Genomic DNA, 144,179 nt, shown 5'->3' with positions numbered 1-144,179 from the left:
TGAGCTGCACATGCACTGAGCTTAGCAAGAGCTAACTGAGCTAAGTGCATTGCACTAGTCCCACAGGAAAATAATACTAAGTATGGCATCGTACTGGTCAAAACAGGTCCATGTGGCCCTCAGACCTAATGCCCAACAGGTTCCGGCAAGATCAGCAACACCAACAACCCAGCTATATAGCATACCTGGTGTCTCCCTAATCCTGGGACCTGCTCCAACCAGAAGTGGGAGAAAGGTTGCACAAACAACAGTGCAGCCTCAGCACGGCATCACAGAAAGTGGAGACTGGTGAGCCAGGAGCTGGGGCTATGGAGACCATGGTGGAAATCTAACATAACAGCCCAGACCTGGAACTCAATGGAGGGAGTGGCACAAGTGGCTACAAACAAAGAGCCCTGACCAACCACAGTAAGTAAAATCAAAGTGTAGACCTGCGGGTGACACAGCTTGGAAACCAGACCAAAGGAGAAGACTCTGCTAACCAGAAGTACAATGACCAAGAGCAAAAGAAGAGACAAAGGCACAATGGATGTTACCGAAGAAGCCCCTGCAAAGGACCAAAACCTCTGCTAATCTCAAAATTAACTGAGAAAGACATCAAGAAAATGGGGGATACAGAATTCAAAACACTTATTATAAAGATTCTTATCAAGAACGAGAAGCACGTAAGGTAGGCATTCAAGGAATTCAAGGGATATGTCACACTGGAAATGAATCAGATGAAAGCTGATATATCAGAAATTAAGAATACAGTGGAGCAAACTAAAAGTACAGTGGAGAATCTCCAAAATACAATGAAGGAGGCAGAAGAAAGAATCTCAAAATTAGAAGATATTTCCTGTCACCAGGAGGAAATAAGCAAAAAGCTGGAAGCAGAGGTGGATCAGGCAAAAAAAAATTTAAAAGTACTCAAAAATTGAAAGACACTATTAAAAGGCCAAATATAAGAGTTATGGGAGTCCCTGAAGGTACAGAAAGAGAAGCTGGATTTAAAGTTGTATTCAGTGAAATAAGAAGGGAAAAGTTCCCTAATGTAGAGAAAGAATTGGGAAACAACATCCAGGAGGGACACAGAACTCCCAACAGGATTGACCAAAAGCAATCTTTACCACACATGATCATCAAGCTCTCTTCACTCGAACATAAGGAAAACATTGTTAAATGTGCATGTGAAAAAAATCAACTGACATATAAAATGAATTCCAATTAAACTCACAGGAGACCTCTCACAGGAAACTCTACAAGCCAGAAGAGAATGGAGTGACATATTCCAGATTCTAAAAGAAAAAAAAAAATTCTTGGCCCAGGATAACGTACCCAGCAAAACTTTCCTTTGTCTTTGAAAACGAAATACAATTCTTCCACAGTAAAGAAAAGTCAAGAGAATATACCTCTTCCAAACCTGCCCTACAAATGATACTTCATGATGTTCTCTTGACAGAGAAGAGATATAGCGCCCACCAAAACCAAAGGCAAATGTGAAGAACATCCCAGTGAAATAACAACAGAAGACTAAGCCAATGAGCAACCCATTGATGAAATGACAGGACCAAATTACCACCTATTTGTATTAACCCTGAATGTAAATGGCTCAAACTCATCAATCAAACATCATAGATTAGTAGGCTGGATTGAAAAACAAAACTCATCTATTTATTGCCTACAGGAGACATATCTCACCAACAAAGATCAGTGGAAACTATGTCTCGTGGATTTTGATTTTTTTTTTAAATTTCATCTCTTCAAAACACTTTCTTCTTAAAAATTTTTAATGTCTCATAGCTCATACAGTCACATCATTTTTTTCAAGAAGGTTCTTGATTTTCTTTTTCATTTCTTCAGTGACACATTAAACAGTAGCATGTTATTTAACCTCAAGGTGTTGTTAATTTCTTTTTTTTCTTCCTGTTTTTGATTTTGCTTTGTGGTTTTTTAAGGCTATGTATAGTAACTGTGTAATGGAGACCATCATATCTAGTAGCATGGCATTTAACTTCATGGCATTGTACATTTCTATGTTTCTTCCTGTTGTTGATTTTGTATTGTGGCTTTTCATTAAAGGGATGTATAGTAACTGTGTAATGGAGACTGTCATATCCAGATGTGAGGATACAGCGTAGTTTGCATCTCTACTTCCAGACAAAGATGGACTCCCACTGAAACTGTTTATTTTATATTGATAATAGGAAGCTGGCTGCCATTGTCCATGCCTGCAATGGTGGACATATAAATGTGTATGAAGAACATTACTATAGTAATAATTAGTGGAACACAGTGAGGGGTGAGGTAATTTTGGAGGGGATAAGAGAAATCCCAGGATCTATGCAACTGTATCATAAAATGGTAATAATAAAAAAGATTATTAAAAAGCCAAAGAGGTCAAGGGTGATGGATGGAGGTATCGGTGATGGGAGCACTGTAGATGGAGGATGCATGCAAAAATGCACAAGGTGGAAGGTTGAATAATGTACACCAAAATACTTTGTTTGGAGAAAATGGGTTTCTCATGTGCCACAAAATAGTAAAGCAATGAAAGTTCATGAAAATAGGCAATAGAAAGACTGATTGCATGTTATAAGTGGTTTATGTGGCATATCTTTGTTGAAATATTGTACTGTACTCAATAACTTATAAAGAAACTTCATGTTAATCAAAATTTAAGATAAAATAAGTCTTAAAAAGTGCAAGAAATCTAAAACCTTTGACATTTTCAAGGAAATAGTCCTCAGACCTTCATATGTTTCTCTATTCCAATAGAACCACTATAATATGGAATTTCCTCAGAAAATGCAATAAATGCTTTTATTTGATACAGTGAATTCCTACAGAATTTTATTAACTCCTTATAAATTAACATATGCCCCACTTGAATAATCAGCTATCTACATTTACACTTGATCCTGGGCTATTCCATTTCCAGGCTCACCAGCCATTTTCCAAATACAAGAGGGGGGTTCTAAAGCCATTTCTGCTCAATGTGTGCTTCTCTTGTTCCATAGTAAAATTTTCTCTGGAGCTCCCAATCAGAATGGATCGACCATAATCTGAAGCTCTTGTTACCCATTTATCCTTCCTTTCCTATCATTCAAAAGGTCTTAGATCTCTACTGTTGTCTGTCTTTTCTGCTCCTTTTCCTCTTTATCTTCCCAGTCATTACTCACAGTTATTCTCCAGACTTCTAATTCCTTCTTGGCATCTAATTTTCAGAGGGTTTCATCTTGCTTAGACCTGATTGATTTAGTCTTTATAAGCAGTCAAGAATAATTACTGTAAATAAGTGAGTTAAATATATATAGGAGGAAAAAAAAATAAGGAACTACAAAAAGATAGTCCTGGACTTTTGCCAGGAATTTTGCAGATTTACAGCAAAACAGATCTAACTAATCTCTACTCAGACACCACTAGGTGGCCCTCTTTTCCAATCTCTGGCTGGTTCAAATCTTGGCTTTTGGCCAGGTTCATTCCTGCCTTCCAAATGGCTTTCTCTAGAAGTTTCTGTAACCCCAATAATCAGAGACCAGCTGAAATTAATGCCAACCTTGAAACACATGATGTTAGTTTGTATTGACAAAAGCTTCCAGTGGAATACTTGGTGGTTCACTGTTAGTAGCAGTTGTATGGAATTTTAAGCTAATCAGTATTGAGGCAAAATTTTTCATTTTGAAGCAAATAAGACATCCCAGTGGTTTTGAAAGATGGAGATTACTTTCTAAAAGGTGGATGAGGACATCTGTATTCAACAAAATACTTTCTCAAGTAGCTTTAAATCTCCTATTTGCTCAAGCTGGGGGACTTTCATACGGTACTGAACAGGACTGTTGCATTTATCTGCTGTTCCCCTAAGCTTTCTACTCCAAAGATCTAATTTAAAGGGTAGCTGCTACTGCTGTTTCTCAAGGCATTGCCACTAAATAGCCCGAAACAACTTCTCAGAGGGAAGGGAACACATATTTATCAAAGCAGCCAACAGTTGGTTTGCAAGCAACCTGAATTGTGGATGGCAGACTTGGCTATTCCAAGGTTTTCTGATATTTATGCTTCTTTCAATGAGTTGTAAGCTTGGTAACTTATTAACTATAAAAATGATACCTGTTTCAATCTGGCTATTCTACAGAAAAGTAAGATCTTTAATCACCATATGTCAAACGCACGACCATGATCAACTGGACTTGAACCCTGTTGAATTATCTTTGCTACTTGAACTTTGAGTTGTTTTTTTCATCAACTCCTGCAGACTCCTGTGAAGGAGTGCACTTTAGTCTCTTATTGACCTCCTGACAGCTATCTCAACAGTTTCCCTGCTGTGTTGTATCCCCTCAAGTCAACAAATGCTCATATAAGCCATCCTTTGTTCAGAATTTGGTCATCTTATGGACAGAATGAAAATTTAAAATGTTAAAAAGAATGAAGAATCATACATCTAATTTGATATTGTAAATTCAATACTGAGACCACACAAATCCACTCTGATGATGGCAGTGGTATTAGTTCCCAAGGTTTTGGTCAACGGCTTAAAACTGAAAAGCTGACCAAAAAGCAGGAATAGTTGAATTACATAAAATCTGGTCTGAAGCTGCCTCCATACATAGAGAACTAATATGTAAACGAATACAACCTAATGTGGCACTATAGTAGTCCCCTTTTATCTGTGGTTTCACTTTCTACAGGTTAAGTGTAGTCATCTGTGACCCAAAGTACTAAATGGAGTATCCCGGAAATAAAGAATACATCAGTCTGAAAAAAGTTTTATTAGATTTGATATATATAAATATTACTATACTTATGATATTTGTTAATATCCTATTTTATTACTAATGATTGTAAACTTGTACAAAAAGGCAAATACTGCACATACTCATTTATATGTTTGAGATTAATTTTATAGAAAAGAAAACAAAAACAAAAAAGAAAGAAATGCCCGGATGATTCAGTTTTGCTGCAAATACACTGCTTTTTAGACTTTGTTTTAAATCTTTACCAAATTCTTGGGCCTGGCAGCGTGGCCTAGCAGCTAAAGTCCTCTCCTTGAACACACTGGGATCCCATATGGGCACTGGTTCTAATCCTGGCAGCTCCACTTCTCATCCAGCTCCCTGCTTGTGGCCTGGGAAAGCAGTGGAGGACAGCCCAAAGCCTTGGAACCCTGCACCCATGTGGAAGACCTGGAAGAGGTTCCTGGTTCCTGGCTTCAGATCGGCGCAGAACTGGCCGTTGCGGTCACTTGGGGAGTGACTCATCGGATGGAAGATTTGTCTCTCCTCCTCTCTGTATATCTTACTTTATAATAAAAATAAATAAATCTTTAAAAAAATCTTTACCAAATTCTTGAAAATGTAATATTATTATAGTTTTAATGATCTGTGACTATTTTAAAAAATATTGAATATGAGTGAAACTGACATCTTTTAATTTGATTATTGCTTACTACTCTTGCATATATTCCTGATGAAGTAAGATCTTTCTACTTTAAAAATTTTGCATTTAATATAAAGCAATCATTAAATGAATTAAATGGTATCATTGCTGTGTAGATATAGGGAAAAAAGTATGGCATCGATAGGGTTTGGTTTTGGGCATCCATGGGGGTAGGGAATCTTTTTCCTGCCAAAGGCCATTTATAATATGAATTGTTGGTCACAAAAATGATTTCATGGGCCACAGACAGTCTGAAGACCGGGCATTCCCCTCTCCCTGGTCACGAGCATTCATGTTTGAGTTAAGAATATTACTTCTTAAAACTGTTATTATTGGTTTATCCTAGATGCTAGATATTTTGGACCAGTGAATATATTTTGTGAAAGTGTTCTTTGTATTGGGCTTTCATTATAGCTTCTGCCCTGTGGTCTGGAACTAGATTACCTAAGTTTGAATCTCAACACTGAAATTTAACTATGTCGTGGCCCTGATTAATTTATCTGTGCTTGTGTTGTGCTATCCTTATCTGTGCCTCAGTAGTGCTATAACCTTAAGGTAGATAGTAATACCTTTTAAGGCAGATAATAACATCTACCTGAAATGTTTGTTATAAAGTACCTGGTCCAGTTTTTGGTATATAGTTCAGATTTAATAAGTGTTAGCTACTACTACTAAGGTTACTGGTTTACTTTTCTGACTTAAACAAGCTTTGTTTAGAAACCCTCTTGCCTTTCTGGATACTTTCTATCCTTTGATCTCATCTTTGCTGATCTCATAGATTCTGATTGCTACTATCTATCTGATAGTGGATTGCTACTACTATCTGATTGTTCCTTCCTATTATAGGACCTTGATGTATACTCTGTTCTCTGTTCTTCCTTTTTCTGTTTGCCTGGTCACTTGTTATTTGTTGCTTTAAAGAAGCATTTTATTTATTTATTTGAAAGGCAAACAGAGAGAGAGAGAGAGAAAAAAAAATCTTCAATGTATTGGTTTACTCCACAAATAGCCACAACAGCCAGTATTGGTCCAGGCTCAAGCTAGGAGCCAAGAACTCCCTCCAGGTCTCTCACATGGGTGGCAAGGACTGAAGTAGTCAAAGCCATGTTCTGCTTCTTTCCTAAGTGCAATTAGTAAGGAGCTGGAACAGAACTGAAGTAACTAGGACTTTGTTACAAATGGAAGTTCCTTTGCTGGGTCATGATACAAGCTCTCTCCATTTGTTATTTAAAAATAAAGACCAAAGGGCATAAACTCTATCTGAATTTTTGTTAATCATTTCAGACCCAGAGCTCAGTACAGGGCCCAGTGTACAGTAGGAAAGTTAGTGATGTTTGTTGTATATCAGCCAGTCTACATATGGAACTTCAATTTATTCAAGCATTCCTCTTTATATTGATTCATATCTTGGTATTTTGTTTGTCTATTCTGCCTAATGATACAAGTTTCAAAAACTTTTTGTTAAATGCATATATTGTATGCACATCAGGCTTAGAAAACAAATAAAAGTTTAAGTTTTCTGCTACCAAGAACCTACTTGATTATTGAAGGGTACAGGCAATCAAAGAATAAGTGGTATACTTGAAGCTATACCTGAACAACTTGGCATATTGAACAGAAGGAAATTTAATTGGAAAAGACAGGGATGTATTCATAGAGGGTAAAATATCCAAATTAGTTCAAAATGATGAGTAGCACTTTTCCAAATAAACAAATGGAATAAAGCATCCATGCCAAAAAAAAAAAAATGAACTTGAAGAAATTTTCTTCTGTTCATTCTGACTTCCATATAACGTTTTGAATACTACTTTTTGGACATTAGACTAATACCTTTGTTCTACAGTTTTTCGGTTTTCCATGTGTACACATTACATTTTCTTGTTTGTTCTTGCCCTTACTTTCTCACCTCAGTTCTGGATCGATTGCACACACATCTTTGGCCCTTCTTTGTGATGTGCATTGTCCTTAAATTTTTAGCTGCATAGGGTGTTCATTCCTAATGGTTCATTACTTCTCAGTGCTTACTGTATTTAGCATTGTATCTGGATTGGGAATTGAAATGCTTAACTGGAATGGGTGGTATGTGAAGGACGCACATTCAACAAACTGGTAGAATGGCAATGCAGGGCTTTCAGTTGTAGCAAACCTCCACAAAACATCATAAATAGGAACATCAATGAAGGAACTCCAGAGGAACACTGAAATGGCAGGCAGGAAAACCCAGGTTTTACAGTGTAGCTTTATGGGCCTGTCTCTTCTTCTCGCGCCTGTTTCTAAATCTGCTCAATTAAAGAGATTAAATACACACAGCGCAACGCAAACAGACAGCGGGCTAGATCCCCAAGCGCGGTAGCACTCACCCCGGACGGGACGGCCGGAAGGAGTGGGGCGGAGCGTCAAGGCTCGCAGCTGGGCCCCGGGCAGGTTGGGGGAGGGGTGCGCGGGGCAGGCAGTTTCGGCATAAAAAGGCAAAAGGCGACTGCAAAGCTGCGTTCTAACCGGCGCTCACGCCCCCACCACCCCCACCTTACTTGTATTTCCGTCAGCTCTGCGGAGTTGGCAGTCGCGGCCTGCAGCACAGGTGGGTCCTGCTCCATGGGTCAGTGAAAGAGCATTCCGGGTGGGTGGGATGAATGGATTTGCCCAGGTGCTTGCTTTCAGGCCTGGCGCAGAGAGTGGCGGCGGCGTCAGCGCCCCCCTCTCCCCGGACTGGTGGGCCCCCGGGCGGTGGTACTTACCTTAACCCTGGAGGAGAAGGCCACTCCTGCTTTGCCGCAGGGCTGTCGTCACGGTTTATGCCAGTTGCGCGACAGAGTTCGCCTGGAGATCAGCGTGGGGCCAGATGGGCCTAGCGTTCAGGAAGAGCTGGAAGAGCTGGAACTAGCTCGCTTAGTGACTGACGGCCAGCTTACATTGTTTCAAACTCTGTGGGACATTTCAGCCCTGGTCTGTCACTCACTTACTATCCAGCTTCTGAGTCCTTTTTGTGCCTCACATGTCTTAGCGGTGGAGAGGAAAATGGTACTATTTGCACTGCCACACTGACTTTCTTTCCTACCTAAATCCACTAATGTTCCCTACCCAGACTTTACTCTTTGTCTGCCCCTCCAGAGCAAAACTGCTTAAAAAGTGACACAGTAGCACAAGGGGAAATTGGTTTGGCCAGCTCTCATTGTCTTAAAACTCTTAAGAAACTTTTAATACTACTATACTACTTACTGCCCTAAAAAGTGCCAGTAGCATTCATTCCATGCATTAAATGAGTATTGGGTCTTAATGATGTTCTTTCAGAGATTTTGAACAGATAACTGACCATAATGTTAGTGGGACATAGTACACTGCCAACAAGTATCATATGCGAGGAATTTGGTGATTTAAGCCAGCAGAATGAAAAAGAAAACTTTAGCTCTTACATTTAGAAATACTTTCATAATCTACTTCCATACAAGTCCTTTACAGTTTCTTCTTAGCTTGTTATTTTCTTTTCAGAATACACTGGAGCAAAAATTACACACAGTATACGTTACATTAACTCAAGAATGAAGGCAAACAAGTACTGTAAATATTTTAAAACAACACTATGTTGTCAATTTCCAAATCCTGCTCCTAAAGTAACTTGCAACAATAATAATGACCATATCTTACTCAAAATACTATACGTCTATACTAAATACTATATGTGTATACTAATTTCTGAGAGGTAAATATCACTTTTTAACTACAGTATTGTAAGAAATTAATGTTTCTTTAATGTGTTCCACCCAGCTCTTGCAACCAACCTGAACATAGACCCACTATTGGGCACTGCTATGACCCTCTTTGTACAATTCCTAAGGCCCTCCACCTGGGTCCTCATATGGGCCACATACCACCTGCCTGCCATTCATTGCCTGGTGTAAAGTTTTACAGGATAAATGGCTCTTGGAGAAACCTAGCCTGTGCCATATCTGTAGATATTAGGCAAGGAATAGCTGAAGGTGGATGTTGTTCTGGGTGGGGAAGAACTTACTGGTTCCCCCAAGAATTTGGGAAAGTGTGAGAGAATTTATGTCTGGGCATCTGCTGCACTGACCTTAAAGTGACTTTAGCACTGGCTGTTTGGCAGGATCCAGTGTGATTCTTCATTGAACCGTATTTTGACTCTACTCATCCTTTATTTTCTCTATTCATCATATTTATTCATTCAACCCAAAGACAATGGATGTCTACTCTGCCAGGAGGTTGATCCACTCACTGTGATTCACAGCATAGGATTACAGTAAGTCTGGAAGGACAGAACAAATCCAACTTTAAGCATGCTCAATATGAGACATGCTCACTCTTCTCCACTCTCTATACCTGGTCCCTTTTTGATTTTTATTAATATAAAGAAAACAGGTTTCATGTATTTCATAGGCAACAGTTCTAAGATGATTGTCATTGTTCTTTCCCTCCCTTCTCTCGTCCCTCTGTCTTTTCCTTTTTTCCTTTAAGTTTTTCAAACATAATTTTGCTTTATTTTATAATCACAGCTTTAATGCACCATTGACCATAAGATGCAGTGAGTAAAAAGTAGAAAATTATTGTTCCACAGTATAGGCATGAGCTAAAAACAGTCATCAAAGCATAAGATATTAGTTTCATTCATTTTTAACAATTTTTATTCAAGTACAATAGATTTCATGAAGTTCAGTTTTAGTTTTTAAAAGTTGTTTATTTTTATTGGAAAGGCAGATTTACGGAGAAGAGAGAGAAAAAAAATTTTCCTTCTGCTGGTTCATTCCCCAAATTGTCACAATGACCAAAGCTGAGCCAATCTGAAGCCAGCAGCCAGATCCAGGAGCCAGAAGCCATATGGGATTCTTGTATTTGCAGATGGATGATTAGTTACTTGAGCCATTGTACCAGGTCTAAATTCCAGTTTTGGATATTTCCATCATCTCAATGACAACCTCGTTGTCTGTTTGCAATGAAATCCCGATGTCATCTCTTTTAATTGATAATATTATGTGTTAATGTGAAATATAGTCACCTCAAATTGTTGTGGAATGCCAGAATTTATTCCTCCCACTTAACTGTTTTTTTTATTTTAGTTATTGAGCCTTTTTCCTTCCAGCCTACCCCTACACATCTCAGCTTCTAGTCATCTCTACATTCAAATGAACTATTTCTTATTTCTACATATGAAAGAAAGCATACAATGTTTATGTGTTGGGCTTATTCGTAGCATACTGTTCTCCAGTTCTATCCATTCTGCAGAATATGATTTCATTTTTTATGACATAGTGATATTCTACTGTATACAGATACTATTTTTACCCATTAATATTTGATGGATATCTTGGTTGGTTCTTGTATTTTGGCTATTGTGGATAGTTCTGCAATAAACATGAGAGTGTAGGTATCTTTTTTTAAAGACTTATTTATTTTTTTTTTTTGGAAAGGCAGATTTACAGAGAAAAAAAAATCTTTCATTTGCTGGTTCATACCTCAAATGGCTGTAAACAGCCAAAGCTGAGCTGGTCCAAAGCCAGGAGCCAAGAGCTTCTTCCAGGTTTCCCACAAAGATGCAGGATCCCAAGGTTGTGGGCTGTCCTCTACTGCTTTCCCAGGCCACAAGCAGGAAGTTAAATGGGAAGCAGTTCCACTGTGATACTCACTGGCACCCATATGGGATCCCAGTGCTTGCAAACAGAAGATTCTCCAATTAATGCCATCACGCTGGACCCCCAAATGCAGGTATATTTTTAATATTCTGATTTTCTTTCTTTTTTTTTTTTTTAGTATGTAATTCGGAAGTGGGATAGCTAAATCATTTGATAGATCCATTTTTAGTTTATTTAGAAACCTACACACTTCCTTTCATAATGGTTGTACTAATTTACGTGCTAGCAGTAGCTGCATCCCTACCAGCATTTGCTATGTTTTGTCTTTTTGATAATAGCCATTCAAAACTGAGAAGATATAATGGTTTTGATAGCGATTTCCCTGGTCAAGTATGATATTGAGTGGTTTTTTGTTTTTGTTTTTGTATAATGGTCGATCATTTGCACTTCTTTGAGAAATAGGTATTCAGATAATTTGTTCATTTTAGAATTGGATTTTTACTTTTGACATCAAGTTTTTTTGAATTCTGTATGTATTCTGGATATTAATGCTTTGTCAAATGAATAGTTTAAAAGTATTTTCTCCTGTAGAATGAAGGATAAAAATCATATGATCAATTCAATAGATAGAAAAAGGCAATTGGCAATCTTCAACATCCTGCCATGGTAAAAGCTCTGAACAAATTATGTAGAGAAACAACATACAATGAAAGATGTATACGAGGAAACCAGTCAATATCATAGTGATTGGGGAAAAGATGAAAACATTTCTTCTATTATCTGGAGCTACAAATTAATGTTTAATCTTACTTTCCTTATTTAATGTAGCACTGGACATTTCAGCCAAAGCAGTAGGCAAGAAAAAGAAATGAAAGATATATAAATACAAAGTGAGGAAGTAAAATTATCTCAATTTGTAGATACTAGGTTTCTCTATATAGAAAACCTAGAAGATTACAGAAAAATGCTTTTAAAAGTGATGAGTGTGGGCCCTGCATGGTAGCCTAGCAGCTAAAGTCCTTGCCTTGCACTCACCGGGATCCCATATGCGTGCCAATTCTAATCCCGGCAGCCCCACTTCCCACCCAGCTCCCTGCCTGTGGCCTGGGAAAGCAGTGGAGGACGGCCCAAAACCTTGCGACCCTGCACCCGCGTGGGAGACCTGGAAGAGGCTCCAGGCTCCTGGTTTCAGATTGGCTTAGCTCCAGTCAATGCAGCTGCTTGGGGAGTGAGTCATGGGATGGAAGATCTTCCTCTCTGTCTCTTCTCCTATCTGTATGTCATACTTTCCAATAAAAATAAATCTTAAAAAAACGATACACAATCAATGTACAAAAGTCAACAGTATATTAATATACCAATGCTGAACTTTATTTAGAAAAAAGTCATGAAAGCAGTCCCACAAAAATAACTAGGAAAAAAAGTCAAGGGAATGAAAGATCACTACAATAATTACAAAACAATGATCAACACCACAGAAGACCCAAATTAATGGAATGCTAGTCTGAGATTATAAATCAGAATAACTAATATTGTTAAGATGGCCATGCTACTTAAGGCAATTGACAACTTTGATGAAACCTCTATCAAGATATCAATGACATTCTTTATAGAACTAGAAATAATAACTGTAAAATTCATATGGAATGCTTCTTCATTTATTTAGATATTTAGTTTCTCTCAGCAATGTTTTGTAGTTTAATTGTGAAAAATCTTTGTTTCCCTTCTAAAATTCATTCCTAAGTTCTTTTTTTGCTGATGCTATTATGAATTATTTTCATAGTTTCACTTTCATATCTTTCCAAGTAAAGGGAAACATAAAATTGAGTTTTGTCCTTTATTCTACACAATACGTTTTAAACTGATAAAACAGTGTATTACATTAATTTTGAGCCACTAAGTTAGCCTTATATTTTTGGAATAAATCCTTCTTGACATGGTAAAGAATTCTTTTTAAAATTGGTGAATTTGATTTGCTCATATTTTCTTAAGTATTTTCAAAAAATTTACCAGTTCACTTCTCTAATGTCTGATACAGGTGAGTCTGGAGCTTTTCTTTAACAACCTTGTGATCCTATCATTAATTGGATGTTGAATGATGTTTCATGAAGTCTGTTCATGAGATTGGTCTATAAATTGTGTTATATTGGTTTAATTTTTATATGAAAGTTCTTTGAGTATTTCTCCTAAAAATGAGTTTTTTTCTCTGTATTTGTTCTTAGAAAGATTTTGTTAATATGGTAATAACTTATTCTTTGCATGTTTGCTAGGATTCAGCTGTAAAACATTGTGATTGATGTTACATCTAGGAGAAAATGTGGTCCATTACATTTTCTAAGAATTTATTTCATATAAAATACCAAATGCATCGATATAAAATTAGCCCTAGTATATTTTTGTTTTGAGTTTAATATCCATTGTAATTCTAATACTCCTTTCATTTTATCTTTTTCTCTTGATTAATTTTGCCAGAAGTTTGTCCATTGTGTTCATTTAACTATAAATTTTTATTGTCCATTTTCTTATACTTTCTTTGTGTGTTTTTCTTTCCAAAAATACCATCTGAAACTGAATATTCACCTTGTTTTTAAAAGTTTTATTTATTTTTAGTTTATTTGAAAGACTGACAGAGAGAGAGAAAAACAGAGAGAGAGAGAGATCTCTCCACTAGTTCACTTTGTAATAGCCAGGGCTGGGCCAAAATGAAGTCAGGAGCCAGGAATACATTATGGGTTTCCTAGGTCAGTGGCACAAGCCCAAGTAGTTGGGATAGCATCTGCTGCACATAAGTATACCTTTAGCAATATCCTGCAAAGCTTTTTCTTATATCATCTTACAAAGGAATCTGATACTAGCAAAGGACTATCTGATATTTGTGTGCAACATAGAAAGTATACTAATGTAAAAATGTAGATTAAATATCCAGTTTTAAAAAGTGAATTATATCAGCAGTTTGAAATCTGTTCATGCAAAGTTTATGATTTAGGCTTCTGATCAGTATTTTAATTTCAGCAGATGTTTTCTGTGATTATTGTGTAAACTACCTATTTAAGTCTATCAGGCAAGCATACAAGCTTTCCAAATCTGTATTAATACTGAGAAATTCTCTTCTTTCCTTCAGTTGCTAAGATATTATGTTGGTAATTAGTCTCTATGGTTCTGGGTTTGTTATGTTTTCCTTGTAGTTCTGCCAATTATTTACTTGTTAGGAACATCAAATTTCAAAAGAAAAATCCAATATTGGAAAATGCCTTTTCTTTAAAACATTTATTTGTTTTATTTAAAAATCAGAATTACTAAAAGAGAGAAAAGAGAGAGAGAAAGAGAGAGAGAGATCTTCCATCTGCTGGTTCATTCCCCAAATGGCTACGATGGCTAGAACTGAGCTGGTCTGAAGCCAGGAGCCAGAAATCTTCCAAGTCTCCTATGTAAGTGCAGGGACCCAAGGACCTGGGCCATTATTCTCTGCCTTCCCAGATCACTAGCAGAGAGCTGGATCAGAAGTAGAACAGCAGGAACATGAAATGATGCCCATGTTTGATGTCAGTGCCACAGGCAGAGTATTAGTGCTGACCTGAAAAACCTTTTTATGTAATGATTATTTCTAGCAAGGCTCTTTGCCTTAAAATATGTTTTTCCACATTAAAATGTAGCCCCTCAAAATTATGTTGGTCATTGTTTGATGAATAAGTATTTTCCCTCTTTTATAAATATCTGACCATTACTTGTTTTATCAATTTAATTTATAAATGGCAAATGTATTTTTTTTAATTATTCATTTGAGAGGCAGTAAAAGACATACACATACATACAGCACCCATTCATTGCTTCATTTTGCAAATTCCCACCATGGATCTATGAGAAATCAACAAGGGTGTTGATCCTATCTTCTTTTCTCTTGGTTCTGTCATGCAATTTTTATGTATTATTAGTTCACAGAGCCTTATATGAAATGACCCACCCACTTCTATCTCTCCGACTTCATTTATTATTCTATTCCTTACTTAACTTACTTGGCTTTGCTGGGTTTTGACCACAACAGGCATAATCACAATTTTGAGTCTGCACTGGCTGTCATCTCTGCCTAACTTACTTTACCACAAATATCATCATGACTATTTCCCCTTTGATTAAATATAATTGTAATTTTCTAAAGATTTATTTAATTTTATTAGGCAGATTTTACAGAGAGAATGAGAAACAGAGAAAGAGAGTGAGAGAGAGTTCTTTTATCCACTGGTTCACTCCCCAAATGGCCATAATGGCCAGAGCTGAGCAGGTCTGAAGCCAGGAGCTTCCTCAGGTCTCCCACATGAATATAAGTTCCCAAGGCTTTGCTTCACTGCTTTCCCAGGCCATAAGCAGAAGGCTGGATTGGAAGTGGAACAACCAGGCTATGAACTGGTGTCCATATGTGATGCCAGTTCCACAGGTGGAGGATATTGGCCTATTGAGCTGCTGCATTGGCCCCTCATTCCCATGTTTAAAGTAACCCTTTAGCAAACATTTTATCCTTCCATTTTATCATCGCTTATATTACCTTACAATAAATTATGTAATTTACTTATGTTTATCTACCTTCTTCCACTAGAAGATAAACCTTATGTAAGCAGGACTTTTTAAAAGATTTATTTATTTATTTATTTATTTATTTATTTGGAAATCAAAGTGACAGAGAGGAAGACCCAGACAGAGAGGAAAATCTTTTACCCATCCACTGGTTCACTCTCCAAATGGCCATAACACCCAGGCTGAAGTCAAAAGCCAAAAACTCCATCTGAGTGGCAGGAGCTCAAAAACTTGAACCATCTTCTGTTATATTCAAAAGTGTTTTAGCAGGAAGCTAGATTAAAGGTGGAGCACTCAGGACTCAAACCAGTATTCCTGTATGGGGTGCTGGCATTGCAAGCAGCAGTTTATCCCATTGCACCAGAATACTAGCCTTGAAAACAAGACTTTTTGCATTCTCAACGTATTTACTAAAGCAGTTAATTAATTTGTTAATAAGAACATCAAGGAAGATTTTTCGGCTAGTTCGTGTTTAATCTGAAACATCAAGAATAATTAAGAAGAATGAAGGGGAGTGCACAGGGTACCACATAGCTATGGCCTTGAGATGGTGGGACAAAGATAGATGAACAGGATTATGAAAAGTTCTGTCACTATAAAAAAAAAATGACCCAAACCAGTAACCTATCCTCAGGAACTCACAGCAAACGACAATAAAAATAATTATGCATTTAAGCATGTCACAAGTGTACTAATACGGGTATGCACAGAGGCCTGCTAATTCTTCCTTAGAGTGCTGAGGCTGTTTTACAGAGAAGGTGACATTTTAGCTTAGTCTCATGCAGGAGAGTGACATGATGAAAGTGTTTTAAGAGGATTAATCTAGCAATCATGGAAAATGGATTGGAATATGAATGAACTGAAAATAAGGAAACCATCTAGCCTATGGCAATAGTCCAGGTATGAGGTGATGAAGACATCTACAGGAGTAGAAAGAAAAGGACAAATCTGAAAGACATTTGGAAGGAAAAAAACTGATAGGAACTAAATGGATTTTTGGCTTTAAGCCTTTCTGGAGGTAATGCTTCCTCTTCAGTAATAGCTATGAAGAGATTCAGATTGACCTATTATGGAATTGCTCATTCTGACTAAAATTTCTAGCTATGGCTCTTCTCCAGAAGTTCCTGTTACTGTGGTTAATACTTGCTGTATTTTTTTTCATTGTTCCCCACATTTTTTTTGTTTGTTTTAAAGAAAGGATTTTATTTTGTGAATTGAATATGATTAAGAATGATAATTCATGAAAGGCTGGATTTCTTTTTTTTTTTACATTTTATTATTATTATTATCACTTTATGATACAGTTCCATATTCCCTTATCTTCTCCCCAATTCCCTCCCCCCCACCTAGTTCCCCTATATTATTACTATAGTATAGTTCTTCATACTCAGTCATATGTCCATCATTGCGGGCATGGACAATCGTACAGAGTCCAAAATCCTATTGTCAAGATATAGTAAACAGTTTCATAGGAAGTCCATCTTTGTCTGGAAGCAAAAATGTATACTGCATTGTATCCTCACATCTGGATGTTAGTCTCCATTTCACAGCTACTGTACATTCCCTTAAATGAAAAGTCATGATACAAAATCAACAATGGAAAGAAAAATAGAAATTTACAATGCCATGAAGTTAAATGATATGTTACTAGATATGACAGTCTCCATTACACAGCTACTATACATCCCCTTAAATGAAGAGCCACAAAATAAACTCAACATCCGGGAGAAAAAAAAAAAAGAAACGAACAACACCAAGAAGTTAAACAACATGCTATTAAATGACTAACATGTAGCGAAAGAAATAAAAATCAAGAACCTTCTTGAAGAAAATGATGCCACTGCATGATCTATGAGTCATTGAATGATTTAATCAAAAGAAAGTGTTCCAGCATCTTGATTCTCCGCTCTTCCCCACATTTTTAATTTTACTTAATTTACAGTAAGATAACTTTAGACTCCAATGGTTGTGAAGCACTTGAGAACATAATTTTGAGTATAAAGCAGCAAATTATTCTGGTAAATGAAAAGAACAACAGCATGAGATTATATAAGAAGCTATATATATGAAGAACTTGTGGATATTTTAAAAAATATTCTCAGAGAAGAAGGACACAAAAGCAAGTTTATAAAATGTAACCGATGGCATGTGTCTAAATGATTAATATTCTAAAAGTCCCAAAATTGCTTCAGGCTTGTAGAAGCACATGTTTTAAAATAAAACAGCAGTATTTTAATCATGCTCTTGAAAGAAAAAAAATGTGTCTTGGAATGGATAAGTTGTAACTTATCTATGTAAAATATTACTAGTTCTAACAAGGAGAAACAGTCTATAATCTGCTTACTAGTGAGCTAAATATCTCCTGAGTTGGCTTCTGAAAGATTTTAAAAGTAAGTATGTACTTAGAAAACTGAGACCATTGTTTCAAAATTTTCTTTTTCTTCTTCCTGTATCTGGGGAAAGCGGGGAGGTAGAAGGGAAGCTGCACCCAGCCTCCCAACCAACTCCATACCTTGGAATGGCGGATGTCATTGCAGGGTTCCTGATGTGGAGCATGTAAAACAACACTTTAAACAAATTTTTGATACCCTGATGGAAAACACAGTATAGGCTAGGTAATTTATATCCTTATACATTAATTCAATTATCATATTCAAAGTGCTTATAACAGAGTATAGGCAAAGGAAGAATTTTTTTCATTTTTAAATTTTATTTTATTTGGGATTCCCCCCAAACTCTCACCCCCGACAGGTTTTCCCTATGTTGCTACAATAATATAGTCCTTCATAAGGAAGTCATAATTCCATCAGTCTCTTATTTAAGTGTATCCTGGCATTGCTGGTAAAGTCAGTGTCAGACAGTTTGGCATCCCACTGTCTACACATTTAGGAAGAATTTTTTGATGAGATGCTATAAACCTGACCTTTGAAGTAACCTAGTTAATATCTTTGTTACTTACTTGTATGAAATTTTGTAGCAGATATCTTATTATGTTTAAAGAGGCTATGAAGCTAGAGGAAGAGTGATTCAATTCCTACAAGCACTTAGGGAGTTCTACTAAATATTGGGAATTATGCTAGATGTTAGTATGCAGAAATGAGTGAGACATACAAGTCTATCTTGCAAAACATCTAGTATTATTGAGCAAAAGGTTTATCTTTATATAAACAATTTCAACAAAGAAGCAAGGCATAAGTGGAGTATTATATGAAAACAACAAAAAAGAAATCTATCAGTTTATTTTGGGAGTTTAGGGAAGATTTTTTAGATGAGATGATCTTCATACTGATTCTTATAAGATTAATAAACAACAAAGTAGGAAGGACTTCCAGTTTGAGGGAATGAAGAGCATACACAAGAGGCAAATAAAAAGAACTAGAAGGCATTATAAAGCATAAGCAGATTGAGTCTTACCCTAAAGGCCTTAGAGAGCCATGCAAAGGAAGTAACAGATCCATGTATCTATTTTAGTGCACTCTTACTACACTGTGCAACATAATTTGAAGGCAGGGGAAAGGGTGAACATGTATTCTGAGTGAGAAATAATGGTGGTCCTGAACTGAGGTGGTGACAAAAAGAGATATAATGCAATGAGTCAGGTTTGAGAATCATTAGAGGGTAAAGACTTCACGACTTCATAATTAGCAATGGGGGAGAACCTTTTAAAGGAAATGTTAGATTGCTTCATTTATTATTATATTTCTAGCACAAGTCTACTCAAAATAAGCATGTTGTAAGGTAAGTTGCTTAACTACATATTTAGGGGATCATTAAGAAGGTTCACATCAAGAACCACACAGCCATTTTAAGGTGTATAGAACCCAGCTGTATATAAACTAATAATTGTAATGTCAATGTAGAAGTCATAGGATGTGGTTTAGAACTTTTACTCTTTTTTGTTGTTGTTGTTGTTTTCTCTCTCTTTGAACATGCTGGTTACACAATATCATTTCAACTAATTCTGGTACATTATAAATTGTTACTGATGTAATGTCGGGGCTTTCAATTGATTGGGATGATACTCTTTCGGCTGTACCTTCAGACCAGAAACTGTCTCCCCATGAAACTGATGAACTTATCTGCACAATAAGATGCTGGACTCTATGTTTTGTAGATGCTTGCAAGGAAAAAAAAATCTCAACTGAATTTGATCTGTGGTAATGAAACAAGATGGAAGAATCCACCATGGGGGGGGGGGAGCGGGTTTTGGGGAGGGGAGGGGGGAATCCAAGTGCCTGTAAAACTGTGTCTCATGATGCAATGTAATAAAAAAAAAAAAAGAACCACACAGCTTCTCTGTAAATACAAGGATTTCTTCCTCTTCAAGGACACATTAATTCCTTTTCCTGCAAATGGAGTTATTGACAAATTTTTTTGAAATTACACATTCAGAGTCACCAACTACAATGCTTATCAAAACACTTTCTAAACAGACATAGTTTATCATAAATAGTAATCATCAGATAACGATAATAGTAGTTGATACACACGTAGTGCTTTCTGTGGAACAGGTACAATTGTAAGTACTTTAGCCTTCACACTAGACTCACAAGTTAAATATTAATACTGTCTTCATTTTACTAAGCAGGAAATCAAATCAAACATTTAAGTAATGTGTCCACAGTCACAAACAGAGAGACCCCAACGATTGAGACCTGAAAAATGCTCATTGTGTTTTTTTTTAATTTTTAAATTTTTTTTTTATTGGAAAGGCATATATACAGAGAGGAGAGACAGAGAGGAAGATCCTCCGTCTGATGATTCATTCCCCAAGTGAGCGCAACGGCTGGCGCAAGGCCGATCCGAAGCCAGGAGCCTCTTCCGGGTCTCCCATGCGGGTGCAGGGTGCCCAAAGCTTTGGGCAGTCCTCGACTGCTTTCCCGGGCCACAGGCAGGGAGCTGGATGGAGAGTAGAGCAGCCGGGATAGAACCGGCGCCCATATGGGATCCTGGGCGTGCAAGGCGAGGACCTTAACCACTGCACCACCGCGCAACTGGTGTGGCAATATAGTGAGAGAAGAAGCAAGATTGCAAAAATAAAATAAAAGAGATTCACAAGAAACTATAAGTAATGGTGACAGGTCACTTAGTGTTAGGTTTTCAGAATTTCTTTGTTTACTTTTCCTTAATTGAGATAAATAAATCTTTTCTTTCACATGGTTATATGTGTAGTATTATTTCTATAACTAGATAAAACTTTTATAATGTTACTAATTCTGAATTGTTGCTTTCCAATCTTCTAGCATGTGGTACTGCAAATTGTCATACCTACCAAGCAGACTCCAGGGCTTTATGAAGGGTGGGGTCATATGCCCGGCCCTTCAGCAGCCCAGCTTCAAAAGCTTATTTCCTTTAACTGTTCATGGACACCATACAGCCTCCAAGCCTCTGAACTGTTCCTGGCAACAACATGAAGACCATTTTGGTAAGAGATATGTGAATGTAAAAATGCTTTTCAAATTGTTCTTTTAAAAGATGTATAGCTTAAACATTTACCATCTTAAACATTTAAATGTACAATTCAATTAAGTATGCTGACTTTGTTGTGTAATGGCATATTGGTTTTGTGAGATATTACTGTTTCTTTGAAGTTGAAAGGATGTCTAGCCATCTATTTCCAAAATTTTCTTCTAAGTTATGGTAAAGACAAAATAACAATGGTAAACAGTGAAATACTGCTACAGCCAAAACTTACCTCTGTGTGACATAGGATACAAGGGAACAGGGATTCAAACTCACAGACAAGGAATGTTACAGCTATAGAGTTATCAGGTGGTGTGCTACTCACACAGGAACTTGAACTGAGTTCTAGGCTATGGCTTCATATGCATGGATTTCGATTTTTGTACCAAAATAACCTTGTCTTTTAATTCTATTTTCCATGAGCTTTTTGAAATGCCTGCATGTGTGTTTGTGTGTGTGTGTGTGTGTGTGTGTGTTTATAAAATAAAGAACTAGTTCACAAAATTATGGAGGCTAGTATGTATTGGAAATGCCCATCTTCAAACTGAGGCTCCAGGAAAGCTAGTGGAGTAGTTCTAATTTAGTCTTAAGGCATGAGAGCCAGTGGTGTGAGTTCTAGTCCAAGTCTGAAGGTCAGGAAGGAAAAGCTGATGATGTAGATTCCATTCCAAGATTAGGCAAAGAGCAGTGTCCCGGCTGAAGCAGACACAGAGAGAATTTTCCCTCTGTCTGCCTTTTAGTTCTAGTCACTCAGTGATGAGGATCATTCACATTGTGGAGGGCACTGATTGACATTCTCATTACTCCTCTTAAACATATTTATTTATTTGAAAGTCAGAGTTGAGATAATGAGCATGGTCCATCTGTTGGTTCACTGTTCAGCAGGTTTCAAGGCCGGAGTTGGGCCAATTCAAGTGAGGGGCTGGGATCTTCTTCCAGGTCTCCCATATGTGTGGCAGGGACCAAACACTTGGGTCATCCTTCACTGCTTTTTACAGGCCATGAGCAGGAAGCTAGATCAGAAATGAAGCAGCAGAGACTTAAACTGGCATCCATTTAGGATACTGGTGTACCTTTAGTGAGATTATGAAGGAACCCTATACACTGCCATTCAGAAGGTAGACTCATGAAGCCATTGTGGAAGACAGTTCAGAGGCTTATAAAGGAATTAAAATACAGTAAATACTTTCTTTTTTTTTTTTTTAAGATTTATTTTTATTATTTTTTCATTGGAAAGGCAGACATACAGAGAGGAGAGACAGAGAGGAAGATCTTCCGTCCGATGATTCACTCCCCAAGTGAGCGCAACGGGCCGATACCATGCCGATCCGAAGCCAGGAGCCTCTTCCGGGTCTCCCACGCGGGTGCAGGTTCCCAAAGCTTTGGGCTGTCCTCGACTGCTTTCCCAGGCCACAGGCAGGGAGCTGGAAGGGAAGCGGGACTGCCGGGATTAGAACCAGCGCCCATATGGGATCCTGGGCGTGCAAGGCGAGGACCTTTAACCACTTGCGCCACCGCGCCGGGCCCAGTAAATACTTTCTAATATGCCTTATGCCTTTGGACAGCCTCTAAAATGGTGAATTTTTATTGCATTACCTCTACCCTCTCTCTCTCACACACACACACATACAAACACACGTGTTGTGGGATATCAGATTAGATGATTTGGGTTCATGTCCTGTCTCTACAACCTGTTATCTTTTTTTTTTTAACTTTTATTCAGTTTCTTAATGTTTTTTTTTTATAAAATTTTATTTTGACATCCTTTACATAGTTAATTAGGGTAAGAAGTTTCAAGGGCTACAGGAAAGTGGATAATACTAGTATGTTTTTCATACTGTTGCCTTCATGTTTAAAAGGGGATATTAAGGGAGAAGGCCCACCCAATTTCCCACCCTCCCCAGGTCCCAGATGTAGGGCATGCTCTGAGGTTCTTGCTCAAGTGGTTTTGATATTGCAACAGTTATGAATTGCTGTCAATCTTGCCACTCCAAGCACTATGAGATCTTTGAAAACTCCACTGATTGACATAGTCCATCATAGCTGAGATGGTTGATTGACTTGTTCTGTCTTCTCTCTTTTCTTCGTTAGGGTTCTGAGTCCAGCATTTAGATTAGGAAGATCTCCAAAGAAACTTCTTGTATGTGCTAACAAGTACAGGGCCTGGCACCGTCCATCGCCCCAATCAGCTGGTGGTTGCACTTGCTGGGTTGGTTCTGTTTTCACTCCTGACTTCCACTGGAACCAATGGGTGTTGCAGTCCAACCTGGTTCTGCCCAGCACATAATTGGCCCTCACCTAAACCAGTGGGAGCTGCAGCCTAGGTTGGAGCGACCCACAATAACCCCCACCAGGCCCACCCCCTACCCTGGTTTGCCAGTAAGTGTAGCAGTAATCCAGTCTGTTCCACACCCCATTCCACCCCAGCCGCTATCTTAGTTTTATGTCCTCCCGTGGAAGTGGTAACCCAAGAGGGATGAGCCCACTATTTCCCTCCCAGGCCTCTCCCACTCCCAGATTCCAGCTGATGCTGTGGCTAAGTCCAAACAACCCTCGCCCACTTTAATTTTGTTTGCACCAGTAGGAATAATCTGCCCAGCCCGGCTTTTCCCTGATCTAAGTCCACATGAGGCGCACAGGTGTGGTAGCTCTGCCTAGTCTGGTCTGCCCCCATCCCAGCCTATGCTCTCCTGTGGAAGTAGCTGTCCTGCAAAGGAACCCTCCCTTATTCCCCTGCCGGCTCTGCCCACTTCCTTTCTTGTTCTCAGGCTGGTTGGGTGCTGCGGTCCCTTCCAGTACAGGCAACCTCACCTCGGCATTCCATATTGTGCACTAGTCTTTGTTGCGACTGACCCTGGGTCGACCCACACTGGTGCCTGGATTTGCCAGTGGATGACGTGGACAGATTCAGCCTGGTCTTGCCCCCACGTCTGCCAAGTGTATGCCAGTGTGTAGCTTTCCATGGCCTTTTCTGGGCTGTTTCCTATCATGTTTCTTGCGCTTACCTGCCTGGTCTGTGTCCTGCCAGAGGAGTTGCCCAGGCTCCTCCATCAGAACCTCTCCCAATGCCAGGTTTCACACATACCAGTGGGTCCATGAGCCAGCCCTGCTCAGTCCACCTCCTGTCATAGCAGGAACTGTGGCTTTTCTTGACTGGCCTTCCACCCAATCTGGTTCTTGCTGTTGGATGTTCCAGTCCAGCCATGGTTTGTCCATACCCACGTATGGCTCACACATGGCTCAGTAGGGGTTTGAGACCCTGCCTGGTCCATCCCACATCTGCCCTGGTCCTCCAGAACACCAGGGGAAGTCGGGATCCAGCCCAGTTCGGTGCATCCAATCCCAGTCCACACTTGTGCCAAGGGAGACTACAACTGTTTCCAGATCAGAACGCAGCCCCCCTTCCAGGCCACGCGCCTCTTGGTGGGAACCTCAGCCCAGCTAGGGTTGTCCCCTTTGCTCCCCAACTGGGCCTGTTCCCAGCCATAGATCACTTGCCTGCCAATGGATGCTCTGACTCAGCTTGGCACAGCCCCTCACCTGTCCCGAACGCTGCCTTAGACACTATGGCTTAGCGTCCCTGGCTCCTGCAGACCAGTAGGTACAAGAGCCTAGCTCAGCATGACCTCTGCTCCCTCCTGGTTTCTAGTTTTACTTGTGGGCTAAGGTTTGCTCAGTCGTGCCTGATCTACTCTGTTCCATTACCAGTTGACACATTGGCCAGCTGTTGGACCTACTTTTGCAGGACAAGCCCCAAGCTATATCTTCTGCATGGACTGGTATTTGGTGCTCAGCATTATTAGTGATTACAAGTTTTGCAAAGGAAGAGTTACTGCCTGTTTCAGGTCCAAGAAGCACAGTGGGTGCAACCTGGAGCTAATTAAGCCGCAACTCAAAGAACCAAATCCCCAGAGCTCCCCAGCCGGGCGGCCAGCAGGCGGAGCTTGGCAGCAAAATGGCGCACTGGTTGCCCAGGAACAGCTCACCACATGCACATGGTGGCTGTCTGGGATCCAGGCATGAGACGCCCCCCTGAGACCCACCCACAACCTGTTATCTTACAGTTAATTAACAACTCTGAGCTTTAGTTTCCTTGTCCTTAAAATGAAAATGGTACTGCTAAGGGAACTCTATATGAGGAAAACAGGTTTGGCATTTTTAATAAATCTTAGCTTATTCAGCTATCTCTCCGTTTCCTCCAGTAAAAGGCTTTTTGTTTTATTTTCTAACCTTTTCTTGCAATTATAATACTGTTACGAGTGTCCTTTCAAGACCCCCACATATTTGACTGTTTCTATGAGAAAGATGATCTGAATGAAGTAAATTTCTAGATCAAGTAAATATGGACTTTAAAAATTATATTCATCAAAAAATTATATTTAAACTTCCAGATTCAGTGAAGATTTGAGAATTTGTACTATTACCAATGTTTGTGTGTATTTCCTCACATCCATGAAAATACTCATTATACTCAAATTTTAAAAGCTTTGTCCCTCTGATAGATATTAAATGATGTCCTGTTTTGATTGTAACACCCATTTCTCTGATCACTACTAAGCAGAGGAAGGCTTCATGTGTTTGTCTCTCCTGGTGACTTTCTACTGATATTTGGGACCCATTTTTTGGATCAGTTTTCATCTTAATGATTACACAAATTTATTTTTTATACTGGATATCAATCCTTTTGTTATAAAAATTTCCCCATTATTTTATCTTGTCTATATGTTTAATATTTTTGCAAATAGATTTCTTTTTATGCTTTATGTATTATATTAAAACTTTCTAGGAGAATCAAGATAGTGTAATATGGTAAGGACACATTTAAACAAACAGAGAATCATTAGCCAGGGTGAAGCACAGAGGGCACATTCCAGGAAACTCGAGAGGATAAGTGGATAGCTGAGGGGCACCTGAAGACTGAGGGACAAGGTACCTCAGCAGCATTCAGAGAACGGGCACTCCATCAGCAACCAGGTAGGAAGGGAAGTTCACCAGGAGCTCCAAAGGTGAACCCAAAATAGAACTGCCCATCCTGCTGATTTGTTTGATTTGATCAGGAGCAGAAACAGAGTAGCAGAATCCAAACTGGCAGTGCAGGAACAGGGTGGATTTCATAGCCCAGACCTCCAGCAGAGGTGCTTCAGGCACTATTTTATATAGGGACGCAAAGGCTATGGAACAGGATTGTGCATGCACTATGCTAGGAGCAAACTCATTTCAGGCTCAGTGCATTGCACCGACATGGCATTCCTACAGGTTGCACTGAAAATAGGTTTGGGTAGCACCCAGACATGACAGCCAGCAGATCCAAAACTCCACAAGTGACACTTTAGGTGGCATTTTGTGAAGTGTAGCAAATGCTTTGAGACTGTGGGGACAACAGTCTCACTGAGCTGGGAGTAAACTAAGCTGGGAGTGAAATCAGAGTTCAGTGCATTGCACTAGTCCCAAAGGGAAAATAATATTGACTTTGGCATCCTATAGGTCAAAATAAGTCTGAGTATTCCTCAGACATAAGGGCTAGCAGGTTCTGGCAAGATAAACACCACCAACAACCGAGTTATTTAGGACACCTAGTATCTCCCTAATCCTGGGACCTGCTTGAACAGGAAGTGAGAGAAAGGTTGTATAAACAATACTGTAGCCACAGCATGGTATCACAGGAGGTGGAAAGTGGTGAGCCAGGAGCTGGGGCTATGGAGATCATGGTGGAAATCTAACATAAGAACCCAGACCTGGAACTCACTGGAGGGAATGATACAAGTGGCTACAAACAAAGAGCCAGGTACCAACCACAATAAGTAAAATCAAAGTGTAGATCTGTGGGTGACACAGCTTAGAAACCTGCCCCAAGGTGAAGAATCTGCTAACCAGAAGTACAATGACCAAGAGCAAAAGAAGAGACAAAGGCACCATGAATATTGCCAAAGACTCCCCTGCAAAGGACAAAAAGCCTTTGCCAACCTCAGATTAACTGAGGAAACCATTGAGAAAATAGGGAATACAGAATTCAGAAAACTCATTATAAAGCTTCTTAGCAACAGCAAGAAGCACATACAGGAGTGCAAGGAATTTAAGGAGTATGTCACACAGGAAGCAGTAACACTGAAACAAAAATCAAGTCAAATTATTGGAAATGAAGGATGCAATAGAGCAAATTAAAAATTCAGTGGAAAGTCTCAATAATAGAATGAAAGAAGCAGAAGAAAGAACCTTAAAATTAGAAGATATTTTTTGTCAGCATGGGGAAACAATCACAAATCTGTAATTGGAGCTGGGTCAAGTGAAAAAAAAAAGGCAGGGGCACAGAAGTTCCAAGAGGGTTGACCAAAATCTCACTTACAGCTTACCTCTCACAGGAAACTATAGTCCAGAAGAGAATGGAGTGACATATTCCAGATTCTAAAAGGAAAAAAAAATTTGTCACCTGAGAATAACGTACCCATCAAAGTTTTCCTTTGTCTTTGAAGATGAAATAAAATCCTTCCACAGTAAAGAAAATTTAGAAGAATACACCTCTTCCACCTGCCTTACAAATGATAATGATGTTCTCTTGACAGAGAAGAGAAATAGTACCTATCAAAACCAAAGGCAAATGTGAAGAACATCCCAGTGAAATAACAGCAAAAGACTAAATCAAACAATGAACAACCCTTTGGTATAAGACGGAATTAAATTACCCCCTGTTCTTATGAGCCCTGAATGTAAAAGGCTTAAACCCATCAACCAAATGTCATAGATACATAGACTGGATTAAAAGCACAAAACCCATCTATCTGTTGCCTACAGGAGATACAGCTTACCAATAAGGATGAGCTGAAACTATATCTCATGAATTTCAATGTTTTTGTTTTTTATCTTCTCTTTTTCAAAATAATTTTTTCTCATATTAAATGCTTCACTGAGTTATAGGTCATATTGTAGCATCATTTTCTTCAATAAAATTGTTGATTTTCTTTTTTATTTCTCAGCAACATGTTAATCATTCAGTACCATGTTATTTAACTTCATTGAGATGTAAATTTCTATTTTTCTTCTTGTTCATTTTGTTATGTGGCTTTTCATTTAAGGGGATGTATAGTAACTGTGTAATGGAGACTACTACATCCAGAAGTGAGGATACAATGCAGTATGCATCTCCATTTCTGGATCAAAGATAGACTCCAAAAAAAACTGTGATATAAATATCTTGACAATAGAATTCTGGACTCTCTACTATTGTCCATGCCTGCAATGATGGATTTATGAGTGTTTATGAAGAGCTATGTTATTGTAATTCTATAGGGGAAATCAGTGTGGGGGGGAAGGGGATTTAGATAGGCAGTAGGGGAAATTCAGAGCGTATGGAACTGTATCATAACATAGTAATAATAAAAAATGGAAAAAAAGAAAAAATTTTAATAAAAAATAAAACTTTCCAAATTCATCTCTGTCAACATACAGTTTTTTATATTTTAGTCTGTCTAAAAATCACTTTTCTGATTGAAAAAGACAGAATATGTCTTAACATATTAATTTTAATAATACTTATTGAGTAATCATCTATTTTTCTGCATTATGAAGTATCACTTTTTTATATGCTATAGTTCCATGTTATATGTGTGTCTGCTTTGGAATTCTATTCTGCTCTCTTGATGTATTCATCATTTGTGTACCAGTTCTACCCAGTTAAATTTACCATTCCAGTGCCAGGGATTTGACTTGAGATGTCTGAATCCCACATCAGATGCCTGGATTAGAATTCTGGATCCTTTCTTCCATTCCATCTGGGAGGCAACAGGTGCTAGCTCAAATCATGAGAAATCCTGGGGAGTGAATCAGTGGATAGGAGATGGTCACTGTCTGTTTTTCTCTTGGTATGTATTTTGGAATTAACTTGCTCAGTACATGAATACAAGCTGGACATTGATGAAATTGGTATGTTAATTTGAAAGGGGATTTATACTTTATCGAAATTGTCCATCTGACAACATATTTCTCTATATTTATTTCAACTCATTTCGATAGTTTTATAGCTTTCTCTACAGCAGTCATCCACGTTTCTTTGTGTATTCCCAGATACTTTATAGTTTTGACTGCCTTTGTAAATTTTTTTACCTTTCCTAAATTATAGAATTGTTGTCTAGAACAGTCTTTGGGATAGCTTTTTAAAAATGTATTTATTTAAAAGTCAGCATTACCGGAAGAGAGAAGGGAATCTTCCACCCATTGGTCCACTACCTGAATGACCACAATGTCCAGGGTTGGATCAGGCTGAAGCCAGGAGCTTCTTCTAGGTCTCGCACATCTGTGTACGGTCCTAAGCACCTGAATCACCTTCCAATACTTGGCCAGGCATGTTAGCAGGGAGCTCAATATGAAATGGAGCAGCCAAACTTGAACCAGCACTTGATATGCAATGCCAGCATTGCAGACAGTAGCTTAACTCGATGAGCCAAAATCCAGTCCAGAATACCTTTTAAATTTGGTATACCTTCAAACTAACAAGAAATTGCTAGAATAGTATAAAGACGGGCCCAGCACGGTAGCCTATAGGCTAAAGTCCTTGCCTTGCATGTGCCGGGATCCCATATGGGTGCCAGTTCTAATCCCAGCAACCCCACTTCCTATCCAGCTCCCTACTTGTGTCCTGGGAAAGCAGATGAGGATGGCCCAAGGCCTTGGGAGCTTGTACCTGTGCGGGGGACCTGGAAGAAGCTCCTGGATCCTGGCTTCAGATTGGCTCAGCTACAGCCATTGCAGTCACTTGGGGAGTGGATCATGAAATGGAAGATCTTCCTCTCTGTCTCTCCTCCTCTTTGTATATCTAACTTTGCAATCAAAATAAATAAATCTTTTTTAAGAAGAATAATATAAAGACTTCATGTATATCTCTACCTGCTGTTTCCTTTTATAACACTTAAGTTTTGATTTTATCTTGGTGTTTTGAGGACAGCATGAAATATATTGACAAGAAATAAAAGATATGGTAGGAGAATCCTGGGCTTGCCTCTACCTGAGAGATTCCTCCCTCCTCAGCATTTACACTGTGAAGAGGTCACAGGCAGCTCCAGTCCCTGGCTCCACCTACCACTGCCATCTTAGTGGGAGGGGCCAAGGTGAGTTCAACTTCAGGGTTTAGGTTAATGGACCTGCCAGTAGCATGGCAGCTGCTGGGAGGAACTGGGCCAGGTCAGGCTTGGGGCCTGAGCCCTAGCCACTGCTTCCAAATGGTGGAAGAATCCTGGGCTGGTGGGTGGCCGTAGTGCCAAAGGTGCTGGGCTTCACCCCCTGGGCACCTAGTAGTGAGCTCTGCGCTCATGGGGGTGTGAAATTACTGCCTTAGGGACATCCATGGATAAGTCCACCTACGTGTAGGTGAAGGATGAATCTTGAGGGACTCCCAATGACAGGGCCACCGTACTTGCAGGTAAGCAAGGGGTCTGAGACCTGGTGGTTTGAAGAGGAGAGATAGGAAGAGCTTTATGGGGCACACTAATGCACCCACCCACAGAGGTGTCCTGAGTTGGGCTTGTTAGTGTGGAACATTGCTCACCAGCACACATCAATCAATGTGAAAGCTAGGGCTGGGTCCTGTCTAGCAGGGCTAGATCCCAGTACCTGACTGAATGTTGGAACAGGAGACAGGTCACATAAGGCAGGAACATTACACTAACCAGCACGTGAGAGAACCAGGTCTGGTGGTAGATTCTGTAGGGGAATGTGGGCCAAACCCTGTGGAAATACAAGTCCCACTGGTTAGCTCAAGAGTTGGGATAGTGAGGGGTTGAGCTAGGTGTAACCATGGAACCTGCCAACACTCATGGGTACAGGGACTGAGAACAGTCTGGGCAGGTACAGGCTGTAGCACCCACATGCACATCCCAAAACAGGGTGTGGGGCAGACCGGCTGCAACATTCACCAGCTCATACTAGGCCAAGATGGAGGAGCAGGCTATGCTGGGCAAGGGCCTACTACCCGCTGGCATGTGTGAGATCTGGATCTGGGAGTGGGCCGAGTGGGGGAACTTGAGAAGCTCCCCTACAGGGTCATAGTTCCCTCTAGTGATCATATGGTCCAGGCCTGGGGATCAGGCAGACTGGGCAAGGTAGCTCCAACTGTTGGCAAATGTGTCAGTTGGTTTTAGAAAAGGAGCAGACCAGGCAGGGCCAAACAAACCTTGGTTCACTGGCAAGTGCAGAAACCAGGCTGCAGCGCAGGTCATGCCGGGCTAGGCTGCCACATCTTCCAGTTTGTATGGGCCAGGGATGGCAGCAGACTGAGCAGAGCCAGGTTTTAACACCCTCCAGCAAGAGTTTGAACCTGGGGGCAGGCCAGGATAGGCCAGGCTAGAGCAACCAAAGACAAAGGCCAAGACAGGTCAGAGACTATGCCAAGCTGGATCAGAGCAACCACTGGCACACACATGATCTATGGCCGGGAACTGGCCTGATTGGGGAGCTAAACGGACACCGTGGCAGGGTTGAGGTTCCCACTGGTGAGTGCAGGTGCCAGGGTGGGAGCTGCTATCTGGTCTGGACATGGCTGCAGTGACCCTCGGCACAAGTGTGGACTGGGCCTGGGTGTGCCAGACTTGGCTAGACTCCAGCACCCTCTGGTGCTCATGAGAACCAGAGTAAGTATAGGATAGGCTGGGCTAGGTCTCTGCCCCTGCAGAGTCATGTATGAGCAGTTTCTGGGTGTGGACCAGGCGTGGCTGGGCTCTAACACCCAACAATAAAAACCAGAATGGGTGAAGGCCAGTCAGGAAAGGCCACTATCCCTGTTAGGACACGAGGTGGACTAAGTAGGGCTAGCCCATGGATCCACCGATAGGTATAAGATCTGGCATTGGGAGGGATTCTGATGGAGGAGCTTGGCAACTCCTCTGTCAGGACACAGTCTCTGCAGATGAGCAAAAGAACCATGATAGGGAGTAGCCCAGACCAGGCCAGGTAATGATACCCACTGGCATACATTTGGCGCAGGTCAGGGCAAATCAGGCTGGGCCAGTTCATATCACCTGCTGGCAAACCCAAGTATCAAGAATGGAATGTGGGTCAGGCCAGGTTGGACCGCAGCACAAGCCAATTCATGTGAGGGCCAGTACATGCTGCTGGCTGGGCTGAGCTAGGCTAAAACCCCATTAGCCTGAGCTGGAATCGGGGGTGGACCAGGCTTCAGCACCCACTGGTAAATGCCAAGGTAAGGCTGGACATGCCAGACTGGGTCACAGCACCCAACCAGTACAGGTGAGACCCAGTTGGGGAGAGAGTGAACATAGTATAGGGGCTGTGTGGTTTTCCCCTGCTGAACCACCACTACTCCCACTGGTGAGCATGAGAGCTGGGGTGGAAGCAGACCAGGCCATGCAGGGATACAATACCTGTTGGCTTCATGTGAGCTGGATAGGGGAAAGCCATACTGGACTGACTGTACCTACTGGTGCATGCATAAGCCAGAGTGGATGTGGACTGGTTGGACTCTGCCACAGCATCAGCTGGCAAATGCTGGCATGGGGCTAATTCTGTCAAGCTAAAGTGCAGATCAACTTGGAGAGTACATGAATTGGGAGTGGAACCATTAGGGAAACAGTTGGCACCTCCCTCTTGGGTTGCCACTCTGTCTGGTGAGCATGAGAACCAGGACTGGAGCAGGTGCAGCTAGACAAAGAGTGGCACCTACAGGCAGGTTTGTGGGCTGGATAGTGGAGCTGGCTTGATTGAACTAAGCTTCACTGCTCATTGACATGTACAAGAGCTGAATGGGATATGGGACAGACTGGTCAAGTCTGCTGTACATATACATACTTGGCAAGCACAGAAACCAGGGCAGGGATGGGCCTGGTGGGAGTTACTGTAGGTCACTCTGACTAGGCTGGAGTTCCCACTGACATATGCGAGGGCCAAGTGTGGTGGGCAGGGCCAGGATCAGCTACAACACCCATTGGTTTGTGTAGAAGACAGGGCAAGAAACAGAACTGACCCAGCAATTGCCACAACCAACAGGTGCATAAGCTGATTGGGGTGATGGACTGTGCTGGACCCTGTACTGGCAAACACACACAAGAATCAGGTCTGGGATCACATCAGATAAAGTTTCTTTGGGAATCCCACAACTGAACCGTTGGACTCAGAATTCCAACCATGTAATAAATCGGAGGTTCCATGGTCTGATCGTGGAATGCATGTGTCAGAACTGAGCCTCCTCAGAGGCTTAGAAAGAGCAATGGACAGCACAACCAGATGCACATGGAGGACATGGCAGTACACTGGAGTCTGCAGAGGATACCTGGTACTACAACAGAGGATGGAGGACAGAACAAATTAATCAACTACCCCAGCCAAGTGTTGGCAGTGAAAATTCAAGCAAATGGAGACGCTAAGATGGACTAAGTCAACCAGTAGATTCTGGAGAGTTTTCATCGTGATTGGAGTGGCAAGATTGGCAATAATTCAGAAATGTTGAACTATCAAAACCTCTTGAGCAACACCCTCAGAGTATGCCACACATTGGGGACCCTGGGATGGCATCAGGTGGCTGTCCCATCTCAGGATACAGGGGTGATTGGGAGGCTGGATGTGGCTTCTCCCCTTTGTCTCCCCCATTCTCCCAGATACACGAAAGAAAAAGGAGAATGTGGAAATGGTGATTTCACCCACCTTCCTGTAGCCTTTGACCCTTATTACCCTAATCAACTCTGTAAAAATCATCAAAAGTAAAAGTAATTACAAACCAAAAAAAGAAATATAAGATATATATTGATCTTTTTCCAAATAGTTATCTGGATGTTCCAATAACATTTAACAATTTGTCTTATCCTTAGTGATGTTACCTGTCATTTTATTACATGAAAAATTTCCTTATGTATTTGGGTATATTTATGGGATTTTTATACTATTCCATTGCATTGTCTTTCTATTTGGATACCATCACATCATTGAATCACAGATGTCTTTGTAACTGATTATATGGTAGTTTCCCACTCATTAATTTCATTTGTTTGTTGGTAGATTTTTTAAAAAGTTATTGGGCTACAGACATTTGTTCTGTTTGCTTTCCTAAATAAATGTTCCTAATGAATGTAATTTTTTTCCCTTAGAACTACAATATGCTAACACAGTGATGCGCTTTGATTATGTCTGGCTACGAGACCACTGCCGATCAGCATCTTGCTACAACTCGAAAACTCATCAGCGTAGTTTGGACACTGCCAGTGTGGATTTATGTATCAAGCCAAAGACCATTCGCCTGGATGCGACCACACTCTTTTTCACTTGTAAGTGAATAGGGGACTTGGTTTTCTTTGGAGTACTGTTCAATGGAACAAATTTTGTGAAAAGTAGAATTTCTGTTTCCAAACTAGGGCATTTTTAAAATTATATTTGTTTTTGTTCCTGCTTTGCAAGTATTTTTTTGGTGCTTATTTTTCTCTTGAAACAAACCCTTTTCCCCTAAAACTGGTAATATAGCAAGGATGTCTGCTCTAGGAACTCTTACTTAAAATTCTCTCTCACCATTATTATATAACACAACATTGAAATTTCCAGTCATTAAAATAAGGCAAGAAAAATAAATAAGATGCATAACTATTTTTTTCAAAGATTTATTTATTTTTTATTGCAAAGTCAGATATATACAGAGAGGAGGAGAGACAGAGAGGAAGATCTTCCGTCTGATGATTCACTCCCCAAATGACCACAACAACTGGTTCTGCGCCGATCCGAAGCCGGGAACCAGGAACCTCTTCCAGGTCTCCCACGCGGATGCAGGGTCACAAGGCTTTGGGCCGTCCTCCACTGCTTTCCCAGGCCACAAAGCAGGGAGCTGGAAGGGAAGTGGAGCTGCTGGGATTAGAACTGGCGCCCATATGGGATCCTGGTGCATTCAAGGCGAGGACTTAACCGCTAGGCCAGCCACTGCCGGGCCCAAGATGCATAACTATTAGAAAGGAAAAGAAAAAGCAATCTGCAGTAAAAATGCTATTACTAAGAGTGAATTCATTAAGCCCATGTGATACAATATCAACATATAAATATTGAATTTCTCTATACTTACATATATAGAAATAAAAATAGCTGTTCAATTTATTTTTCCAAATAAAATAATTACATATGACCTTATAACACATATGTTAAAGATGTGCATGATAAAGATTATAAAAAAGAGTGATAAAATACATTAGAATCTGAGTACTTGGGAAGGGAAGCCACATTCATTGGTTGGGAGAATTAATAAAAATATCACTTCCAAGATTTATTTATTTATTTATTTGAAAGAGAGAGCAACTGGGGTGGAGAGAGAAGGAGAAAGAGAAAGAGGAGTGAGAGAAAGAGAGAGAATCTTATTAGTTGTTCCACTTTCTCAATTGGCTGAATCTAGGAACTTAGAAATCCATCTGGGTCTCCCATATGGGTAGCAGGGAAACCAAGTAGTTGAGTCATCTTCCACTGTGTTCTCAGGTGCATTAGCAGGGAACTGGATCAGAAATTGAGTACTGGGACTCAACACAGCACTCCAATGCTCAGTGTTGGCATCACAAGCAGTGGCTTAACTGCTTCACACAATGCTGAGCCCAAGACATCAGTTCTCTTCAAATTTATAGTTTTAATTCATTTTCTTTTTTAAAACATTACAAATATTTTATTAATAATTACACATATTTGTGGGATACAGTGTGACATTTTTTCCAAAGCTCCTAAACCAGGAATCAAAATTAACCTTCTTAAGTAACTACTTTCAGGTAGTTAGTAAAGTGATGAAATGCTTAATAACACACACCACAAGAGTATAAAAGGGTTCACTCTTCTCCACATTCTAATGAGCACTTATTACCTTCTGTCTATGAACATACCCATTCTAATTGGAGTTAGGTTGTATCTTATTGTGCTTTAGATTTGCATTTTACTAATGATTTATGATGCTGAGCATTTTTCTATATGATTGTTGGTTATTCATATGTCTTCTATTAAGAAATGTCTATTCTTGGGCCAGGTATGATATTCTAATGGCTAAAGTCCTCGCTTTGTGCATACTGGCATCCTGTGTGGGCACCAGTTCTAATTCTGGTGACCCTGCTTCCCATCTGGCTCCCTACTTGTGGTCTAGGAAAGCAGTTGAGCATGGCCAAAGGCCTTGGGACCCTGCACCCATGTGGGAGACCCAAAGGAGGCTCCTGGCTCCTGGCTTCAGATCGGCTCAGTGCTGGCCATTGTGGCCACTTGGGGAGTGGATCATCAGATGGAGGATCTTCCTCTCTACCTCTCCTCCTCTCTGTGTATCTGCCTTTCTAATAAAAATTTTTTTAAAAAGAAGTGCCTATTCAGATGTTATACCCACTATTTTCTCATTTTTTTAAAGCTTTATTTTATTTTATTTTGAAAGGCAGATTTTTACAAGAAAGAAAGAAAAACAAAGAGAGATCTTCCATTCGCTGGTTCACTTCCCAAATGGCTGCAATGGCCAGATCTAAGCAATCCAAAGTCATGAGCCAGGAGCTTCTTGTGAGTCTCTCATGTAGGTGCAGGGGCCAAGAACTTGAATCATGCCCCTCTGCTTTTCCAGGCCATAATCAGGAAGTTGGATCATAACTGGAGCAGCCAAGTCACAAACCAGTAACCATATGTCTTGTCCATTATTTAATCTGGTTGTTTCATATTCTTTTTGTTATTGAGTTATTGTAAAGTATGGATATTTTGCCCTTTGTTTTAAAAATGTATATATAGGGCCTAGCATGATAGCCTAATGGCTAAAGTCGTTGCCTTGCATGCACTGGGATCCCAGCCAGTTCATATCCCGGCTGCTCTACTTCCCTTCTAACTTCCTGTTTGTTGCTTGGAAAAGCAGTGGAGGACGGCCCAAAGCCTTGGAATGCTGTGCCCATGTGGAAGACCCAAAAGAAATTCTTGGCTCCTGGCTTTGGATCAGCTTAACTCTGGCCGTTATGGCCACTTGGGGAGTGAACCAGCAGATGGAAGATATTCCTCTCTGTCTCTTTTCTGTCTAGATAGCTGCCTTTCCAATAAAAACATAAATCTTTAAAAATGTATATATAGAGAGCATGATGTTGGCATAGGGTGAGGACATGTTAAAGCAGATGGAAAAGGATTATCAGAGAAGCAGAGAGGGCATGATCCCAGGTTATAGGAGTGGGCAGGCCAGTGACAAAGAGACACCAGGGGCCCTGTGGACATGGAGAAGCAGCAGACAGCAGAGTGGTGCTGCAGCAGATACTCCAGCAGCAATCAGAGGAGGTCACCGGGAACACAGGAGGTGAACAACTCATAGAGTTGTGAGTCCTGGTGATTTTTTAATCCAATTATGAGCCAAAGCAGAATGGTGGAGCACTTGTATATGCATCTGGGAGCAGGGTGGATTTCATGGCTCAGCCCTCCACCACATTAGACACCATTTTGAGTATTGCAGCAAAGCCCCTGGGATATAACAATGAGCTGTGCATGTACTAAGCCATGAGAGAACTCACTTCCAACTCAATGCATTGCACTGGTCCCACCAGGAAAATAATACCAAATTGGCTTCCCATGGTTCTATCCCAAATAGATCTAATTTGCCCCTAGTCCTAGCTGCTAGCAGATTCTGGCAAGAAGAAGAAGAAAAAAAAAGAAGAAGAAGAAAAGAACCCTATGTACTGCCAACAGGAACAGGACTGCTTTAAAGTGATCCACTTTAAAGACACAGCTGTTATCTCCTTAATCCTGGGTACTGCTGGAACCATGAATAGGAGAAAGGCTGAGCAAACAATAGTGCAGCCATGAAACAGGATCACAGGGGATAGAGAGATATAATCTGGGTACCCCAGCTGCAGAGACCACAGCAGAGCACAGCACAGGAGTCCAGAACTGAAACTCACTGGAGGGAATGGCACAAGTGACACAAACAGAACTGGGCATTGAACAGGATCAGCAAATTTGATCTGTAGACCTGTGGATGGCACAGGTTAAACACTGTCCCCAAGAAGAAGAATCTGCTAATCTGAGTTGCAAAGGCTAAGGGCAAAAGAAACACAAGCACCACAAAAGAGGTTACTGATGCCTCCTGACAAAGGAGCAAAACGATATCTCAGTCTCAGAATTAGCTGATGAGGCATTGAGGATCTACATGATAAAGAATTTTTTAAATCCATTATAAAGTTTCATAAAACCAACAAGAAACAGATGCATAAGTACAAGTAATATGGTACACAGGAAATAGCAGCACTGAAACAAAATAAAACTGAATTATTAGGAGTAAAGAGTACAATAGAGTAAATAAAAATTTAATGGAAAGTCTTAATAATAAAATGAATGAGACAGAAGAATTTCAAAGCTAGGAAACTCCTCCTGTGAAAACATACAATCAGAATGTGGAAGAGGAACTGAGTAAAGCTAAGAAAGCCATCCAAGAATTAAGTGATACCGTAAAAGGCCATAAGCTTATAGGAGTTCTTGAGGGTATTAAAAAAGAGAAGCTGGATTGAAAGATGTATTTAACAAAATAATAATTGATAACTTCCCAAACATGGAGAAAGAAAGGGGAAACAAAATGCAGGAAAAACACAGAACCCCCAAATAGACAACCAGAAATTATCCTTGCCATAGCACATCATAATCAAGCTCTTTTACGTTGAACATAAAGAAAAGTTTCTTAAATATGCATGTGATAAAAGTCAACAGAATCACATACCTGACAAAGCTTTCCTTTGTATTTGAAAATGAAATAAAATACTTGAAACACAGACAAAAACTGAGACTTTGTCTCTATACCAGAGCAGCCCTGCAAATGTTGCTTAAAGATGTGCTACAGACAGGGGAAAAAAAAAAAAGAAAGAAAGAAAGAAAGAGTAACACCCGCCATCTCTAAAGGCAAAAGTGGAGAACATCTCAATAAAATCTCTAAAATTGAGTCTGGCATGGTAGCCTAGTGGTTAAAATACTCTCCTTGAACACTGCCAGGATACCATATGGGCGCCGGTACTAATCCCAGCAAGCCCACTTCCCATCCAGCTCCCTGCTTGTGGCCTGAGAAAGCAGTAGAGGGTGACTCAAAGCCTTAGGACCAGCACCTGCACCCTGAAGAGGCTCCTGGCTTCACATTGGTTCAGCACGAGCTGTTGCATCCACTTGGGGAGTGAATCATTGGATGGAAGATCTTCCTCTTGTCTCTTCTCCTCTGTATATCTGACTTTGCAACACAAATAAATAAATCTTTTTTTTTTTAAAAAAAAATACCTCTAAAGAAATTTGAATGGAGCAACACTAAAATGACTGTAGGTATTAACCCTGAGCATAAATTGCTTAAACCATGAATCGAAAGACATAGATTAGGAGACTGGATCAAAAAACAGGACTCATCTTTTTGTTGCCTACAGGAGACACATTTCACCAACAGATATATGGAAACTGAAAGCAAAAGGATGGAAAAGGATAGTCCAGGCTAAGGGAAAAGAAAAATTAACTGATGTAGCCAATCTTATATCAGATAATATAGACTAATATGAAAAGCATTAAAAGAAATGAAGAAGAACACCACATAATGATCAAGGAATCCATTCAGCAAGAAGAAATCACCACAATAAGTGTATGCACAACAAATGCCTGAGCACCTAGCTATATGGAACAAATATTAATAGATTTAAAGGAAAAAATAGACTGTAGTACATTGATAGTGGGGTACCCTAGTACCACACTAACCTCAATGGACAGATCTGCAAGACAAAAACTCACCAAGGAAATGATAGTTCACCCAGACACAGAGCAAATGAACTTAATTGATATCTACAGAACTTTTCATCCCACAGAAACAGAATATACTTCTTTTTTTCACCAGTACATGGAACTTCCTCCAAGACTGATGACATTACAGGCCACAAAACAATCTCAGCAAATTAAAAAAAAAAAAAGAAAGAAAGAAAGAAAAGAAACCATGCTATGCATCTTCTCAGACCATTACAGAGTGAAACTGGAGACTAATGAGTCAAAACACTCCCAAAAGATATGAAAATACTTTGAAGTTGAACAACATGCTGTTAAATGAGCAATGAGTTATAGAAGAAATCAAGGAGGAAATTTAAAAATTTATTGAAATGAATGGTGGCATCAACACAACATATCAAAGCTTATGAGACACTGTTAAGGCAAAGCTAAGAGGAAAATTCATTGCCATCACTGCCTATGTCAAGAAAGTGGAAAGACACCGGATAAACAGGCCAACCATACACCTGAAGGAGTAGAAATGCAATAGTAAAATGACCCCAAGATTAACAGTATAAAAGCAATAAACAAAATAAAGGAGGAAATAAACCAAATAGAGACCAAAAGAACAATATGTCAGATCAAAGAATTGAAGAGCTGGTTCTTTGGAAAAATGAATAAAATAGACTCAATATGATCAGAGATGAAAAAGGAAATATAACAAAGGAAAACTCAGACACACATTGAATAATCAGAAAATATCACAAGCAACTACACCAACAAGTCAAGAAGCCAGGAAGACCTACAAGAAATAGAATTCTGGAGACATACAATTTACCAAAACTGAATCATGAGGTAATTAAAAATCTAAATAGACCTATAAGTAGGACAGAGATTAAATCAGTAATTAAATCCCTCCCAATAACGAAAAGCCAAGAACCAGAAGGCTTCACAGCTGAATTCCACCAAACATTTCAAGAGCATACCTTAATCCTCCACAAGCTATTCAAAATAATAGAAAGCGAAGCAGTCCTTCCAAACTCTATGAAGCCAATATCACCTTAATACCAAAGCCAGTTAGAGATACAACAGGGAAAGAACTACAGATTGATATCACTGATGAACATAGATGCAAAAATCATCAAACAAAATACTAGCCAACAGGATCCAACAGCGCATTAGATAAATCATTCACATGGACCAGGAGGGATTTATTACTGGCATGCAGGGTTAGTTTAACAAATGCAAATTTAAAAATGTGATACACGACTTCAACAAATTGAAGAATCAAAACCATTGGGTCACCTCAATAAATGCACAGAAGACATTTGATAAAACTCAGGATGACATCATGATAAAAAACCCTAAGCAACATAAGCATAGAAGGAATGTTCTAAATAAGAAAAAAAGAAATTAAAGGAATTCAGATTGGAAAGGAAGCAAATTATGCCTGTTTGGAGATAATATGATTCTACACATTGAAAAGCCAAAAGACTCGATAAAAAACTATTGGAACTCATAAGAGAGTTTGGAAAGTAGTAGGATAGAAAGTTGATTAACGGGCCCGGCGCGGTGGCGCAAGTGGTTAAAGGTCCTCGCCTTGCACGCCCGGGATCCCATATGGGCGCCGGTTCTAATCCCGGCAGCCCCGCTTCCCTTCCAGCTCCCTGCTTGTGGCCTGGGAAAGCAGTCGAGGACAGCCCAAAGCTTTGGGACCCTGCACCCGCGTGGGAGACCCGGAAGAGGCTCCTGGCTTCGGATCGGCATAGTATCGGCCCGTTGCGCTCACTTGGGGAGTGAATCATCGGACGGAAGATCTTGCTCTCTGTCTCTCCTCTCTGTATATCCGCCTTTCCAATGAAAAAATAATAAAAATAAATCTTTAAAAAAAAAAAAGAAAGTTGATTAACATAAATCGATAACCCTAATATACACAATTCTATGGCTTCAACCCTTATGGATGGGTACTGCAGCCTAGCCCATCCAGGCATGGGCCCAGGGCCAGCTTTTATGTGTGCAAACAGGCAATGGGCAGTGCTACTTAGCTTAGCCCAGGTATCCCACATGGGCAGGTGCCTTGGCCCGGCCCAGACATGCCCTTTGGTTTCCTGCTTCTATACTAGTCTGTCTCAGCTCCCTTGTACTATGTATGAGTGCAGTGGTTCAGTCTGTGGAAGACTCCAGAAATCATTCCTTCTCTGTCAAACTTACCCTCAGCTACTGCCAATCCAAATTGTTCCAAAACCTCTTCCCTGGGCAGTCTGCAGCTCCCCTGCCTAGGGGCCAGGGTAATATGTCTCAGTCTGGAGTTCCCCACTATCTCCATATATCTCTAAAAAATAGAATAGATAGCTATGCTGGCACACTAGTATAATTATCACACATTTGGTATTAACAGGACTCAAACTGTCTGCCAGCTATTAGCTACTTTTCTCCCAGCAATGTAACACTTGCCTAGGTATAGGACAACCCAGGCAATTGCCTACTATCTAGGGCTCAATATTATTTTGGATAAATGTATTGTCTTCTGTGGCTCTATATTAATTTTACAATTAAAAAGTTTCTGCCTAGAGTGCCACGGGTATTTTAATAGGGCTTTCACTGAATCTGTAGTTTGCTTAAGATAGTATGGGTATTTTAATATTAATTGCCATAATTCATAAACATGAGATAAAATGGGAAGAATCATTTCACTGAATCATGGTCACTGAAATAATGAAGACAATGTGTTATCAATGAAGAGTTTGATAAATAGAACAATAGAATAAATAGAGAACCTAGAAATAGATTCACAGAAATATAGTTGACTGATCTTTGGGAAAAATCCATTTAATGAAAGAAGGATAGTCTTTACAATGGTTGGTTTGGGTATATTAGACATCCATAGAAGGAGAAAACAAATCCCAAACCAAGTTTTTTTTTTTACATTTTATTATTATTATTATCATTTTATGATACAGTTCCATAGGCTCCTGGGATTTCCCTTATCCCAGCACCAATTCCCTCCACCCCCGCCTAGTTCCTCTACATCATTACTATAGTTCTTCATACACAGTCATATGCCCATCATTGTGAGCATGGACAATGACAGAGAGTCCAGCATCCTATTGTCAAGATATAGTAAACAGTTTCATTGGGAGTCCATCTTTGTCTGGAAGTAGAGAGGCATACTACATTGTATCCTCACGTCTGGATGTTAGTCTCTGTTTCACAGCTACTGCACATCCCCTCAAATGAAAAGTCATAATTCAAAATCAACAATAGAAAGAAAAATAGAGATTTGCAACACCATGAAGTAGAATCACATGTTACTAGATATGACAGTCTCCATTAGCAGCTACTATACTTCCCCTTAAATGAAGAGCCACAAAACAAAATCAACATCAGGAAGAAAAAAGAAATTAACAACACCATGAAGTTAAATAACATGCTACTAAATGACTAATGTGTAGCTGAAGAAATGAAAATCAAGAACCTTCTTGAAGAAAATGATGCTGCTCTATGATCTATGAGTCATTGAATGATAATTAGAAGTGTTTTGAAGAGATGAAACAAACAGAAAACATCAAATCCCATGAGATATAGTTTCCACTGATTTTTGTTGGTGAAGTGTGTCTCTTCTAGACAATTAATACATGAGTTTTGTTTTTTAATCCTGTCTACTAATCTATGGTGTTTGCGCTTAAGCCATTTACATTCAGGGTTAATATGTATGGGTGGTACTTTGGTCCTGTCATTTTAGGAATGGGTTGTTCATTGATTTAGTCTTCTGTTGTCATTTTCCTGGGATGTTCTTCCCGTTTGCCTTTGGTTTTGTTTGGTGCTATTACTCTTCTCTGTCAAGAGAACATCTTGAAGTATCATTTGTAGGCCAGGTTTGAAAGAGGCAAATTCTTCTAATGTTTCTTAACTGTGGAAGAATTTTATTTCATTATCAAAGACAAAGGAAAGCTTTGCTGGGTATGTTATCATGGGCCAACAGGTTTTTTTGCTTTTAGAATCTGGAATATGTCACTCCATTCTCTTCTTGCCTGTAGAGTTTCCTATGAGAGGTCTCCTGTGAGCTTAATTGGCATTCATTTATATGTCAATTGATTCTTTTTTAATATGCATATTTAAGGATCTTTTCCTTATGTTCAATTGAAGAGAGCTTGATGATCATGTGTGGTGGTGAAGATCACTTTTGATCAAGCCTGTTGGGAGTTCTGTGCCCCTCCTGGATCTTGTTTCCCAATTCTTTCTCTACATTAGGGAAAATTTCCTTTATTATTTCATTAAATATATCTGTAAAGCCAGTTTCTGTTTCTGCATCCTCTGGGACTCCCATAGCTCTTATGTTTTTAGCCTCTTAATAGTGTCTTTCAATTCTTGAATTTTTTTTTTTTTACCTGATCCAGTTCTGCTTCCAGATTTTGGTTTGCTTCTCCCTGATGACAGGAAATATCTTCCAATTCTGAGATTCTTTTTTCTGCCTCCTTCATTCTGCTTTGGAGACTCTCCACTGTACTTTTAATTTGCTCTACTGTGTTCTTCATTTATGATATATCAGCCTTGATTTGCTTTATTGCTTCCTTAAATTCTTTGAACTCTTGTATTTGTTTCTCATTGTTGATCAGAAGCTTTAAAATGAGTTTTCTGAATCCTGTATCCCCCCTTTTCTCGATGTCTTCCTCAGTTAACTCTGAGGTTGGCACAGGGTTTTGCTGCTTTGCAGGGGAGTCTTCAGTAATATTCATTGTGCCTTTGTCTCTTCTTTTGCTCTTGGTCATTGTACTTCTGGTTAGCAGATTCTTCTCCTTGGGGCAGGTTTCTAAGCTGTGTCACCCACAGGTCTGCAGTTCAGTTTTACTGATTGCAGTTGGTACACAGTTCTTTGCTTGCAGCCACTTGTGCCACAATCTCCAGCGGGTTCCAGGTCTGGGTTCTTATGTTAGATTTCCACCACGATCTCCATAGCCCCAGCTCCTGGCTCACCACTCTCCACCTCCTGTGATACCATGCTGAGGCTGCAACTTTTATCTGTACAAACTTTCTCCCACTTCCAGTTGGAGCAGGTTCCAGGATTAGGGAGACATCAGGTGTCCTATATAGCTAGGTTGTTGGTGGTGTTTATCTTGCCGGAACCTGTTTGCCGTTAGGTCTGGGTGCCACATGGACCTATTTTGACCCATACAATGCCACAGTCGGTATTTTCTTGTGGGACCAGTGCAATCCACTGAACTTAGTGAGTTCTCGTGAGATCAGCACATGCGCAGTTCACTGTTGTCCCCTGCAGTCCTAAAGCTTTTGCCACAGTGTACAAAAGGCACCTGATGTGCCACTACTAAAATTCTTGATCTGCTGGCTGTCAGGTCTGAGGGCTACCCAGACCTGTCTTGGGTGGAACCTGTAGAATGCCACGTTGATGAGTTCACTGAGTCAGAAATGAGTTCACTCCGAGCTCAGTTTATGCTCAGTCCTTTCCCTTGCCTTTCCCTCCTTACGCAAAATGGCACCCAATTCAGCTCTAGGGGGCTGACTGGGCTGTGAAATCCACCTGTTCTCGCACTGCCCATCTGGGATCTGTTGCTCTGTCTCTGCTCCTGGTCAAATCAAACGGACCAGCATAATGGACAGTTCTTTGTCTGGGTTCACCTCTGGAGCTCCTAGTGAAAGTCCCTTCCCACCTGGTTGCTGGTGGAGTTTTGGCTGCTGGTGGAGTTCAGATCTCTATTAACTGAATGCTGCTGGGGTATCAGTCACTGCAACATCACACCGTTGTGTCCGTTGCCTTCCTGTGTCTGTCAGTCTCCAGGTACCCCTCTGCTGTTGTTCTGTCCTCTCCTATTTCCTGGAATATGTCCTCTCTGCTTCATCCTGATTAAATGTTTCTCCATCCATTTAAACATGTCCTTACCCTATTCTGCCATCTTGATTCTCCCCAACCTAGTTTTAGACCTTATACCTCAAAATAGATAAAAGACTGAAATGTAAGACATAAAAGTATAAAACCTCTACAAAAGTATACAGGAGGGCATCTGCAGTTCCTGAAGGAGACAAGGACTAAATAGCTTTCAACTCAATATAATAAATAAACAATCCAACTGAAAATGAATGAAAGACATGCAGACACTTGATTAAATAGTATGTACAAAAGTTCCTTCTGACTCAAACATTCTGAATTCTTATTTAGATGGAACTTATTTAGATGGAACATAGGATGGGGCAAGCAGAGAGAATATTGAGTAGGGTAAAATGTTACTGAATTATCATTGTTTGGTGATTTGATGAAAGTTCCAGAAAGTCGTTTACTGTTTAGCTATAATTCCATAAACTAATTCACTTTGTAGGGGGATTTACTTATTTAATATCACTTAAGTCACAGGTACTCCAATGTTAGTAATGCTCTAGGCACATGTTTTTTTCATAAACAATACGAAACTGAGATAGCATTTTAGCCAATCATCATTTTAATGTCTTTTTTTCCCCTTAAAAGGGCCAGATGGTCATGTGACAAGATATGATTTGGATTGGCTGGTGAGAAACAGCTATGAAGGGCAGAAGCAGAAGGTTATTCAGCCTAGAATATTATGGAATGCTGAAATCTACCAACAAGCTCAAGTCCCATCTGTGGATTTCCAAAGTTTTTTAGAAACTAATGAGGGACTGAAGAAGTTTCTGCAAAACTTTCTTCTCTATGGAATTGCATTTGTAGAGAACGTCCCTCCCACTCAAGAACACACAGCAAGGTTGGCAGAAAGGATCAGTTTGATCAGGTAATTAATTAGTTTTCTGAAATCTGCAACTATTTTCTACTGGATTAAGATCAATAAAGAAATGTAGTAAGTATGAAAGATTATGATCTCCCTCGTTTACAAACCAGAATATTTTGTAATTTGAATAAAGGGATTTTCTCTTTTAGTGCTTTATTTGAGTATTAGATTTATCTCTAATGTATGTTAAATATGATGAAGTCATGGACATCTTTTTCTAGCCCAAGAATCCTCACAGTGAGAAGTGCTATTGTACATGAGCAAGAGCACTGAAGATGAATAAAGACAACCGGGTAGTATTCCAAGCTGTAGCATAAGTTATATGAGCATAAACTAATGCATTACACACATACTTGCACACACCTTCAGTCCCCTCTCCTCTACTGGTTTCTATCTGTTCAAAAGAGAACTAAATAAGGTAGTATACAAGGATCATCCAGGCTTGATTCTCTGTGATGGCTAACACTTGAGTCAGTGACTGGTTGTTACTAATGCTGCCTTATACCCTTGTATATCATTTAACCAACAAATTCAAATCCACTAGTTTTTGAAGGTCATTACACTTTTGTCCCCTGTTCTAGTGATGAGGCACCTGACTCTCAGATATCCCAAGTATCTTTCCCAGGGTTGTTCTGCTAGTAAGAAGTAGAACTGGAATTCAAATAAGTTCTGGTTTCCTGTTTCTAAGAACAGTATTCTTTTTATTCCCATTCTGCATTTCTAGGTGGTATATAGATTGATCATGTTGTGGTGTTAAAATGTGATTTAAATTTACTTTACTATAATTAGTACTTTCCTTTTACTTATAAGACCCAGATATAGTTCTTTATGTAGTAATACAGTATGCTATGTCATTTACTATATGTTAATGTGACATAAGTCAGCAGCACTTGTGAGTCATTCTGTTTGAAACACAGTTTGAGAACTTTCAAGTAAAAGAAACTGTGCTTATAAGAAAGAAGTTGAAAAGGCATTAGCAATTTTTGTTCCAATGATAGTTCATTGTCTATTTGGATTTGGAGGACTCAGAAAAAATGAACTCGGTATTGCAGTTAAACTGTTTCTGAAGGCTAAAGTATTGCCTTCAGTCAGATCTGAGAGCCCCCTAGGACAATAATTACAAAATTAAAATATGTAATATATACATCAAGAATGGATGTATCAATGATAATATCTCACATCTCAGCAAGTAGTTTATAATATAAAAACTATTCCTCTCTTTCTTATTTCTCTGTGGCCAGAAGATGAATCTATATTTTCCATTCTATTTCTCATTAAGAATATGGTAGCTCTTCAGTCACCCTTGAAAGTTGGTGTGGCCAAGATATTTAACACCATTATTGAAAGAATGTTAGTAACTAACTATAATTTACAAATAAAACAACAATAAAGGCTTTAAAAATCACTGGTAGAAACAAATACGTTATCTTTTGCTATAAAAGGAAGAGGAGCACAAGGAAAAACTTTGAATGTTAACACTGTTAAAAGTGAGCTTATAGAAAGGTAGAATAACACCCAAAGCCTTCAGAATACATTATACTTCCAGGTTTCCCATAAACTTCCTAGAATATTACTTGGTAACAGATTTGTTATGAATAATTACAGAAGTTACTGGAAAGAGCTTTGAAGGACAAGTATGATTACTTCCAAAAGCTAATAGATCTTACTTTATTTCATTTGACAGAGAAACAATCTATGGGAGGATGTGGCATTTCACTTCAGACTTCTCCAGAGGTGATACTGCATACACCAAGCTGGCTCTGGATCGGCACACTGACACTACCTATTTTCAAGAGCCCTGTGGGTAGGTGAAGTAGACTTTCTAGAGTCTTCACATGTGGTGATCTTGAAAGATTTTTAAGTCATTTTTCAATCTGTTTGAACCCAAATCACTTTTGCTGTTGCAGATTTATATGATTGTTTTTGCTCTCGCTCTAAAGATGTAATCATCTTGAAATATCCTAGCTCAGTCTTCTTCATATTCCTGGGAATAAAAAATGTGAAGTGATTGAAAACTGTTCTTATTTCATAAGTGGAGTCCTGGTTTTGCTAAAATAAATTTTTCTCAAAGTAATTTTTTAAACATTTATTTTTATTGGAAAGTCAGATATTAAGGAGAGGAGGAGAGACAGAGAGGAAGATGTTTTGTCCAATGATTCACTCCCCAAGTAATAACAATGGCTGGAGCTGAGCCTTTCCAAAGAAAGGAGCCTCTTCCAGGTCTCCCACGTAGGTGCAGGGTCCCAAGGCTTTAGGCTGTCCTTGATTGCTTTCCCAGGCCACAGGCAGGGAGCTGGATGGGAAGTGGGACTCAAGCCAGGATTAAGAACTGGGACCATATGTGATCCAAGTGCATTCAGGCGAGGACTTTAGCCACTAGGCTACTGTGCCGGGCCCTCGCAAGGTAATTTTAACTTGCTTTGAACGTACTGGGGAATTTGCAGTTTTCTTGCATGTAGTTATTATCATATTGCAAATGTGATTGCTTTACATATTGTATTAAGAAGATTTAAAATAAAATTTGTGAAGAGATAGAGAAGAAAAAAATGCAAAATAACCTTTTTCACACAGAATGAGAAATAATGAGACAAATATGGTATATAGCATACTTAACTTTTGTGCTTCCAGAAATTCAACTGGATGTTATAAACCTGTGGTGATCCCTGCAATGCTGCATCCTCATTTTAGAGGACATAGAAGGAAGAAAGAGTAAAATCAATGGGAAGCATCTGCATAGGAGTTCAGGTTCAAATACTCTTTATGACCAGCACCAGAGATAAGAAACTGCTTTTAAACTAACCCTTTCAAATAAATGGCAAGGACGGCACCTGTGAGAGATCAAAATGGCAGAATAGAGTAAGCACACGTTTAAACGAATGGAGAAACATTTAATCAGGATGAAGCAGAGAGGACATATTCCAGAAAACAGGAGAGGACAGAACAACAGCAGAAGGGTACCTGGAGACTGACAGACATGGGAAAGCAATGGTGTGGTGTTGCAGTGATTGATACTCAAGCAGCATTCAGCTAATGGCGATCTGTACATTTAAGGATCTTTTCCTTATGTTCAATTGAAGAGAGCTTGATGATCATGTGTGGTGGTGAAGATCACTTTTGATCAAGCCTGTTGGGAGTTCTGTGCCCCTCCTGGATCTTGTTTCCCAATTCTTTCTCTACATTAGGGAAAATTTCCTTTATTATTTCATTAAATATATCTGTAAAGCCAGTTTCTGTTTCTGCATCCTCTGGGACTCCCATAGCTCTTATGTTTTTAGCCTCTTAATAGTGTCTTTCAATTCTTGAATTTTTTTTTTTTACCTGATCCAGTTCTGCTTCCAGATTTTGGTTTGCTTCTCCCTGATGACAGGAAATATCTTCCAATTCTGAGATTCTTTTTTCTGCCTCCTTCATTCTGCTTTGGAGACTCTCCACTGTACTTTTAATTTGCTCTACTGTGTTCTTCATTTATGATATATCAGCCTTGATTTGCTTTATTGCTTCCTTAAATTCTTTGAACTCTTGTATTTGTTTCTCATTGTTGATCAGAAGCTTTAAAATGAGTTTTCTGAATCCTGTATCCCCCCTTTTCTCGATGTCTTCCTCAGTTAACTCTGAGGTTGGCACAGGGTTTTGCTGCTTTGCAGGGGAGTCTTCAGTAATATTCATTGTGCCTTTGTCTCTTCTTTTGCTCTTGGTCATTGTACTTCTGGTTAGCAGATTCTTCTCCTTGGGGCAGGTTTCTAAGCTGTGTCACCCACAGGTCTGCAGTTCAGTTTTACTCATTGCAGTTGGTACACAACTCTTTGCTTGCAGCCAATTGTGCCACGCCCTCCAGCGAATTCCAGGTGTGGGTTCTTATGTTAGATTTCCACCACGATCTCCATAGCCCCAGCTCCTGGCTCACCACTCTCCACCTCCTGTGATACCATGCTGAGGCTGCAACTTTTATCTGTACAAACTTTCTCCCACTTCCAGTTGGAGCAGGTTCCAGGATTAGGGAGACATCAGGTGTCCTATATAGCTAGGTTGTTGGTGGTGTTTATCTTGCCGGAACCTGTTTGCCGTTAGGTCTGGGTGCCACATGGACCTATTTTGACCCATACAATGCCACAGTCGGTATTTTCTTGTGGGACCAGTGCAATCCACTGAACTTAGTGAGTTCTCGTGAGATCAGCACATGCGCAGTTCACTGTTGTCCCCTGCAGTCCTAAAGCTTTTGCCACAGTGTACAAAAGGCGCCTGATGTGCCACTACTAAAATTCTTGATCTGCTGGCTGTCAGGTCTGAGGGCTACCCAGACCTGTCTTGGGTGGAACCTGTAGAATGCCACGTTGATGAGTTCACTGAGTCAGAAATGAGTTCACTCCGAGCTCAGTTTATGCTCAGTCCTTTCCCTTGCCTTTCCCTCCTTACGCAAAATGGCACCCAATTCAGCTCTAGGGGGCTGACTGGGCTGTGAAATCCACCTGTTCTCGCACTGCCCATCTGGGATCTGTTGCTCTGTCTCTGCTCCTGGTCAAATCAAACGGACCAGCATAATGGACAGTTCTTTGTCTGGGTTCACCTCTGGAGCTCCTAGTGAAAGTCCCTTCCCACCTGGTTGCTGGTGGAGTTTTGGCTGCTGGTGGAGTTCAGATCTCTATTAACTGAATGCTGCTGGGGTATCAGTCACTGCAACACCACACTGTCGTGTCCGCTGCTTTCCTGTGTCTGTCAGTCTCCAGGTACCCCTCTGCTGTTGTTCTGTCCTCTCCTATTTCCTGGAATATGTCCTCTCTGCTTCATCCTGATTAAATGTTTCTCCATCCATTTAAATGTGTCCTTACCCTATTTTGCCATCTTGAATCTCCTTCATTCAATATTTTTATATTTCCATCTCCCATTCATTCCTCAAACCCATATGCAGTTAATTTTTCTATTCTTCTCCCCTTCACATTAAAATTATTGTTGCTGAAATCCACAGCAACTAATTTATTATCTTATCCACTGTACATCATCTTATTTTGCCCCTGGAGCATAGCAATTATCACTACCTTTTGTTTAAATGTCCTTTTTCTCCCCAGTTTGTTTCTTTCTATTTCTCTGATCATTTTTTTCCCTCAGCCTTTTAAGCTGGATTGTTTTTCATGTTCATTTCCTAAGTACATTGTCCTGCAAGGTTTTTTTCTTGTACTTCTTGTAGTACTTGAAATGATCTCTCCTCATGACTTCTTCCATGTTCTTGGCTTTAACTATCAGCTTAAGTCTACAAAATCTACCTGTTCTTTGAGTTTAACATCTTCGACTGGATACTATTAAATTCTGACTTACAAATATCATGGTTCAACATGACCAGAACTGATATTTCTCATTTTAATTTTATTTATATAACATTTTCCTTGATTTTATTGCTTTAATGTTTCCTTATGTTTATTCCTTATGTTGTGGTTGCATCTCTTATTTTTGCTTAATTGACTATATTACTGCTTTATTTCCCTTCATTGTTTTTCAAATTCTATTTGTTCTCCAATACATTGGTAGTTAGGGTTAGCTAACCCTAACCTTCTCTTTCCCTCATATCCAAAAATATATAAAGGAACTTGAAAAAGTTTTACAAACTGGAATTATGAAGCACATTTATTTTGGTGCAACATTGAAATCCATGCGTATTTTTCTTTAGAAATATTTTCTATAAGGTTTTTAAGTACTCTGGTATGATTCAACTTTTTAACATTCGCCTAAATTGAGCATATTCCTCAACCCATCAGCATCCTCATTATTCATCTTTAAAGATTTACCAAGTGAGAAAACCTGTATCATTCTAGATTCTTGACTGTCCTTCATTCTCCACACCTAATCAGTTATCAGCTCCTGCCAGTTCTACTGCTGTTGTGTCTCTAAGGTATGCCCTCTTCCCTATAACACCCCCTCTAAGCTTAACACCTCAATACATTTCTCTAATGTTTAAATTCTCCAAGTTGTTTCCAAAGTTTTTTTTTGTCATCTTGCTTTCCAAAAGTCTATTTTCCACACTACCACCATAATCAAATCTTTAGAATGCTAATATGACCGGAGAGCTTCACAGTTTATAACTGTTCTATTGTTCTCTGTGCTATACCAAGAGGAACTTCTTACTTTCGTTCTTGAATAAACTTTCCAACTTTTTAGCACCATTTTTGGCCATGCTGCTTCTCTGCCAGGAATGCCCTCTTCTAAGCATCTCAATTCAATTCTAGTTCATTCTTTAAGATTAAGCCAAGCCACTCACATCCTCTTTATTGTTTTTTTTGTTTGTTTCTTTGTTTGCTAACTGTGTTTTAGTTTAATTATTATTACTTTTACACTGTGGTTCCATAGGCTATGGGGTTTCCCCACTTCACTCCCCAAATCCTTTCCTTTCCACTGATTTTGCCCATAGTATTGCAGTAGTATAGTCCTTCATAAACAGTCACATATCCATCATTCTGCCCTTTAAGCATCCTTACATTGTTGTTATGGACAATGGCAGAGTCCAGCGTCCTATTGTCAAAACAAATTAACAGTTTCTTGTGAGTTCATCTTTGGTTTGGAAGTAAAAATGCATATTGCATCTCATCTTCACAACTGGTTATGATAGTTTCAATTGCACACTTACTATACTTCCCCTTAAATGAAAAACCATAGAACAAAATCAACAGGAAGAGCAACAAAAAAATTAAAACAACATGAAGTTAAATAGCATGCTATCAAATGACCAATATGTTGCTGAATAAATGAAGAAAGTTTTAAAAACCCTCCTTAAGAAATCGACGCTACTGTATAACCTATGTGTCACTGAAGAAATTAATAGGAAAAAAGCTCCTTTTTTTTAGAGAAATGAAACTACAAACAAAATTTATCAGATTCCATGAGATATAGCAAAAACAGTACTAAGAAAGACTTTTCTAATGTCTCCCCTCAGTTGTCCCTGTGTTTTGTAGTAAAATAGTCTATCAAATGTAGCCTTGACTCCAACTTTCTGCTCTGTACTTGCACCATGACATTGTTTGCATAGGCAAGGGTAGAAAGTTTAATATTCCGTTGCATAGTTATGTTTAGAAGGTTCATTGGGGGTCTACTTTTATTCAGTTGTAGAGATGATTTCTATCGATTTTCTTTGGTTGCTGGTATTCTGGGAGTCATTACATCCTTTGTTTGTAAGATTACAAGTGTATGTTTACCATAGCTTTTGTTTCTCTTTCTCAAGGGAGGTCATCTCATGTTAGAATGAACATGTGCCATTTGTCTTTTTAGGATTGGCTCATTTCACTGAGCATAATGTTCTCCAATTGGGACCGTTTGGAGGGAAGTATTTCATTCTTTTTAATAGCTAAATAGTAATCCAGAGAGTAAATGTACCACAATTTCTTTATCCAGTCCTCCTTCGATGGGCATCCAGGTTGTTTCCATGTTTTGCAATTGTTGATTGTGTTGGAATGCATATAGGGGTACCGGTTGCTTTCTCATGTGTATTTATCAGGTCTTGTGCATATATTTCCAGGGGTGGGATTGTTGGGTCATATAGTATGTGAATTTTCAGTTGCCTGAATATTCTCCATACTGACTTCCAAAGTGGCTGCACCAGTCTACAGTCCCACCAGCAGTGGGGTAGGGAACCTTTTCACCCACATCCTCGCCAACAGGTGTTGTTGGTAATTTTCTGTATGTGGGCCATTCTCACTGGGGTTAAATGGAACTTCAATATGGTTTTTATTTGAACTTCCCTTATTACTAGGGAGCTTGAGCATTTTTTCATATGTCTGTTAGCCATTTGGATTTTTTTTCTTTGAAAAGTGCCTCCCGCTTGGGTCTGGCATGGTAGCCTAGCAACTAAAGTCCTCACCTTGCACGCCGGGATCCCATATGGGTGCCGGTTCTAATTCTGGTGGCCTCACTTCCCATCCAGCTCCCTGCCTGTGGCCTGGGAAAGCAGTGGAGGATGGCCCAAAGCCTTGGGACCCTGCACGCATTTGGGAGACCCGGAAGGAGCTACCGGCTCCTGGCTTTGGAAAGGCTCAGCTCCAGTCATTGCCACCACTTGGGAAGTGAATCATCAGATGGAAGATCTTCCTCTCTGTACATATGCCTTTCCAATTAAAAAGAAAAGAAAAGAAAAGAAAAGAAAAGAAAAGAAAAGAAAAGAAAAGAAAAGAAAAGAAAAGAAAAGAAAAGAAAAGAAAAGAAAAGAAAAGAAAAGAAAAATGTCTGCTCATTTCCTTCACCCATTTCTTAACTGGTTGCTTTGTTGTTGTTGTGTTTCTGGAGTTCTTTGTATATGCTGGATATTAACCCCCATCTGTCGTGTTGTGTGCAGATTTTCTCACACTCTGTTGGTTACTTCTTTACTTCGTTGATTGTTTCCTTTGATGTAGTCCCATTGGTTTATTGAATGCCTGTGATTTTGATGATTTTGTAGGAAGCCATTTTCCCTCTGCTTTTATCTTGTAGAGTATTTCCTACATTTTCTTCTAGTAGCTTTGTGGTTTCTGGGTGTAGGCTTAGATCATTTACCCAATTAGATTTGATCTTTGTATATGGTGAAAAGTGAGGGTATTATTTCTTACTTCTGCAGGCTGTTATCCAGTTGCCCCAACAGCATTTGTTGAAGAGACCATCTCTTTTTCCATGGGTTTTTTCTGTTTTCTTGTCGAAGATTAGGTGACTGTACATGTGCGGGCTCTCTTCTGGTGTTTCTAGTCTGCTCCATTGATCTTACTCTGCTTCTGTACCAGTTCCAGGGTATTTTGGTCACTACTGCCTTATAATATGTTCTAAGGTCTGGAATTATGATCCCTCCAGTCCAGCTAGATTCGTATTCTTCAGTATGGTTTTGGCTATTCATGGTCTCTTTTGTTTGCAGATGAATTTCTGTATCATTTTTTCCCATCTCTGTGAAGAATGTTCTTGGGATTCCACACTCTTACAACACATTTCTTTATACAACACTACACCAGGGGAGTTCATTCTTTTATGCTTCCACTATTTCTTGAAAACAAGCTTATTACAGTACATGTTATATTTTATTAGTACTTATTTGTTTTGTCTCTTCTTATTAGACTATGAGCTTCTTAAAAACATAGGTTAGTGGCGGGCATTTTGCCTAGCTATGATGATGCTATTTGAGACACATACATTCCATACTAGATGATGTGGATTTGAGCTCCAGTTCTGGCTCCTGGTTCCAGTCTCCTGCTAATGTAGACATTGGGAGGCATCAGTAATGGCTCAAGTTATTAAGACCCGAAGTAAGCTCCTAGCTCCTGGCATTGACCTCTAGCTGCTGTGAACATTTGAAAGTAAACTAGCTGATGAGAGCTCTGTGTATGGTTGTGTGTGTGTGTGTGTGTGTGTGTGTGTGTGTGTGTGTGTGAAACAATCAAAAAATAAACAACCATGAAGCAATTAGCTGACACAATAGTATATCAGGCTGATCCTCTCAGCATCCTACATGGTCTCTGGCTTAATTCTTACTGCTTCACTTTCACTCCAGCTCCTTTTTGATGGCTTGGAAAAGCAGTGGAGGATGACTCAAGTCCTTAAGACTCTACACCCACATGGAAGTCCAGGAAGAAACTCCTGGCTTTGAGCTTTGGATCAGCCCAGCTCTGGCTGTTGCGGCTATTTGGAGAGTGAACCGGTGGATGCAAGATATCTCTCTCTCTCCCTTATCTCTCTGTAACTCTGACTTTTAAGTAAAATACATTTAAAAATAAACAATTGAAAACACACCTAATTTATGTATTCGCAGACCAACGAACATGTAGGCTTCAATACATGTCAAGTACCTTTAGAAGAAATCACCATTGTTATTCCAAATGACAAACAGCACACAACTGAGTATAAGGGGAAATCATTAGAAAATGAGATTGATTTCTTTATGAAAAGAAAGTGACACAAGTCGATTCATAAAAAATCATATATAATTTTCTGGAATTTTGATATGTTCTCTGTTCACTGAACAGAATTTTCTTTCCTTTTTTTGTCACTCTTTAGCATTCAAGTGTTTCACTGTCTTAAACATGAAGGAACCGGTGGCAAGACGTTGCTGGTAGATGGATTTTATGCAGCAGAACAGGTACTTCAAAAGGCACCTGAGGAATTTGAACTCCTCAGCAAAGTACCATTGAAGCATGAGTATATTGAAAATGTTGGAGAAAGTCACAACCACATGATTGGAGTTGGGCCAGTGTTAAATATCTACCCATGGAATAAAGAGCTCTATTTGATCAGGTGAGTACCAAATAAGTATGTGCCAGTGTAAAGTATGTATCATAATGTTCTACTGTAATGCAAATCCCTAATACTCTTATAGTCTGTTACAATAAACTCTTGCTATCCTATGAATTCTTATTATACAACATTTTGTATTCTTATAATTCTGATGGAATAATAAATAGGCCAACAACCAAGGAACACTTCATGTTGGGAGGAAAGATTTGGAACTAGTGTGTTTAAAGTCAAAACACTGTTAAAATGTAAAATTGTTATTATCTTCAGTGACCAAACACCTTGGATATGCAAAGGCATGATGACACAAATGTCTATGTATCTAAGACAAATTATATGATTCTCCTGGCCAGCATATCCAACTGTTGGCTGGATATCATCACTTAGACATTTTGTGGAATCATGAATTTCTCATTCGTGTTATCTGTTATCTTCCTCACTACTTTAATCTGTCTCTCTGTGTTTTCTTGCATCTCGTTATGATTCCTTGGGATCACTATTTTGAGCTCTTCTCCAGGTATTTCATAGATTTCTTTCAAATCAGGATCTGTTTCTGGAGGACTATTGTGGGTTTTCGTTGTTTGTTTGTTTGTTTGTTTTTTGGAGCCACCATGCTTCCTTTGCTCTTCATGTTTAACGTGTCCCTATGTTGACTTATGTATATTTGGCACAACAGTTTCATTTCTTTAATGGAGTTAGCTTCATCAGAAAATACTTTTCGGAATAGATGGAATGTCGGTGTTGCTTGGGTCGCTGATTTGGCTTGGTTTGCAAGTGAGCTCAGAGATGTAACTTCTAATTGATTTCTTCAGCGACAATCATTGTCAGTATTGTCTACAGTTGATTAGTCAGCATAAGTTTGTGCAAGTAATAGTATGACTTTGAAGTGGACATGGACTTCCAGAGGTGCCTGTCTTCAGTCCCCAGAGAGTTGTGTGTCTATCACACTTGGGCTTTTGATGACTATAGCCATGCTTTCTGGTATTGTAGGACACTGAGGGAGTTCTCATTTCACTTGAGGCAAGTGTGAGTGATACTAAGAGTCGTGCACCAACAGACATGGCCCTCAGACTGTACTATGTAGACATGACCTCCCCCGCCTCCCCAGATCCTACTATGTACACATGGCTAAGGCTGTGACTTACAGCGCCAAGAGCCAGTATCCCTGCAGAGGGAGCTATCAAAGGTCCCAGGCCCCAGGCCCACAGAATGAATACAGGTTATACTGGTTATTCACCAGTAGGTGTGGGTCTGGAGCACTGAAATTCAGGTAAGGTTATTCCCTAAGTTCTACATGGTGAGTTCGATTATTCCCTCCCTGGCAAGATGGTGTCCCTTGGCAAGGGATCTGGAAAAGGAGTAGTGGGCATTGACAGCAGATGGCATGCTTTGTTCTGCCTTTCTACTGTCCTCCAGAGTTCCCATGCAGTTTGCAGACTTCATCATGTGCTGAAGTTGTCCCGTCAGTTTCCTCGTCTATAGTATTTTATATTTAGAACCCTTTTCATGGCAAGTTAGCCTCTATGAATGATCCTCTTAACGTGCTGTTGAATTCAGCTTGCTAATATTTTGTTGAGGCTTTTCGAATTGTGTTCATCAGGCATAATGATTTCTGTCTCTTTTCTTGCAATGTCCTTGTCAGGGTCAAATGGGTTTGAAAGTGTTCTCCAAAAGAGCTAAGAGTAAGGTGGGGTGTAGGCTCTTCTTTAAATGTTTGGTAGAACTTGGCAGTAAAACCATCATTCCTTGGACATTTGGTGGGAGAATTTTTATTGCTGAACCAATCTCTTTGCTTACTATTGGTGCATTCAGGTTTTTTCATTTTGTTTTGTTTTTATGTTTTGCTATCTTTTCAAGAGATAGTCTTCATAAATTGTATGTGCCTAGGAAATTGTCCATATCTTCTGATTACCCACTTTGTTGCTGTATCTGTTCTTGGTACTCAAGATCCTTTGTATTTCTGTGATATCAGTTGTACTATCTCCTCTATCATTTTGGTTGTGTCTGGATCTTCTCTTTTTCTTTTACCTTGTTTAGGTAAATATTTGTCCATTTTCTTTTTTCCTTTAAGATTTATTTTCATTGCAAAGTCAGATATACAGAAAAGAAGAGAGGCAGAGAGTAATATCCTCTGTCCGATGATTCACTCCCCAAGTGAGTGCAACGGCTGGAGCTGAGCCTTTCCACAGCCAGGAGCCAGGAGCTCCTTCGGGTCTCCCATGCAGGTGCAGGGTCCCAAGGCTTTGGGCCGTCCTCCACTGCTTTGCCAGGCCACAAGCAGGGAGTGGATGGGAAGCGGGGCCCATATGTGATCCCGGGTGTGCAAGGCGAGGACTTTAGCTGCTAGACTACTGCACCAGGCCCAAACCAGTTTAGTTTCAATGATTTGTGTTTTTTTTTTTTTTCTGTTGTTTTTCTAGCATCCACTTCACTTATTTCTGCTGTGATTATTTTCTTCCTTCTCCTAACTTGGACTTAATTTGCTCTTCATTTTCTAGTTCCTTAAGGTGCAGAGTTCATTCATTTATTACAGTTTTGCTTTGCTTTTTGTTGCACATATGCATGAATTAGACAGTGTTCCCTCTTAGCATTGCTTACTCCTGCTTCACATATGTATTTGATGTTACTGCATACTCATTTTATTTGCCTCGGACTGACTTTTTTTTTTAAATCCCTGTTAATATTTTTATTGATACACTGTTGGTTCAGGAGTATGTTGTTACATTTTCACGGTATTTCTGTTTGACTTTTCCCAAACTGTTCTTGTTACTGACTTCTAGTTTCATGCAATTTGGTTGGAAAAGATATGTGGTATGAGTTCAGTCTTCTTCCATCTGTTAAGACTTGCTAGAGTATGAACTGTGCTAAAGAATGCTGCATGTGTAGTTCAGATGTGGATGTTGTCTTCTTGTGTTGGCCCTCTATCTTCAGATAATGGCTTGTTTTTCTTTTTATACTTTCTGACTTGAATTCTATTTTATCTTTCCTAACTGTGGCTGTGACTCCTGCTTTCTTCTGGATTCCACTTGCATCAAGTATCTTTTCTGATCCACTCACTCGTAGTATGTGTGTGCTTTGATGAGTGAAACTAGCCAGAAACATATAGGTAGGTGTTTCCACCAGAAAATCTAAGCCATTTACCTTCAGGGTGATCACTGACACTTGGGGACTTGGTATTGCCCTATTGTTACCTGTCTTCTGATGATTTCCCAGAGCCTTTGTTCCATTCTTCCTCCCTTTCAATCTTGCTTTATTAGTGTTAGCATTCCCTACTGAAATGCTTTCATTACTTTTTATCCTTTGTGTGTCTACCACATTTTTTTGTTTTGTTTTGTTTTGTAGTTGCCATAGGGCATAGGAAACACAACTTATACTTTCAACAGGCTATTTTAAGCTGCTATCAACTTAACTTTGATAGCATAAAAATCTGTAAACTGTTATTCTCCCTACATTTAAAATTCTTGTTGGTTCAATTAATGTCTTTTACTGGTGAGTTTTATGCTTTATATGATTTCATGTAAATATGAACAACTCCCTTTAGCAATGAATTTGCAAGATAAATTTGGTGGTATATGTTTTCATTGCTCTCCATTTTGCAAGATCAGCTTGCTGGGTGCAATATTTTTGGTTGACAGATTTTGTTTTGTTTTTTTTAACCACCACCTCAAATGCCCCCCTCACACACACACTTTGACTGTTTCATTTCATTTTCACCTGACACCAAAGGTCTCTGATGAGAAAACTACAGCTAGTCATATGAGAGTTCCCTTGTATGTTGTTTATTTTCTCTAGTAGCATTCAGCACAGCACTCTCTTGATTTTTGACATCCAACAGTTTCATTAGCATGTTGTCTTTACAGTAGTTTTGTTTGTATTGATTCTTATGGAGACTTGACCTTCTTGTACTTGTCCAGTTTTACCTTTACCCACATTTGAAAATTTTCTGCTGTTGCTTTTTTTTTTTAAGAACCTTTCTACCCATTTCTCCCCACCTCCTCATCCCTTCCCTTTCTTGCACTCCTATGATATTTCCCCCTTTACTGCTAGTCTTTAAATACTGGGAACTTTCTTCATCCTTTTTGGTTTCTTCTTTTTCTCCTCTCACTATACATTTTCAAAGAACCTGCTTTGAGTTCCAAGCTTCTTCTGGGTGAACAATGCTGCTGGCGTTCTCTACTGCCTATTTCATTCCACTTCATTGCATTTGTTTTACATAGTTTATACTTTCAATCTGTCTGCTCAGTTTCTCAATTTGCTAGTTATTTTCTTTCTTGATCTCATTGAGTTGTCTCCCTGTATCTTCTTGAAATACAGAGCTTCCTTAAAATGCTTGCTTTGAACTACTTCTCAGGCAGCTCATATAGCTCCATTACTATGAGGTCACCTACTCAGAGCGTCTTGTGTTCTTGTGGTGGCATTATGTCTCCTCAGTCTTTCATGTTTCCTGTTGCCTTAAGTGTCGATGTCTGCAAGTTTGAGAGACTAGAGACTTATTCGAGTCTTCTCAGACTGTCTTTGTGTGTGAAATCACCTCACCAGTCAGCCTACCTAGAGATTCTACGAAGGCCATCTGGCATGGTCCCAGGGCAAGCTTGCTCTTGAGGTCCTGGGGCAGGCTGGCCTGGCATCAGGGTGAGAAAGTGAGTAAAGCCTGATAACTGTGTCTGCAGCGCTGGTCCTGAAGCTAAAATCCACTGGGGTATGCCTTTTGATAGAGCCTGTGAATGGACCTGGGGGCTACCTCCATAAGGTAGGCCTGAAGCCCAAATCTATAGGGGCCAGCTTGGTGGCTGAACCTCTCAGGTACAGATACCACAGAGCACATTAAATGAAGAATGCTTAAGATAAAGAGTTATGAGTGGTAATAAAATAGTAACTTTAAGATTTGAGGAAAATCAGTGTAGCATCCTAGGGCTGAGGCAGAATGTCTAAAGGAGGATAAACCTGAAAGTGGTTCACACCTTAGACAAAGAATAGTCCGAGCCACCTGATAACAGAGAAATTCATTGGTTTTGCCCAGAGTGGACCTGTTGTGGAGTTGCTGAGCAAACAACGGGCTACCCTCTGGAGTGGAGACAGAGGAACAGGCAATCAGCAACTGGTGACACGAATGTGTAGTAGTAGAAGTCTAGGTACCCGTAAGAGCAGGTGGCCTTCAGAGCTCATGGGTTGCATAGGGTATAGGTCAGAGGTGGGGCAGGAGGCTGTGTGCAGGTTATGAAGGTTATGTGTACACAAGCTACAAAGGATCCTGGTTTACTGAGTCAAGAGGGCTGTGGAAAGGTTATCACCAGGCTGCTGCTGCAAGGCCATACAGAAACCAGGTCCCAGCCTAGAGACTGGGGCTGACTCTACAAGATGTCTTCACACCCACACCACAGAGCCCCTTGCCGCAGTCAGAAGTGGTAGAAATAGCTCTTCTTCTTTCAGTGCCCCTCTAGTGCCCCCTTCTGAGAAAGATTAACGCTGAGCTTGCCAAAAGGGAGAAGCGCATCAGCAGATTGTTTAATGTTTTACTCACCTCTTTTGGTTGTTTGAAAGGCAGAGAGACATGAAGAGCCTCTATCTGCTGATTCACTTCCTCAAATGCTTGCAAGGGCTGTAGCTGGGCCAAGGCTCAAGTTGGGAGCCAGGAATGCAGTCTAAGTCTCCCACATCGGTGACAGGAACTCAATCACCTGAGCCATCACCTGCTGCCTCCCAGGGTGTGCATTAATAGAAAGCTGAGATCGGGAGCCAGAATTGCATGTCAAGTCTTAGACGGAATACAGACATCTTAACCATTAGGTCAATTGTGTACCCTAAAGTAATTGGGGGTTTTTGTTTATTTTGTTTCTGGCTTTTACTTCATAATTTTTAAGAATTTTTATTGGTCGCCTGTGAGAATACAGGGTGGATCCCACAGGATTTTGGTCAATTGGCACTTGAAGCAGAACCAAGTGTTCAATCTTTTATATTTTGATACAGACTTGCTTATAGTCAGAGTTACAGAAAGAGAGAGACACACAGACAGAGACAGCGGGACAGGCATATCTTCTACCTGCTGGTCCACTCCCTAAAGAACCACCATGGCCAGGGCTGGGCCTCGCCTAAAACTGGAAACAGGATCTTTGCATATCCCATGTCAGTGTCAGGGGACCAAACACTTGGGCCATCTTTAACTACTTTCTCCTGCAGGGAGCTGGATCTGAAGCAGAACAGTTGGAACTCAAACCGAAGTATGTAAGGGATGCTGGCATTACAGGCAGTGGCTCAACATGATACACCACAACGCTGGCTCCTTGATATTTTTTATTAAAATATGGGCCCTGTGCTATGGTTCAATTGGCTAAAAATCTTCACTTTGCACATATCAGGATCCCATATGGGCGCCAGTTCTAATCCCGGCAGCTCCACTTCCCATCCAGCTCCCTGCTTGTGGACTGGGAAAGTAGTGGAGGATGGCCCAAATCCTTTGAACCCTGCTCCCATGTGGGACACCAGGAAGAGGCTCCTGGCTCCTGGGTTAGAATAGGCTCAGCTCCAGCCATTGCGGCCACTTGGGGAGTGAACCAGTGGAAGGAACACCTTTCTCTCTCCCTCTCCTCTCTGTAAATCTGCTTTTCCAATATAAATAAATAAATAAATAAAACAAAATCAACTTCCGGGAGAAAAAAGAAATTAACAACACCAAGAAGTTAAACAACATGCTATTAAATGTCTAACATGTAGCTGAAGAAGTGAAAATCAAGAACCTTCTTGAAGAAAATGATGCCACTGTATGATCTACGGTCATTGAATGATTTAATCGGAAGAAAGTGTTTTGAAGAGATGAAACCAACAGAAAACAACAAAACCCATGTGATACAGTTTCCGCTGATCTTTGTTGGAGTGTGTCTCCTCCCAACAATAAACAGATGGGTTTTGTTTTTTAATCCAGTCTACTAATCTATGATGTTTGATTGAGCTTAAGCATTTACATTCAGGGTTAATATGTATGGGTGGTACTTTGGTCCTGTCATTTTAGGAATGGGTTGTTCATTGATTTAGTCTTCTGTTGTCATTTTCCTGGGATGTTCTTCCCATTTGCCTTTGGTTTTGTTGAGTGCTATTCCTCTTCTCTGTCAAGAGAACATCTTGAAGTATCATTTGTAGAGCAGGTTTGGAAGAGGCAAATTCTTTTAGCTTTTCTTTACTCTGGAAGAATTTTATTTCATTTTCAAAGACGAAAGAAAGCTTTGCAGGGTATGTTATCCTAGGCCGACAATTTTTTCTCCCGGAAGTTGATTTTGTTTTGTGGCTCTTCATTTAAGGGAATGTACAGTAGCTGTGTAATGGAGACTGTCATATCTAGTAACATGTCATTTAACTTCATGGCATTGTAAATTTCTATTTTTCTTTCCATTGTTGATTTTGTATCATGACTTTTCATTTAAGGGAATGTACAGTAGTTATGTAATGGAGACTAACAACCAGATGTGAGGATGCAGTGTGATATGCATCTCTGTTTCCAGACAAAGATGGACTTACAGGGAAACTGTTTATATTATATTTTGACAATAGGATTCTGGACTCTCTGCCATTGTCCATGCCCGCAATGATGAACTATATGTTAGTAATGATATAAAGGAACTGGGGGGGGGGGAATTGGGAGGGGGATAAGGGAATATGGAACTGTATCATAAAATGATACCAATAATAAAATGTGAAAAATTAAAAAAAAATAAATAAGTCTTTAAACATAAAGTTACTTTTATTAAAAAATATTGCACACTTTGTATATAGGTAGGCTTTTTCAATAAATGGGATGTTGTAATGGTAAAGCACAATGACTTCACAAAAACACTTGAAAACCTATTGCACATGTTAGCAAAAATTAAAAAGGGAGGGGTGTGAACGTGGAAATAGTTATATGTATCTCCCTGTTCTTTAACTTTATTATTCAAAGTTTAGTCTAACCTTATTCTCCAAGTTTGAGTATAACTAATGCACTGTGAAGATGTTCCTGGTTTCTAGGGCTTGCACTTTTGGCTTGAGATGTATTTTATCTAACATTATTGATCTCTTGTGGGTTTTTTCTTTTTTAAAGATTTACTTATTTTAATTTGAAAGGTATACTTACAGAGAGAAGGAAATATAGAGAGAAAGATCTTCCATCTGCTGGTTCACTCCCCAAGTGACCACAATAGCCAGGGCTGTGCCGATCTGAAGCCAAGAGCTAGGAACTTCTGGGTCTCCCACATGGGTGCCAGGGTCCCAGGCTTTGGGCCATCCTTGACTGCTTCCCCAGTCCACAAGCAGGGAGCTGGAAAGGAAGTGAAGCATCTGGGGTACAAACTGGCACCAATAGGGGATCCCAGCATGTGGAAGGTGAGGATTTAGCCACCGAGCCACCGCACCAGACCCAGTCTCCTGTGTGTTAGGCACAGCACCAGTGTATCATGTATAGTGTAATGTTCCTAACAACTCGGTAAAATGGTTACTTATTACTCTGAGATTTCAGCTGAAGGAACTGAGACTCCGATAGATCAAAGAGCTCCTCCAAGGTCATACATGTGAACTGTATTTATAATGATGTTCTATCTGGCTATACAGACAGTGCCTATCATCTTTTGCTTACATCACATTAGGCAAATCCATCAGCTGTGCCTTCCATTCAGTCACTGAGCTCTTTAATTGGAAAATCTTTAGTTGGGATTGGTCAGCTGAAGAGTGGGATAGCTTGATTATACCTCCCTAGATTTTCTTGGCAGATAAATGCCTGCTTTATTTTCTTTCCCTTACTTCCAGGCCAGTCACGCTTCATGTCAAAGCAGGAAAAAAGAAAAATTACATAATTATTTGACATCATTCTGTGCCAAAGTCCAGAAATAGTCTCAGTCTAATCAAAAGAAACTTGCATATCCATTTAGCTAATCTGCAACAGATTTTGCTTGCTTCCTACTACTGGTCTTAGAAAATAGCATCATCTAAGGGTCTATTTCAAGTCCATTATGGTCTAGGGGTGGAAGGCGGTGCAGTGGTGCAGCAGGCTGATCCTCTGCCCTGCAGTGCTGTCATCCCATATGGGTGTCGGTTTGTGTCTTGGCTGCTCCACTTCTCATCCAGCTCCTTACTTATGTCCTGGGAAAGCACTGTGGGGTGGCCCAATTCCTTGGGATCCTGCACCTGCGTGATAGGCCTAGAAGAAGCTCCTGGCATCAGGTTGGGTCAGCTCTGGCCATTGTGGCCATCTGGGGAGTGAACCAGCAGATGGAAGATCTTCTCTCTATCACTCCTTCTTTGTAAAATCTGCCTTTCAAATGAAAACAAATAACTGTTTTGAACTATATAAGAAATTATGATCTGGAAAATGTTGGCCTTTTGAACAGGTACACACAGGAATCATGAATTTTCTTTTCTTTTTTTTTTTACTTAAACAAAACAAAGTGTTTTATTCATATTCAAATTGTTGTCTAGTTCATACCAAGCTAGAAGATTTTCTTTTCTTTTTTTTTTTTATTGTTAGTAACATTGTATTATGTGAAACAGTTTTATAGGTACTGGGATTCCCCCCACCCCTCCCACAACCCTCCCCCCATGGTGGATTCCTCCACCTTGCTGCATAACCACAGTTCAAGTTCAGTTGAGATTCCTTCGTTGCAAGCATATACCCAGCATAAAGTCCAGCATCCTATTGTCCAGACAAGCCCAGTGGCCACTTGGGGCGACCCTCCCTGATCTGATGGCGGAGCTAGCAGAGTAAAGTCCCGGTCAGTTAAAAGCCCCAACAAAACATCAGCAACAATATACAGTGTCATGGAATTAATTGACATAGTATTGAGTAGACAATATGTTAGAAACTATTCTTTGCTACTCATAAATTCTGTGACAGGTTTGACCTCTCCAAGTTTCAGCTGCCTTACACATAAAAGGATGTTAATAACACCTCCCCTTTTGTGTTGATGAAAGATGTAAATGTAAGAAATATTTGCACAAATGCTTAATCAGCACTGGAAGTTTCTGGAACTGACAATGGATGTGAGGACCCTGGTAAGAGGGCTGGTGCTGTGGCATAGTGAGTTAAGTGACTACCTGCAGTGTCAGCATCCCATATGGGCACCCATTCGAGACCTGGCTGCTCTAGTTCTAATGCAGCTCCTTGCTAATACATCTGGAAAAGCAGTGGAAGATAGCACAAGTCTTTGGACCCCTTCTCCCATGTGGGAAACCCAGGTGAAGTTCCTAGTTCCCGACTTCAGCCTTGCCCAGCCCTGTCTGTTGGGTCATGTGGAGAATAAACTGAGAGGTGGAAGACCTATTTCTGTGTCTCTCCCTCTCCTTCTGTAACTTTGACTTTCAAACAAATAAGTTAACTGAAAAGAAGAGAAAAGAAGAGAAGGGGGTTGGAGAGGTTTGGAAACGAGGAGAGAGGAGAGAGGAAAGGAGGAGAGAGGAGGGAAGGAAAAGGGAAGGGAAGGGAAGGAAAGGGAAGGGAAGAGAAGAGAAGAGAAGAAGATGACCCTGGTGAAGGTTGTACTTTCTCACGCTACTCTCCCTCTAAATATTGCTCTTCCAGTTCTGGGAGGAAGGATGTTATATTCTTCCCTCTGGCTGTCACAGGAACCTTGCAAACTAAGTGAAAGTTATACTATTTTCATTCATTTCATTTTATGTATAAAAAAACTAAGACTAAACATGGCTCTGGTTATGCTACATAGTTACCCATAATAAATACTGCCCATTGTCCAAGAAGGACACCATTGGATGCCCATTTCTCTTCTAAAAGAATATCTTTTGGCAGTATCTGTTGAAGCTGAGCATGTGCATACATTACCACCCAGAAGTTCCATTCTTAAGCTTATACCAAGCAGAAATGAATGCATATGAGAATACTTCAAAAATTTTCATGTGAAATGCATACTATGAGGAAGACCATGTGTGGATTTCAAGGGTTTTTTGCACCAAAGTAAACTTATCTTTTAATTCAAATTTCCCATGAACTGTGTGGGTGGCCTTCATACATTCACCAAAAGACATGTAATGGAATGCTCACTCTCTTTAACAGGTATGAGCTGGAAACCACTTAAGTGTTCATCAGTGGTGAAATGGATGATTAAATTGTGATGTACTCACACACAGCACCAAGAAGGAATTAAGATATGACTAAGTAGTGATGAAGCTCCTAAAATTAATACTAAATGAAGGAAGTCAGATACCAAAGAGTATCTTCTGACTGATGTCTGTGGTGATAGAAGGATGGTAGTTATCCTTGGCTGAGGGAAAGGGTGTAATGGAAAGGGGCACAAGGGAGAGTTCTGGAGTTCTGATAATTCTTATGTGTTAAGCTGGGTGCCAGTAGCATGAATGTGACCACAGCATGGAAATTCATCCAGTTTGTGATGTGTGTAATTTTCTGTTACTCTCCTGCCACTTCAGGAAAGCTAATACATACATACATTAAAAAAAAAAAAGGTGAATTTGCCCGAGGAGAAAAATCCAGAAATCCATTATCTTAGCCCAGACTATCCAGTGGCTTCCCATGGCACCCAGAATAAAATCTAAAGTCCTTAGCATGGCCTGCATGTTCACAGATGATCAGCTCCCTCGACGGTTCCTGCACCTCATTTGTTCTACTGTTACCTTCACTTTCTCAGATCCACCCATAACCTTTTTGCTGTTTTGAAAACACAATGAAACGCCGTTCAACCCCATGACTCTGTAGCTGGTGTTACCTCTGCCAGGAATACTCCTCTCTCAGCTGGTCATATTGCCGGTTTCTTATCGTACAAGTACCAGCCCAACATCACTTCACCAGAAAGCCCTTTGCTCAACACTCCATCTGAAACAGATTTCCTACACATTCATAAACACACAATATGGCCTTTTTCTTTATGGCTGAAGTTATGTTGTTGTTTATGTATTCATTACTTCTCTATCATCTGTCTTCCTCAATAGAATGAAAGCTGCCCAAAGTCTAGGATAATGCCTGTTGCACTCATCACTGTATGTTTATTATCTAACATACTGCCCATCATACAGCAGATGCTAATATAAATGTTAGGATTGAATGAATGGGTGAAGATTCCTGGGTAAACTATCAGCTAGGCTACCGCTGGGATTCATTCCACAAAGGAAGATACACTTTTTGAGCATTTATAAACCCTTCTGTCAAAAAAGAAACCCCCTTTAGTATAACCTCTCTTGCCCGGCTCAGCTCGGTGAGGAGCAAGCTCAGTTCTTTGCCCAGAGTGCTTTGAACAATATGGACTGAGTCCATTGGATGGAACTTTAGACTAAACATCATAGGCTGAGTGGACACCAGCTAGAGCTTAACTTGCATCCCCTAGCCAGTCTCCAAAGAAAAGCAATATAGGATCAACATGCCCTGGGGCTCCCCTCTCTCACCCTGTATTCCTGAGAGGATGTTGACTCACTGTCACTTCAACTTTGGGACAAATAGCAAACATAGAGAAGGCCGTATATAAAATTGTTCAAGAAACAACAGGTGCCTTGATCATGTCTTTGAGATCTTTCTTTCTCCTGATTCTGCATCAGGTACAACAACTATGACCGGGCTGTCATCAATACTGTACCTTATGATGTTGTCCATCGTTGGTATACTGCACACCGCACTCTAACAAAAGAGTTGAGGAGACCTGAGAATGAATTTTGGGTCAAACTGAAGCCTGGCAGGGTAGGTCCTAAACTCAAGAGATGGCAAATAAGCTTGATAAACTGAAGCACTGCAGAAATGATACTTACTTAGCATGTCTCACAACATTGCAAAGGAGACATGGAAAAGAGTTCCGGGTGTTATGATCCTGTTACTCTCTGAATGACCAGGAAACTGACCCTGTACCACCTCTAGGCATCAGTGTCTCTATCTGTATGTGAGGGGTTTTAGCTTGACAATCTCTAAAGGTACTTCCAGCTTCATGACTCCATTTTTAAGAATCTGGATATTTCCTCTGCATGAGGAATATCTTTAGCTTAGCATAAAACACAAGAGGATAGTGTATCCCCTTTGAGAAAGTATAGAATGAGAATTAAAGAGGCAAAAAAGAGAAAAATAAACCAATTACCTGATTTGCTTTGATAAGGAGAACAGTTACTCAAGAAATATGAGCTCCTCAAGTAGAGGGGCTGTTACCCACTACAGCTGTTATAACTTCCATTTGGTCTACCTCATGATGATATGCACATTAGTTTCCAAAGCTCTGTTTAATTGTGAGAAAGAATGAAACCAGAGAATAACTGGAAACTTTTCTTGTAAATGGTCCCTTCTGATGGTGTTTCTCTCTTTTCACCCATTCACAGGTCCTATTTATAGACAACTGGCGTGTCCTACATGGCAGAGAATCCTTCACTGGCTACCGCCAACTCTGTGGCTGTTATTTAACTAGAGATGATGTCCTAAACACTGCTCGCCTCTTGGGGCTTCAGGCTTAACAGCGACAGCATTGTGATTAAGAATACACCTGGCACTCTGGTTACCAGAATCTCACATAAGCAGAATAGTAATTGTGCTAGAAACCTACTTCAGATTGTCTCTGTCTCACCTCACAACACAGAAGCTGCCCCTATCTCTGGGAAGGGAAACCTGTTGAGGGGTGGGGTGCTCAGAATAGCCTGCTGTCAGCTATCTAGTGTGGCAGCTTTCGTCCCTAACATGTAACATGGCCCACTTGTTTGGTTGTTTTTTTAAGTCTTTGCATATAATACTAACCAGTCTGCTTCAGAAACACACTCTTCATATTTGCAGATCAATAGCAGCCATTAGAACTGTTAGAAGGAAATCAATTCTAAAAATGACAGTATGTTCATAAATGAGCAATATGCAAATTTGGTGATCTTGGACACCTTACCACTACCAATAGCTATTGAGGACCTCAAAGAGTGCTCGGGTGTGGGTTATAACTATTGACACTTATTATATTGACAGAAATGTTTAAAACCCAAGAACACAGAAGAATACCTCCCTCAGCTACCAGACAGACAATACATTATCACACACCATGTAACCTCTGGAAAAGTCCTCTGTACATGCACTGACATGGTAAGAGTGAAAAAAGAAGGTGCCATCTTAGTGTTATTCTAAAAATGGCTTGTAACATACAGACCCATTAGGGAGCCCTCCAGGGGCCATATTTTTTGAGAACTGATGATCCAGAAAACATCTTGGACAGGCATGTACACAGGCCTGTGGATGAAAGGGTTTACAAGAAACCCTAGATGTTTCCTCTAGAGTCTCCTAGAGCTGCAGACACTGTAGCAATTGCTTGGTAGCACAAGCTCAATGATGCAAAAACTGAATTCAACTACAGTGTCAACTATAATGTTTTATCTCCTGGAAAGTTATTTCCATCCAAATCATCTCTCAAGGAGTTAGGTGAGCCACAACAGTTGCTATGAACAATCAGTTTGGTAATTACGTGATGGACAATTGCAGAACATTTTCAGAGACTTTGGAGCATCTGTATGCTAAGTCTTCACATAGACCTTTACACACACAACAGAGCTACCCCACCTGTCCCTGTCACCCTGGCCCCTGATGTGCATCAAGACAGAATACAAAAGGTTAATCTGTAAGATTGTTTAAGGACATATGCATTGTAATGTGCCTCCAGAAAACTTGAAATTATCCATACTTACATTTTGGCGATCTGATTATACAATAGGGTGCAACCTATTTCCCTCTATTTCTGTTGATCATTTTTTAATTTTCAGCCCACTCTTAAAATATGCATGTTAATTGGTAAGGTTTGACCGAATCAAATGCAATACCTTGCTTCTCCTATTTTTAAAAATGTATCATTTTATGTGTTGCAGGGGAGAGGGAGACAGGGAAGAGAAAGGAGTTATAGATTTCCACCCCAATTTCTTCCCACGTCAGCTCTCACTAAAAGCGAAGCCATACAATAACCACATAAACACTGTCGAATGGTGAAAAACCCTGAAAGATGCACACACTCAAGAGAAAAAGAAAACCATGGACATAGGTGTCATAAAGCAGAGAAATGTTTGCATTCTGACAGTGCATAGAGCCTAATCTGATGTCACATATGATAGTTGAACCACTCAGTGCTGCTGTAAAATGTGTCCTCAAAGTATTTTTTTGAATTTTATTTGTACTATATAGGAATATTTAGGGGTCTTCCATGAAATTCATTTTCCTCCTAGGTCAGAGGATTGATCAAGAAGTTTGAGTTACACCCTTTAGCAATTAGATCAGAAGTAACAGCTTTTTACTATGAAAAAATTCTGTCTCTACTATTATATCCTCTTACAATATGTCACTGTCAGTCTTCTTCAGTACATTTTGCTTCTTTTTTTTTTTTTTTAGTTTTTCATAAATTGAATGTAACCAAAGCCAGCATATACTGATGGCAAAGGCCCTCGAATGATAAGGAAGGATAAAGGCAGGAGTCCTTCAGTCCTACCCCCCCACCCCTTTCTGGAGAACTCACACCATATTCTGCTTTCCCTGACTTATTAGTGAAATAGTTATTTCAATCTCCTCATAACTTTTTTAATTGATCTGCTTCAAAAATGTACTCCCTTCAGAGGAAGTAAGAGGGAAAGGAATTATTTGAGTGGTGATCATGCATGGTGCATCCAAAACCTTCCATGTGAGATGCCTATTTTTTCCATCTCTTGCAAGTGTCCCCAAGCACATGAGGAAAGCTTGTGGAAAATGTGCATCATCTTTTAATTCCATTTGTTTCCACAGCATTTTGAAATACTCTTGTATAAGTGGAGTCTGTCTACAAAGCTCGCAGTTGAGTCACACTTGCGTTTTCCTGTGGTGTGATACCATAGGATTGGGGCATTCAGAAACACAGCACCCAACAGTGTGCCCTACTAACAGTACTTTCATAATGTGGGACTGCTGCAAGAAGAAGAAATGAATGAATCCCTTTCAAACAAACTCGGCAGGAATAACATATTCTCTGTACATGTGCCCTTTTGTGGCTGGCAGTTAACTGGTACTAAAGATTGTTCATCTTTATCTAGAGTGACCAATCATCCCAACTTGCTTGGGATTGAGGTTTTTCTGTGGACCAGGGAACTTCCTGTATTAAAACTGGCGGTTTCACACAAACTGGGACTGATGGCCACTGACATTATCTTTTTGCTGCTGGCTGAGCATTGTTCCATCGTCTTCATCAGTGGTTCCCATTTCTTTCAAAAATGTTTGTGTATCACTAACTGTGTTGCCCATGTTGAAGAGGAAGAAAGATGTATGGACTGTGATGTGCTGTGGTGGTTCCCCAAGTAAGCTCCCTAGACCAGCAGCATCAGCCTTCTTTGAAAATATCTTGGAACGCAAATGTTTAGTTTCCATCCCAGAAACTTTGCGAGTGGGACCGCAGTGGTTAGATTCAGAAAGCCCTCTGTTAAGGGAAATGAGCCAATCCCAAAAGGTTAGATACCACATGTTTGCCTTAATTTAAGATGAAATGATGTCAATCCGAAAAACAGTACCTGTAAACTGTAATATTATTTCAACCCCAAACAGCCTGTATCTCATGCAATAAGATTTTTGAAGTAACCAATGAGCCAACAATCAATGTGAGTCAGACAGCTTATGATCTACATCAAAGACTTTTAAAACCTAATATAATTTTAAGACCCTATGCTACTCAGAAATGGGGCTGGGAGAGCAGAGAAATCTTCCATCTCCTTAGAATGTGTGAGGAAGACATGAAGTATAATGTATCAGGAACATAACAGATAAGTTATAGACCACAGACTCAAATCAGCATTAGACAATAGTAAAACTACAAAATCATATAGGGGGAATCAGGAGCAATCCTGACAACCTCTTAACAGGAGGTCATGTGCACAGAGCAAGGGGGGACCCCAGAATGGAGCAGGTGGACAGGAGGAGGCTTGTATCCCAACCCTGGAGACTCCTGGATCCTCACCAAGGGCTATCAGTATGAGCACCAAGGAATACATCCCAACTGCTAGGAGATCACGGGGAACTGGAGTGCCTTCGGAGGCCAAGAACTCTGAGGTCACCCACTCCCACTTGGATCTCCCACATGGGATGGAAGAAGCCCAAATCTTTCCTTGCAGGATCCAAGGTCATCGGAACAACAGCCAGGAGCCCTGAGTGGTCCTCAGAAACAGAAGAACAGCAAACTTCCTTTGGGACTAGGGAGAGGAGCTTTCTCTGGTCCTTACTTAGTTCCAACTTTGGATCCCCACCCTCTCTTTCAATGACCATCAGGGTCGCTCCAGAGCCCCCCCACCCCAAAACACACACACACACACATACACACACGAATAGATTAGACAGAGAACAACAAGGAAAGCTTAGAACCAGACAGGAAACGGTCAGCATGGACTCACACATACCTTACTAGGTAGGACACAAAGATTAGTTACTCCTCACTGGGGTATTGAAGATTTCTCTGCACACCCCTCCTAAAACTGTTCTGCACCTCAACTGTTGACATATGCCTTGTTAGAGTTATAAGCCAGTTTAGACTATCCTAAAATCTGCCAAGTTCAGCAAAATTATACTTCAACACTATAAATGCTAAATACTAAAATGAAAAGACACGAGACAGCTGAATAGCACCCTATAGCCATTTTAAGGTGTATAGCAGCTGGTTCTGTGCAGAAACTAAAATTGAAATGTCAATGAAGTAGTCACAGGATGTGGTTAAGAACTTGCATTTTTTAACATATTTGTTACTCAATACCATGTCAATTAATTCCATAATGTTGTAAATTGTTGTTGATGTTATGTTGTGAATTTTAATTGATCGGATGATACTCTGCCAGCTCTGCCTTCAGACCAGAGATGGTCTCCCCAAGAAACCATTGAATTTATCTGGACAATAAGATGCTGGACTCTATGCTTGCAATGAAAGAGTCTTGACTGAATTTGAACTGTAATACTGCACCATGGTGGAGGAATCCACCAAGGGGGGGGGGTGTGGAGATGGGTTAGGGGAATCCTAGAGCCTATGAAACAGTGTCGCATAATGCAATGTAATTTAAAAAATAATAATAATAAAAGAAAGCCCTCTGGAGAGTTCTGATACATACCAAAGTCTGAGAAGCTTCAAAGGAAAGAGCCCTGTTGCTGAGTTCTTGGCCACTTTCTGGGATGGACTCACTAGCTGACTTGAAATGAGGTCCTCTTTGGTTTTGAGTTTCAGTTGGCGCTTCAGTGAAATGAAAGCCTTGCACTAGGCAGCAGCTAAAGGTAGGTTCTGACTGTGTAGTTCGTGACTTTGGTCATTTTGTTTGCCCTCTCATTGCTTAAGATTCATCATACAGGCACAGGAAGGAAAATACTTACTACAAAAGGGTTTTCTAACAACATGCTGATTAGGAAAGAAAATGCAGCACATATTGATGATCAATAGTAACAGGTAACTCTTACATGGTGGTTTCTATGTGCTGGACACTGTTCTAAGCCCTTTTATCTCCCCACAAAGGGATAAAACAGGGACAAGGGACGATTTAGTGGCTTGCACCAGATCACAAGTTGGTATTTGGTTTAGAATCCGTATGATCTGGCTCCCGGGACAGTGTTTTGAACCAGTATGCCATAGTGTTCAGTAAGTGTTAGCTCCCTCATCCTTCCCACGTACTCACAGTCCATCTGAGCATTCAGCCACAATAATCATCATGCTCACTATCATGGTTTGTCCAGCAACATCTTAAAAGAAAGATAAAATATTTACATTATTTTTTTATGTTTCTATGGTATTTCATTTCTTTATTGTTAATTTTAAAAATATTTTTATTTTTCACGATACAGTTCCACACGAGGAATATTAGGAGAGAGCTTGGAGAGAAGATGCTGTTCTTAGCCTTGGCTCTATCTCTGAGTTTGAGGGCACATGAAACCCTGAGTGGAAATACCCAAGAGACAATTGGTTACTCCTATCTGGGATTTAGTAGAGTGGCCATTCTTGTTATCATTCCTATTCTGTGATATCAAAAGTTGTCACATAACTCCTAACTCCCTTTTCATTTTCTAAATAAAGCATAGTATCAACGCATTTCCTTTCCAAGTATACACAAAGACTAGTTCTCTGGGTAGTAGGGAAGAGCTACATCTGGTTATTAGATACAGGCGTATTTTGAGTGTCATTCCCAGACTCTTCTGAAGCCTTCAGTATTGCTTTTAAGTGGTTCCAGGAAACAAGCGCACTCAAAGAAGCCATGCCCTACCATTTGCAGGGGGGTAGGATTGCCATTATCACAGTGGTTCTTCACACATTTCCACTTCTGATCATAAGCCAGAACAATTCATAAAGAAAGCATTTTGTAAGGCCAGTCCTTTTCTTTTTCCTGTTATTCTCCTGTGACATGTAGCTCTGATCAACTAAGCCACTTTCAACCTACAAACCCATCTCCACCAGATATCTAGCACCAATAGTTTTTGAATCATGAGTGTTCATGAAAAGTATTCCTCACCATCACATACCCCTTCCAGATACTTTCTGGGAGCTTCTCAGTGCTGTACGAATTATAAAGGGGAAAATAACTTTCTTTTATGGAAATAGCATACAACAGATAACCTGAGACCTCGGATGTGAGGGCAATCTGGTGGCGACCTTGATCGCCAGGCTTGATTCAGCTGATCTGGCTGGCTAGGCAGGTGTCCCCTTCCTCCCTCACCACTCCATGTGCGTCCCTCCCGAAGCTGCACGCTGGGTCGAAGAGGACGACCATCCCCGCTAGAGGAGGTCTTCGGTCAAGGGTATACGAGTAGCTGCTCTCCCCTGCTAAAACCTCCAAACAAGCTCTCAAGGTCCAGATAACCCGAGACCTGTCTGCTAAAGACTTAATAAATATCCCCTTTAATGAATGTATGATGAGTCTTGTGGTGAAGCTGGCCCTCAGACATCCAAACAACAGTAACAACAACAAAAGCCAAACAAACAAACAAAAAGGAACCTGAAGACCAGATCAATGGACATTAGAATTTATGTTAGGCAAGTAGAGCAATGGATTTTATAACCTTTAGGAAGAGAAGAAAAGCATTGGTACCTCACAACAAGAACACACTGTCAATGAGAATATGGAGTAGGGGAAAAAAGAAAGCAAACAAAAACAAAACCAAGCAAAACAAACAAAACACCCACATCTTCTACCACCTCAGGAAGATGACAACAGAGAGGTTTTCTCTTCAGGGGTTCTGACAGTGGAAAATAAAATGCTTCCCTTGATCATTTCAAATTTTAAGGCTATTGTCATACAAGCCTTGAGATGGAATTAGTGTCTCTTATTTACCCAGAAAACTCCAAGCTCACAACATAATATAAAGACAACACCAGGCAGCCATATATTAGCCCTAGGTCTCCCTGCAGAAGTAAACAGACAGCCTCTTTGGGAGAGATACAATTACAATTCAGACCTCTCAGGAAGTCTTGAAGTTGTAGCTTTGTACAATAAATCCCTAAGTTGGCTCAGTGTTGTGCTGCAGTGGGTTAAGCCACCACCTGTGATTCCAGCATCCCACCTACGGGCACTAACTCGAGTGCTGGCTGCTCCACTTCTCATGCAGCTCCCTGATGATGCTCCCAGTGTTCGGACCCCTGTACCCACGTGGGAGGCCTGGATGAAACTCCTGGCTCCTGGCTCCAGCCTGCATTATCCCAAGCCCCATCTTGAGGGGTGAACCAGCAGATGGAAGACTATCTCACACAACGGGATTTTAAGGAGACTCATCTGTTTCAAGTGAGCGGAAAGACTGAGCTAAGAGACTGTTCAGAAAGTAACATAGAGCATGTGCAAAATGTTAAGAGAGATAAGCAAAACTGCCAGGGTCAACCACAAAAGCTAATAGCAATGACAAAATTGCAGTAGATACTCTTGAACAAAGAGTGAGCTGGTTGAACACTCAGAGCCCTCACTAAAATAATAAGAGACAACAGAAGAATAGTGAACAAGCAAGCTCATCTCTCTGAGCATGAATCAAAAAAAAAAGCATAGAAAGGAGAAAGGTTATAACTGCAAAACTGACTGGTAAGACTTTGAGATTATAAAAGTACTTGTATTATTTAGAGTGAAATTGGAGATGATTACGATCTGACAAAAAATTTAAGGTTGGTGATATATCTGTATAAATATGTACATTAACATATACGTATACGTGTGTGTGTATATATATATGTGTGTGTGTGACACAGAAGGTGGAGGAGGTAGTTAAAGGGAGTGGAGAAGGGGGGCAAGAGGAGAAGAGGAGGATGTGAAGAGGCAGACAGAGCAGGAGGGAAGAACAGCAGAGGGGACAGCAGGAGCAGACAAGGAGAAAGGGGTGATGGAGAGTGAGTTCTCATGGCTACCGGGGCTTCTGTGGAGTGTGTTGGAACTAGACGGTAGCACCACACTGCGGTTCTCCTTCACGCCACCGAGTTTGCTCCCCTCTTGCCCGGACCCCTTGATGTCTCGAGAAGCCTTCGGCCCCGTGGAACGTGAGAGTTCTCAGGCAGAGATGAGTTGGCTCTTCCCTCGCTGCCACCGCGTGGCCATCCCGTGACCCAACGGCGCACGGCCTCCCAGGGGCCGGCCATCGCCCAGGCCGCGCACAGGAACGCCACCGGAAGTGCACGTGGCCAGGCCACCGGAAGTGCACGTGGCCAGGCCACCGGAAGTGCGCCCTGGTTGCTAGGCTACCGAGAGCCACTGCCTGAGCGGCACGGGCTGGTGGCTTCGAAGGAGGCCCAGTGAAGCGGAAAAGCCAGCGGCCAAGTCGTCACTGCCATCATCTCGCAGAGCATGCCAGGAGGTGGGAGCCGTCGACGGTCGTCATCCTCCCGCCGCCGCTGTCGCCGCCCCCGTCGCCGCCGTCGCCAGCGGGCCCGCTCCCGCTCCCACTCCGCCCGAGCCGAGCTGACCTTCTCCGTGAGCCAGGTGGAGCAGCTTCTGCGGGAGGGCCACTACGCCCAGCGCCTGGGCTGGTCTGCACCGCTCTTCCTGGCCGCCACCCTCGAGTTCCTGACGGCCAAGGTGCTGGAGCTGGCGGGCATCGAGGCCCACAACAACGGCAGCCAGCGCATCACTCCTCGGCTGTTGGACATGGCCATCCACAACAACCCCGTGCTCAGCGGGCTCTTCGGTACCACAACCATCTCCCAAGTGGCCCTGGCCCGGGGCTCCCGGTAGCTGCCGCACCCTGATCGCCCAGGGGCCTGGCCCCCCGTCCACCTGCCTCTCCTGCCTCGCCCCGCGAGGGTCCCCTCTCTCACAGCCAGCCAGGCCATCCCTGGCCTCCAGAGCGCCCCAATATTAAATGGTTGAAGCAGCCCTGGGCCTGCCTCAGTGACGCTGTGTTGTGGCCGTCCAACCGGGCCAGGGAGGGGGCGGGCGGGTGCCAGGGAAATCAGCATGGGGGCGTGGGGCAGGGCAGGGCAGGGAGGGCCTGGAGGCATGCTGGCCAGGGCAGCGAGGGCTGCCCCTCTCCCTGGGACGGTGTATAAGGGTGGGAGGGGCGTAAGGAGTTGGGACGGCCCTGGGTCTGAGCGAGTGTGTGGCCAGCCTGGAGTGCTGGGTAGCGGGCGGCGTCTCGGGGTGGGAGGTGCTGTGCACAGGGTCCAGATACGGAAGACGTCTGCCCGGGGCAAGGCGCAGCCTGCTTGGGGCAGTGCCCAGGGCAGGGGCCTCCCCGGGCAGGCAGCTCAGGACCTGGACCGAGGTGCCGGCCGGAGGCAGCGGGAGGCGACGAAGGACTGCGTGGGCGGGCAGAGGTGGACGTAGCCGACGGTGGGCCCGGGCTCCAAGCCGAGAGGGAACCAGCGAGCGGACTGTGGGCGGGGGCAGGGACAGGCCACCCCCGCGCCCTCGCGGAACGGACAGCAGTCCGGTCCGGATGGCGTCCGGGGGCGCACGCGCCGGGGCGCCGTGAGGGCGCCGAGTGAGCCGGCCGGGCGCCCCGGGTTGGCGCAGGGAGAGCGGGCGCGCGGGCGCTCGGCTAGGTGCCGCCCCATCCCTGGACGCGGCGGGGCCGGTAGGCCCGCCCTCGCCAGGCCCGCCTCCGCTCCCGCCCTCGGCCTCGGCTTGTCCACCGCAGGGGCAGGCCGGCGCGGGGCGTGGGCCCAGGAGGCTGGGCCCCGGGCGGTGCAGAGCCGCGGCGCCGGCGCCGGCGAATCGGGCCGCTGCGTCAGCACGCTGGGAAGGGCCGAGGGCGGCCAAGATGGCGGCGGCCGCGGCGGGCCTGGGCGGTGGTGCCGGCGCGGGGCCCGAGGCCTCGGACTTCCTGGCCCGTTACCGGCTGGTGTCCAACAAGCTGAAGAAGCGGTTCCTGCGCAAGCCCAACGTGGCGGAAGCCGGCGAGCAGTTCGGGCAGCTGGGCCGCGAGCTCCGCGCCCAGGAGTGCCTCCCGTACGCGGCCTGGTGCCAGCTGGCGGTGGCGCGCTGCCAGCAGGCGCTGTTCCACGGGCCCGGGGAGGCGCTGGCCCTCACCGAGGCCGCCCGCCTCTTCCTGCGGCAGGAGTGCGACGCGCGCCAGCGCCTCGGCTGCCCCGCCGCCTACGGGGAGCCGCTGCAGGCCGCCGCCAGCGCCCTCGGCGCCGCCGTCCGCCTGCACCTGGAGCTGGGCCAGCCGGCCGCTGCCGCCGCCCTTTGCCTCGAGCTGGCGGCCGCCCTGCGCGACCTGGGCCAGCCGGCCGCCGCCGCCGGACACTTCCAGCGCGCCGCCCAGCTCCAGCTGCCCCAGCTGCCCCTGGCCGCGCTGCAGGCGCTCGGCGATGCCGCCTCCTGCCAGCTGCTGGCGCGGGACTACAACGGCGCCCTAGCGGTCTTCACGCGCATGCAGTGCCTGGCGCGGGAGCATGGCACCCACCCGGCGCAGCCGCCGCCGCTGCCGCCGCCGCCGCCGCCTCCCCCGGGGCTCCAGCAGCCCGCCCTGCCCGCCGCGCTGTTCGCCTCCAACGCGGGCCCCACGGTGCCCCCTCCCGCCGCACTGGGCGCCTTCTCCGACGTGCTGGTCCGCTGTGAGGTGTCTCGCGTGCTGCTGCTGCTGCTCCTGCAGCCACCACCCGCCAAGCTGCTGCCTGAGCACGCTCAGACCCTGGAGAAGTACTCCTGGGAGGCCTTTGACAGCCACGGGCAGGAGAGCGGCGGGCCGCTTCCCGAGGAGCTCTTCCTGCTGCTCCAGTCCCTGGTCATGGCCACCCACGAAAAGGACACGGAGGCTGTCAAGTCGCTGCAGGTGGAGATGTGGCCGCTGCTGACCGCCGAGCAGAACCACCTCCTTCACCTCCTTCTGCAAGAGACCATCTCCCCCTCGGGACAGGGCATCTGATGCTCCCCGCCCCCCACCGAGTGACTTCAGGCCAGCCCCACGCATCCATCCGCATCCATCCGCATCCATCCTCTCTGGCGCGCGGCGCTGGGGCGGGGAGGGGGCGTGAAGACACCCTGAGTGGCCCCTTCTGCCGCTGGGAGAATCCGCTTGGCCTCATCCCGAAGCCTGTTTCCGCAGGCAGCGCGAAGGGCAAAGGCAGGCATCTGACAGAATCCCACGTGGGTGCCTTCTGCCTTCTCCGAGCGGGAGTGCCCCTTTTACCACCTCCCCTCGCTGCCCTCGGCCGCACACAGACTCGTGCTCTGTCTTCATTCCATAAGCAGGATCCCGCTCTGCACAGCTCTGCCCGAATGTGTAAGCCTCAAGCTCCATAGTGTCCTCGTGGCCCTTCATTTCTTAGCGCCCTTCGAGGTCTCTGAGACCGCCAGATTGCCTTCGTCCCGGCTGCTTCGGAGCTCTGGCGCCGGAGGCCTGCTTGTCCCTTGCCGCCCAGCTGTTGCGCGCCCAAGCTGTTCATTGAGGACTCCCGCCTCACGGCGCAGACTTGCCTCCTCCAGAAGACGTGACTACCTCCCTTGCCTATTTGTCCAGAAGCACAGCTAGGTAGTTAGCTGTCTGTCAGCTCGGGGATGCCGGCCTTCTTTGGAAACGTGCGGTGTGGCAGTGTAGGGCACGTGGGCCACGAGTCTAGGGCGATCTTTCACAAAGCAGGCGCGTCTGTGGCAGAAGTTCCAGTGACACTGCTAGTCTGGTCCGGCTTCACACTTCCGCACAGTTGCGGGTCTCTCCGGAGCGGGCATAGGCTATCTGCCCTAGAGCTTGCGATTTGCCCAACTGTGCAGAATCGTGGCGTGGCCTCTGATGCACTGAGCTCCCGTGAGGATAGGCAAGGCAGGCGTCCCTGTTCCCCAGCAACGAGGTGGTGGCCCACATCCCCAGGGCTTGTAGCTCCACTTGTTACGTCAGCTTGGTTCTTGTCTCATTTTGAGAATGAGCATCGGTACTCTGCAGAACAGAACCCTGCTCTCAAACGTGGGGCTCTGGCAAAATGCATCCTCTAGGCTGAAAGTTGACACAGAGATAGAGCCAAGGGCAAGAACAGCATCTTCTCTCCAAGCTCTCTCCTAATTTTCCTCGTGTGGCCAGTTGACCAAGTCAGTGCCTGGTTGTCTCTTGGAACCTGTCTCTCCCTCAGCCTCTCTCTTACAGGTAATTAAACACTGAGACCAGTGGAGTTAGTCCCAACATGCCTCTGAAATCTGTCTACTTCTGCCCTTGACATTGTTGCTGGGCAACAGCGCTAAGGTTCCCCACCCCTCTGGGGAATGATAGAGATCTCACCTCTTCCCGTCACACCCACCCTCAGCTTGGAGCGTGAGGAACTAACCTGTCTAGGAGAAATCCTTACATCTTCATAGGTCTATGGAGCACTGCCCAATGCTGTGGATTCCTTTCAGTCTCCAGGTTTTACAATAAAATACAGAAAGATTTTCAGACTCTTTGTTTCCCTTCCCGTTAAATTTAGAATCTTGGTGGTATTAGGGGGTACGTGTGTGTGCGTGCGTGCATGCTTACAGTCTCAAGTGATTATATGTGCAACTCCATTAAAAGCCATTGCAGGGTCCGGTGGCATGGCCTAGCGGCTAAAGTCCTCGCCTTGAACGCACCGGGATCCTATATGGGCACGGGTTCTAATCCTGGCAGCTCCACTTCCCATCCAGCTCCCTGCCTGTGGCCTGGGAAAGCAGTCGAGGACGGCCCAAAGCTTTGGGACCCTGCACCCGTGTGGGAGACCCGGAAGAAGTTCCTGGCTCCTGGCTTCGGATTGGCACAGCATCGGCTGTTGAGCTCACTTGGTGAGTGAATCATCAGACGGAAGATCTTCTTCTCTGTCTCTCCTCCTCTCTGTATATCTGACTTTCCAATAAATAAATAAATATATATTTTTTAAAAGCCATTGCAAAAGATGATGAGCCATATGAGTGGAGGGACTGTGCCTTTCAATTTTGTATCTATCAAAATATGACACAGGAAATACCTAACACACAGTCCACACTCCGAAAATGCTTAAGCGAATAACAGGATACAAGAAGTGAGAAAAAGAGGCTGGCATTGTGTCACAGAGAGTTAAGCTGTCACTTGGGACTCAGGGATCCCATATTGAGGTGCCTGATCCACCTCTGATCCAGCTCCCTGCTAATGCTCCTGGGAAAGCAGTGTTAGATGACCAAAGTGCTTGAGTCACTGTCACCCATGTGGGAGAAGTAGGTGGAGTTTCAGGCTTCTAGTTTAGGCCTGGCCTAGCCCTTGCCATTGTGGCCCTTAGGGAAGTGAACTACAGGGTGGGAGATCTCTTTCTGGCTCTGGCTCTCCCTCTCTGACCCTTCACCTTTAAAATAAGTAATCTTTAGAAGGAGAGAAGAGGGCCTGGCACAGTAGCCTAGTGGCTGAAGCCCTTGCCTTACACACATCAGGATCCCATATGGGCATTGGTATGTATCCCAGCTGCTCCACTCCTCATCTAGCTCCCTGGTTGCAGTTTGGGAAAGCAGTCAAGCACGGCCCAAAGTCTTGGGACCCAGCACCACGTAGGAGACCTGGAAGAAGCCCTGGCTTCGGATTGGCTCAGCTCTGGCCATTTTGGCCACTTGGGGAGTGAACCAGTGGATGGAAGATCTTCCTCTCTGTCTCTCCTCCTCTCTGTATATCTGACTTTGCAATAAAAATAAATAAGTCTGAAAAAAAATGCAGGAACCAACATTTTCCAACACATCCTACTCCAAGTCCTATGTAGACACACAAACGTGCACATGGAGATACAAACTTCTGGAACCCCAAAGAACTGTCAAAAGGGGAACATTTTAATTTCTTTTTTTTTTCATCTGAAATACTGTGCTTTGGATATGTAGAGGTGCTCTAACCCTCATATCCTGTGAATCCCTAAAAGGGAACAGGCAGTCTAGGATAGATAGAGGCACACGATGCTACTTATCTATCTTCTGTCATGTCGATTAGGCCTAATGCATTTATAAAGCAAAAGAGGTAGCTCTGGTAAGATAGAAAAAGCCTCGGATCCAGACTTAAAAGGCCTAGGTTTGAGTCCCAGCTCTGTCACTGGCTTTCTAAGTCTAAGTTCCCTGATTTGTAAAATCCGAGCAATGGTGCTACCTGATACTAGTGCAGGGAAGCGTGGAAGTCTTCAAAAGTTTATGGAGAGTGCATGTCATGAAAATCTATGCATGGATTTCTCTCTCCTTGGTAGCACAATAAGCTTACTGCTACATTGTTTTGTTTTGTTTTTTCACAAGGTTTTAGAAGTACCCTTGTATAATCTCAGCTGCTAAACTGGTTTAGGTACCTTTATCCTGAGCACCTAATGTATCTGTCTCCCACAGCAGGGGAAGATCTTGAGGACAGAAATTTTGCTCATCTGACTCGCACTGTGTCTGCCTCGGTGTAGAGCAGAGTGGTCAGATGATGTCTGTGGGTTAATGAAGAACTACCGGAAACTGGAATGCTTTTATTTTTGTCAACTTTTTTAAACTGTTAATTTAGAAAAGAACAGTGCTATTTTACAATCAACACCAGTAGGCTCCAAGAATAGTACCAAACTATTTTGTTATATATACATTATATATGTAGACATTCCAAATTGATAGAAGTTGGTCCAAAGCTTGTTATGTAACAATGAATTTGGGATACTTGTTAGATTCTCATAGGAGACTATTTCCTTACATTTGTTTCCTTGGATGTCCTGTTGATGATATGTTCCCAGCATTTGTGTTTCCTCAGCCTTAACTTGTGCACTATCACTTTAAAAATTTGTTACAAGGCATTATCCTGTGCACTGAATCTTGTGCTGCTCACAACGAGAGATAGGCAGGGAAGGGATTGTTGCTACTGGTTGGCGGATGAAGAAACCAGTGTCCAGAGACATTAATTGCATTGCCACACATCATACCAAGGGCGAGTTTGTGGCAGAGGTGGGCCTGGAATGGAACCAAGTTTCTCTTTCCACCATCTGGTGTTCTTTACATAGTCTGTTAGTTCAACCTAGCTGCATTAAAAACAAAAACAAACAAAAAAAACTTGCTTCAGTGACAGTTTTACATTGCATCCTATTCCTGCATCCCAATTGCACCTCCCACTGCTTGCCTTGCATGCTCTTCTCATCTGGGACCTCTTCTTCCTCCATGAACATGTTCTCTGGTAAATTTCTGCCTCTGTGTCTTTGCACTGATTTCTACCTGTGAGTGGACACCCTCCAACCCTGGCATCACTCCAAGTCGAAATAAACCTTAGGCATCTTCTTAGTTTTAACTCAAAGATCTCCTAAGTTCATGAAACATTTGTACATCAGATCTGTTGAATGAATGATATCTGTGCCCATGAACCCACAAAGCAGGCTATGTCCTGTTCTATGGCCTTTCCCATACCTACCTAATTCCCTGTAGTCCCATGTATATGATTCCTCTTTGTTCCAACAGACCCAGTGATCAGTTTTCACACAGCACTTATCACCCTGTGTTATAGGCCTGCCTTTGCCCCATGACTGTGAGCTCCTTGAGGACTTAAACCGTGAGTGATTTATCTCAGTATTTCTGGCACCCAGTATGGGACCTGGAACACCATAATTGGTCCTCCTCCAAATGTTGAGTGTATGAGTGCATGGATGCACGGACAATAGACAGTACCCTGCACCAGATATGATTGCTGCAAAACTAAGAGTGGATGGAATTGGGTCTTCAATCAAATCCCATTTCTATTAATCCCATCCTTGAATGGGGCTGTGGTTGTGCTGTGGATTTCACCCTATCCTGGCTCGCTAGGTGCCTCACTCTAGCAATTGCCTTTTCTCTCCAAGATTGTTCAACTCTTCCCTCTACGTGTCTGGATTTGTTCCTTTTAGTAAGTAATGATTCAGGTCTCCCCGTGCATAAAAATAAATACTCTCAACCAGGTGGGTGTCTTCCTTGGCAATTTCTTTATTTTTATTTTTTAAAGATTTATTTTTATTGGAAAGGTAGATGTTCACAGAGGAGGAAAGACAGAAAGATCATCCATCGACTGTTTCACTTCCTAAATGGCCACCACAGCTGAAGCCAGTGCCCATATGGGATGCTGCGCTTAGAGGTGGAATATTAGCCAGTTGAGCCATTGCGCCAGCCCCTCCCTCACAGTTTCTTTTTTTTTTTTTTTAAGATTTATTTATTTATTACAAAGTCAGATACACAGAGAGGAGGAGAGACAGAGATCTTCTGTCCGGTGATTCACTCACCAAGTGAGCTCAACAGCCAATGCTATGCTGATCCGAAGCCAGGAGCCAGGAGCCTCTTCTGAGTCTCCCACACGGGTGCAGGGTCCCAAAGCTTTGGGCCGTCCTCGACTGCTTTCCCAGGCCACAAGCAGGGAGCTGGATGGGAAGTGGAGCTGCCAGGATTAGAACCCGTGCCCATATAGGATCCCGGTGCGTTCAAGGCGAGGACTTTAGCCACTAGGCCACGCCGCCAGGCCCTCCCCCACAGTTTCAAACCATGCACCTCATTGTAATGAGAGTAACATGGCTAGACCCTTTATTGGAGAAACATCAGTGTTGGTGCCCTTGTGTCTGTTTCTCTTGGGTTGGTCAGATGGTGCACAAAAGACTCTGCTAGCTGCTAGAATTACTAGGCGCAGAGCCAAGGAACAAGGCTGGGGATTTACAGCTTTCATGACATATACATACCTCCACATAACCTCCACTGTACCGTTATCAGTACAGGACTCCGGTCTCAACTGGGTTTGGGAACTTTCCGTGTGAAGGCCCTCTGCTTTACTCTCTGCAAGGAAAAGCACTACAGGCTTGTGTCAGGGCAGAGGAGATGCAGCTGCCCTGCCTTCCCTCGACCTGCCCCTGGTATTGACTGCAAAAGGCAATTTGAAAAATAATGTATCTTCTAAAAGGTTTTTAAAGTCTTATTATTTTGGTGACCACAACCACCCCCTTTACCTCCACTTCCCAAGTTACTCTTTGAACGTTTTGCTGGGTGGGGTGGAATCAGGTTGTTTTTGTCTTTCCCACGAAGGACTCATGATTCTGTCCTAGTTTGTGGCCTCTTGTTAACTGGCATAGTACTAACCCCTGTGATCTTCAGTTGTACATGGGACAAATTACAATGCTTGTCTACCCACACAGAAAGTTACAACACCACTACCAATCTGGTTAATACACACCATTTGCTTTTCAGCATCTAAAATGTAGCTGCTGCCTTCTTTGCCGTGTTTGTGATCCTTTTTATCCAATCCTGTCCTTCCAATCCTTTCAAAAACAATTTCATAGTAGTTTCAGCAGGGTTTTGGGAGGAGGTGATGAAATTACATGTGGAAATACATGATCCACCCTAACTGTAAATCATCATGCACCTGGTGTCTGCCTGCCTTTCTAATTTTTTCTATACACCTTTTTTTACCAAGCCACCATCCCCCAAACTCTCCAGGGTCCCTGACCTGTCCTCTGACCATTTCTCAACCCCAGAGTCATTAAAAGTCAAAGCCCACTTCATAGCCACAACTCTTCAGACCCAGAAGTTCAGATGCTTTGTCAATGTATCTGCACTTCTGTGTTTGGTGCTGTAACGTGGTGGGTAAAGCTGCCACCTGTGGCACTAGTTCCCATGTGGGCACAAGTTTGAGTCCTGGCTGCTCCAGTTTCAATCCAGCTCCTAGCTAATGTGCCTGGGAAAGCAGCAAAAGATAATCCACGTCCTTGGGACCTTGCACCCTTGTGGGAGGCCTTGGAAGAAGCTCCTGACTCCTGGCTTCAGAAGAACCCCACACCCAGTTGTTGCAGCCATCTGGGGAGTAGGAGTGAAACTGCAGCTGTAAAGTCTCTGTCTCTCTTTCTCTGTAAATCTGCCTTTCAAACACACACACACACACACATCTGTACTTCATCACCTCTAATACATGCACTCTCTGACATCTAATACATTTTCGCATATTTTTGTAGTTCTGACCCTTATAAGTTTGCTGCTTCTCTCTAAGAAAATGTTAGTTTCTGTGAAACACACCGCTTAACCGTGCTCCCTTACTCTTCTCTCAAATAACAATGTAGGCAACACTTATAAGCAGTTATTGTGCATTGAGTCTATTTGTGCTGCTCAGGGTGGTAGACACTTTGTACACATGATCTCATTTCATTATTCATCATATCTTTTTCAAGTTGATGATACTTATCAGCCTCACTTTGCATATGAGAAAACAAAGCTTGAGGAAGGAAAAGGGGGCTTCCCAAAATTCACTAAGAGGCAGAGGTGGAACTGAAGCACAGGTCAGTCCAAGTCCATGTTTTTCCTATGACACAATGCTGCCTCAGTGGTGTTATCAGAGAGGGAGTTAGAAGGCAGATGGTGAGATGATACTGAGTGTGGGAATTGGAGGAGGTGTCCACCACCAATGGATAGACCATGGGGAAAATGGGGCTAACAGAGAAAAATCTTCCCTGCTTTATAGGCTTCCATAACAGTAACTGTTGTGATCTTCAGTTGTGCATGGGGTGAATTACCATGCTTACCTACCCATGCAGAAAGTAAGATAGGACACTACTATTATTCTGTGTGCTACACACCAGCAATTTGGCTTAGGACAATCTGACACAACTGCAAGAGATGGCTAATTTCTTTCTTTTCAGAAGCTGGTATTTCATTAATCAAGCTAACACTTCTATATTGCTTTATGGCCTGGCGTAAAAACAGACAACCCAGATCATCAAGAAAGGGTGCAGTCATATTTTTGCAAACTCACTTTAGGTAATCAGGAAAGAGTAAAGCCCACTGTCTTATCACTCAGGATGGAACAGTGAGTTCATACCACAGAAGGCCTATGACTCCAATGACAACATGGCAATGATGGCCAAACATTAAAAGATAAACTCAAAATGGTGTAGTCATGAAAAAAAAACAAATAAATACAAGTGATAATCATCTGCATCACAAGTGGCAGACTTGCTGATCTGAGAGCAAACCAGGGTGGCCAGGCTGATGCCTAATGGCCCAGAATCACTCTGAGTCAGGCCCACTGCCTAAAACCAAAACTTAGGATGCAGCCACACACAAACTCACAAACTCCTAGATATTGTTCTAATAACAACAACAAAAGAAGTACTCTCAAACACTCATGGTTTTCAGCTCTGATGCACTACAGGCTCAAGAGGGTGAAGATGCAGAACTGAGCTAAGCTACCACCTAGCTCTGTGAGTGCATCTCCAGTATGCCTTGAGGATTGTGGGCCCAGTGACATGGATATTTCCAGTAAAATGGTTTTGATCCTACGAACCCACTGGTACTTTGGAAGAGTTCAGTAAGGAGGGAAAGTGCTGAATATGTTTGTTTTCTTCTATCGTCAGGCTTCTGCTATCATCTTTCTATTTTGGAATAGGCAAAAACTATAAATGGTGGCAACCACTTTTTAGAAGAAACATGCTTTTTAATGTTTGTGTGCTATTTCCAAAACAAATGTAAATTCCTTTAATTTCCTGTTAACACTGCCTTGTAGGCTAGTACAGCCACTACGGAAGTCAGTATGAAGAGTGCTAGGACAACTGAAAATTGATCTGCCATATGACCGAGCTATCCAACTTCTGGGAATATATCCAAAGGAAATGAAATCTGCATATGAGAAAGTGAGCTGTAATCCTAAATTTTCAGCAGCACAATATACAACAGCAAAGCCATGGAAACAACACAGATGCCAACTGAAAGAGGAGTAGATATAGAAACTGTGGTACATCTATGACATGGAAAACTACTCAGCAATTAAAAAGAATGAAATTCTACCATTTGCAATCAAATGGTCCCAACTAGAGGCCATTATGCTCAGTGAAACAAGCCAATCCCCAGAGGCAAATATCATATATTCTCTCTGATATAAGGCAACCTTCATGCAAATTATGAGATCAATAGAGATATAGGTAAACATAGGTAAATATACATATATTCATCTAGAGAAACTGTGTGAGGACAATACAGTACAGTATATGTCTCTACTCCTGCATGAAGGATGGATCCCCAGTGACACCGCTGAATGTATCTTTATAATGGGATGCTGGACTCTACATTGTCTATACCTCCAATGTCAGGATACACTTAAATAAAGGAATGTTGGAATTGTGACTGTTGCTGAAGGACTGTATTATTATACTGACACAGGGGAAAACAGTGCGAAGGGGAAGGGTAGTTGAGGAGGGTGGAGAGGGGATAACCCCAAGCCTGTGGAACTGTATCATATTGGTCACTCAATATCATGTCAATAGACTCCATAATGTTGTAAATTGTTGTTGATGTTATGTTGTGGCTTTTCATTGGAGTGGATGATATTCTGCCAGCTCTACTTTCAGACCAGGATGGTCTCCCAAGAAAACTGTTGAACTTATCTGGACAATAAAGGGCTGGACTCTATGCATGATACATGCTCGCAATGAAGGAATCATGACTGGATATGCACTGTGCTACTGCAACGATGTGGAGGAATCCACCATGGGGGTAGGGCATGGGGAAGGGTTGGGGGAATCCCAGAGCCTATGAAACTGTGTCACAAAATGAAATTTAAAAAATAAAATCTGATATGAAGAAATCAGTCAAAAATTCTTCAAACATTTAAAAAAATTAAATTGAAATAAGATCACAAATCTTGTATATTAAAATACTTAGTTATTCTTTTAACCATTACAACAGTTAAAATAAAACTTTAAAGGAAAATACATTAAGTTGCATAACTCAAGGAAAATAAACCTTGCATTTTTTAAACAGAAAAAAAGAAATGAAATACCATGAAAACATAAAAAAGGATGTAATTCTTTTTATGTTTCTTTTAAGATGTTGTTGGACAAACCATGAAAGTGAGCCTGATGATTATTGTGGCTGAATGCTAACTCCATTAAAACTAACTCCATTAAAGAAATGAAACTGTTGTGCCAAATGTCCACAAGTCAACATAGGGACACGTTAAACATGAAGAGCAAAGGAAGCATGGTGGCTCTATAGTTGCGCAAATGAAGTTATAAAGGAAATGCCTGCATCTCTTCCCTTCTGCTTCTAAGAAATCTTGCCCAAAGGCTAATATAAATACAAAAACCTAGACTTGTGAAGTCATGTAAAAAAACAGACTGTTTTGCAGATCCCAAAATCTTGCTCTGTGGGTGACCAACAAAAAACAATTTGGAGACATCACACATCATATGGCAAAAACTGGGGAGTTGCATACTGTAAAATAAAAAGTGCTGCTTTGAGAACTTGGGAAAAAAAAAAAAAGAAAACCCACAATAGTCCTCCAGAAACAGATCCTGATTTGAAAGAAATCTATGAAATACCTGGAGAAGAGCTCAAAATAGTGATCCCAAGGAATCATAACGAGATGCAAGAAAACACAGAGAGACAGATTAAAGTAGTGAGGAAGATAACAGATAACACGAATGAGAAATTCAATAAAGAAACACAAACCATTAAAAAAAAAACTACTTTTGGAGTTCAAAACTTCAAAGTATTAAAAAATAAACATGACAGCATCAACAGCAGAACTGACCAAGCTGAGGGAAGTAATTTTGATCTGGAAGACAAACACTTTCAAGTAACCCACTTGGAGCAAAATTAAGAGAAAGGAATTTAAAAAGAATGAAGAAAGCCCCTAAAACATAGAGGACACCATTAAGTGAACAACATATACATTATAGCGATGTTTGAGGGAGAAAAGAAGGGAAACAGGCATGAAATATCTATTGAATGAAATAACACTTAACCTAGCTGTAGGCAACAGCGTAAGTCACATTGTAGATAGGCAGGTGTTACCCTTCTTGGAAAAAAGCAGCTAATAGCTGGCAAGCATTCTGACCTGGTTAATGCCAAATCTGTGTTAACTATGCCATTGTGCCATCATAGTTGCCTATTATGTATTTTTTAAAAAGATTTGTGAGGGGCAGATGCTGGCATACTAGCAGACAGTGTCTGGAAACCCACATGCCATTTTGGCCTCTGGGTTGGTAGCCAGGGCCCCGGGCTGGCACAGGACACTGCCAGAGGACTCATTTGCAGGTAGATGATGGGTTGAGATCCAGTGGTTTAGAGGTAGGAAACCAGAGGACCTTTGTGGGCTAAACCAATACACCAGCCCACGTGGGAGACCTGAGCTGGGATTGTTGGCATCAGTCACCATCTACTGGCATATATGAAAGCCATGGTTTGTGGGCTTTCATGGCAAGGCTAAATCCCAGCATCTGCCAGTAAGTGTTGGTGCAGGGTGTGGACTATTTTATGCTGGACCATGACACTAACCAGCACACAAGAGAACTGAGTCTGGAAGCAAATTCTTTGGGGGATTGTGGATCACCCTGTGGGACTGCAATTTCCACTGGTTTGGTCAAGAGCTGGAGTTGGTGATGGGCTGAGCTAGGCGTGACCATGCAACTCACCAACACTCCTGAGTACTGGGATTGGGAACAGGCCAGGCTGGTGCAGGCTGCAGCACCCACAGCCACACCCAACAATAGGATGTGGGGCAGGCTGGGCCACAATATCCACCAAAACACACAAAGGCTGACACTGGTGGTGGGAGGCAGGAAGAATGCCAGGTAAGGGCCTAGCACCCACTGGCATGCTTGAGATCTGGGTCTGGAAGTAGGCCTGGTGGGGGAATTTGGGAAACTTCCCTGGTGGGTCATTGCTGTCACTAGCAAGCACATGAGTCAGGGTTTGGTGTTGGTCAGACCAGGCAGGGCTGCTTCACTTGTCAGTAAGTATGTGAGTTGGCTCTGGTGGGGGATGACTGGGTAGGGCCAGGCCAAACCATATAGCACACTGGAATGCACGGGAACAAGGATGGGTGTGAACCATTTGGGTAACATGGATCCAGGCCTTCCTGGATCCCATGCAGGAGGTTATGAGGGTGCCGTACAATGCACCTCCAAGAAACAGACAAGAGGCTTGGCAAACTGAGACCCATTTGATAGGTGGCTTGGGACCAGATGTACATATCCTGTTTTCCCCTGCTTGGAATGTCCTTACCCTGCAGTGGGGAAATGAGGGAATCAGTTAGGGGCCACTGCAGTCAGGTCAGGCTCACAGATTGCTCTGATAAAGAGATTGTCCCTTTAAGTTGACTAGTGGTTGTGGGGGGTGGAGTGACCAATTAGGTTGCTGCTAGTAGTGCTCTGATCCTATATAAGTTTCACTGTTAGACTCAATAAACAGATCAGTTGGCTGACTCCTGGTCATCCCCTTTCTCCAGTGGTCTTCTGAAAGGCTTCCATTGCCTCACCTTGGGATCTTCCAGGAGGATTGTGGAAAGCAGCCTCAGTCCATGCCAAGCTAGGCTAGGTGACTCCTTCCAGTGTGAATGAAAGCCAGAGATGGGGGCAGACTAGGCAGGGCTAAGCTAGAGCACCCATCAGTGACAGTTGGGACTGGGGATGGACCAGGCTGGGCCAGGCTGCAGCATCTGATGCAAAGGCCAAGATGAGTGATGGGTTATTCTGGACTAGGTCAGAGCGACCACAGGCATGCACAAGACCTGTGGCTGGGAGTGAACCTGATCTGAGAGCTGTGGTGACGCCCCAGCTGGGGTGTGGTTCCCAACAGTGAGCACCGCAGCTAGAATGGGGGTGGCAATCTTGGCTGAACATGGCTGCAGTTTCCCTCAGCATTGGTGTGGACTAGGTCTGAGGTGTTCCAGACTGGGCTAGGCTCTAGCACCTGCTGATGCTTGCATGAGCCAGGGGGTGTAGGAAAAACTGGGCTAGGTCTTTGCACCTGCTGAGCCATATGAGAGCTGGGTCTGGGATAGACTAGGAATGGTTGGGCTGTAGCATCCAACAGTAAGAGACAGAATGGGTGTGGGTCAGTTGGGCACAGCCACTGTTCCTGTCAGGACAGGATGTGGGCTAAGTCAGGCTAGACCAAGGACACACCATTGTGCACAGGATCTGTCACTGGGAGGTGACCCAATAGAGGCGTTCTGGAAACTCCTCTGTTAGGACACAGTCCCTGCAGGTGAGCACAAAGGCCAAGGCTGGGAGCAGCCCAGACCAGGCCAGGTTACAGTACCAGCCGGCATATGTGTGGGTCAGGTCTGGGGGCAGGCTAGGCTGGGCCGGTTCATAGCACCCACTGACAGATCTGAGAACCAGGACAGGATGCAGGACAGGCTACGTTGGGCCACAACACCAACCAGTTCACATCAGAGTCAGGACTGGGAGCAGTATAAGACTGGTATAGGTTGTACCACCCATCAGCATGAGCTGAACCTGGGGGCAGTCTGGGCCGAAGCTGACTGCAGCACCCACCAGCAAATGCCTAGGTGAGGTAGGCCATACCATACTGGACTACAGCCCCCACTAGTACACATAAGACCTGAGGCAGGGAGGATGATGGAAGGCAAGCCAGGAAGTAGGCAGTGAGGAATCTCCTTCTGGGCCACCACTCCTGCTGATAAGCATGAAAACTGGGACTGGAGACAGAAAAGGGTTAAATCATCCATTGGCCTATATGTGAGTTAGCTTAGGGGGAGACCCAGACTGAGCTAACCCATTGTAGCCACTGGTGCATGTGTAAGCCAGAGTAAGTGCAGGTTCATCGGGCTTTGCTGCAGCATCAGTTGGCAAGTGTTGGGTATGGGGTAAGTCCTGTCAAGCTGGACTACAGAACTACCCAGAAAGTTCAAGACCCAGGACTGGGAATGAGCCGAGCAGGAAATATATGGGCACCTCTCTGATGAGCTGCAGCTCCTACTGGTGAGCATAGGAATCAGGTCTGTGGGTAGATCTGGCTGAAAAGGCAGTAGTTCCCATTAGCTGGATAATGGGCTCAGCTGGGCTGAACTGGGCTGCAACATTTATTGGGGTGTACAAAAGCTAAATGGAATGCAGGAAAGACCAGAGCAGTCTACTGCACTTACTGGCATGTGCAGGAACCACAGATGGGGGCAGGCCCTTGGAGTTGGTAATGGACTGAACTGGACCCCGTACTGTTTAGCACACATGAGTCAGGTCTGGGGTAACCTCAGATGAGGTTTATGCCCCCAACTGAACCATTGAACTCAAAGCTCCAACCATGGGGAGAATTACAGGATCTGTGGTTTGACCGTGGAGTGCATGTGTCAGAACTGCTTGCTAAGTTGCTAAGACGGAGCAGTAGGTGGCATGCCCAAATGCACATGGAGGATATGGCAGTCCATTGGGGTATGCAGAGGACATCTAGTATCATAGCAGAGGCTGCAGGGCAGAACAAATTAGACAACTCCCTTCAGCTAAGCATTGACAGCAAATATCTATGCGAATAGAGACTCTATGGTGGACTAAGTCAGTCAATGGGCCTTGGAAGGATTTCCTCATCATTGGAGCAACAAAATCAACAGCATTTCAGAACTATTGAACCCACTTTAGCAGAACACTCAGAACATGCTCCACATTGGGAATCCTGAGATAACATCGGATGACTGTTCCTCATCCCCAGATACTGATGCAGTTGGAATGCTGGGTGCAACCCTCTCTCCTTCTCTCCCCACTCCCCCCAGATACAGGAAGAAGAAATAGAAACTTGAAAAGAATGGCCTCAGCCATTTTCCCATAATCCTTGACCCTTCCCACCTTAATCAGTGGCCCACATGAGTCTTTTTCAGCTATGTAAACATCATCTAAAACAAAACTTTAAAAATTTATTCCTAAGTATTTACATTTTTGTAAATACTATAAATGGGGCAATTGGTTATAACAAAACAGTTAATCGAAATGATATTGGATGCTGCCAACACAAATACATGATAGATATGTTAGGTGATAGATACGATTTATAGATTGTCATATTCCTTTTTTCAGATATGTTTTTTATTTCTATTTTATTTTTATTATTGTTTATACAATTTGAGAGGGAACATGTCCATGTGGACCTCTGATTAGAGTGGGGAGGGTTAGGTATGGAGGAAGGTGGGTGGGGAAAATGATTCAGGTTTTTTTTTCTCCTGAGAAGGGAAGGAGGGGGTAAGGGATGTCAGCATACATTAGCACTGGGGATGGGGGATGGTCATTTGATGACACCTTAGAGACCCTGATGTGAGAAAGAGTGTTCTGAGTGTGTTATTAGAGTGGTTTTGGTAGTTCTGAGAAGTTGTTGGTTTCATTGTTGTAAGGATGAGAAAATCTTTCCAAGGTCTGCTGGTTGACCATATCCACCTTAGTGCATCCACAAACCCAGGAACATGTTGCAAAGCTTGGCCAGGAGAGTGGTCCAACCTGGTCTGCTTTCCATTATCTGATAAGGCAGTTGATGCCCCCTGCTGGCCTAGATGGGCTGGCCATCATGTCTCTTGTGTGCAACTAGACACAATAGCCACTGCACAGGCATCAGCAATTGAGGAAGCCCTGTCCTGATACATGCACTCCAAGGTTGGACAACACATCCTATGATTTTTCCATGTGGCCAGGGTCTGAGTTCAGTGATCTAGTCAGGGAGTTCCCAAGAGACCTCAATTGGGGTCACCTCAGAATTAACTCTTGTGTGTGCCCTCCAGTGTAGGGTCAGGTTCAGTCTGTCTCCTGCACACATACCTATGGATGTCCCTACCTAGTCAGTTCTGCCCTAGCCCCATATCTCACACCAACTGACAGATACTGTGGCCTAACCTAACCAGTTGGCCACAGGCCAGATCCTCACACACACCAGTGGGTGTTGTGGCCTAGTTGATGTGACCCCAATAACCCCCCACCAGGCCCACCCCCAACCCCAGTTTTTGCATGTATCAACCTCTGTTGTGGCCTAGCCTAGCTCAGCCTATAATCCATCTAGCTCTTGTGCACATCCATGGGTGCTGTGGTTCAGGCCAACCCTCCCTGCCCCAGACCTGGTCCTACTGGTATGCTAAGAGGCACTGCCACCTTGTCCAACCTGGCCCAACCCCAGCCTTGGTTCTTACTCACCAGTAATAAGTACAGCCTAGCAGAGGGCCCACAGTTCCCCTGCCAGGCATGCTCCCAGCCCCAAATCTAGCACCTGCCTAGGAGTGCTGCAGTCCAGCCAGACAAGACTTGCACCCAGTCCCAGTACGTTTCAGCTGGTACCATAGTCTAGCTCAGGAGGCCTGCACCCATTTTTGCTTTCTCTCACACAAGTGGGTGCTGGAGGCTAGCCCAGCCTGGCTCACCCCCAGGCACAGCCTGTATACATTCCAATGGGTGCAGGAATTTACAAGTTGATACTTAAATTTATCTGGATACAAAAGTGATTCAAAATAGTTAAAATGATTTCATATGTACAAAAAACAGGGAAGGATTTTTACTTCCATTATTTTAAAATGCACTAGAGGGCCACTGTTGTGATATGCCAGGGTTAGCTGAAATGCCAGCAACCTGTATGAGCACCAATTCAAGCCCAGGTTGCTAAATTTAAAATCCATCTGCATGCTAATATGCCTGAAAAACAACAGAAGACAGTCCAAGTAGTTAGGCCCCTGCCACTCATGTAAGAGACCTGGATGGAGTTCCAGGTTCCTGGTGTTGGAATACATCCAGCAGGATAGCTGAGGGCTGTGGGATCCTGTTGAGAAGAGGCTCCAGGAAAGAGGAGGTGGAGGGCCTCTCACCCAGAGTGCGCTCTTGCCCCCAGTGAGTTCTTGGATGTGCTTTTGTGCTCTTCTTGATAATAGGCGAACATCTGGGCTCTGTCTAACCAAGGACAGACAATATTCCTTATTTATTTCCTATTTCAATAATGTTTTGACCAAGCCATCTTGTTAACCTCCTTGAACTCTCTGCTCCCAGACATGATCTAATTCTGAGTTGTGTCTGAACTAGTTGTACTAAGTGTATAAGAACTGGAACCCTGGAAATAAATTTTGTCATTTGCCTGAGAGAGTACCATCCCCCCATTTCTTTTCGGCTGCATCTCCTCCCCAGGAATCTGCAAAATAAACTTGCAACTGGTTTCAGCCTGATCCAACCTCAGCCTTTGCAGCCATTTGGAGGAGTGAACCAGTGTATAGATCTCTCTGCCTCTCTGTCACTCTGCCTTTCAAATAAATAAATAAACATTTTTGAAACATTTTAAAAACAAAATTTGTCACAATGCTGTAATCAAATCTTATAGTAGCATATGAATTTTATATAAATGTATGTGTACATGCTTATATGTATGTATAAAATCACATACAGATTTAAATATGTACACATATATACTCATGTATTCATATATACTTATACATACATGTAAGCTAATTTCTGGATTCCAAGTTCTGTTTTATTAGAAATTAACTATTACACTTATGAACAATATTTGCCTTTACCAAAATGCCAAAGAAATTCAGTGGAGAAAAGGTTAATCTTTTTCAGCTAGTGGTGCCATGATAATGGTGTGCGATTTAGATATCCACATTAGAAGGTCCATTTGAATCTTTGTCTTATAAATAAAAATTAGGAAGGATTATATATCTAAAAACAAGAAAGATAATTATTTAAAATTTTAGAAGAAAACAGAAGCTATCGTTCATATTTCTGCGTCAGGTAGGTAGAGTTCTTACATCATGCCAGCATTGTGGCACAAGGGATTAAGTGGTGCTGGCAGCCCATGTGAACACCAGCTTGAGTCCTGGCCACTCCACTTCTGACCCAGCTTCCTATTAATGCACCTGGGGAAACAAAAGATGGCTCAAGTACTTAGGTTTCAGCAACCACACAGGAAGGAGTTCTAGCCTCCTGGTTTTGCTCTGGCCCAATACCTGACATTGGAGCTGTCTCTCTTTGTCTTTTTCTCTCTCTCTCCAATTTTTTGTGTTTTTTTTTTAAACAAATTCTTTTTTTAAAGATTTGTTTATTTTATTGGAAAGGCAGATGTACAGAGAGGAGGAGAAACAGAGAGGAAGATTGTCTGTCTGATGATTCACTCCCCAAGTGACTGCAATGGCTGGTGCTGCACTGATCCGAAGCCAGGAGCTAGGAGCTTCTTCCAGGTCTCCCACAGGGGTGTAGGGTCCCAAGGCTTTGGGCCGTCCTCCACTGCTTTCTCAAGCCACAAGCAGGGAGCTGGATGGGAAGTGGAGCTGCCGGGATTAGAACCAAGCACCCATATGGGATCCTGGCAAGTTCAAGACAAGGACCTTAACGATTACACTATTGTACTGGGCCCTCTTTCTCCTTTTTAAACGACACCAAAAATAGCTTTTTTTTACAACACCACCCAAACCCATGATACATAAAGGAAAAATACATTAGACTTTATCAAAATTTGAAATTCTTGCCCTTCAAAAGATGCCAAAAATAAAATTAAAGTGTAAGCTACAAACTAAGAAAATACATCTGCAAAACGTGTATCTGATAAGCATACACCATCCAGAAGAACTCTTTTTTTTTTACATTTTATTATTATTATCATCATGTTATGATACAGTTCCATAGGCTCATGGGATTTCCCTTATCCGAGCACCAATTTCGCCCCACCGACCAAGTTCCTCTATGTTATTACTAAAGTATAGTTCTTCATATACAGTCATATGTCCATCATTGTGGGCATGGACAATGGCCGAGAGTCCAGTATCCTATTGTCAAGATGTAGCACGCAGTTTCATTGGGAGTCCATCTTTGTCTGGAAGCAAAAATTCATACTACATTGTATGCTCACATCTGATTGTTAGTCTCCACTTCACAGCTACTGCACATTCCCTTAAATCAAAAGTCATAATACAAAATCAATAACAGGAAGAAAAATAGAAATTTACAATGCCATGAAGTAGAATCACATGTTACTAGATATGACAGTCTCCATTACGCAGCTACTATACTTCCCCTTAAATGAAGAGCCACAAAACAAAATCAACATCAGGAAGAAAAAAGAAATTAACAACACCAAGAAGTTAAATAACATGCTAAAATGCCTAACGTATAGCTGGAAAGATAAAAATCAAAACCCTTCTTGCAGAAAATGATGCTACTGCATGATCTACGAGTCACTGAAGAATTTAATCAGAAGACAGTATTTTGAAGAGGTGAAACAAACAGAAACATCAAATCCCATGTAATATAGTTCCTGCTGATCTTTGTTGGTGAAATGTGTCTCTTCTAGACTACAAATAGATGGGTTTTGTTTTTTAATCCAGTCTACTAATCTATGGCGTTTGATTGAGCTTAAGCCATTTACATTCAGGGTTAATATGTATGGGTGGTACTTTGGTCCTGTCATTTTAGGAATGGGTTGTTCATTGATTTAGTCTTCTGTTGTCATTTTCCTGGGATGTTCTTCCCATTTGCCTTTGGTTTTGTTGAGTGCTATTCCTCTTCTCTGTCAAGACAACATCTTGAAGTATCATTTGTAGAGCAGGTTTGGAAGAGGCAAATTCTTTTAGCTTTTCTTTACTCTGGAAGAATTTTATTTCATTTTCAAAGACAAAGGAAAGCTTTGCTGGGTATGTTATCCTAGGCCGACAGGTTTGTTTTTTTTTTTTTTTTTTTTTAGAATCTGGAATATGTTACTCCATTCTCTTCTTGCCTGTAGAGTTTCCTGTGAGAGGTCTCCTGTGAGTTTAAGTGGCATTCTTTCATATGTCAGTTGATTTTTTTCACATGCACATTTAAGGATCTTTTCCTTATGTTCAGTTGAAGAGAGCGTGATGACCATGTGTGGTGGTGAAGATCACTTTTGATCAAGTCTGTTGGGAGTTCTGTGCCCCTCCTGGATCTTGTTTCCCAATTCTTTCTCCAGAGTAGGGAAATTTTCCTTGATTATTTCATTAAATACATTCGCAAACTCAGCTTCTCTTTCTGCACCTTCCGGGACTCCCATAACTCTTATATTTGACCTCTTAATAGTGTCTTTGAATTCTTGAATATCTTTTTTTGACCTGATCCAGTTCTGCTTCCAGATTTTTGTTTGTTTCCCCCTGATGACAGGAAATATCTTCCAATTCTGAGATTTTTTTTCTGCCTCCTTCATTCTGCTTTGGAGACTCTCCACTGTACTTTTAATTTGCTCTACTGTGTTCTTCATTTATGATATATCAGCCTTGATTTGCTTTATTGCTTCCTTAAATCCTTTGAACTCTTGTATTTGTTTCTCATTGTTGATCAGAAGCTTTAAAATGAGTTTTCTGAATCCTGTATCCCCCATTTTCTCGATGTCTTCCTCAGTTAACTCTGAGGTTGGCACAGGGTTTTGCTGCTTTGCAGGAGAGTCTTCAGCAATATTCATTGTGCCTTTGTCTCTTCTTTTGCTCTTGGTCATTGTACTTCTGGTTAGCAGATTCTTCTCCTTGGGGCAGGTTTCTAAGCTGTGTCACCCACAGGTCTGCAGTTCAGTTTTACTGATTGCAGTTGGTACACAGTTCTTTGCTTGCAGCCACTTGTGCCACGCCCTCCAGCGGGTTCCAGGTCTGGGTTCTTATGTTAGATTTCCACCATGATCTCCATAGTCCCAGCTCCTGGCTCACCACTCTCCACCTTCTGTGATACCATGCTGAGGCTGCAACTTTTATCTGTACAAACTTTCTCCCACTTCCAGTTGGAGCAGGTTCCAGGATTAGGGAGACATCAGGTGTCCTATATAGCTAGGTTGTTGGTGGTGTTTATCTTGCCGGAACCTGTTTGCCGTTAGGTCTGGGTGCCACATGGACCTATTTTGACCCATACAATGCCACAGTCGGTATTTTCTTGTGGGACCAGTGCAATCCACTGAACTTAGTGAGTTCTCGTGAGATCAGCACATGCGCAGTTCACTGTTGTCCCCTGCAGTCCTAAAGCTTTTGCCACAGTGTACAAAAGGCGCCTGATGTGCCACTACTAAAATTCTTGATCTGCTGGCTGTCAGGTCTGAGGGCTACCCAGACCTGTCTTGGGTGGAACCTGTAGAATGCCACGTTGATGAGTTCACTGAGTCAGAAATGAGTTCACTCCGAGCTCAGTTTATGCTCAGTCCTTTCCCTTGCCTTTCCCTCCTTACGCAAAATGGTGTTCTATTTGACTCTAGGGGGCTGACTGGGCTGTGAAATCCACCCTGTTTTCGCACTCCCCATCTGAGACCTCTTGCTCTGTCTCTGCTCCTGATCTGACAGTCTCCGGGTACCCCTCTGCTGATTTTGGTTTTAGTTTCATTTCTTCAAAACACCTTTTTCTCATCAAATTCATCACTGACTGATATATCCTACAGTAATATGATTTGCTTTTTCATGTCTTCAATGCCACATTAGTCATTCAGTAGCATGTTATTTAACTTCATTGTGTTGTAAATTTATGCTTTTTCTTCCTGTAGTTGGTTTTGTTTTGTGGCTTTTCATTTAAGGGTATGTATAGTAACTGAGTAATAGAGACTATCCTATCCAGTGGCATGTTGTTTAACCTCATGGCATTGTAAAGTTCTGTTTTTCTGCCTGATATTGATTTTGTTGTGGCATTTTACTTGGGGGGATTTATAGTGACTGTGTAGTGGAGACTGACATGTCCAGATGTGAGCATATGGTGCTGTGCGCATTTCTATTTCTGGATCAAGGATTGACTCCCAGTGAAACTGTTGGATATTATTGTCTTGACACTGAGATGCTGGACTCTGCCATTGTCCATGCCCTTAATGATGAACTTATGACTGTTTATGAGGAACTATGTTGTTGTAATGATATGGGAGAGGTCAGTGTATGTGTGTTCGGGGGGAGATTTAGGGAGAGGGTAGGGGAAATTCCAACACCTATGAAACTGTATCATAAAATGATAATAATGATTTAAAAATGAAAAAAAAAATGTAGTGATCTACCCAGGCCATAATCAGCAAGCAAAAAGCTTATGCTTTGATGACTGTTTTTAGCTCATGCCTATACTGTGGAACAATAATTTTCTACTTTTTAATCACTGCATCTTATGGTCAATGGTGCATTAAAGCTGTGATTATAAAATAAAGCAAAATTATGTTTGAAAAACTTAAAGGAAAAAAGGAAAAGACAGAGGGACGAGAGAAGGGAGGGAAAGAACAATGACAATCATCTTAGAACTGTTGCCTATGAAATACATGAAACCTGTTTTCTTTATATTAATAAAAATCAAAAAGAGACCAGGTATAGAGAGTGGAGAAGAGTGAGCATGTCTCATATTGAGCATGCTTAAAGTTGGATTTGTTCTGTCCTTCCAGACTTACTGTAATCCTATGCTGTGAATCACAGTGAGTGGATCAACCTCCTGGCAGAGTAGACATCCATTGTCTTTGGGTTGAATGAATAAATATGATGAATAGAGAAAATAAAGGATGAGTAGAGTCAAAATACGGTTCAATGAAGAATCACACTGGATCCTGCCAAACAGCCAGTGCTAAAGTCACTTTAAGGTCAGTGCAGCAGATGCCCAGACATAAATTCTCTCACACTTTCCCAAATTCTTGGGGGAACCAGTAAGTTCTTCCCCACCCAGAACAACATCCACCTTCAGCTATTCCTTGCCTAATATCTACAGATATGGCACAGGCTAGGTTTCTCCAAGAGCCATTTATCCTGTAAAACTTTACACCAGGCAATGAATGGCAGGCAGGTGGTATGTGGCCCATATGAGGACCCAGGTGGAGGGCCTTAGGAATTGTACAAAGAGGGTCATAGCAGTGCCCAATAGTGGGTCTATGTTCAGGTTGGTTGCAAGTTAGAAGAGGATCTTCTCACCAAAGATGATTGTTAATCCAGGGGTTCCCTCCCTACATCCCTGATAGACAGAAAACACAGCTGCTAGAAACAACTGTGGGTACCGAGTTATCATTTTGGCTACTTTATTTCTTCTGGACCTAGAGTTGACAAGCAGGCACATGGAACTACTTGTGGTTCCTAGCACAGACACAAAAACAAGGAAGTGATCCATCACAGTCTGTACTCCCAAGAAATAAAGAGCTGGGTGGAACGCATTAAAGAAACCCCAGACTCAACCACTCCAGCAAATGTACTCTGGCTAAGAAGAGAAGTGAAATTTGCAACCCAGAATAGAATTCTGGTTGTGTCAACAGCAGAATTGGAGCAGGAGGCATTTCATGAAACATCATTTTTAATTGTCTTTTAGACAGAATAATTGATAAACATCCTTTTCGAGGATAAAAAACCAAGTCATTTCTAAATCCATTCCTGGAAGAATTGTCAGATACAGGAATAACGGTAAAGAGACCCTTTTCTGGGCATGAAGCCCAGGACTCAAACACAGCCACCAGAAAACATCTGGTGTGGCTGATATATAATCGCGCGCGTGTGTGTGTGTGTTTCTCCTCTGCTGAGTCATGGCATTAAAACCTATCTGGAAATAGTCCCATCCTTCTAGCCAACCAGTTTACACACACCCCTTTAGCTCCTCCTTGTTTCAAATGTTAGGTTAAGAGGAAGAAGGAAAACAAATTCAAGAGCTGCTCTTAAGCATCTAGAATTTTCTTTTCACCTATTGCAAGGAGAGATTCATCATTGGTCTGAGGCAGCCCACATGAAATTTGATTCTCTTCTTAAAGCATCAACATTACTTGAAACTTTGGAAGAAGAGTTCACAAGTAAAGTGGCCTCTGCAGGAAGCAGGGAGTTGACAACTGACAATAAAGAGAAAGATGGCAGGCTTGAGTCCCAACCTTCATGAAGACCCTGAAATTGAGCTTTTTGTAAAGGTAAGTTTTTCATCTATCAATAATACTGCTATGTAGAGTATATTATTTCTTGGCATTGGCCCTCAGATCCTTAAAAAAAAAACCTCAACATTTGTGCTCGAGGTAGGAAAGAACTTTGTAATTATTTTCCTAACAAGCATCCTAGAAGAATGCTTTGGTGTTTGACACTGTCAGATAACAATAGAAAAGCATATTTCAGCTTCAAAAATCAAGGTGATATTGTGGAAAGATGACTAAACTGTAATTTTATTGGATTGCTGTATGAGCTTAGAAAAATTGCTTCTTCCCTCCAGCCCTCCATTCCTTTGTCCAGCTATACAATGGAGTAGCCTGACGAAATGATCGTTGTGGGATTCCAGTTCTCAGAACTTGTATGAGATAAAGTTTGGAAGAATTGAAGATGGAGGATAGGGCCAAAGAATGGCCAGCAAACCTACTCCCACACAGGCCACACAGAATTTTCTAAAATTCTCCCACAAAGGGAAAATCTCACAGCAGGGTAACATGGACACTGGGCACAAAAAAAATCCAAGAATCTATATGCCTATTATGTGAGGAGGCATTTTAGAATGCTGTGCTTCCTCTTTTTGGTCAGTTTTACGGGTTTTTTTTAACATGTCTCAAATTTTCAGAAAAGCACTTTGGAAAGTCCCTAAAACAGGAATAAGAAACATGTGTTTCCATATTGGCTGATTAATCAAAAAACAATTTTTATGTATTATTATTACAGTTAGAAATGAAATATTTCCTAACTCCCTGCTTACATTAAAGCTTTTTTCCTACTGCCTTGTTCTTTCCTAAACATTTAAAATATATTACCTCATCTACCCTAACATCAGCTTCATAATAGCAATATCATAATCAGTAGTGGAGACGGTAGTAGCTATTACTATTTTGTTGCAATTTTTGTTATTACAATATTACAATATTTTCTTCATCATTCCTAGATAAGTTAACAAAATAGTAAAGTTTGAGTAACTTGCCTCTCAAATATATAACTTTTTAATGGCTTAGAAAAACATAAAATAAGGAAATTCCTACAACTTCTTGGTCAATGTAATCTTTTTATAATGACAACAACCTGTGTTTTCAAAATTATAAGAAAGAGATCACTGTATTTTTGCATCACAATGCAATCCAAATAAGTGTTTACTGGATCATGTGTCTGGATTGTAGAAAGTATATGACTGTTCACATATTAGGACATAAATGAACCTTAATTTCCTAACTAGTCTTTTGCACCTACCTATTCCAGAGGTAACATTTCTTCATAGAATAACTAACGTATCACTTTCATCTAGATAGCTCATTAAATTAAATCAGACATCTAAAATTATTTGTCGGCATTGATCGTCATAGATTTCACATTTTTTATGGGAATCTCAGCAGAAGAAGTTAACAAAACACACATTAGATGAGCAAATGCTGAAGTAAATAGTAATTTTCAGCTGAATGTAACTGATAATTTATTAATTAATCTACGTAGGCACTATGCTAAGTGATTTACTACTGATTTTTGTGGGCACAAGAAGCAAAGCAAAGAGTCATTCAATAGCATTGTCCAAGTGTATATAGCTACTGAATGGCAAAGTTACAATTTCAATTCTTCAAAATACCTATGTCTAATCTTACACAATTCTTTTCCATTGGAAAAAGTGTTTTGGACAGAATTTTCCAGAATTTTATCAGGTGAAATGCTTTAGATGAAAACTTATCTAATTACATTGACAAAAATTATAAATTTTCTAGAACAACAATGAGTATCATCTGTTTTGCTTTGCTTTCATGTGCGTTTCACAGATTTCTAGAAATTTCATGGAATATTTGGGAAGGAGCATAGAGGTTAAGAAGTTTGAAAAATGCTAATGACTACGTTTTTGGAGAATTGTTCTTTCCCAGTGATACCACATTTATACAGTATAGACAATGTAATATCTTTGTATCAATGTAAGGCTAAATAAGTCTTCTTTCACCAACTATCTGTGAGTACAATTTTAAAACTCTGTCCCAACTTCTCCATACTGCTGATCAGGTCCTTACAAGACATTAATCAATCACTTTCTTGTCGCAATTAGAATCTATAACACATTAGCTATGTGTTCCTTGCAGGCAGTGAGAATATTGCCTTTAGGTTTTGAATTATTTAAATAAGATTTATATACAGGAACTAAGAACAAGGAATTTTATAAATAAATTTATTTTATCTGAATTCAGACTCATCTTGGTGGCTTATTTTCATTTTTAAGTGGAATGTTTTCACCCATAAAATTACAGAATATAGCATTTGTACCATAGCTTTCTAAAAGGTGTGGGGACAGGCCCACATTACAGCATAGCAGGTAAAGCTGTTCCATACAATTCCAGTATCCCATCTGAATGAGATTTGCCAATTGTTGTTCAGGTTTTTCCATTTCTTATCCAACTCACTGCTAAAGGCTTGGAAAAAGTAGCAGAAGATGGCCCAAATGTTTGGGTCCCTGACACCCACATGGATGAAGCTCTCGCTTCCTGTCTCCTGGCTTTAGCCTGGCCCTGCCCTGGTGGTTGTGGCCATCTGAAGATCTCTCTATATAACTCTGACTTTGAAGTAGATAGTGATTTTTTTTAATGTGATAGAAATGGGAAGAGTTAGTAATCTCTGAATGTTCAGACCATTTTCAAATTGTGCCAGGACTGTCATGAATACTGTCATAAAGACTGATTTCTAAAATCCAGCACAAGTATTGCATGGAAGAAAGCTGTGTGTATAGTCTCAGATTTTCTAAGTGTGAAGAGTATGTATTTCATTAATTCCTGATTAGTTGAGCCTCAATGTACTCAACAGTAAACAAGGATAATAGCCCAATCCTCACTGGAAGGATTAAGTGAAATAAATTTATAAAGGACAGTGGCTGGTAACATAATAAATGTCAAATGTTAACTACTGTCGCTTTCTTTATGTTATCAAAAATGCAAAGAGAAAAAGTTGCTTTGGTGAATTACCACATGCTTTCTTTGCCAGCCAAAGATACTTAAAAGCTAAGTAAAATTGTCGATTAGAGTAGCAAATGTTGTGTTAATACTTTAAATCGGCAACATAAACAACAACAGCAAATACACACACACACATACACACCTTTCCGTTTTCCTGTAAAAGTATTGCATTTCCTCAAACCTCATTGTTTTGACTCTCCTTTTGCCAAGTGGGTCCACCCTTCCTGTTATATCAGTTACCAGATTTATTCTTCTTCCTGCCTCCCACTGTAATCATGTTTCCACTTAAAACCCAGTTCTGATTGGATCCTCAGTCTGAATTCTATTACAAAGGAAATGCAGCTGCCAAGATTGGTTGGCTCCTCTCATCTCTATTCATTCTCTGACATCATAAAAGAGGAACAATAAAAATCATTTCCTCTGTTACACTCACTATGACAGACAGTTTGTCTCTCATATTTGTCAAAAAACTGAAACTATTGCCAACGTTTCTGGAGCCTTAATGTTGCTACAAACAGTACAAGAGAGTTATTGTAAGTGGAACTATGCTTAACAGGCTACAGATTAATGATTAGTAACTAAGTGACTGAGGCAAAGAGGACAAACTTGGTTAAAGACATGAGACATGCCAACAACTTGGACTTCAGAAGCTGGGTAGTGTCCGACAGATGCTAAGCACCAAATAAATGTTAAATCCAGGAACAAGGAAAATAAGAACTACTTCAAAGGAGATAAATAAACTTACTTGGGAAAATTGACAAGAATTCGTGTCAGTGTTGATGTTGGGAGTAAAGCAGAAGGATGATTTCCAATTTTCCGGCTTGGGCAATTAAGTGGCCACCTGAAAACTGGGCTGCCAGTATGAAATATTACAGATGGAATAGTTTGGATGATTGAAACACATTTAAAAACAATTCTTGGAGTTAGAAGTCCAAGAGCAAGATGCCAACATGATAGAGTTCTTGATTTGCCTAAGACTGTTTTCTTGTATATTCATATTGTGACAAAAGAGAGCTCTCTTATACCCTCTTAGAAAGGCACTAAAATCATAATGAGAACATGGACTAATTATCCCCGAAAGGAGTGAACTGCAGGTATCACCCCAAAGGGAGTTAAAGTTTTAACAATTCCATGGAGAAGGCAGTGTAATCACAAGACTGGGATACCCAAAGAAAAAGTTGGTTGGTTCATGAAGTAAAGACAAGGGATTGAAATTCAGTGTAATATATATCAAGACTGAAGCATCTAAAAACCTAGATCTAGTTTGGATCTTGTGACACTGAGTCAAAATGCTGCCTGGCAGTCCCCTATCCCATACTGCAGCACCTGGTTAAACCTCTAGCACCTCTGCTTCGGATCCAGCTTCTTGCTAATGCATCCTGGGAAGCAGCAGATGATAGCTTAAGTGCTCGGGCCGCTGCACCTTCGGCTGTGGATCCCATTTAATGAGTTAGCCAGTCTTACTCAATGGGAACCAGTCTCTATTTCTCTCTTTCTTTCTCCCTCTCCTCTTTTTATTGTAGATGAAAAGAAACTTGAAAACAATGTTCAAAAGCCTATATCTTTCACGTGAGCACTACGACAACTGTAATCCTCTCAAGAAGTAGCTGCCTTTCCTTTCACATTCCTCTTATTAAGCCTGAAGTTGAGGTGGGTGTCCTTTAAGTAGCCTTGCCCATCACTGCTGCTTCCAAATTATTTTACCTTCCACTCCCAGAGGAGGATTAAAGTGTGTTTCATAACATCAGACTAGCTACCCACTCACCCTTATTATAGTATACTTCCAAACCCCTAGGTCACCGTCCTTTTTTTTTTTTAGGATTATTTTTTATCTTCTTCAGTACTTCTACAATAATTCTTAATCATTTTCATATCTACAATGACGATTTTTCAATCCTCTGACATCTGAGATCCTTCATTTTTTCTCTCTTCCGAGGACATTGCTCTCCATCATCTCTTAAGTACACCCTTCGCATGATCATACCCTCAACTTCATCATTTCAATGTCTGTAATATCTGTATAATATTATGTCCTTATAGTTTTACATTCTGCTTTTTGCATTTTGTATCTTGGCACACTTTATAAATGTATAGTTTGTATAAGAGAAAATATATCTATACTATGTATGCAGTTCAATGACTTCCAATGAATGTAATACACATGTAACCACTATTCTTGATCCAAATATATATTTCTATTGCTCCTAAAAGTTTGTCTTTACATGGAGACTGAATACATGCTCCTGATGAACACTAGTTCATAGGAAAAGTGAAAGGAGAAGTAAAAAAAAAAAACTAGAAATGAATGGAGAGGGCAATATTACATATCGTAAACTTAGAGGGCACACCAAATGCAGTGTTAAAAGGGATGTTTATGGACCCGGCATGGTAGCCTAGTGGCTGAAGACTGCACATTGCATGCATCTGGATCCCATATGTGTGCCAGCATGTGTCCTGGCAGCTCCACTTCCCATCCAGCTTCCTGCCTGTGGCCTGGGAAAGCAGTGGAGGACGGCCCAAAGCCTTGGGACCCTGCACCTGCATGGGAGACCCAAAAGAAGCTCTGGGCTTTGGATTGGCTCAGCTCTGGCTATTGCAGTCACTTGGGGAGTGAATCGACAGAATGAAGATCTTCCTCTCTGTGTGCTCCTCTCTGAATATCTGCCTTTCCAATAAAAATAAATAAATCTAAAAAAAAGAAGTCTGTGTCTTTGCAGTCAATCTTCCCAGCCAACACCTTACTCCCTACCGATAGGCAACAACTGGTCTGCTTTCCACCAGGATAAATTGATTTGCATGCTCTGTAGATGAAATCAAACAGTATGGACCCTTTGTTTCTGTCTTAACTCATAATTATTTTGAGAATCATCTATGTTGTGTGTATAAGTAGCTTATTCTTTATGTTGCTGAATTATTCCATCATATGGATACACAATAGTTTTTAGCCTTTTAAACAAGAAGTTTATGTAAATGAAAAGAAACTTGACTTTAAAGGAAAGCTATCTAGGATTTTTTAAAGAGTAATTTTTTTGAGTCACTTACTGGGATGAAACGGAAGCATAGTGGGTAAAATCACTGCTAACATACATATGGCCACCAATTCAAGTCCCGCCTACTCTACTTCTGATCCAGCTCCCTGCCAATGCTCTTGGGAAAGCCGTAGAGGAATAGTGCAAGTGCTTGAGCCTCTGCACCTACATGGGATACCCAGAAGAAACTCCTGGCTCCTGGCTTCAGACAAGTGGCCATTTAGGGAGTGAACCAGAGGGCAGAAGATCGACCTCTATGTGTAGGGATTCCCCTTTGCTGTCCCTTTCCTCCCTCCCTACTCTCCCATTATTTCCCTCCATATTATTATAGTAGTATGTTTCTTTAGTAGCAATTACAAGTTTAACATCTTGCTATTTAAGTGCATAGTGGAATTTTAGGTATAGACAAAGATAACGAATCTAGTATTATATTGTCAAGGTATATTTAATTATTTCATTGGGGATTCCTCTTTCATATGGGAGTAGAGATGCAGATTGCAATGTAGCTTTACTTGCCCTTGAACTCAATTTGAATGTTGTGTCATCAGGACAGGCCTTCCCTGACAGACCTCACAGAGAATTTTCTGGGTTTTCCTGTGGCACACTGATAAAGCTTGCTTCCTTCTTTCAAAAACTATCTCTATTTAAAACAAAGCTATTTCAATGACCATATGATCTTTTATACGTTCTCTGTGATATAAGGTAACCTTCCTGTAAAATACAAGATCAATAGATATGTTGCTAAGCATGTGTGTGTATGTGTGTGTGTACAGGATCTATATAATGAGGCAAGTATACCATGAAGTAGAGATACATTGAAGTATGAATCTCTACTTCTGAATAAAAGATTGCCTCCCAGGCCTGGCTGGCGCCATAGCCTAGTGGCTAAAGTCCTCGCCTTGCACACGCCGGGATCCTGTTATATAGGTGCCAGTTCCTGTACCAGCTGCCCTGCTTCCCATCCAGCTCCTTGCTTGTGGCCTGGGAAAGCAGTCAAGGATGGCCCAAAGCCTTGGGACCTTGCACCAGCGTGGGAGATCCGGAAGAAGTTCCTGGCTCCTGGCTTCAGATCAGTGCAGCTACAGCCACTGCGGTCACTTGGGGAGTGAATCAGTGGATAGAAGATCATCCTCTCTGTCTCTCCTCCTCTCTGTATATCTGACTTTCCAATAAAAATAAATAAATCTTATAAAAAAGATTGACTCCCAATTAAAGTGTTAATATATCTTGACACTAGAATGCTGGACTTTATGTCATTGTCTATCTGTATCTACAATGTCACAAAACACGTAAATAGCAGAATGATGGACTTGTGACTATTGTTGAGGGACTAAACTTATTACAACACAGGGGAAAACAGGAATGGAAAGGGATTGAGGGAGCGTGGAAAGGGAAATCCCTGAGTCTAAGGAACTATAATCATGAAAAATAAAGAATTTTTAAATGTCTTAAACATAATTAGGGAGAATATTTTTATCACAATATTTGATCTTATAATAATGCCTGGTATATGCTTGAAAGTAAGTATTTGGTAAGTGAATTTCTATCAATTTGGTGCATGAATAAAGAATAGAGGTGAAAAATAAGTACAACATATGTAAAACTTTAAAGCAGAAAAGTGTGCTGTATTCAAAATATAGGAAAAAGATTTTTTATTTTCAAAAATATTCAAAACATAAACATGATACATATTTATAGGGTACAATGTGATGTTTGGATTCATGCGTAATGTAAAATCAGGGTAAGTATCTGAAATATTTAATATTTATAGTGAAAATAGGCAAAATAGTTTCTTCTATTTTTCCTTAAAGACAAGTGTATGTTATCTATAGTAAACTAGAGATATTATAGTATTTATATAATATACAATAGAACCTCAGAACTTCTTTTTTCTGTTTATTATTATAATTTTATGATACAGTTCCATAGATCCTGGGATTTCCCTAACCTCCCTCCCTAAATTCCCTGCCCCCTACTGATTTCTCCTATATTATTACCACAGTATAGTTCTTCATACACAGCCATAAGTCCATAATTGCGGGCATAGTCAATGTTAGAGAGTCCAGCATCCTATTGTCAAGATATAGTAAACAGTTCCATTGTAAGTCCATCTTTGTCTGGAAGCAGAAGTGCATACTACATTGTAACCGCATATCTGCATGTTAGTCTCCACTTCACAGCTACTGTACATCCCCTTAAATGAAAAGTACAATACAAAATCAACAACAGGAAGAAAAAAAGAAACTTACAATAATGCCATGAAGTTAAATAACATGCTATTGAATGAATAATGTGTCACTGAAGAAATGTAAAAGAAAGTAAAAAATGCTCTTGGAGAAAATGATGCTACAATATGACCCACGACTCAGTGAAGAATTTCATATGAGAAAAAAAACAGTTTTGAAGAAATGAAACTCAAAACAAAACATCAAAACGCATGAAATATAGTTTCAACTGATCCTTGTTGGTAAGATGTGTCTCCTGTAGGCAACAGATGCATGGGTTTTTGACGGTTTAAAGCCATTTATACTCAGGATTAATATGAGTAGGTGATAATTTGGTCCTGTCATTTTAACAATGGGTTGTTCATTGTTTGATTTAGTCTTCAGTTTTTATTTCACTGGGATGTTCTTCACATTTGCCTTTGGTTTTGGTGGATGCTATTCCTCTTCTCTGTCAAGAGAACATCTTGAAGTATCATTTGTAGGGCAGGTTTGGAAGAGGCATATTCTTGTGACTTTTCTTTACTGTGGAAGAATTTTATTTCATTTTCAAAGACAAAGGAAAGCTCTGCTGGCTACGTTATCCTGGGCCAACAATTTTTATTTTCTTTTAGAATCTGGAATATGTCACTCCATTCTCTTCTGGTCATTGGAGTTTCCTATGAGAGGTCAACTGCAAATTTAACTGTCATTCCTCTATATGTCATTTTTTTTTCAAAGCACATTAAAGGATCGTATTTTTTTTAATGTTTGATAGAAGAGAGCTTGATTATCACGTGTCATGGTAAAGATCACTTTTGGTCAATCCTGTTGGGAGTTCTGGGCCCTTCCTGTATTCTGTTTCCCAATTCTTTCTTCAGATTAGGGAACTTTTCTTTTATTATTTCATTAAATATATTTTTAAACCCAGCTTCTCTTTTTGTGTTTTCTAGAACTTCTGCAACTCTTACATTTGGCATTTTAATAGTGTCTCTTAATTCTAGAATATTATTTTTTGGTCTGATTCCAGCTCCAATTCCTTTTTGATTGTTTCCCCATGGTGACAAAAAATATCATCTAATTTTGAGATTCTTTCTTCTGCCTCTTTCATTCTATTATTGAGACTTTTCACTGAATTTTTAATTTGCTCTACTGCATCCTTCATTTCCAATAATAATTCAGCTTGATTTTGTTTAAGTGTTGCTGTTTCCTGTGTGACATACTCCTTAAATTCCTTGCACGCTTGTATGTGCTTCTTGTTGTTGATAAGCTTTATAAGAAGTGTTTTGAATTCTGTATCCCCCATATTCTCAATGTCTTCCTCAATTAACTCTTAGGTTGGCAAATGGTTTTGCCCTTTGCAGGGGAGTCTTCGGCAATATTCATGGTGCCTTTGTCTCTTCTTTTGCTCTTGGTCATTGTACTTCTGGTTAGCAGTCTTCTCCTTAGGGCAGGTTTCTAAGCTGTGTCACCCACAGGTCTGCAATTTGATTTTACTTATTGTGGTTGGTACATGGTTGTTTGTTTGCAATCTTTTGTGCCACTCCCTCCAGAGAGTTTCAGGTCTGGGCTCTTATGTTAGACTTCCAGCACGAACCCAACTCCTGACTCACCACTTTTCACCTCCTGGAATCCTGTGCTTGGGGTTGCACTGTTTGTATAACCTTTCTCATACTTCCAGTCCATGCAGGTCCCAGGATTAGGGAGACATCCAGGAGTCCTAAATAGCTAGGTTGTTGGTGGTGCTGATCTTGCCAAAACCTGATGGCCATTAAGTCTGAGAGCCACTCAGACCTCTATTTTGAGTTGTAAGATGGCAAAGTCAGTATTATTTTTGATGTGGGACCAGTGCAATACACTGAGCTCAATGAGTTCACTCCCAGCTTAGCTCATGTGCAGCACACTGCTGTCCCTGCAGTCTCAAAGCCTTTGCCACACTGTACAAAGTGGTGCTTGATGTGCCACTACTAGAGTTCCGGATCTGCTGGCTATGAAGTCTCAGGGCTACTCAGACCTATTTTTGGAGGAACCTATAGGATGCCACATTGTTGCAATTCACTGAGTCTGAAATGAGTTTGCTCCTAGCTTAGTGCATGAATGGGCCTGTCCCATAGCCTTTGCCTTCCTACACAAAATGGTACCTGATGCAGCTCTGGTGGAGGTCTGGGCTTTGAAATCCACCCTGTTCCCACATTGTCTGTTTGGGATCTGCTGCTCTGTCTCTACTCCTGGTCGAATCAATCAAACCAGCAGGATGGGCAGTTCTTTGCCTGGATTCACCTCTGGATCTCCTGGTGAACAGCCCTTCCCACCTGGTTGCTGGTGGAGCTCCAGCCACTGGTGGATCTCAGATCGCTGCTCACTGACTGCCACTTGGATAACAGGTTCCTGCAGCACCACATTGTTGTGTCTGCTGCTCCCCTGTATCCGTCAGTCTCCAGGTACCCTGGTGCCATCAGTCCGTCCTCTTCTATATTCTGGAATGTGTCCTCTCTGCTTCACTTTGGCTATGGATCTTCATCTGTTTAATCATATCTTCACCCTGCTCTGCCATCTTGATTCTCTGAACCTCAGAGCTTCTTACTCCTGTCTGACTATAAGCTAGTGCCCATTAATCAGCCTTTCCCCATCCCTCTATCTCAACTTTTATTCCTAGTTTCTGGTTATAACCACTTTGTTCATTTTTTTTCCAGAATTCATGTGATTATTCAGAGTTTCTTGCAGTTCTACCAAAATTTTAGTTATTTTTCCTAGTTCTCTGAAAAATATTCCCAAAATTTTTATAGGGATTGCATTGAATCTGTAGATGACTTTGTGTTGTTTTCACATCTTAGCACTATTAAATCTACTCCATGAACATAAGATGTTGTTCCATTTCTGTTCCCTCTCCAATTTTAAATTTTCAAGTGAATGGCATAAGGTAGCTATTAACTATAATAGAAGCCAAGGTACCTCTTATACAATGTACCTCTTATACAAAACAATTTCCAAATAGACAAAAATTTAATTTAAAATGAAAGTATAAAAATGCTAGAAGAAAATAGACTAGGAGAAGCTAGCATTAAAGTGCAGCAGGTTAAGCCACCACTTGCAAGTCCAACTTGCCCTGCCAGAATGCCAGTTCAAGTCCTAGCTGCTCTCTGAGAATGCACCCAAGAATGCAGCAGAAGATGGGCCAAGCATGTGGGAGACACATAAGTGTTACCAGGCTCCTGGCTTTGATTTGGCCATTGAGTCCGTTTGCAGAATGAACCAGTGCATGAACAACATTTCTCTCTCTATCTCTCATTCATAGCTCCCTGTCACTGACACTCTCCCTGGCAAATAAACATAATAAATCTTAAAAAAACACACACAACAGAACACTTTCTTAGCAAAACAAAATAAGAAAATAAGAAAATAATAATTTTTTATCATGATGTATTTAACCATATCAGAAAAATCATACTGCAAAGGAAAGAAGATGATTTTATGCAAGTTTAAATTTTCATAAGACATACCTTTAAATTACACGTATTAGCATAAACTAATATTGTTAGCATAATAATAATTTTTCTGCACCAAGTATGATGGCTCAATGGCTAAAGTCCTTACCTTGCAAGTACTGAGATCCCATATGAGCATCAGTTCCTATCCCAGCTGCTCCACTTCCAATCCAACTCTGGCCTGGGAAAGCAGTAGAGACATCCTAAGGCCTTGGGACCTTGCACCTGCATGGGAGACCCAGAAAAAGCTCCTGGATCCTGCCTTTGGATCAGCTCTACTCTGGCTATTGCATCCATTTGTGGGGTGAGCCACTTGGTAGAAGGTCTTTCTCTTCTCTCTGTAAATTTGCCTTTCCAATAAAAATAGACAAATCCTTTTAAAAGAATATTTTTCGTTCTTTTTTATTGCATTTATTTTTATAACAATATTTCATAGGCTCTGATGTTCCCCCTTCCCCTCTCCTTGCCCTCCCCCAATGGTGGATTGCTCCACCTTATTGCAGTATTACAGTTCAAATCTACTCTTGTTTCTTTCAATGCAAGCATGTGCCTTGCATAGTGTCCAGTATCTTGTTTCCCAGCTGAATTCAACAGTTTCTTGAGGAGACTAACTCTGGTCTGGAGACATAGCTGGCAAATTGTCGTTCCGACCAATTAAATGCCATAACATAACATCAACAACAGTTTCCAACATTATGGGATTAATTAACAATGTAATACTGCATTTCACAGGTACCCTTTTACAAATTGACAGCATTTCAACTTAAATTAAGGCAAACATGTGGTATCTGACCTTTTGGGATTGACTCATTTCCCTTAGCATACCGGTTTCCAGTTGGGCCCATTTGGCCACAAAGAACTGCATTTTGTTTTTTTTTAATAGCTGAGTAGTATTCCATGGAATAAATAAACCATAGCTTTCTTATCCAATCTTCTGTTGATAGGCATTTCAATTGCTTCCAAACTTTTGCAATTATTGATTGTGCTGCTATGAACATGGGGGTGCATGTTGGTTTCTCGTGTAACAGGTGTTTTGGATATATTCCTAGGAGTGCTATTGCTGGATCATATGGTATGCTGATTTTCAGTTGTTTGAGTGTTCTCCATACTGATTTCCATACGGGCTGCACCAACCTGCAGCCCCACCAGCATTGGAGAAGGGTTTCCTTTTCTCCTCAACCTCGCCAGCAAGTGTTGTTGGCAGTTTTTTTTATATGAGCCATTCTTACTGGTGTTAGGTGGTACCACATTGATGTCTTTTTTTTTTAATATATAAAATTTTGTTTTGACAATCTTTACATAGTTAATTAGGGTAAGAAGGTTCAAGGGCTACAGGAAAGTGGATAAGACTAGTATGTTTTCTATATTGTTACCTTCATGTTTAAAAGGGGGGTATTAAGGGAGAAGGCCCACCCAATTTCCCACCCTCCCCAGGTCCCAGATGTAGGGCATGCTCTGAGGTTCTTGCTCAAGTGGTTTTGATATTGCAACAGTTATAGATCGCTGTCAATCTTGCCACTCCAAGCACTATGAGGTCTTTGAAAAATCCACTGATTGACATAGTCCATCATAGCTGAGATGGTTGGTTGACCTGTTCTGTCTTCTCTCTTTTCTTCGTTAGGGTTCTGAGTCCAGCATTTAGATTAGGAAGATCTCCAAAGAAACTTCTTGTATGTGCTAACAAGTACAGGGCCTGGCACCGTCCATCGCCCCAATCAGCTGGTGGTTGCACTTGCTGGGTTGGTTCTGTTTTCACTCCTGACTTCCACTGGAACCAATGGGTGTTGCAGTCCAGCCTGGTTCTGCCCAGCACATAATTGGCCCCCACATAAACCAGTGGGAGCTGCAGCCTAGTTGGAGCGACCCACAATAACCCCCACCAGGCCCACCCCCTACCCTGGTTTGCCAGTAAGTGTAGCAGTAATCCAGTCTGTCCCACACCCCATTCCACCCCAGCCGCTATCTTAGTTTTATGTCCTCCCGTGGAAGTGGTAACCCAAGAGAGATGAACCCACTATTTCCCTCCCAGGCCTCTCCCACTCCCAGATTCCAGCTGATGCTGTGGCTAAGTCCAAACAACCCTCGCCCACTTTAATTTTGTTTGCACCAGTAGGAATAATCTGCCCAGCTCGTCTCCGGCTTTTCCCTGATCTAGTCCACATGAGGTGCACAGGTGTGGTAGCTCTGCCTAGTCTGGTCTGCCCCCATCCCAGCCTATGCTCTCCTGTGGAAGTAGCTGTCCTGCAAAGGAACCCTCCCTTATTCCCCTGCCGGCTCTGCCCACTTCCTTTCTTGTTCTCAGGCTGGTTGGGTGCTGCGGTCCCTTCCAGTACAGGCAACCTCACCTCGGCATTCCATATTGTGCACTAGTCTTTGTTGCGACTGACCCTGGGTCGACCCACACTGGTGCCTGGATTTGCCAGTGGATGACGTGGACAGATTCAGCCTGGTCTTGCCCCCACGTCTGCCAAGTGTATGCCAGTGTGTAGCTTTCCATGGCCTTTTCTGGGCTGTTTCCTATCATGTTTCTTGCGCTTACCTGCCTGGTCTGTGTCCTGCCAGAGGAGTTGCCCAGGCTCCTCCATCAGAACCTCTCCCAATGCCAGGTTTCACACATACCAGTGGGTCCATGAGCCAGCCCTGCTCAGTCCACCTCCTGTCATAGCAGGAACTGTGGCTTTTCTTGACTGGCCTTCCACCCAATCTGGTTCTTGCTGTTGGATGTTCCAGTCCAGCCATGGTTTGTCCATACCCACGTATGGCTCACACATGGCTCAGTAGGGGTTTGAGACCCTGCCTAGTCCATCCCACATCTGCCCTGGTCCTCCAGAACACCAGGGGAAGTCGGGATCCAGCCTGGTTCGGTGCATCCAATCCAGTCCACACTTGTGCCAAGGAAGACTACAACTGTTTCCAGATCAGAACGCAGCCCCCCTTCAAGGCCACGCGCCTCTTGGTGGGAACCTCAGTCCAGCTAGGGTTGTCCCCTTTGCTCCCCAACTGGGCCTGTTCCCAGCCATAGATCACTTGCCTGCCAGTGGATGCTCTGACTCAGCTTGGCACAGCCCCTCACCTGTCCCGACCTCTGCCTTAGACACTGTGGCTTAGTGTCCCTGGCTCCCGCAGACCAGTAGGTACAAGTGCCTAGCTCGGCATGACCTCTGCTCCCTACTGGTTTCTAGTTTTACTTGTGGGCTAAGGTTTGCTCAGTCATGCCTGATCTACTCTGTTCCATTACCAGTTGACACATTGGCCAGCTGTTGGACCTACTTTTGCAGGACAAGCCCCAAGCTATATCTTCTGCATGGACTGGTATTTGGTGCTCAGCATTATTAGTGATTACAAATTTTGCAAAGGAAGAGTTACTGCCTGTTTCAGGACCAAGAAGCACAATGGATTCAACCTGGAGCTAATTAAGCCGCAACTCAAAGAACCAAATCCTCAGAGCTCCCCAGCCGGGCGGCCAGCAGGCGGAGCTTGGCAGCAAATGGCGCACTGGCTGCCCAGGAACAGCTCACCACATGCACATGGTGGCTGTCTGAGATCCAGGCATGAGACGCCCCGTCCTGAGACCCATCAGCTGCCAGGAGGCTGCTGGAGGTTTAAATTCCCAGGCCCAAGGTCGCGCCCCTCCCAAATCCCATTCACCGCCCAGTGAAGGCGGCGGGTAGGTCCTGGACCTGTCCAGTCCCAGAGACCTCCCCCCCCCCCGGGGTCTACTCACCCCGAAGGAAGCAGCCCCCGGAGCCCCGCAGGCCCGGGAACAGCTCACCATGTGCACATGGTGGCTGTCCGGGATCCAGGCATGAGACGCCCCGTCCTGAGACCCACCTTCGCATTGATGTCTTAATTTGGATTTCCCTTATTGCTAGGGAACTTGAGCATTTTTTCATATGGTTTTTTGCCATTTGGGTTTGTTCCTTTATGAAATGTCTGCCCATTTCCAGTAACCATTTTTTGAGTGGTTTGTTTGTTTTGGTGTTTTGGTTTCTCTGGAGATCTTTGTATATTCTGGAGATTAGCCTCCTATCCCCTATGTAGTGTGCAAAGATCTTCTCCCATTCTGTGGGTTGTTTTTTTACGTTGTTGATTGTTTCCCTTGCTGTGCAGAAGCTTTTTAGTTTGATATAGTCCCATTTGTTTATTTTGGTCTTGATTGCTATTGCTTTTTGTGTTTTATTTAGAAAGTCAGGGCCTACACCTAGCTCTTGCAGAGTGTTTCCTACATTTTCTTCCAGAAGTCTGAAGGTTTCTGGGTGTAGGTTTAGGTCTTTTATCTGTTTAGATTTGATCTTAGTGTATGGTGAGAGGTGCGGGTCTATCTTCTGGTTTCTGCAGGCTATCAGCCAGTTGTCCCAACAGCATTTGTTGAAGAGACCTTCCCATTTGTATGGGTTGTTGTCTGTTTTTTTTTTTTTTTTTTGTCAAAGATTATTTGGTTGTATCTGTGTGGGTTCCCATCTGTTGTTTCTATTCTGTTCCATTGGTCCTCCTCTCTATCCCTGTGCCAATACCAAGCTGTTTTGATGACCACTGCTCTGTAGTATGTCCATAGGTCTGGAACTGTGATTCCCCCTGTTAACTGCCTATTCTTCAGGATGTTTCTGGCTATTCGTGGTTTTTTGTGTTTCCAGATGAATCTTTGTATCATTTTTTCGAGTTCTATGAAGAATGTTTTGGGTACTTTGATTGGGATTGTGGCTAGAACTTATGCAAGAGTTTGATAGAGTGACAGGGTACAAAATAAATGAACAAAAAACCACAGTCATATTGTATGCAAACAGCCCCAAGATGGAAAAAGATCTTACCAACATAATACCATTCAAACTAACATAGAAGAGTATGAGGTACCTAGGAATCAACCTCACCAAAAACGTAGGAGACCTCTTTGAAGAAAACTACAGTAAGCTTAAGAAAGAAATTGAGGAGGACTTCAAAAGGTGGAGAAACATCCCATGCTCCTGGATAGGCAAAATCAATATCATCAAGATGTCAATACTGCCAAAAGCAATATACACATTCAAGAATACTTTTCTTAACTCGTAAGGAAAAAAGCCAAGAGCAAATAATTCACAAAAGAAAGAAAGAAGGTAATCAATGGAATATGGAAAGATAGTTTCCAGAAAGAATACGGGAATCTATTGGGAAAAAAATAAATGTGTGTACTTTTTACACAATACTCTCTCAATTTTAATACTTGTTTGTATTTATTTGGAAGATAGAGGCACAGAGAGAGAGAGAGAGGAGTTGAGGGGAGGAAGGGAGGGAAACATGGACTTTTCATCTGCTGGTTTATTCCCCAAATAAGTGCAACTCCCAAAGCCTGGAGTCCAGAACTTCATCAGGCTTTCTCACGTAGGTGCAGAGACACAAAGATGTTGTGCTTTTCCAGGCCGTTAGCGGAGATCTGGATTAGAAGTGCAGCAGTTAAGACTCAAATTAAGTCCATATGGGATCCTAACATAGCAGGAAGAAGCTTAACCTATTACATCACAATATAATGGTTCCTTTGCATTTTTATTTTAATGATTGATGCTAAAAATACAATTTCAGAGGTAGAATAAGCTATATTCCCATAAAACTTTGTTGTTAAAATATTTAGAGTGAGAAGTTTTGGGATACTCTAAATACCCACCAATAGGGAGATAATTATATAAATTCTAATAATGCAAAATTTAAAATATTATGTGCTCAGGACACTTGTACTTTTGTGTATAATGAGCTTTTTAATTCATTACATCTCTATGGCCATGATGATGACCTCTATGGCTATGATGATGTTGAGATTTCTAATTTTGTCTCCAGCAGTTAGCTCATTTTCAAGTAGGCACTCAATACATATTTGTTGAATAAATGAATAAGCTGAGACCTGTCTTTTTCTTAACAGGCTGGTAGTGATGGGGAAAGTATTGGAAACTGTCCTTTTTGCCAACGACTTTTCATGATCCTCTGGCTTAAAGGAGTTAAATTCAATGTGACTACTGTTGACATGACCAGGTAAGAAAAATCATTACATGTAAAACACCATGGATTGAGATATCAACAAACAGCAATACAATGTCAATGTTTGTATAATGTGTACTTTATCTAGAGGATTAACTTTCCTTATTTTCTAATAATTATAGAAAACCTGAAGAACTTAAGGATTTAGCACCAGGTACCAATCCTCCATTTTTGGTGTATAACAAGGAATTGAAAACAGACTTCATTAAAATTGAAGAGTTTTTAGAACAGACGCTGATCCCTCCAAGGTACAGCATTTTACAGGATATTGCTTTACTTAAGATATTCTGGTATATTGACCTATTTGTTGCATTTTCAGGATTTTTATGAATTAAAAAGTACAAGAATTTCTGGATCTACGTATCACACAATGCCACAATGCACATGCATAAACTCCCAACTGCAACTTCAAATACATGAAATTGATACATATGTTTCACATTAGTTTTTAATACACAGCATATTTTTAAACTAGAAAGAAAATTTTCTGTGTTCTGTAAGTGGAGAAGGATCCTGCAGTGAGATAAGAGTGAGGGGATAAAAACAACTTTAAAACCAGGCATAAAAGAGGCATTTTCTGCTGTGTAATAAAGTATCACAACTTCTTTGCCTTAAAAGCAATACTCATATATTATCTGACAACTTCTTTCAAGGCCTTAATGGAGTCCTCTGTTCAAAATCTCACAAAACTACAATGGAAGGTCAGTTAAGGATGCATTTCTCATCTGGAGTTCAAGATCCTCTTCAAGACTGAATGATGAAAAAATAAGAGTGAGAAAAAGCCAAAAAAATAAACTAGCAAGTGATCCAGATATTGGAGATGACTAAAAGGAATGTTTATATAACTGTAACTATAGTTGATATATTCAGTAAAACAACGGAGACAAAAAAAAAAAAAAAAAAAAACAGACATAAAGATAAAAACTTTGGGGGCCAGATAAAACCATCACCAGCAATGCTACCATCCTATATGGGCACTGGTTCATGTCTGGGCTTACATTTCAGCTCCCCAGTGATGCCCCTGGGAAGGCAATAAAAGATGGCCCAAGTCCTTGAGTCCCTGACACCCACATGAGCAATCTGGACAGATTTCTTGGCTCCTGGCTTCTGCCTATTCCAGCCCTGGAGGTTGCAGACATTTTGAAAGTGTACCCATCGATAGAATCTCTCTCTATCTCTCTTTGATATCTGTGCTTATTCATCCTTTCAAATAAATCAAATAAATTTTATTTTTAAAAAGATTCATTGGGCCCAGCGCGGTGGCGCAAGTGGTTAAAGTCCTCGCCTTGCACGCCCGGGATCCCATATGGGCGCCGGTTCTAATCCCGGCGGCCCCACTTCCCTTCCAGCTCCCTGCCTGTGGCCTGGGAAAGCAGTCAAGGATGGCCCAAAGCTTTGGGACCCTGCACCCGCGTGGGAGACCCAGAAGAGGCTCCTGGCTTCGGATCGGCATAGGATTGGCCCGTTGCGCTCACTTGGGGAGTGAATCATCGGACGGAAGATTTTCCTCTCTGTCTCTCCTCTCTGTATATCCGCCTTTCCAATTAAAAAAAATAATAATAAATCTTAAAAAATAAAAAAAGATTCATTTATTTTTATTGTAAAGGCATATTTTCAGAAAAAAAATGAAAGACAGAGATTTTTCATCTGCTGGTTCACTCTCCAAGTGGCTGTAATGGCCAGAGCTGAGCTGATATAAAACCAGGATTCAGGAGCTTGTTCTGGGTCTCCCACGCGGGTGCAGGGTCCCAAGGCATTGGGCCGTCCTCCACTGCTTTCCCAGGCCACAAGCAGGGAGCTGGGTGGGAAGTGGAGCAGGTAGAACATGAACCAGCACCCATACCGAATCCCAGCACTTGCAAGATGAGAATTTAGCCACAGAGCCATCATGCTGAGCCTCCAAATAAACAAATATTTTTAAAAATTATCCCATGGTGATATTAACAGTATCTCAGAACTATCAAAACCACTTGAGCAGAACCTTCAGAACATGCTCTTCAACAGGGACCCTGGGATGATATTGGGTGACTGAGGCAACTGGGGAGGTTGGGTGCGGCTTCTCCCTTGTATCCTATCCCTGCCCCCCAGTGCAGGAACAAAAAAAAAAAATATGTGCAAACAATGGTCTCAACCACTATCCCCTGACTCTTGACCCTTCCAACCCTGATAGACTATGTAAACATCATCAAAAATAAAAATTTTTTAAATTATTCACAAAGACCAATGTAAAAAAGCTGGTCAAATAGAAAAGTATAGAATAAGATAACAGATAAAACCTTAAAAAGGGAAGTTACCACATCAAATGTAGATATAATGAATTAAATATTAACTGTTAAAAGATTAAAATAATTGAAGTGGATACAAAACCCAAAAACCAAATATATGCTGTTTATAAGTGAATCGCCTTAAAAACACAGAAAATGTAAAAAAAAAAATTTTTTTTAATGGAAAAAGATATACAATGAAAACATTAGCTTAAAAAATCTGGCAGGGCCCAATGCAATAACTCAGTAGCTAACTCCTCACCTTGCACACACTGGGATCCCATATGTGTGCTGGTTCATGACCTAGCAGCTCCATTTCCTATACTCAGCTCCTTGCTTATGGCCTGGGAAAGCAGGGAAGGCTGGCCCAAATCATTGAGACCCTGCATCCACATGGGAGACCCACAAGAAACTCCTGGCTCCTGGCTGCAGATCAGCTCATCTCCTGCCTTTTCAGCCACTTAGGGAGTTAACCAGTGGATCTAAACTTAAAAAAAAAAAAATTATTGTATCTTTGATGATGTTTACACAGTTGATTAGGGTGGGAAGGTCAAGGGTTAGAAAAAAGTGAGTGAGACCATTGTTTCCACATTCTTTTTTGTCCTCCTATATCTAGGGAAAGTGGGGAAATAAGGGGAGATGCAACATCCAGTCTCACAACTGCTTCAGTACCCGGGGATGGTGGACAGCCACCCGATGCCATCCCAGGGTCCCCAATGTGGGGTAAGCTCTAAGGGACCTGCTCCAGTGGTTTTGATAGTTCAACATTTCTGAATTATTGCTGATCTCGCCACTCCAATCATGATGAAAACTCTCCAGAATCCACTGATTGACTTAGTCCATCTTAGAGTCTCCATTTGCTTGAATTTTCACTGCCAACACATGGCTGGGGTAGTTGATCCATTTGTTCTGTCCTCTGTCATCTGTTATGGTACCAGATGTCCTCTACAGGCTCCAATGGACTGCCATATCCTCCATGTGCACCTGGATATGCTGTCCACTGCTCCGTCTAAGCTCTGAGGAGGCCCAGCTCTGACACATGCATTCCACGATCAGACCATGGAATCTCCAATTTACTACATGGTTGGAGTTCTGAGTCCAGTGGTTCAGTTGTGGAATCCCCAAAGAAACCTCATTTGAGTTGATCCCAGACCTGATTCTTGTGTGTACTTGAGCCAAGGTCTGGCACAGACTGTCGCCCACATCAGCCTATCACACACTGGTGGTTGCAACTGCTCAATCAGTTCTGCCTCCAGCCCCATCTCCTACACAAACCAATGGGTGTTGGAACCCAGCCCAATCCTGCTCACCACACACTCAGTATTCACATAAACCAGCGGGAGCTACAGCTGTATCAGTATGAGGTGTAGATTCCACCACCCACCAAGCCCACTCCCTGCCCTGGTTCCCACGCTTGCCAGTATATACACCAGACTGGTTCAGTCTGTCCCACAATCCATTCAGTGCCCATACATGTAATTGGACACTGAAGCCTAATTCAACCCTAACAGCTCCTCTATCCAGCCCACACTCATGTTGGTGGGTGCTACTCTGTCTAGCCATACCTGCCCCCAGCCCTGGTTATCATGCTCACCAGTCAAAGTGGCAATCCAAGGGAGAGGTGACCAGTTTCCCTACTGGCCCCACTCTCACTTCTGGATCTTGCACTCTCCAGGTGGTTCTGCAGTTTAGCTTGACAGAATTTGCCCCTCAGTGCCAGCACCTGCCAGCTGATGCTGCAGCAAAGACACACCAACCCCCACCCACTCTGGCTTATGCATGCACCAGTGAAAACAGTCAGCCCAACCTGGCTGTCCCCCAATACAGCTTACATGCAGGCCAACAGGTGCTGTAGCCCTGGTCAGCCTGGTCTGCCCCTGATCCCAGCTCTCACATTCACCAGTAGCAGTAGTGGCTCAGCAGGGGAGCCCCTCGCAGCCCCCCTACTGGGTTCTCACCCCTCCCCAGGTTTCACATGTGCTGGTTTGCTCTGAGGCCCAATCTGGCATGTCCCGCCTCATGTTGGCATTTGCCAGTGGGTGCTGAAGCCTGGCCTGGCCCTCCCTGTTCCAGCTCACACTGGTGAAGGCTACAGCTTAGTACAGCCCAGCCAGCCTCCAGTTCCAGCCCTAATGTGAACTGGTTGCTATTGCGGCCTGATCCAGCTTGACCACACCCCATTCTGGTTCTTGGATCTGCCAGAAGATGATATGAACTGGCCCAGCCTGGCTCGCCCCAGACCTGAATCAAAGGTAAGCCAATGGGTACTATAACCTGGCCTGTTCTGGGCTGTTCCCTTTGTTGGTTCTCACGGTCACCTGCAGGGACTGTGTCCCAACAGAGGAGTTCCAACAGAGGAGTTACCCAAGTTCCTCCATCAGAACCTCTCCCAATGCATGGGATCTTGCGCACACTGGTGGGTCCATAGCCAGCCCTACTTAGTCCACCTTCTGTCCTAGCAGGAGCAGTGGCCTTTCCTGCCTGGCTCACACCCATTCCAGTTGTTATTCTTGGGTGCTACAACCCAGTCAAGGCTGGTCCACACCCAGACACAGCTCACGTGTGGCTCAGCGGGGGCAGAAACCTAGCCCAGCCCATCCTACACCTATGCTGGTTCTCATCCTACACCTATGCTGGTGGAATCTATGCCTCACACTGATACAGTTAACACAAGTTTGGCATTAACTAGGTGCAGAATACCTCCAGATAGTAGCTGCTTTTCTCCCAGTAGTGTAACACTGGCCTAGATACAAGGAAGCCTAGGCAGTAGAAAAAAATCATAATCTTAAATCTGATCACCATTAAAATGTAAATATCTGTAGGCACTAAAAGGACAAAAAGATCCATGATAACATCAGGAGATTTTAATATATATTTCCGATAGAAAATGCAGAAAAATGGTAGCAATGCAGATCTTAGCTGGATTTAATTGATTTTCATAAAGTATTGAATAGAATGATTTAAAAACTTCATTTTCAAGTGATAATGAAATATTTAACAAATGTGGTGATCAGCTAGGTCAAAGAGCTTTCATATGCAAAAGTGACTGCTAAAATAAATCTTTTCCTTATAAGGTGTTTGGGCTCAGGCATTATAGCAAGAAAAATGCTGACTTTTGTACATATACATAGTGAGCTAGTTGCTACAATCAATCAAGTTGACATTACTCATCAGGTCACACAGCTGCCTTTTTTGTGTGTGGTAAGAACATCTAAATATCTACTCTTAGCAAATTCTCAATGTATAACACTATTATTACCCATAGTCTTCACAGTGTAAATTGCTTACATAGCTCTAGATTTATTCATCCCACATAACTGTAAGTTAGTGCCCTTTTGTCTGCATCACCACCCCTGATAATCACTGTTCTAGTCTCTGTTTCTATGTAGTTGAGTCTTGTAGATTCCACACGCAATGAGACTGTGCAGCATCTTTACTTCCATGTCTAGCTTGTTTCATTTACCATACTGTCCTTTGGAAGGCTTGTCTGTGTTGTTGCAAATAGCAGGGTATTTGTCTATTTAAAGTTTTAACACCATATTGCATACATATAAATTCTTTATCCATTCATATGTCAATGGACAGTTAGGGTGATTCCATAGCACACCCTTTGTGAATAATGCTGCAGCAAGCATGGAAGTGCAGATGTTTCTGTGAGGTACTGAGTTTTTGCTAACACAACTTTCTGTATATGTAATCATGTGCATTTTCTTAATTACTGTAGTGAATTATATTATCACATTATTTCTAAGTTATGATAAATGAGTTTGTATTACTAAGTGAGTGATAACTTGGCTATATTTTCCCATCATTTCTGTCCTCTTTACTCTTCCATTTATTTTGTAAGTTACAATATTTGAAGTCATGTTTTTCACATTTTTCTCTGAACATGCATTTTATTACTAAAACATGTTTTTCCAAATAGGCTTTTAAGGGAGCCTAAATACCATATGAAACAACGTTTCTACAGGCAAAGGGTCTTTGAATTCTAGACAACTGATTATCTACTGAACTTGAGAAATTTAAGTATTATGAAATTCAGAAAATGATCAAGTATTTCTGCTAGCAGACTTCTGAGAAACTTCAGTTTCCAGCATATTTCTCTTAGATTTCCATTCTCAGTATAGTGCAACTTAAAGCACCTGGTCTCTGGGGCTGATGTGGTGGTATAATAGGCTAATCCTCCAGCTTCAAGCACCACAATCCCATATGGGTGTGGGTTCATTTCCAAGCTGTTCCACTTCCCATCCAGCTCCCTGCTTGTGTCCTGAAGAATCAACAGAGGATGGCCCAAAGCCTTGGGAGCCTACACACATGTAAGAGACCTGGAATAAACTCCTGGCTTTGGATCTGCCCACTTTAATTTTGCGGCTATTTGTGGAGTGAATCCACAGATCAAAGATCTCTCCCTCTTGTAACTCTTCCAAGCTAAGTAGATAATAAATCTTCAAAAAAAATCTAGACTCTGTCGTGTTTTGCATAAATGGTAGTCCACCTGTGTTTCTTTTTAAGGTATCCTCACCTGAGTCCCAAGTATAAGGAGTCCTTTGATGTGGGCTGTAATCTCTTTGCCAAGTTTTCTGCGTACATTAAGAATACTCAGAAGGAGGCAAATAAAAGTAAGATATCCTTAAATCTTTTTGTCACTTGCTCACTCTCATTCAGCAGGATTTTTTTTTTCTGATATATAGAACATATTGCGAACAAGTTACTAATTCTTTGTTCTTTACTCTGAAATTCCCTTCCATTAAAGTTTATAAGATTCAGAACTCAAGAATCAATGCAATAATTTACCAATTTAGCTCAATTAAAATATTGACATGCCAGGTGCTAACTAACTGCGGAATTATGTATCTTTAAGGGTTCTTAGCACATGGTACTTCCTGTGTCTGATAAATAGTATTGTACAGATGTAGAATCCTCCAAGTCATGAGAACTTTGTTTCCTATTCCACTTTCAGTATTGGATCACACACATATTTTGTATCTTTCTTTGACTTTCCTACCAATGCACACCCCAAAAGAATTCACAATGTTTTTACTCCTGGTTTCGTCTGATTCTGTTTCATCAGTGGATAGTTGAAGAGCTAATTAAGTAATGTGCGTACAAGGTCTAAAAGTATAAAAAGCATATTGAGGAAATAACATTTAAAAGTAAACCTGTGACTTCAATTGCCTCAGATTTTGAAAAATCTCTGCTCAAAGAATTTAAGCGCCTTGATGACTACTTAAACACACCACTCTTGGATGAAATTGATCCAGACAGTGATGAGGAATTCACAGTTTCCAGAAGATTATTCCTGGATGGGAATCAGATGACTCTGGCTGACTGCAGCTTGTTACCCAAACTGAACATTATTAAAGTAAGTATAGGTACAGGAGTTGACAGCCTAATGCATTTTGAATACGTTGTCTCTTTCCTGAGTTGTGTAGTTTTCTACTGTTTTGTGTACAAAATAACAATTTTATGTATTTCACAGAATTATTGAGACAATTTAATAAATCAAAATACAATACAATTAGAACAAAACCTTCCATCATAGCAAGTGATAAATCTTATTAAATAAGGCATACACAGAACTTGCTCTCTGTGTTCTTTGCTAGACATAAAGAAATATACTCTTAGTGGGGAAAGGAATATGTGCTCTTTCTTTGTGTTCCTGTTCCCTAAAGATATCAATATGAACATGATGGCAAGTATATAAGTTTGCTTGCATTTGTAGGGAAATGTATTAAAATGGTAAATCCAAGAATCATCAAATTTATTGTGTACTACTTGCGTAGATGAGATCTCTTCAATGACCTTGGCTTTAGAGTAAGCATGTATGTTACTGATGTCTTTCATCCCCAATGTCTTTTTCCTCTTCTTCCCCTAAAATCCTAGGTTGCTGCCAAGAAATACCGTGACTTTGACATTCCAACAGAATTCTCAGGAGTCTGGCGCTATCTCCACAATGCATATGCCCGTGAAGAATTTACCCACACATGTCCTGAAGATAAAGAAATTGAAAATACCTATGCAAGTGTAGCTAAACAAAACAGTTAAGACAGCTCAAAAATGAAAAATAATCTTTATTTTTAGATCTTCATCATATTGAAAAAGTTTATGGATTTAATAATGTGGGAAATGGTTTCCTTTCTCCAACTCTAATGAAAAAAATGTGTTTTCTGTATCTAGTTAGCCATAGCAATATGTCTGGTGTGCATTTTAGAGATCTTTATATTTTTGCTTCATTTTCTTTCTTTTTTGATAGTTAACTATTGCAATATTGAGAGACCTAGAAAGCATCAAATTCTTCGCTCTTTCCTTGAATTCCTAGAAGGCATAATGTACAAACTAAATAGATGTGTGATGTTATAGACAATGTAAGTAAAGCCACAGTGTCCAAATTATTCCTTAGAAATATTTCAATCTAAAACTTTAAAACAATTTTACCTTTTATTGTTATTATTTAAATTTATATATGTTTATGTGTGATATGAAAAATAAAATTAGCATATCAGAGAGGGAGATTTTAAGAATAGTGATTTTCAAAATCAGCTGATTGTTATTTTCCCGGTATTCACATGGGAGACATGGATTGAATACCCAGCTTCTAGCTTCATCCTGGTCCAGACCCAGTCCCAGCTCTTGTGGGCATTTGAGATGTAAACCAGCAGATGGAAAATCTATTGTCTTTCAAATGGAAATAAATAAATGTGAAAAATAGAAAAAATGTTATCAGAAGAAAATATATGACAAGGTTACAAAGTCAGTTAGAGTCTTCATTCATACAAATAAAAAGGAAATTTAGAAATTTGGCTGACTAGCCAGTAGATTCTGGAGAGATTTCATCATGCTTGGAATGGTGAGAATGGCAGCAACTCAGAACTGGTGAACTATCAAAACCACTTGAGCAGGACCTTCAGAGCATGCCCCACATCAGGGACCTGGGATGGGTGGGAGGCTAGGTGGGGCTTCTCCCTTTACCTCCCACCTTACCCCAGATACAGAAAAAAATAGTAATAATGTGGAAACAATGGTCTTACCCACATTCCTATAGCCCTTGACCCTTTGTGCCCTAATCAAGTATGTAAAAATTGTCAAAACAAAAAAAAATACAAAACCTGAAAAGAAAAATTTGCCTGACTGAAAGTCATTGCTGTACATAAAATGATAAGTTACATGGTCCTTAGAAAATAATCACAATGTGCTCTACAGAATTTAAAATGTTACATTACTATATATGTTCAAAGATGAACCAAGCAGAAATGTATACTCAAAAAAAACTGAAATATTAGATTATTATAGTCTTGGGACAAAGAATAGAGTTTGATCAAATTTAAACAAGTTCAAAGAAAAGTAAGGCACTGATTAAAGCCATAGACATAGAGATGTCCCCAAATACTGTCCTTGAAAACCATAAAACCAAAATAAATGTGTAGTGTAGTGTCACCTCTTTGTTGATGTGAGAATTTGCACCTGTAGCTGATGGTGGAATGTGACTTCTGTGAACAGCTCAGATTCTTTCATCTTTACTAATGTGATTTCTGAAAGTACAGGGGCTTTTTTAGGATTTTCTTTTATTTTAAAAAGCAAAGCGCTAAGAAGCATGCTAATCCCTTGATATGCTTATCCCAGTGCCTATAAAACTGTATCACATAAAAAAAAAAAAACAATGGCTGGCATACAGTAGGTACTAAAAATTTTTGTGGAAGAAAGAAAGAAAGAAAGAAAGAAAGAAAGAAAGAAAGAAAGAAAGAAAGAAAGAAAGAAAGAAAGAAAGAAAGAAAGAAAGAAAGAAAGAAAGAAAGAAAAAAAGAAAGAAAGAAAGAAAGAAAGAAAGAAATACTTGACCAGCCATTGTTATAGGAGGCAGTGTTTTCCTACAGGGAGTTGGGAAGTATCTGAACAGAAACGCCAGCACTATGGAGTCCCTGCAAGGTGCTTCTGGGATCAGTGTGTATCTATTAAGAGCCCAGCTGTGAAGAACCAGACGCCGAACAGTAGTACATTGCTCAAGGCGCTGAGCCAGTACTGACTAGCTTCATAGTCACTGTATCAGCTTCTGAAGCCCAAGCTCGGACGTGCCTTCCAGCCTTCTCTGATACTCTCTTTCTGAAGCTTTCCTGCAGTAGCCATCATAGAAGGACTCCTGGTACATGCACACGTTAATCATGATCCATGCCATCGTTCCTCCCAGGACAAAAGCGAAGAGCAGGAACCTGTAGAACCGAATCGCTAGTTCCCAGGCACCCGCTGCAGAACCTGCAGCCCTGAAGAACATTCTCAGCAAACATGCACATGCGCCTGAGCGGCGAGGGTCGCCCATTGCTCTGCCCTAATTAAACTTTTTTTAAAAAATAAAGTATGTCACCAGTAAGCTCAGACATATACCAAGATAAGCATTTGTGACCAGTAAATAGTTACGCAATTTTATAGATACTAATGAAGTTCAGAATTACTTTCTTGAACAAAATAATCTTAATCTTTTTTCAAAGGTTCCAAGACCCAGAAAAGTACATCCCAGACCAGCTTCATTTCTCATTATCCTCAAGATGACATCCGTATACTTCAATTCAGTAACTGCTCATTGAAAATGCATTGTAATTATTAGTTAACTATTTAATTCTCACAAAAACTCTGTAAGGCATATAGAAGTAATTCATAAAAGAATCAATAAGAAGAAAATATCCCTTTAAAGAGTAAAGACTAGTGACTTATATAATCACGAAAGGAATAGTGACAAATGATAAGTTAACTGATTTGAATACTGACAATAAGACACTTTATCTTTGGGAATGTGTTTTCTGTGATGCCATAAAATCAGTTTATTCACAATTATAATTCTGACTGTATAGTGCCCTAAATACTGTATACCTTTATCAGTTTTATATTTTTGTCAAGTAATTTAATATTCATTTGTCACTATCCCATTTTGACATTATGTAAATATTTTTTATATTCTTTAAACGGCTATTAAAAAGTGACCTGGTGTAACATCAATATATCAAGCAAGTATTTATATTTTTCTAGGTTTGGGAAAATTGTTTTTATTTTAACAGTGGTTATTATAATTATCCCTAGTTCTAAAATAGGAAAATATAGATCCAGAATGTTTTGGTTACTATTATTTTATATTTGCCAGCAAGAAAAACTAAAGCTCAAATAAGTCATATCTTCAGCCCAATCTCACTCATGTAGTTAGTGGTACAGTTGTGATTTGAATACAAACAGAAATATATGGAAAGGCTAAACAGAAGGTTATATTACAAAATTATATCCTTATGTGTTTGCTCAGCTTGATCTGAAACAAATTCCCTTTGGTCATATAACCTTTGCATGTAACAATCTCATTGAAAATTCTGAGACACATATTGTTCGAACTAGCCAGACACGTGACTTCATGGTGGGCTCCTGGCACTAGAAATTTCTTTCCTTACTGATGTGAATTACCCATTACGGGGAAGGAAATCTTATTCATTAGGGAAGCAATTCTTTAAAAATTAATAGAAGGCTTTTTCCTATTATGAAAGCGTTACGTGTTGGCACAAAGAACAGATGGCAGTAGAACAGAGATCGTTTGTACATGGTGAACTGGATGTAAATTAGTGCAACTACTATGGAAAAGATTTTCTTCAGAAAATTAACACTAAAACTACCATATAATCCAGTAGTCTCCCTGCTGGATCTACATTCCAGAAATAAGAATTTTTCTGTCAGATACATCTACATTTCCATATGTATTACAGCACTACTGATAATAACCAATAAAATGAAAAGCTAAGTGTCCATTAGCTGATTCATAAAGAAAATCTGTGATATATACACAATGGTATATTATTTAGCCTTTAAAAATGATAATACCTTGTAATTTGCAACAACACAGATGGCAGTGGAAGTCATAATATTAAATCAAATACATGAAATAAGCCAAGCATTGAAAGACAAGTACTGTGTAATCTCACATGTGAACTAGAAAAAAAAGTGACCTCATAGAAGTGGGTATGAGAGGGTAGCAAGGGTAGGTGCGAGAGTGCCCTGCAAAGAGATCATTAGTGGACACTAAGCAATAGATGGGAATAAGAAATGCTTACATGTAATTATAATGTGATGTATATTTCTCTTAAAACTAAAAAATGGGTTACGAATGCTTTTATCATTAAAAAAGTTAAATGTTTGAGGAAATAAATGTATTGAACACTACACAATGTTTACATGTATGGAAACAACAACTGGAGCCACCAAAATATACACAAATTTTACATGTCAGTTAAAAATAGCTATTTTAATTTTGAAAAATAACTTTCTCAAAACATAAGTGAAAAGACTAAAAACCAGTAACATAAAGGATGTTCATACTTAGCAAAATTTTAAGGTATTTTATATTTAAGCAAAAATCATAATTTGAAAATCAAGATAAATTATTGACTTGGAGAAAATATTTAAAGCCCATATGAAAGACAAGTGGCTAACAATCCTTCTATACAAATAAGTGCTACCTGCAAGGCTGGGTCTAGATGTTGGCCAGCTTGGGCTGGGCTGCAACCAGAGACAGATCTGGGGACCAACTCAGTAGTGGCTCCTAGGTGTTAGCCTAATGGGTCTACTCCATCAACTGTCAACTTTAGGGAACACATTGGAGCACATGTTGGGGGGGGGGCAAGGGTGCCCCTGCTGCTGACTTGGATAAACTAACAACATACTGGGATGCTCATGAAGACGGGTCTGTTTCAACAGAGGACCTTGAGTGCCTCTGGGGAAGATGGGAGGCAGAGCAGGCTGAGCAACGCTACAGGCCAAATTCTCTACCAAGCATCTTAGTCTATGGACGTACCGGAACAGTCATAGGCAGCTGGCAAGTATGGGAAGTGGCATCTCACACCTGGCGCAAAGAAGCCCGTACTATGTCAGAACAGTTGGAGACTACTCAAGTAACAGCCTCAGGACGTTCTTCCCCCATCAGGGCCCCTGGGATGAAACCAGGGGACCATCTGTGTCCCCCAATGCTGACATAATCCCTGACTGTCAGTCACAGCAAGGAGGATGGGGTCTTTTCCCTAGCCCTTCGTCAACCCCTGTCCATCCCTTCCCAGCCCTTCCAGAGACCTGCATGACCCTGCAACCTCCTCACCCATGCAACAAACAACTAAAAACAAGTACATTTAAATTTTTGAAAGAAGTGCTACAAATGAGAAATGCAGAACACATTTGCCCATTGAAACTCATGAAAATTATTTTTAAAAATAATCATTTAAACACTCTGAAAGTGGTCCTGATGATAAACAACAAATCAAATCATTAAGATTTGATTTTTAAAAAGGCAGGAAAGTGTGATGTTTGAAATAAGACTACTGTCACCCCTAACCCTAATTCTACCCTCTCTTTCCTCTTAACTGTCAACTTTTCTCAACCTAACTACATGTTACTGAGGCTGAATCCCAGATGATTGAGCAAGGGGCGTTTCCTCTTTCCATTCAACCCTCACTCATGGGACGAAGGCTCTACCTTAGGCATAGCATGCTGAGGAGGACCCTAATAAGTCTTTCCCTTGCTCATGAGATTGTAGTTTCACCTCTAGTTCATGCCCTACTCTGATTGCTCAACCCTGGTACAGGGACTTCACTCAGAGAGAGAGAGATGCTTGCCATTATTTTCAACCCAAGCTCCAGAACCCTGGCCCAGATCTTTACCTTGAGAGAGAACATAGCCACAGAGAAGATACCTCCTAACCTTTTCCAAGTGAGCTTGATCTCATTCACAACAAAATGGAGAAACCAAAATCAAAGGGCACACACAAGAACAGTGGAGATTGTAGTAAAATGCACTGCAGAAGATAATCATGGGTTTAATGACAATGCAGTCTAGACTAGGCACTTGGCAGAACAGAATCAGAAATAAGACAGCTGAGTGGAGACCTCTTAGGGTCAGAACAACAAGAATGAAGCTCAAAAACTATTTTTCAAAGGAACTTCAATTTGATTTCTTGATTGCATTGAATTTTACAGTTTGCACCACCAGTGATTTATTAAAAACAAAAACAAAACAGTAACCAGCAAAGCCTAACAGAAGGTTTTAATCAGGAAAAAGGAGAGTTCTACCAATACCATTGTCATTTCACATTAATGAACAACATCAGCAACTTAACAAGCTCCAAAATAAACATTGTCAATGTCTTCATATAACTAAAGGAAAGCTGAAAAACAGGAAAAAATAAAAACAAGGATGAAAAGTAAGCAGAACCAAAAAAAAAAAAAAAAAGGTAGGACAGTACCAAGTGCACCAACATTTGTAAAATGGGGGTGACCGAAAGAAAGAACCAAAAACAAAAACAAAAAACAATTTAAAGAGATAATGGGGCCCGGTGTGATAGCGTAGTGGTTAAAGTCGTTGCCTTAAACGTGCCACAATCCCATGTGGGTGTCAGTTCTAATCCCAGTGGCTCCACTTCCCATCCAGGTCCCTGCTTGTGGTCTAGGAATGCAGTCGAGAACAGCCCAATGCTTTGGGACCCTGCACCCTTGTGGGAGACCCGAAGGAAGCTCCTGGCTCCTGGCTTCAGATTGGCTCAGCACCGGCCATTGCGGTCACTTGGGTCACTTGTGGAGTGAACTATCGGATGGAAGAGAACAGAAGTCTCTCCCCCTCTCTGTATATCTGCCTTTCCAATAAAAATAAATGAATCTTTTAAGAAGAGAGAGATAATGGTGGAAAACTTTTAAAATATTTATTTATGTGAGGTTTTTTTTTTTAAATTATTATTTGAATGGCAGATTCACAGAGAAAAGCAGAGACAGAGATCTTCCATCCATTGACCCCTCCCAAAATGGCCACAATGGCCAGAGCCGAGACAATCTGAAACCAGGAGCCTGAAGCCTCCTCTGGGTCTTCCATGTAGGTGTGGGGGCCCAGGGATCCAAGCCACACTCAGTTGCTTTCCTAGCTCATAATCAGGGAGCTGGATGGGAAGTGGAGTAGCCATAATTCAAACCAGTGCCTATATGGGATACTGGTGTTTGCAGACGGATGATTAGCCTGTTGAGCCATTGAACCAGCCCCAGAAAACTTCTTAAATTTATTTTAAAAAAAACAACAGCCTACACATTCAAGAAAGTCAGTGAACTCCATGTAAGAAAAATACAGAGATCCACAGACATATCATGGAAAACATGTCAAAATTCAAAGACAAAGAAAAATTTTCTTTTAAACTTCTTTATTTTTTATTGGGAAATCAGATTTACAGAGAGAAGGAGAGATGGAGAAAGAAAAGTTTCTTATCCACCCCCCCAAGTGGCCACAACAGGCACAGCTGAGCAGATCCTAAGTCAGGAGCCAGGAGCTTGTTCCGGGTCTCCCACACGGGTGCAGGGTCCCAAGGCTTTGGGCCGTCCTCCACTGCTTTCCCAGGCCACAAGCAGGGAGCTGGATGGGAAGTGAAGAAACTGGGACACAAACCAGGGTCAATATGGGATCGTGGAGCGTGCAAGGCAAAGATTTAGCTGCTGATCCATTGCACTGAGACCTCAAATAATTTTTTTAAAAATACTAAAAATAAGGGAAGAGATTTTTAAAAAAGAAAAAGAGAAGAGAAAAAGAAAAGGTAAGAGGAAAGAGGAGAAACGTGAATAGAAGAGGACAGATGTTAGGAGAGGAGAGGCGGGGAGAGGAAAAGGAACGCAAGAAAATAAAAAGGGAAAAGAATGAAAGAAAAGCAAATGAAAAAGGAAATTGAGGAAAGGAAAGGAAGAGAAAGAAGGATAAGAAAGGGAAAGAAATGGGAAAAATGAGCTGTTCTCAAGGTCGTTTGTGAGTGCGCTCTTCTTAGAGACACTGCGGCAGCACCGGGCGTCGCATCTATACGGGGGATTACAGTAACCCGGTTGTCAGTGATGAGTCAGAGTGCGTGGTGCTGATGCTGCTGCCATTTCATCACCTTTGCAAGCGCAGCATCTATCCCTTTGCTCTCCCGGCGCCTGGGCCTACCTTGCTTCGGACTAGCAGGCCAGCGATGAACTCACAGTTCAGCTAGAACGGGGCCAAGCCGCGCTTTCCGAGGCTTAGGCGGGGTCCTTCCTCCTGCCGCCCCCGACCTGGGCCAAGGAGACCTGCCAAGCTGCGGCCATGGAGGCCATCTGGCTGTACCAGTTCCGGCTCATTGTCATCGGGGATTCCACGGTGGGCAAGTCCTGCTTGATTCGCCGCTTCACCGAGGGTCGCTTTGCCCAGGTTTCGGACCCCACCGTGGGGGTGGATTTTTTCTCCCGTTTGGTGGAGATTGAGCCAGGAAAACGCATCAAGCTCCAGATCTGGGATACTGCGGGTCAAGAGAGGTTCAGGTGGGAGCGCAGACTGGGCCCATCACAATTGGGAGGGTCTTCAGGGCTTGCACAGAGCCGGGAAGCCAGGACTTCCAGGTCCTAGTGGCTACCCGAAACTGGGGATCCGGGGATGGGGGATGCCTGCTGTGAGTTCAGTGTGAGAAAAGAAATTCTGTGGAACACAAGGCCAGTCAATAACCTGCCCCTAGCTGGATTTGAGTCCTGTGCTCCACACCTCAGTCCCTATGTTAGATACTTCCAAAACCGTTCCCAGGGGCACTCCTAAGCTAGCTGGCAGGTGGATACAGAGGTACATACGTGATACACATACCTAGCCAGGTAATACAAAGCAAATGGAGACTAATAAATTGATTCCTGCGTACAACCAGCAGATCTTCAGTGGTCATCTACTAAGTGCTGGATGCTGCACCTGCTTCTGGGGAAGCCACGTGAGGCAACTCGCACAGCAAATTTTTCAAATGCACACAGCCCCTTCACTCCAAATCCTCTTTGTGTGTTTGGGGTAGGGAGATTCATAATCACAAATTACACAAGTCTTGGCGTTTGTAGCTCCTCTCACTGCTGTAACACCTGCTACGTGATGACCAGTGACAATGTTTTTCTTACAGTCCTTTGTGGCATTTGTTATTTGTAATTACACATGCACAAACAGGGAAAGTTAACTGAAGATCAGTGTGACTAACCAAGGAAACACAGAAAACACTTCCGGGGGCAAGCAGAGTTCCCACAGAGAACAATTTGAACTAAACTTACATATAGCAGGAAGAACCAGATTGAGAACTCAATAGTCCATGTTTACGATCATTTATTCATTTATTAATTTATCCATTGACCACTAATTGAGCATAGAATATACTGGTTAGGTAATTGAAGAAGGGTGGGGAAAACAGATAATTCAAGTTGTCTCCAACTGCCAGCTTCTACAGACCATACTGTGGCAAATACTCTTGTATAGGCTCACTCTGAGCTTGCAATCGCATTCTTCATCCATGAAGGCATGTTTATTGGAATTTCTGTATTCACAGCCTATTCAGCCAATGTTTACTATTTATCACACAACATTGATTTGCAAGTTATTTACAGATTAAGAATATTAATTATTTCCTGTCATTTAAGATATTTCTCACTTTGCCCTTTGTATTTTCACTAGGACTTATTTTTATGTGGGAAAGATTCTAAGTTTTATGTAGCCTTATGTTAAGCTTCAAAAGGGTTTTGTCACTTTCTTTGCTAGATATTCACATTCCATTAATGTAATAATACATTCTTACACTTTCGACAGGAACCTACAGCTTATTGACTTTTTGAATCAAGCTTTTTACAAACCAAAACCTTCATCTATATCTAATTTTCTGGTTTACCTATCATTAGCCATGTATCCTCAGAATTCAAGGCCATTTGAAATGTTTTCACTCCCTGAAGCTGATAGACTTGGTTCTGGAGATTAATTTCTTTGGTCTTACAGTCGCCTGGTAAGGACTATACTTTCCTCGGCAATGTTTGTTCTATTAACACTGGACCATTTTCCCTAACCATAAAGTTATTGAGTCCTTCACTATTTCTCTTCTTCAAAGAGAAAGAAAATCCAAAAATAGACATACATAAAAATCACAGTCGTCTAAGGCAAGTTCTACTTCCTCCAAGCGAAGTAGCATGATATATATTGGAAATGAAGCTCTTCAAATCAAGAAGTTAGAATCAGTGAGACTCCCATTTAAGACTTATAGCAAATATATAAGAAATTGTAGAAATATTCTAACTCCCATGATTGAAATCAACCATATCATTTTGGGGGTTAGGGTTTGACTACTCAGGCAGGTTTTCCCAGATGGTGGATCCTGAGTCTGCCTCTCAGAAATATATTCCTGAAACCTTTTACTACCTCTTTTTTCCCCCCATTTCTACATGGCTTGGAAAAGAAAACAAGATTGCCTTTTTCCTCACAGAACATACTAAGGACCCCTGTTTGATTATAAGGGAAAGAGTAAAATATACTAATGCTCAATGGAAAAAGATATTTATACTTTTCATTCATACTATCGTAAGTCCACTTTTATTTTTGACAATTCCTGTTTCATTTACTAGCATGAATAATGGTCTAACCCTTTAGATCACAGAACAATTTCTTTTACCTCATGGTAACCCTGTGACTTATTTTGTAGAAGAGGATGTCTGTCAGTTACTCACATTTAGAGGTAGAGAGTTAGTTGTGGTTGTGTCTGTAGGTAAGAAATTAAAGTGAATCATTTCCGCCTGAAACTCCATAAGTATTCATTTCTACAAGGTGCTATATCAAATGCTTTCCCATGGAAAAGTTGCATATCATAATTACTATAGAATGGCTTTTGTATTTGCTTGGTTTTCTTAAGAACATAACTTTTATTAATAGGCTGTGTCAGTAATAATCAGGAACCCTAAAATATCCTTAGTTCATTGAAGTATAGGAGTTTGGGCATGGCCTTCATTCTTTACTTCTTTCTTGTGTGTTTTAGATCCATCACCCGCGCCTACTACAGGAACTCAGTAGGTGGTCTTCTCTTATTTGACATTACCAACCGCAGGTCCTTCCAGAATGTCCATGAGTGGTTAGAAGAGACTAAAGTACACGTTCAGCCCTACCAAATTGTATTTGTTCTGGTGGGTCACAAGTGTGACCTGGATACTCAGAGGCAAGTGACTCGCCACGAGGCCGAGAAACTGGCTGCTGCATACGGCATGAAGTACATTGAAACGTCAGCCCGAGATGCCATTAATGTGGAGAAAGCCTTCACAGACCTGACAAGAGACATATATGAGCTGGTTAAAAGGGGGGAGATTACAATCCAAGAGGGCTGGGAAGGGGTGAAGAGTGGATTTGTGCCAAACGTGGTTCACTCTTCAGAAGAGGTTGTTAAATCAGAGAGGAGATGTTTGTGCTAGTCAGTCTATTTTATTTCCCAAACATGCTCTCCCAGTTGAACTTACAAAAGCAATCAAAATAAACAGAACCTTTCTGTGATTGAAGAGAACTGAACCTCCATTTGGATATCAAGTAAGCCTCCTTCCCGGGGTGGATGGGCCAGCCTGGGTGCTGTAACAGAGGGAGTGGATTTCTGCTCATGTGCTGGACACAGCCAGGCAGTTTTGTGCCCAGGCTGAGAAATGACTGCTCTGTGTGCCCTTGAAGGCCCCAGAGGGTTTAGAAAGCTAGATCCCAGGAAAACAAACCTACACACAAGACAACTGTTCCTTGGTATTTCCACTAATTCATACGGCATGAACATAAAGAAATATGTACAGGGAAAAAATAACACATGGAGAATAATTAACATAACTAGAAAAGATTATGAGATCAATTTATTCAGTGAGAATATTCGACAGCAACTGTGTATGTAGGGTTTGATTGAAAAGTACCAGTTGACTTCTGTGAAATGAGGGACATGGACCAGACATTTGCTAAGATATTTTCATGTAGATACAGAAAGCAGGCTTTTTGAGAAAATATATACCCTTATGGTGTAATTCCCAGCTGTGCAAAAGAAGTTGCCGCATGAAAATTATCACATGGGTAGACATATTCTTTCCCCCTCTGACCATGCCTGTCTGCGATTTCATTAATTGACAACTGCAATATTGAAGTAAACAGTCTGCTGCTTCTTTAAACACCTGGCAGGGATAACATGGGGATGCTCTAGAGTGAGCACTCTCACCTTTGGAAACACACTGCTGTTACTTGTGATAATTATTTCATCACCATAACAAGGCTGAGAACTTTCTGTTCCTATTTCACAGAGCAGTCAACTAAGGTCAATGACTCCTGGCTCATAGTTCTTTTCATCACATCATCTTTAGTCAGGTGAATAAACAACTATTAATGTGTTTACTTTGGAAGAGATATGACTGTAAATAAATATCCTCTACATGTTAGGATATGTTTTTCTTATGATTGGAACTCAGCTATATTCCTGATGGCACCTGGGAATTAGTCAAAGGTGAAGCCTGTTCAGGTATTATTGATAAGAGGGCTTTAAGCAAGTGAATAACTGCACAACTAAAACCACATTGGAACTGTTGGCTTGTAAGTGTTCTTATCACTGAAACACAATGAACATTTTATTGAAAATAACCACACACAGCAATTGGGAGTGGGACAGAAATAAAATGCTCATCCCACAATGACCTGGGCCACCTGTCCGCCATATATCTGTCTACCCTTGAGAGTCAGCTGTTTAATTCTCGGGCAAACAGATAGCTAAACACATCAGCAAATTGGAATGACTGGCCTAAAGATTATTATTTCTTGAAGAAAGGTGATGCTTTAGTTTTTGGATTGTAGCCAGCCCAGTTAGTCAAAAGCTATATACTTTTCACAGTAAGAAAACTATTCCAATTAGTCAAATTTCTCATATCCATTGTGATACAAAGCATAAGAATGGTAAATTGCTTTGAGATATATTATTGAACTTCTGTATGGATGTGACTGAATCTGAAAGTTTGGGCATTGGCTTCAGCCAGAATAAAGAAGCCAAATAATGAAAATTATGGAAGATCATTCTGCTACCTATGTCCCAAGTTGGATGAGCAGACCACTTTAGATCAATTTGCAGCATCAACCACAAATGAACCAATTGTCTTCTCTATATTTGTTTCACATGACATGGCTTGGGTGGTAAAAGTGAATTGTCAGATTCATAGTTGCAGAAGGCAAATAAAAGATGTTTAATTGGCTGAAAACTTTTTTTTAAAGGACTGCATTCTTATCTGTTTATAGTGGCATAGAAACAAAACTTGTCTACAGTTTTCTTGACTAAAATACATTAGATGTATACTTTTTCAATTCCTGACATTTTTGGTGGCAGTTTTAAAAATACTTGGCATAAATTAAGAGGAGGTGGCTGAGCATAATTGTTTAAACCAGTTCTAGAAATTTTAAAGTCATTTTAGTAGAATTCAGTGCTATTGTCACTGCAATAAGTGGGTTTTAGAAAACACATGTGAAAAAATCAGGTGTTAATATAATACTAAGGATAAGGCTTTAGAAGCTATTTTACTACATAGATAAAGAAAAGATAAACTAACTTGTAACAAAGACTACAACTGCATGTTGGATTAGATTGTCACATATTTCAGAATAAAATATACTGTATACTTTTCCTTACTTTGTTGTGCACTGTAATGAAATGTGAAAATGCTTTATTTAGCTGTATGTGAATGAAAATATGCCTGTATTTAGTAAAATGGTTGATTATGTAACTGAAAGATTCAAAGTGTGTGTTGTAGCTATTTCCAGAATGTCACTTTATTGTAGCAACCAATACCAAGGGTATCAATAAGATACATAAACTACTATGCATAATACTCACCAGATTCTTAAAGACAGAAAGAGAATAGATTTTTGAAATTTAA

At 41.4% G+C, this 144,179-nt stretch overlaps 5 protein-coding genes across 8 annotated transcripts; all 5 read left to right on the top strand.

Annotated features, from left to right (window-relative positions):
- The first annotated feature begins 7,851 nt into the window (after window positions 1-7,851).
- On the top strand, window positions 7,852-72,188 carry TMLHE (trimethyllysine hydroxylase, epsilon). 3 transcript variants are annotated; one of them, XM_040974672.1, is made up of 8 exons: window positions 7,852-7,996; window positions 20,813-20,994; window positions 34,115-34,291; window positions 46,177-46,456; window positions 48,138-48,257; window positions 56,444-56,680; window positions 69,194-69,332; window positions 69,956-72,188. In XM_040974672.1, the coding sequence occupies exons 2-8, from the start codon at window positions 20,814-20,816 to the stop codon at window positions 70,085-70,087; spliced, it is 1,266 nt and encodes a 421-aa protein (XP_040830606.1). In that variant the 5' UTR covers window positions 7,852-7,996; window position 20,813; the 3' UTR covers window positions 70,088-72,188. The 3 variants fall into 3 exon arrangements, with proteins under 3 accessions (XP_040830606.1, XP_040830608.1, XP_040830607.1); XM_040974674.1 differs by lacking the exons at window positions 69,194-69,332; window positions 69,956-72,188 and adding exons at window positions 57,464-57,465; window positions 68,990-69,148; XM_040974673.1 differs by lacking the exon at window positions 7,852-7,996 and adding an exon at window positions 9,366-9,673.
- A 6,203-nt stretch (window positions 72,189-78,391) lies between these two features.
- On the top strand, window positions 78,392-78,778 carry LOC121152557 (histone H2A-Bbd type 2/3-like). The gene has a single exon (XM_040974686.1). The coding sequence runs from the start codon at window positions 78,392-78,394 to the stop codon at window positions 78,776-78,778; it is 387 nt and encodes a 128-aa protein (XP_040830620.1).
- A 1,027-nt stretch (window positions 78,779-79,805) lies between these two features.
- LOC121152530 (40-kDa huntingtin-associated protein) lies at window positions 79,806-82,408 on the top strand. Its single transcript, XM_040974660.1, has one exon. The coding sequence runs from the start codon at window positions 79,806-79,808 to the stop codon at window positions 80,913-80,915; it is 1,110 nt and encodes a 369-aa protein (XP_040830594.1). The 3' UTR covers window positions 80,916-82,408.
- A 21,817-nt stretch (window positions 82,409-104,225) lies between these two features.
- Window positions 104,226-130,812, top strand: CLIC2 (chloride intracellular channel 2). Of its 2 annotated transcripts, XM_040974663.1 has the most exons (6): window positions 104,227-104,521; window positions 122,097-122,206; window positions 122,335-122,460; window positions 128,989-129,095; window positions 129,657-129,838; window positions 130,360-130,812. In XM_040974663.1, the coding sequence occupies exons 1-6, from the start codon at window positions 104,465-104,467 to the stop codon at window positions 130,519-130,521; spliced, it is 744 nt and encodes a 247-aa protein (XP_040830597.1). In that variant the 5' UTR covers window positions 104,227-104,464; the 3' UTR covers window positions 130,522-130,812. The 2 variants fall into 2 exon arrangements, with proteins under 2 accessions (XP_040830598.1, XP_040830597.1); XM_040974664.1 differs by lacking the exon at window positions 122,335-122,460 and having other exon boundaries at window positions 104,226-104,521.
- Window positions 130,813-138,274: 7,462 nt separating this feature from the next.
- On the top strand, window positions 138,275-143,854 carry RAB39B (RAB39B, member RAS oncogene family). The gene is made up of 2 exons (XM_040974665.1): window positions 138,275-138,791; window positions 141,287-143,854. The coding sequence occupies exons 1-2, from the start codon at window positions 138,577-138,579 to the stop codon at window positions 141,711-141,713; spliced, it is 642 nt and encodes a 213-aa protein (XP_040830599.1). The 5' UTR covers window positions 138,275-138,576; the 3' UTR covers window positions 141,714-143,854.
- Window positions 143,855-144,179: the final 325 nt, after the last annotated feature.

The sequence above is a fragment of the Ochotona curzoniae genome, unplaced genomic scaffold, assembly GCF_017591425.1.
Source record: "Ochotona curzoniae isolate NIBS_2020 unplaced genomic scaffold, NIBS_Ocur_1.0 contig_2469, whole genome shotgun sequence".
Lineage (NCBI taxonomy): Eukaryota > Metazoa > Chordata > Mammalia > Lagomorpha > Ochotonidae > Ochotona > Ochotona curzoniae.
The sequence above is the reverse complement of the archived record's forward strand: the minus strand, read 5'-3'. Positions and strand labels throughout refer to the sequence as shown.

Coding starts and splice junctions, on each gene's coding strand:
- TMLHE (XM_040974672.1), top strand. CDS start 20,814: ATGTGGTACTGCAAATTGTCATACCTACCAAGCAGACTCCAGGGCTTT. Junction 48,258..56,443: donor TATTTTCAAGAGCCCTGTGG/GTAGGTGAAGTA, acceptor GTCACTCTTTAG/CATTCAAGTGTTTCACTGTC. Junction 69,333..69,955: donor TCAAACTGAAGCCTGGCAGG/GTAGGTCCTAAA, acceptor ACCCATTCACAG/GTCCTATTTATAGACAACTG.
- LOC121152557 (XM_040974686.1), top strand. CDS start 78,392: ATGCCAGGAGGTGGGAGCCGTCGACGGTCGTCATCCTCCCGCCGCCGC.
- LOC121152530 (XM_040974660.1), top strand. CDS start 79,806: ATGGCGGCGGCCGCGGCGGGCCTGGGCGGTGGTGCCGGCGCGGGGCCC.
- CLIC2 (XM_040974663.1), top strand. CDS start 104,465: ATGGCAGGCTTGAGTCCCAACCTTCATGAAGACCCTGAAATTGAGCTT. Junction 104,522..122,096: donor AAATTGAGCTTTTTGTAAAG/GTAAGTTTTTCA, acceptor TTTTCTTAACAG/GCTGGTAGTGATGGGGAAAG. Junction 122,461..128,988: donor CAGACGCTGATCCCTCCAAG/GTACAGCATTTT, acceptor TTTCTTTTTAAG/GTATCCTCACCTGAGTCCCA.
- RAB39B (XM_040974665.1), top strand. CDS start 138,577: ATGGAGGCCATCTGGCTGTACCAGTTCCGGCTCATTGTCATCGGGGAT. Junction 138,792..141,286: donor GCGGGTCAAGAGAGGTTCAG/GTGGGAGCGCAG, acceptor TGTGTGTTTTAG/ATCCATCACCCGCGCCTACT.